Source organism: Microcaecilia unicolor, chromosome 8 (assembly GCF_901765095.1).
Source record: "Microcaecilia unicolor chromosome 8, aMicUni1.1, whole genome shotgun sequence".
NCBI lineage: Eukaryota > Metazoa > Chordata > Amphibia > Gymnophiona > Siphonopidae > Microcaecilia > Microcaecilia unicolor.
Window position 1 is genome coordinate 165,521,132 of NC_044038.1, and position 129,240 is coordinate 165,650,371.

The 129,240-nt window shown below is 45.0% G+C and overlaps 1 protein-coding gene across 1 annotated transcript; it reads left to right on the forward strand.

Moving 5' to 3' along the window:
• Positions 1–5,148: 5,148 nt before the first annotated feature.
• Positions 5,149–108,892, forward strand: RASGEF1C (RasGEF domain family member 1C). Its single transcript, XM_030212091.1, has 14 exons — positions 5,149–5,208; positions 62,925–63,104; positions 64,992–65,114; positions 69,644–69,781; positions 74,327–74,539; positions 79,942–80,016; positions 88,021–88,116; positions 88,902–89,004; positions 89,104–89,183; positions 89,276–89,371; positions 90,913–91,008; positions 93,475–93,598; positions 105,594–105,666; positions 107,321–108,892. The coding sequence occupies exons 2-14, from the start codon at positions 62,931–62,933 to the stop codon at positions 107,343–107,345; spliced, it is 1,416 nt and encodes a 471-aa protein (XP_030067951.1). The 5' UTR covers positions 5,149–5,208; positions 62,925–62,930; the 3' UTR covers positions 107,346–108,892.
• The last annotated feature ends 20,348 nt before the right edge of the window (positions 108,893–129,240 follow it).

Genomic DNA, 129,240 nt, shown 5'->3' on the forward strand with positions numbered 1-129,240 from the left:
GACATTTTTTTCAGTTTGTTTCACACATTAAAGTTAATAAAGATTTTTAACGTGTGCTTGAACTATTTGACACTTAAGTTTCCTTTATATGTGCATAAAATCAATTTTGTGGTAAAGAGTTAAAGGGGTCCTTTAACTAAGGTACACCAAAAAAATGGCCTGCGCTGCTGTAGGCGTGTGTATTGGATGCACACAAGTCCATTTTTCAGCGCGCCTGCAAAAAAGGCCTTTTTGGGGGCTGAAATTTTTATTTATTTATTTGTTACACTTGTACCCCACATTTTCCCACCTATTTGCAGGCTCAATGTGGCTTACATAATACCATAAAGGCGTTCGCCAGTCGGTTGATAACAAATACAAGGTTGTATTGTGGTCAAATGAGGTAGGTGTGTGTCGGGCACCGTGAAGATAGAAGGGAATGAGGATTGTATATTGGCCAGTACGATCCTTGGTTGTGCTGTGTTGCTGGGTGTGGGGATTTACATTGGATCAGTGGGGTAAGCCTTTTTGAAGAAGTTGGTTTTTAGTGATTTTCTGAAGTTTAGATGGTCAGCTTTTGGGAGTCCATTCCATATTTTTGCACTTACGTAGAAGAAGCTGGATGTGTAAGTTGTTTTGTATTTAAGTCCTTTGCAATTTGGGTAATGTAAGTTTTGGTATGATCGTGATGATCTGATTCTGTTTCTGGTTGGTAGATCTATGAGGTCTGTCATATATCCTTGGACTACGCCATAGATAATTTTGTGGACCAAGGTACAGATTTTGAAAATGATCCGTTCTTTGATTGGGAGCCAGTGTAACTTTTCTCGGAGGGGTTTAGCACTTTCGAAGCGTGATTTACCAAATATCAGCCTGGCAGCTGTGTTTTGGGCAGTCTGGAGTTTTTTTGCAAGTTGTTCTTTACATCCCACATAGATTGTGTTGCAGTAATCTTCTTGGCTTAGGACCATTGATTGTATTAGGTTTCGAAAGATTTCCCTCGGGAAGAAAGGTTTTATTTGTTTTAGTCTCCACATTGAATAGAATATTTTCTTTATTACGGAGGTTACTTGGCTTTCAAGGGTAAGGTTGCGGTCAATTGTGACACTGAGTATTTTTAGGCTGTCTGAGGTAGGGAGGGAGTGTTCTGGGGTGTTTATGGTTGTGGGTTCGTACTTGTTATGTGGAGATGAGAGGATAAGGCAATGTGTTTTTTCATTGTTCAGTTTTAGTTGGAAAAAATTTGCCCAGGAGACCATGATGTTCAGGCCGTCATTGATTTCATTGGTTATTTCTGTCAGGTCCTGACTGAAGGGAATGTAGATTGTGATGTCATCTGCATAGATAAACGGATTGAGGCCTCGGTTGGATAAGGCCTTTGCCAGTGGGATCATCATCATGTTGAAGAGTATTGGTGATAATGGAGATCCTTGAGGTACTCCACAGGTAGCTTTCCACGGTGATGATATGTTTGAATTTGATTTTACTCGGTAAGTTCTGGTGGTTAGAAAACCCTTTATCCAGTTAAGTACATTTCCATCAATCCCGAAGTGGCCAAGGAGTCTTAGTAGTATAAGCGCACCTATAGCACGGCTTAGTAAACAGGGCCCTTTATTTGCTATTTACATATCTTTCGCTTCCCACATGTGTTTCCTGGAAATCATTTTCTTACATGTTATTGCTAAGAGGGTCTGCTGCACACAGTTTTAGCTCATTGCTATGCCCTTAATCAAAGTACAATATTTAAATAAATTAGGGAGAAGGAAAAAAGAGCAAACTTTGGAGAAAAGAGGCCCATGAAGCTCATTCCGACTGTTGGCTAAGCATTCTGCTGTGTAATCTCTATGGAAGCTGACCAGTAAAAACCTGTTCCTTTAACAGCACTGTGGTTTACTACCACACAAATCTTAACAATTCTGCTCAATAGCCGCACTTTGATTTCAATCAGCACATTGCTGAAGCCAATAACCAAAAAGAGAAAATGTAATTATGTTATGGAACATCAATAAATCGTGAAACACAGTTTCTTGTCATCATCCAAAGCTCATTGAGGCACCTCACTAATCCTCTTTCATTTAGTGGTATCCTTGACATGTGGGAACATCATGTGGTTTTGGCTTTCAGCTACAATCTGCTACCCCCTCCCTTTCTTGCAGCTTTCTCTCCACCTCAGCAGAAGGAAGAGCAGCTGCTGGTAGAAAACAAGGAAGGAGTAGGAATTTGGGAGGGTGGTAGACCTGCCCTACTTTTGCATCTACCAAGGTGTGACAATCTTTTGAGAGTCAAAGTTTGCCTTTCAGGCATGAACAAATTTAAAGGGCCTGCGATCCTGCAGCATGTACCAAATCAGCATTACCGCCCGGCTAGTGCGTGCGCCTGGTAGTAATTCTGAGTTTCGAGTGTGCCAAAAACCTGCGGTAGAAAATAAATTTTCAATTTTCTACCGCGGGGGCGTTCCCGGTGGTAATCGGCAACTGGCGTGCGCTGGATGGTTACTGCGTGGGTAATGTATAAGCCCTTACCGCTAAGTCAATGGATGGTGTTAAGGGCTCAGGCTGTAAATAGATACACGCTGGTTTTAATTTTGCTGCAGTTCTGTTTCCTGGCCAAAACAAAGCCTCATTTTTCCAGATGTGGTGGAGAAATGGTCCAGTGTGCGTCCAGTACATGCACCCACACTACTGCATGCAAATGGAGAAAAAACAGACTGCCCCCCCCCTCCCCGAGACAATATCAAAAACACATTCCTAAGCCAAAATGTGGGTTTTTTAGCAGGTTCTAGAAGACGATAAGTCAGTGGCGTAGCCACAGGTGGGCCTGGGTGGGCCAGGGCCCAACAACTTTGGGCTCAGGCCCACCCAACAGTGGGTGGTAGCTGGTGGGGATCCCAAGCTCATCCAGCTGAAGACTTCTCCTTGATGGTAATGAAAACAGTACTCTCCATGATATCGGCACCTGCTCATGCTCTGTTTTCTGCACATGCCTGCTGCAGACTGAAAAGGTGGAAAGAAGCGTTTTCCCACCTGCTGAGATATATTTTTTTTGGAGGGGGGGGGAGAACTTGGTGCCCATCCACTTCTTGCCTAGGCCCACCCCAAATCTGTAGTCTGGCTATGCCCCTGCAACGAGTGACCTGTGTCTCCACTGATCAGGGAGGACCAGTAATAAATGTTACACACAGGGCCGCTGAGGGGGGGGGGGGGGGGGGGGGGCAGGGGGCGCAAAATTCCACCAGGGTCTCTTTCTCTCTGCTGCTCCTGACGGAACCGGGTGATGGGGTCCCAACAGGAAAAGAGAGAAAACTAAGGGCAATTGTATAAAGGGTGGGGTGATATTCAGCCGCACTAACCAGTAAAGTGTGAGGCTAGTCTTGCACAAGTGATTTAACTGGCCAGGAGCCAAATCGCTTTGAATATCCTCCCCCATACTTTTAAATACAGTATTAAACAGTTAAAAACGCAGGTTGATTGTTCTCTTCAGTTTGTGTGGATGTCAGTGTGTCTTCTATTTGGACTGCAGCCACTTTTGTTTGCCCCCTTCTCCACATTACCTCCTAGTTTGCCCAAGAGTTACTCCGGCCCTGCTACTTTTTCAGAAGTTTATCATTAAGAGGGACCCGAGGTCTATCTAAACTTAATTTCTGAGAGTCAGGTGTAAAAGTACAAGTCTGGAAGTGTGGAACTAATAATTTTCACGTTTAGGAGTCACAATAGGTACCAACACTTCAACGGTACAGGATTTTTCAAAATAACAACTTCCGTCTTGGGAAACGAATTCCTCCTCGCACGTCTGTATTTTGTGAAGTTTAACCTGAATGGTGAACAGAGTTTGCAGGTGCTGCTCACAGTCTCCACTGCTTCACTCTGTCCGGGTTTCCCAAGCCAGGGCCCGCTCCCTCTGCCTGTTTGTTGCCTGCTCTGGTGCTCTGGGTACTGTTCACAGCTCACAGTCTCCACTGCTTCACATTCTCTGGGTTTCCTAAGCCAGGGGCCGCTCCCTCTGCCTGTTTGCTGCCTGCTCTAGTGCTCAGGGTGCTGCTCACAGCTCACAGTCTCCGCTGCTTCACTCCCTCTGCCCGTTTGCTGCCTTCTCTAGTGCTCTGGGTGCTGTTCACAGCTCACAGTCTCCACTGCTTCACATTCTCTGGGTTTCCCAAGCCAGGGGCCGCTCCCTCTGCCTGTTTGCTGCCTGCTCTAGTGCTCTGGGTACTGTTCACAGCTCACAGTCTCCACTGCTTCACTTTCTCTGGGTTTCCTAAGCCAGGGGCCGCTCCCTCTGCCTGTTTGCTGCCTGCTGTAGAGCTCAGAATGCTGTTCACAGCTTACAGTCGCCGCTGCTTCACTCCCTCTGCCTGTTTGCTGCCTGCTCTAGTGCTCAGGGTGCTGTTCACAGCTCACACGTCTCCACTGTTTCACTCCATCCGGGTTTCCCAAGCCAGGGGCCGCTCCCTCTGCCTGTTTGCTGCCTGCTCTGGTGCTCTGGGTACTGTTCACAGCTCACAGTCTTCACTGCTTCACTTTCTCTGGGCTTCCTAAGCCAGGGGCCGCTCCCTCTGCCCATTTGCTGCCTGCTCTAGTGCTCAGGGTGCTGCTCACAGCTCACACGTCTCCATTGTTTCACTCCGTCCGGGTTTCCTCAAGCCAGGGGCCGCTCCCTCTGCCTGTTTGCTGCCTGCTCTAGTGCTCTGGGTGCTGCTCACAGCTCACACGTCTCCACTGTTTCACTCCCTCTGCCCGTTTGCTGCCTGCTCTAGTGCTCAGGGTGCTATTCACAGCTCACACGTCTCCACTGTTTCACTCCGACCGGGTTTCCCCAAGCCAGGGGCCGCTCCCTCTGCCTATTTGCTGCCTGCTCTGGTGCTCTGGGTACTGTTCACAGCTCACAGTCTCCACTGCTTCACTCTCTCTGGGTTTCCTAAGCCAGGGGCCGCTCCCTCTGCCTGTTTGCTGCCTGCTCCAGTGCTCAGGGTGCTGCTCACACGCCCCCCACCCCCGGGAAGGAGGAGCCCCGGCGCAGGCTGTGAAAGCAAGGAGAGCTGCAAAGCTCAGCTCTAGCTCCCGCATCTTCTCATAGGGGAGGCGGACCAGCAATTTGTCTGCAGAGGATCTAAGGAAGGGGACTTGGGCAGAGCCGGAAATTTGGGATATTTATGAAGCCGATGCTTTCAAAAGGGGCTGAGGCTGAGGCGCTATGTTTGGATAGCGGTGGTAAACAGATCTGAATTGCAAAGTGAGTGTTTTTCTTTTAATTCTAGTAATTAAAAAGCAGTGATTTCTGATTCCGGATTCCAGCCATGCTCGTACGTCCCAGACTGCTGTGAAGGCAGGTAAACGTTTTTGGGTTTACGAATAAGGGCAGATCAGTTCTTGAATGACTCTGATCAAGTGTACTATTCATATCTTTCGGTTATCCCCTTCCTTATCTTTACAGTTTAAGGATGAAGGGGGCAGTTAGTTTCTTTTCCACCAGTAATGCGGGTGAACTCCAGAAAGCTTACAGTGAGGGGTGAGGCGGGGGGGGGGGGGGGGGTCCAGTTAAAAGTCATTCTGCTGCAGGAAACGGTGTTTACAGAAGTCGACGATGTTGCCCTCCAGGCTTCCTTACACCTGTTTTAAAAATCATGTCAAGAACGTCGCTCATGCACAGATGCGCATCTAACAAAATATTGAATTTGCAACTGTACCACTTGGTCCGAATAGGCATCAGTTAAAAAAAAAAAAGGTAGACGAATCAATGCAGTGATCATTTATTTTTGCTTAATAGGCATACTTAACCCAGGAGATTTGAAAATACAAACCCAGAAAAAGATGTACTTGAGTAAATCTATGCAGTGAAATAAAAATGTTGAGAGGCTTACGGAGTCTTGCAACTTGACGAAAGGTGCTGAGAGCACTGAGCCATTTCAATATCATTCCGCTGCATGCAATTATTTCATTGCTTATGGTACTGTTTGCATTGCTATTTATCTTTTGAGCTCCTTTGCCATAATGTTTCATCGTAGTTATAGGCTTGAAGATAAGTATCTGTCCGAGATCATGGTTGTATTCTGATCTGTTGGCTCAGATTCGGAGCTTTCGCTATTTAAAGAGCTCTAATGCTTTCCTTAGGTAGAATTTTCGGGTTGAGATAGGACCATGATCCCTGGAAGCAGGATGTTGCACTATCATTAAATCCTGAGAATATATTAGATAGACAGTCAGACGTTGGGAGAGCTAGCTTCTGACCATGCTTTCTACCCCCCCCCCCCCCCCCCAAAAAAAAAAAAATATATATATATATATATATATATATATGTAATATGCTATGGTACAATGCACATCTCACAACCCATAACTCTTCAGAAATGTTTCGTTGCAAGTTTAATAATTATCAGTTTCAATGCAGAAACCTGTTGCAGTGGAGAAGGAGTGAATCATAGTGAGCTCACTGCAGGGTATCATAAGCAATTAAAATGTTAAGCATAGATGAGCAAATATCAGAATGTTACCAGATGGATTTGTTTATCCTGCATTTGTAAACTGCCTTGAATGTTTCTATTGATACAAAAAGATGGTACTTGCTATAAGCTCTGACTGGTGAAACAGCTGAAACTATGAATGGGGGGGGGGGGGGGGGGGGAGGGCAGATCAAAGTATGTATGGTGATACACGCCTGGGTGTTTAGCACTATAGATTAATAAAACATGATACATAAACTTCAAATTCTTCAGAATATAGAAGCCAGGCTGCTGCTGGGGATTAAAACAGAGAGCTAGTGTGCACTGCCAGAACTGAGTACGATTGGCAAAGACTTTCAAGGTGCTTCACCTGCAGAGACCAAAATATCTTGTGGATTGTCTGTGGTATGCCTCTAGATGAGTTTTAAGGTGATCTCAAGGTAGGCTGTTAGTGGAACCAGCTGGTGTGTGTGGTAGAGCTTTTTCTGTTGTGGCCCCTAGTCTATGGAACAGCCTCCCGCTTGATGTACAAGTGGAACAGGATTTGTTAAAGTTTAGGAAAAGCTGAAGGCTCACCTGGTCATGCCAGAGGGAGAGGCAACAGATGGTGATTATCTGTGGGCTAGGAAGAGATTGGTTCTTCTCGATGGATACAAGTTACGGAAATGTCTTATATTGTTTACTGAAATTGTTTGGATTTTATATTATGTGGTATTTTGTAACAGTTTTCATTGATTTTACTTAATATAACATTTGGTATGTGTACCAAAGAGATGGTGTATAATGTTTGTTTGTTTTAATTAGAAAAGCTTACTTTTAAAGAAAAATCTGAGTTTGTTTTCAGCTAAGTCTTAGAGAAATAGCAGAAGGGGAGAAATATTTGCTCTGATCCAAAATGGGAAAGAAGTTGCAAGCTTGCCTCTCAGAAAATTGTCTGACTGATTTAGTGTTTTAATGCGGGACTGCTTCTCTTTTTCTGGGTGATTAAGGATAAGGCCGATTTTTCAGCTAAAAGCAGGGCTTCCCAAAAATGTTCTGTTGATCCCACAAACCAATAACGTTTTCAGGCAGTCCACAATGAACATGAGGTTTAGTTAAATTTGATGTTTTTGCCATTCAATAAGCAGCCAAGGGCTTTACAGCAGTAAAATAGACAGTAGGGATGTGCATTCATCAGCAAACATTTGCTTCATTAGAACGCCTTTGACATGCAAAATTGATTTAATGTGCTTTAAAGTAATGTGTATATGTTACATTTTTAAGACATATTAGAACATTTGTGTGAAATAAAAACATTCATAAATTGGGAAAAACACCAAACTAAACATTTTTGCCCTGTGTACATCCCTAATAGGTGGATTTACATATATTGGAGACTGTGCATGCAAATTTGCATGTTATGCATGTTTGTTGTAAATAAGCTGAAAACTTGGCTGGCTGAGGGGTCACCAGGGCAGGTTTGAGTTAGGGGTTGAGCATTGCCTATAGTTTTTTTTTCACACCTCTGAATTTCAGTGGCACAAATGTGTGTGCAGTACATAGCTGACAGTATCTGGCGAGTACCCAACCGGACAGTTCCTACCCACCAGTTCCCCCCGGGACAGTTCCCAACTAGGGCGATTCCCCCCTGGACAATTCCCACTGAAGGGGGACAATTCCCAACCAGGACAGTTCCCACCCGCTGGTGGGGTTTTTTTTACCAGTGTTGTGGTGCTCTGGCGGTGCGTCTTGAAGCCGCTGTGGACCAGCGTGCTATGCGAGGACCGGTGTGTTGTGGCACAGCTGCTGTGAAGTGGTGTGGCGTGGATATCTCTGTAAGCAGGAAGGTTATTATCAAATATCAGCTTAACTGTAGCCTCAACTGTAGCTGTTCACATCACAAACTGTATGACATCTTAGCTGGAACTGTGCTTTCCTTGCTGTCATGTTTGAATATACATTCAGGTATAGTAGATAGTTCGTTGTGCAAGTGGTTTTGGAATGATGATTATGCTTAAGATCCACCATTGTGTATTATGCAATCAGTAATAGCTTTATTTATAGGAGCATTTAAAATCTTTTTTTTAAGTTTAGTTGTAGGCAGGGTGCAGTTAGAAGGGTGTGTTTGGGGGGGGGGGCATTGCCACCCCAAATGAACTGCATGTCTGACTAGAAGAGGAAAGGGATGCTCTGGAAGGGTAAGGAGATTAATTGTCCTGATGTGTTTTGTATTGTCCATGTGGGAATTGGAGCTTGGGAACTGTTCTTTGGGAACAGTTCCAGGTGGGAACTGACCTAGAACCATACCTGACAATATTAGAGTCTGGTTCTTAATTTATTGCATCTGAACTATCTTGTCTAATATTAAGATGTGAATTTGCATAGAGAACTTGTGATGTTAACATGATGATATTCAATTTCTCTGAACCATCTGAGGCCAAGTGCAGTAAATCTGACATGGTGATGAATTGCTGAAGCTTTTAATTAGTCCAGAGCCATTCAGTGTGTGTGTGTGTATGTGTGTGTGTGAGTGTGTATAATCACGAGCTATTACTATTACTTAAAAAAGGGATCACGAAAATAGGAAACACTAAATAAAACAACAAGATGGCCTAAAAGGATTACAGAGACAACTTTAAGCAATCAAGTAAGAACAGACGAACAGCCATACTGGGTCAGATCAAAGGTCCAATCAGCTCCAGTATCCTGTTTCCAACAGTGGCCAATTCAGATCACAAGTACCTGTCATGATGCTAAATGCAGATAGATGCCATGCTGCCTATCCCCTGAGAAAAGCAGTGGCTTTCCTCAAGTCAAGCTTGTTAATAATGGCTTATGCAGTTCTCCAGTGGGTTGGTCTTAAGAAGCACATTAAATTGGAAATGTTGCAAAGATGAATCCAGGGTAAGAAGCTTCTGTATAAAGTATTTTCTGCGAGGGGTTAACTTCAGAGTATTGCTTAATATTGGTTGCAGTCCAATAACCATGCTTAACAGTGATGAAAAAAACCCCTTGTTTTCAGCTGAGTTTGGCCTGGATTTTATCTTGAACTTTGAAGATGTTGTTACTGGAATTGTCTTCTCTGTTGGTCACGATTGTTCATGTCCATGACAGAAAATTTGTTCTCTCTCTCTCTTTTTTTTTTTTTTTTTTGTTTTGCTTCCAGGATTTAGATCTCTTGGAAGGATTTAGATAGATTTGAACTATTCAATTTTGTCCTCTTTGAGTTGCACAGGGAGACGACAAAGGTCAGTAGAAAAAAAAAAATCACTTCCCAGAATCTGAGTAATCCAAAATCTGCTGTATTTAGGGCTCAGATCACACAATGAGATATTCATTTGGACAGAATGTAATTGTTTTGTGAAATACAAATGATCAGGCTTTAATGTTAGATGATTCGGGAATGGTCTCCCCCTCCCCCTTCCCTGAAGCATAAAAGTCTACAATATGGGAATGGCTGGAGATTCAATGCATACTGTAGATGTCCAATTAATCGCAGTCTTATTCAGCTGATTAAAAACCTTATTCTTGTGGGGTCCTGCTGATCTGAAACCTGAAATACTTGATTACTGAAGTTCACAGTTTGCCTGTGTTTCCTCTGGGAGCCCTGCAAATTGCAGCTGCTACAAAACGCAAATGGATGTAGAGTGTTCCTCAGGTGAAACTGGGACACGGCAGGTACGTACGGAGTTGTAAAATACTCACATATCCTTATAAAGGGCTCCTTCTACTAAGCTGCAGTAAGCAGTAGTGCATGCTTACCGCAACTTTAAAAGGGTTACCCTGGGATGTGCTGAAGTGCCCCGCAGCAAGTTCTAAATGTGCATGTGCAAACCACGTGCAAAGGGAGGGGGTGTGTCTAGGGCAGAAAGTGAGTGTTATTGAGCTAATCAGTTAGCACATCTACATTGCCATGCGCTAACTGATTAGCATGGAATTAGTACATGAGCCCTTACCACCTATAAAATAGGTGGCGGTAAGAACTCATGCAGTAATTTTGGGTAATGGCTGTGCGCTAATGATGATATGAGCACATGGTAAAAAATGGCCTTAGTGTGCAGAAAAGACTGGTTTAAGGTGTACTAAGGCCTCTTTCTACTGAAGCTTTATTTATTTGGATTTTGCTCATACCTTTTTCAGTGGTAGCTCAAGGTGAGTTACATTCAGGTACACTGAGTATTTCCCTGTCCCTGGAGGGCTCACAATTTAATTTTGTACCTGAGGCAATGAGGGTTAAGGTCCCAAGATCACAAGGAGCAGCAGTGGGATTTGAACTGGCCACCTCTGGATTGCAAGACTGGTGATCGAACTACTAGGCTACTCCTCCGCTCCTTTGTTAAAGGACCCCAAAATATACAAATACATGTGTACTATTTACACTATTGAGGGCCATAATGTGAGCCTGCTTTATGAAGAAATGCCACTTCTAGCAGTCGTGGCCCTACCGACGTGTGTCAGAATAATATGCTTGTATAGCGCATGACCCTACAGTTTGAGAACCACTGTTATAAAAGCACAATGGTACCTCGATTGCCTATATAAAATAGGCTTAAAATAGGGGTCTTTTTGGACTTTTCACATAGACCAGTCCTTTATAAAAGTAGCCTCCGCGTGTGCAGCCATCATGAATCCCAATGTGTCCTCATACAATTCTCTGGTTTCACGTTGGAATTTTTTTAATCTGTTTTTCCTATTCTAAGCCAGTGGTGGGGGGGGGGGGGGGGAATGTTAGGAAATGAGACCTTAATGCTGCCTTTAATCGAGAGTAATAGCAAAAGAAAACTGCCCATCAAACAATCAAAATGTACAAAATAATAGGAGAGAATCCAAGTCTTTCTTAAAGAGATAAGCAAAATCAATTTTTATTTTATTACTTGATTTCATGTAAAAAAAAAAAAGATAATTTTTAGCATATACAGTCTGTGAATAAATGGATATTAATTCAAGCTAGCAGGAGAGAGTTCTGAAATTAGATCACCAGGGAATGCCTCAATTGAGAAAAAAACCATCTTCAATTGATCTGAATCAAAGAATGAAGGATGTGGACTTTGGAAAGATAAGTGACATCTAGAAGGAATGTCTTTGGGTGAGATGGCATATGCTTTTTTATTTGAAACACCTGACACATTTTGAATCTGACAAGGAAGGCTGCCTTGGAAATTTTGGATTTTCACTGATAGAGATTAGTGGAAGATCCAAAAACGCCAGGAAACTGCATGTTTGAGTTTTGGTTTTCAGGGAAAGACTGATGTTTGGTGGAAAACTGATGTTTTGGTGATTATGTACAGCAAGAATAGCAACCAGTTGGAACAAGAATATGGTTCAAAGTTGCTTCAGTGCAGGCCTTCCTCCATCTAATCCTAAGATTCCAAGTCCAGGGGAAAAAAGATAATGATACCCTGTCATCTTTCTAAAATTTCCTTCTCTGACTGTAGTGGAGCTTGCATTCTGCATTTCTTTATTGTGGGTTGGTCTAATGCACAAACCCTCCTTACTTTTAAAGTCTGGAAAATGGCAAATCACATATTGATGGTAACATACATTCATGTGGACCCAGCCCAGGGGCTTATAGCTGTGTGTTATTATGTCGAAGGTCCCCAGTTTGAACTGTCACTTGGATGGTCTTATGGACAAGTGGGTGAACCCTCAATTTTGCTGATTTGTGGCATTTTGGATCTTGTGCTTCAAGAGATCAATATTTATCTATAGGCAAGTGAACTAATCTAAAAGCCAGTGAATTTCACAGATTTTTGCATGTGATTGAATGGGCTATCCCCACTATCCACATGGACAACTGGACCAACCAACTCAGGTATGAAAAATGGGTTTAGCCTAGTGGTCCATAAGACTATCCATTGGGTCCTTCCACTCCCTTATTAGGCTGGAAATTGCAGAGACCCTGGGGAAAGGAATCATGGTTATTCAGTGTGAACTCACTAGGGCCAGAAAAAGTACCTGTACATAATATGTAAACCATTTTGTACCACAGCAAGGTGGCATATCAGATCCCTTCTGCCTTTCCTGAATCCTGAATCATAAACCTAGTGGCCAGATTTAAGTCTAAAGAGTCCAGGGCTCCAGAAGAATCCTGATGCATTGGTCTAAGCCAAGGACTTCCGCTGTGGGCACTAAGCATGTTGTGATGGTGGGAGATATAACAAAGGGATAAAAGTCACAAATATTTCTAACTGAAGGCTTTGGCTCCATATCCCAATCCTGGTTCCAGCTGAGCTGAAAATAAAAAGAAGCAGGAGGAAACTTTTTGGTAAAAATTTGTGACATATGCTGTTGTGTATTAGTTACTAAAAAGTGGCAGATGTAACCAATCTGCCGCTTTTTAGTGAATGCCTGATTGATACAGGGATGTACCTGTACAGACAGCATGAATTATGCTTGGTATGACCTAGTAAAAAGTTTTTGTAAATTCTATTACTGATGTCATCAGTCATATATAATCAATTACCATTGACAAAGTGATTAGAAAAGAGGTCTTTTGCTGTAAGTCAGGCTAATGGTGGCAAAGGTCAGATGTATTGGTATATCGCTGCCCAGTTACTCCTGGGTTAGCATGGGAGCCCGGTAAGTACCCCCCCCCCCCCCCGAAATGGCCATGCAGCAAGTGCGAACTTACCACACGACCATTTCATTTTTGGCTATTTTCACCTGCTGTGGTAAAAGTGGCCCTTGCACGCGGCAAAAACGACCACTGCCGCTAGCGCAGGGTCCCTAAGCTGAAATTAATTTTATGTTCGTAGATACATTGGACTGTTGATAGTATTGGACATCTGTTCAATATGCTTGTTCAATAAAGACCTCTATTAAATTAAAAAAACAAAACCAACTGGCACATCCACTATGCCTAGTTATTCTTTTCCACCCTGTTAAGGCTATTTCCCTCCTGTTTAACCATCGAAGCTGGACCAGGTGATATCACACTTGATCAGCTTGTTTTCTTCAATGGCGTGGTACCACCCAGAGTAGAAGAGCATGCCAGTCCCCATATAGAATATGATCCAACACGTCTCACCACCAGGCTTTGCAATCATCTAAACAGTTACCAAAACCAGTGAGTCCTCTGCTGCCCAAACATCTCCCTAGCAGGATTCTCATGGCCTTACTGAAGAGTTCCCGGCCACCACCATCCTGCTGGCATCAATCGGGATTGTTTTCTGCAACACTGTAACAAATCGGTTCTGTCTGGTGACCCCATGGTTTGTGCTATCATCAGGCGATGTTTCCTTTATCTGCCCCTTGCTTTCTCTTGATCTCTTTCTTTACCTCCATTCAAAAGGGAGCAAAGGATGGATTCTTTACAATACTTCAGCCTTTGAAACCCTCTTCCTGTTTACTCTTCCTTAGTTTCTCTTTCGGAGTATGCATTCCTTTTCTTCTCTCTCATGATGTGCTATACGAGAGAAAGCTAACCGTTGTGTATTGCTGGGAAAATTGAATAGCTTGAATAATTATTAGTTATGACGCCTGTTTGTTTCATCGAGTTTCTTGTTTTTCTTCTCCCAGTTGACCTCTGACCCTTCTGGATCGTAACACCTAATATAGTAGCAGACTGGGTCAGAGGTCAACGTCAGAAACTTGATGCAAAACCCAGGCGTGCTAGCTAATAACTATTCCAACTATTTGGTTTCCCCAGCAGCAAACAGCAGCTAAGGCACTGAGCATAGTTAAGCTTTAGTGAACTGTGTACAAATACAGCAGAAGGAAGAGACTTGATGGGCCTTGAAGTAGAAATCCTCAAAAGGAAAGTTGTTTTGTTCAGACAAGCTAAGGGATCCTTTTACTAAGCTACAGTAAAAAGTGGCCTTAGCACACCCTTACGTTTTTCCGAAATGCTAAAGTCATTTTTACCACAGGCAGCAAATGGCCAGTTTTCCATTTTCCAAATTAATGGCCATGTGTTAATGTTCCCAAAAAACAACAAGGGAGATGATCCGCAAAATCCAATGTGGAAACAAACGAAGCAGATCAGACAGTAGTGCAAATCGGTCTTTATTATAGGGTTGAAACCCAATAAAAATGCCCGACGCAGGCTGTGTTTCACCCAGAAGGGCTGCGTCACGGGCTAAAATAAGGTCTTTCATCAAAAAAAATGGTTAAATGGTGTATATCCTAGTTGCCACCATATGTAATTGATGGTCAAAGAACTAGGATCATCTCCTGGAGAACAATTCTACCTCTGACAAAGCCTTTGTGCTGTTTTTTTTTTTGCCTGCTATAGTGCACTAGTTCTTTGGCCATTAATTATATATGTTGGCAACTAGGATATACACCATCTAACCATTTTTTGATGATGAAGATCTTATGTTAGCACCTGACCCAGCCCCTTCTGGGTGAAACACAGCCTGCGTCGGGCATTTTTATTGGGTTTCAACCCTATAATAAAGACTGATTTGCACTACTGACCGATCTGCTTCATTTGTTTCCACATGTGTTAATGTTGCCATTCCCAAAAATGAGCACTATTTTGTAAGCAGCAGTAAGGTCTCATGCGCTAATCCCACGCTAATCAGTTAGTGTGTGGCAATGTGGCAGTACTGATTCACACTGCCATGCCCTATCCTGCCCCCTCACACACACATAGCACCTCATAACATTACCCCATGGGTAGTGACATGAGAGCAGTATGTTTATGCATCCCGTGTGTAGGCATGTTTGGGAGGGACATGATTTGGGAGCAGTGTGGGCAGAATCCAAAGTATGCAAGTTACAAGCAGCCCCCTGAGATCCAGTACCCTAACTGGATTAAGGAAATTGTTTTTTTGCTCCTGCACAGCTGAACACATTTCAGCTTCTGTAGTGAGCTGCTGCTGATCTTAATAAGAGATACTTGAGCTATTTACCTAATGAGACAGAAGTAACCTATCTATGAGTTCCAGAAGCAGCTGAAATTGCTATAGATGACTTTGGGCCCTGTTTACTAAGGCGTGTTAATGGTTTTAATGCACCTACAATTAGCACGTGCGCTAACAGTGTAGGCGCCTATAGGGATATTGTAGGCACATACACAGTTAACACATGTACATGGTTAATACACATTAAAAATGCTAACGTGCCTATAACGTGGCTTGGTAAACGGGGCCCTTTGTCATTTGAACTGTATGCAGAGAGCATTTTTACTTCCAATGGTTTTCGCTTGCTTTTAAAGAAAATTACTTGGAAATGATTTTCATACAAAACAAGACACCACAGAAGTTGTGTACAGTCAGCCTATCTTCCCATCTGGAATCGATAGCAGTAAGAGTTACTCTAATTGGCGATCGTTACTCATGGTTCTAGACAGTGTATTAGAAGTTGTTAATACACAAAGAGTTCAGCAATTGTAAGATCAATGGGACTAACAGTTTGCTACTTAGTATTTAGTGAGCACCACACTGCCTACTGTATAAAGGATTGTGCAACACTGTTTCATTCACATGGGTATTTAAGTGCCATTTAGCTCAACCATCAAATATGATTGTTGCAACTAATGATAAATTATGCCTCCCTCACTCCCAAGACAGGTGTTACTTAAATGTTGCCAGAACATTGCTTTGTAAATTGAGGTTCTTTTTAAAGTGATGGTTAATAGAAATTTCCTTTCCAAGCACTAGCATTACTCTGTTTATATACAGAGAATTTAAACGCCTTCCATATGTTTGTTTATTAAAATTCTTATATACCACTGCACAATACAAATAAATGATTGATCAAAGTGGTTTACATAAAATAACACTCAGAAAATCAAAAAGACTAACAACATAAAACTGACCTACTCCAAAACAAACTCCTCACAACTTGAACCAATGTCCAATCACTTGCTGGTTCTGCTATTAAATCAGGAAGTAAAGAGTCGGGTTTGTAATGCTTTCTTAAATTTCTGTATATCGTTTTCCAAAGTTCCCTTGGTAAGCTATTCCACCCAACAGGGCCATTACAGAGAACGTCCTTGATCTTACTCTTTCCCTTTTCACTTCTTTAACTGTTGGAATCTCCAGATATATGCCAGAGAGAGGAGATTTCAATTATTCAATGAATGTATACACCAGTAAAGAAAAGTAATATCAATCAATATGTACGTACTACACGTAGTAAAGAGAGGTGCAGGATTCTTTGAACCACTTATATGCCATTTTATGGGGGTGATTTTGTAAACAATAAAATAGCTTTTTACATGCCAGAAACTGGTGTTTACTGCTATAATTACCTAGAAGAAGAGTGGTAAAATAATTACCAGATTTATTGTGGAATCCCTCAGCGGTTCTCACCTATTATATAATTCAACAGGGTAATAAAAGGACCAAAGTAATCCTCGGTTTCACTGTGATCCCTCACAACATGGTTAAAAAAAAAAAAAAAAACTCCACTCAAATACAAATAATGCAAAAATACTGGTTTTTGATGAAAGTTTCCCAATTTATTCTACTGCTGTTCTAGGTAATTATTGCAATATGTATTCTTCTTTTTTTTTTTTCTTTTTTTGTATTTTTCCTGCTATATTTAGAGCTAATAAAACAGCCTAGGGATGTAGGCTTGTAAAAATATATAAAAGTATGTCTGACCAATGTGTAACATGTACTTTTCTACAGAAGAAGTAGAGGCATTCCAAGGGGTCAGAGGTTAAGCAGAGCTGGGCGGAGTTACAAGATGTGTGCCTATGTTCTAACATACACATGTTAGACCATTTGTGCCTGCCCCAGGGCAGGTGCAAGTATCTGTGTCCACTTTTCAGGAAGACACACAGGCACATATGTTAGACAAATATGTTTTGCCTGGTTTATGAAAGGCTATTGTGCCCTCAACCTCTAAGCAGTAGGGATGTGCATTTGTTTGAAACAATACCAGAAATGTCAACCATACTTATGTCATTTAAAAAATAAAATGACAGAAAAAAAACCCCTAAAATCTTTTTTTCTATTGTAACATCAATACTGTGCTCTGTCCTTCAAATAATCAATAGCATGTGCTATCGACAACCCATCAACCCAAAACTAAAAAAACATTTCCAACAAAATAAACAAGAAGCAATGAAAAACAACATAACAAAGAGAACATTTCTAGTGCACACCCTGGTTAGACACCTGTTATAAAATTATCCTCTGTACAGAGTCACCCACAGGTGCGGACAAACCCATTATTGTATAGATCAGTTTGTCTACACATGTGGTGCCTGCAGGGAGCTTGAAATTCATACAAGAAATTATAATCATCACAATTTCAAAATCAGGTCTGATTACAATGAGAATTATTCATAAGGAAACAGGGCAAGCAGTCAACAATAACAGCCCCAGAACAGAAGCATCCTATGGATCCTGCAATTCATCTAAAGACACTTGCTTTTCCTAACATGCTCTGGGTGGTATGGTAGGGTTTGATGGTACTAGGTGTGTTGCAGAGAAATGTTGCTCTTGGTGTGTTCATGGGTGTCATGCGTTGTGTTAATTACTGGAAGCAGACAGAAGAGCACCTGAATAAGTAATCAGTGGAGTGGAGAGGAGTGGCCTAGTGGTGAGAGCACTGGTCTTGCTATGCCGAGATGCCTGGTGAAAATCTTGCTGCTGTTCCTTATGATCTTGGGCAAATCACTTAACCCTCCATTGTCTCCACATACCTAAACGTAACTCACCTTGAACTACTACTAAAACAGGTACGATCAAAATCCAACTTAATAATAGTGATTTGATGGAAAGCTTGTTTTTGAATTTGTTTCATGAAAACCACAATAAGATAAAGACTCTGTATGTCTGGTGATTTGTTTCAGTAGGTGCGGAAATGAGTGCAACTGTTTTCTGGAGGCCTGGGTTAGGAAAGTGCGTGACAAGTGTTCTTTGTAGAGCGATCTGTGTTGAAAGAAACACATGGTACTCTCAGATGACAAATGACTTCATTTAAGTGCTGCTGAATCTTTACTAAGACACTGGTGAACACGGCATAAGGGTACTTTAGGATTTATCTCAAACAGTGCCCGTAATAATTTGTGTAAAGGGAAATTTTGTATATTATTACATTGATACTAAGGAGCTTTAAAAATATCATTCAAAAAGCTGGTTAAACCGCGTTGACTCTGCCCTTAGACCACCCATAAAATTGCAAGCAATGTGTTTGTCAGTCAGTGCTGATACCAGTGGAAATAGCTGGATATATGGAGTGGAGGAGTGGCCTAGTGGTTAGAGCACCAGTCTTGACACCCAGAGGTGGGTGGTTGAATTCCCACTGCTGCTCCTCCTGATCTTGGGCAAGTCACTTAACTCTCCCTTGTCTCAGCTACAAAATTAGATTCTGAGCCCTCCAGGGACAGAGAAACACCCACCATACCTGAATGTAACTCACCTTAAGCTACAACTGAATAAGGTGTGAGCAAAATCTAAATAAATATCAGTAGATAGCCCCACACCAGTGATTTAACTACTGGACAGGAGCTTCTCCTGCCCATTTAAATCACTTTGAATATCAACCCCGAGATGTTCCTGTTGAAAATTAGTGTAAAGACAATACAGTAGCAACACATGTTCATTTCACATATGGTAACTCACCCTCTGGTACTTCAATACTCGCCAGTGGCGTTCCTAGGGGGGGGGGTGGTTGCGGTCCGCTCCGGGTGCACGCTGCTGGGGGGGTGCCGCACGCGCCTGTCCTCCGTTTGTTCCATGCTTCTTCTCTGCCCCGGAACAGGTTACTTCCTGTTACTTCCTGTTCCGGGGCAGAGAAGAAGCATGGAACGAACGGAGGACAGGCGCGTGCGGCACCCCCCCAGCGGCATGCACCCAGGGGTTCTTTCGCGGGGGGTGTCATGCTGCACCCAGGGGGCGGGGCGCATCAGCGATCCGCCCCGGGTGTCAGCCCCCCTAGGAACGCCACTGATACTCGCTAGTAAAAATAAGCCAGTATTACTCATATTATCTGACAGTCTACAAATAATCCAAGGCAGGCACTCCCCTTGTTACATTTCAGCACATCATGGGTGGGGTTAAGGTCGGCTACAAGGCTTTCTAGTGTGACTGTTGTTGCTGGTGAAGAAAAGCAGCCTCCTATGGAAATCCGAAAACTGCCGTGCTTCAAACTTTGAATACTAATTTTCAGAAGTAGGACAGCTCATGGGTGGTGTTTCCAGCTACAAAACCACGAAAGAGCTTTCTTTATGCTGCTTATACAGAGCTGATCTGAGGAATCTGCACTGCTGATGAATGATCTGAGCATTGGATTTGATGAATTTCAAGGGTATGTCTTATGCCTCAGCAGAGCCAATGCGATGATGGTGGGTGCTCTAGGTCAGGGGTTCTCAACCCAGTTCTCGGGACACACCTAGCCAGTCAGGTTTTCAGGATGCCCACAATGAATATACATGAGGTAGATTTGCATACAGTGGAAATAGTGCAGTCAAATTTATCTCATGCGTATTCCTTGTGGGTATCCAGAAAACCTGAGTAGTTGCGTGTGTCCTGAGGACTGAGTTGAAAACTCCTGCTGTAGGTCAGTGCTTCGCAACCCAGTCCTTGAGGCACACCTAGTCCCATCAGGTTTCCAGAATATCCATAATGAATATGCATGAGATAGATTTGCATGTACTGTCTCTTTGATATATAGATCTATCTCATGCGTATTCATTATGGATATCCTGAAAACCTGGTGGGACTAGGTGTGCTTCGCAGACTGGGTTGACAAGCACTGCTCTAGGTGAACTTGCTGCCTTATACTCCCCCACCCCTCAATTAAAGTTCAGGCCTCTAACTCTGCAGCCCACCCAAGATTTTGATAATTAAACGGAACAATCATGATCATTACACAAACATTCTATTAAAAAAAAAAAGTTAAAGCAGGTATTTCTCTGTTCCTGGAGTTAAAGTGAATCTCTTGGTTCACAATCTACTGCACTAACCACCAGACCTGCCCCTCTGCTCTCCATGGATGTCTATGGCTGTTTTCAAAGAATGCTGCCATACTGACGGCCGTGTCCCTTGTTCCTCGCTGTTCATAATTTGGACCTTCCATGTTGTGAAATGGCTGTTCATGCTGGCTTCTCCAGCACACAGACACCCATCTCATGCATTTTCAAACAGGAAATCTTGACATGTTTTCTACTCGAACATACCTGTGAGATGAACGTCTGTTTTGGATATTATGACCTGGACGTCTCTTTCAGAAAACAAGGCAGTCGGTCTGCCAAATCCAATACAGAAAACAAAAACAATGAGGCAGATCTTGTAAAAAAAAAAAAAAAAGTCTTTATTAGTAGATTAAAAGCTCCCAGGCTTTCACTGCAACCACAGCGTTTTTTTGAGAGACTGTTCCCAGTATCTAGTTTTCTATGTTCTTACAGCCACACCAGCCTGGTTTATTTTGAAGTTTTATATCAGCTGATGACCTATTGCCCCTGACGCAGCCATTTTTATACTGGCGAAACATGGTCATGTCGGGAATTTACTGGATGTCCTTTGGAAAATTCCCCTCCACACTTTTTGAAAAGTTAGTGTTAGAGTTAGGGGTGTCACTGCACCCCTGGAGCTGGTACCTATGATTAAAATCCAAATATTTAGCTTCATTCCTTTCTCCGTGGCAAGTTTCATGCCAGTGGTGTAATGTAAAGTTTGTTTATTGTTTCTAATAAAATAGAAAAAGAAAAGCTTGTAAAGTGCTCCCACAAGGACTGTCCCAGTTCTATTTATCACTTTGATCAAATGCAACAATTATATTATTTGAGTTTGTAGAAACCCCCCCCCCCCCTCAACATTTTATTACGATACTTGAAGCGTGGTTTTGTGAGAATTATGGCAGCACCAAGACTGAACATGAATTGCTTGCAAAGAAGTTTATTCAAAGCATTGCGTTAAAAAGAAATAACCATTTGAAGCATGTTGGTGCCATGAGAGGCAGATTAATAAAAAACATTTCATGTGTGATATGACCCTTCAGTATTCTAATCCTGGTTAATTCATAGGTTCTGTATGACCTTGAGAAAATCAGTTCACCTCGGGGCAGGATTAAAGCATAAGCAAACTAGGCACATGCCTAGATCCCAAAAGGACAATTCTATAAATTGGCACCTTCAAATAGACACCAATTGTGTGCATAAGTTATAAAATAATAGCACTTAAGTGCATGACTGCCACCACTAATTGGAATTATAAGAGTTAATTACTGGGTGCTATTCTGTAACATATGTGCCTACATCGCTTACAGTATAAGTGTGAGGGGGGTATAAACAGGCCAGAGTATGGATGGGTCATGGGTGTGTTTCTGGAATACCTGCATAACTTATACTATAAACTATGTCAACATCAGGGTACAATTAGGTACCATTTGGTATGCCAAAGTGGTTTGTAGATGATGTGGTAATAGTTCTATATGTGTAATGGAGGAAAAAAGCCTCTGTAACCCCAGTCAAAATTTATAATCTTGTGACTCACGGGGTGAATTCTTCCATCAGCTAAAAAAAAACTCCAAAGTTTTCATTTACAATTTAAGTTTGTAAAAGCACTTATCTTAGTCATCCAATGGGGTCCTGTTTCGCGTTCTAAACAGCGGAGAGAATTTAAGCTGCATTCAAACATCAGCATAAGCACGAGGTCTGTTTCCTTGACAAAGCTCATACGGCGAAACGGGATCCCGTCGGACGACTAAGATAAGTGCTTTATGTTTTAGCTTCAATACAATAATGGCATATGTATAACTTACAAACTTAAATTGTAAATGAAAACTTTGGAGGTTTTTTTAGCTGATGGAAGAATTCACCCCGTGAGTCATAAGATTATAAATTTTGACCGGGGTTACAGAGGCTTTTTCCTCCATTACACATAAAGAACTATTACCACATCCAGGGCCGCTGAGAGGGGGGGGGGGGCAGGGGGGACAATATTCCCCGGTCCCGGGCCTCCAAGGGGAGCCCGGCGCCGCAGTCCCACCCACCCTCCATCGTCGACTGTCTGCCACCGGGCCGGGCCCCCTGCATTGAAATCACAGCGCCTCTCACTTCCGTGTGAAAGTGCTGCAGGCAGCAGCAGATCGCTTCTTTTCCTGTGTCCCGCCCTCGTCTGACATGACTTCCGCGAGGGTGGGACACAGGGAGGGAAGGAGGCCCGAAGGGAGGCGATCTGCTGCTGCCTGCAGCGCTTTCACACAGAGGTGAAAGGTGCTGTGATTTCAATGCAGGGGGCCTGGCCCGGTGGTGGATGGGTGGGGGCGAGGCCCCGGGGGTGGCCTTGCCCCGGGCCCGGCCCAGTCTCTCGGCGGCCCTGACCACATCATCTATAAACCACTTTGGCATACCAAATAGTATTTCTATAGAGTATTGTGGTTTAGTCCTCAGTTGAGTGAAAGGTACAATTAGGTACCAACAGTTACAACTGCCACTGACCTATCATAACTGTTGGCGCCTGACTTTAGGCGTGCTAACGCCAACTTATGGCAGTATTCTATAATGGCATATTGGCACCAAGTCGTCATTATAGAATTGGAGCCCAGTCCATGGCATTGAGGCTCTTAAATCTTGGTGCCAGTTTATGAAATTGCCACCCAAATGTTTAGGGAAGGCTCATCCAAATGTATAATTCAGTGGTTCCCAGGGAGATTTTTGCCCTGGTAAGCCAGAAGCTGCCAGGATGAAAGGTGTGTGTGTGCTGGTGGAGGAGGGCACCAGATCCACCGTTCCCCAAAGAGATTTGTCTGTTTTGTTCATCCCTGTACATTACTCTCTAGTAGTCGGGGGAGTTGGCCTGCAGCACTTCTCACCAGCTCCTCCTTCTCTGTATTTGCTCTGCAGTCAAAATCACAAAAAACCCCATTTGTGGGAGTTTTAAAATGTATTTATATTATGATTAGGGGCCCAATGTGTTTGCCTAGGGCCCTCCTTGGCCCTATTGTCTCACAAAACCCAACATCTGAATGACGAGAAAACCATTGGTTTAATTTCTCATTGATGTGAAAGGCACAATCTAAAATCTAAAATGTATATTTTAAAGGATGTCAGTTTTCAAATAAGTAAACATTTTTAGGGAATAATTCATAGTGTTGCCACAAAACCATGCCTGTTGCATCCCTCCAAACATATTTCAGATTGCTGAATTGGGCAATATGATTTACAGACTCAGCGATTTCCAATTAGTATTGCTGATTGGCCAGGGAAGGCCTGAGTCTTGAAGAAGTGGAATACCACAGCATTTACGATGTGGCATAGTAACACAGTAAATGATGGCGGATATATACCTGCATGATCCTTCCAGTTTGCTCAGCAAGACAGCCAGAGTTGGACCCGCCACTCTTTGTAGGCTATAGTCATCACTGGTTGGCAATTTGCCATCATGCCAACCATATATATAGAGGTGTATTTTCAAAGCACTTAGACTTACAAAGTTACATGGAGGGGCATTTTCGAAAGAAACGTCCAAGTTGCGATTTGAACGTCCTTGCAAAATGGCGAAATCTAGGGGCGGGGAAACCTGTATTTTTGAAAAAAGATGGATGTCCATCTTTTGTTTTGAAAATACTGTCAGAGATGTCCAAATCCTATTTTGTTTTTATTTATTTAGATTTTGCTCACACCTTTTTCAATAGTAGCTCAAGGCTGGATATTTCTCTGTCCCAGGAGGGCTCACAATCTAAGTTTGTACCTGAGGTAATGGAGGGTTAAGTGACTTGCCCAAGATCACAAGGAGCAGCAGTGGGATTTCAACTTGCCACCTCTGGATTGCAAGACTGGTACTCTAACCACTAGGCCACTCCTCCACTCCACTCCTTAAATGTGGATGTCCCTAGATTTGGACATCCCTAGACATGGACGTCTTTGACTTTCGGCAATTTTCAAAACCAAAGACGTCCATGTCAAAAATGTCCAAATGGACGTTTTTGACATGGACATCTTTGGTTTCAAAAATCGCCAGCATTTCTAGTGCACTGGTCCCCCTGACATGCCAGGACACCAACTGGGCACCCTAGGGGGCACTGCAGTGCACTTCATAAAATGCTCCCAGAAACATAGCTCCCTTACCTTGTGTGCTGAGCCCCCCAAAAACCCACTACCCACAACTGTACACCACTACCATAGCCCTTAACAGTGAAGGGGGGCACCTATATATGGGTACAGTGGGTTTGTGGTGGGTTTTGGAGAGCTCGCTGTTTCCTCCACAAATGTAACAGGTAGGAAGGAGGGTATGGGCCTGGGTCCGCTTGTCTGAAGTGCACTGCAGTACCCACTAAAACTGCTCCAGGGACCTGCATGCGCTGTCATTGACCTGAGTATGACATCTGAGGCTGGCATGACATATTTTTAAAGATGTTTTTTGAGGGTGGGAGGGGGTTAGTGACCACTGAGAGAATAATGGAAGATCATCCCTGATTCTCTCTGGTGGTCATCTGGTCATTTAGGGCACCTTTTTGTGTCTTAGCCGTAAGAAAAACAGGTCTGGGTCAAAACATCCAAGTGCTTGTCAAGGACGTCCTTGTTTTATTCGATTATGGGTCAAGGACGTCCGAATGTTAGGCACGCCCAAGTCCCACCTTCGCTACGCCTCCGACATGCCTCCTTGAACTTTGGACTTCCTTGCGACGGAGTGCAGTTGTGGACATCCTAAATCGGGTTTTGATTATACTGATTTGGACGTCCCTGGGAGAAGGACATCCATCTTCCGATTTATGTCGAAAGATGGACGTCCTTCTCTTTCGAAAATGAGCCCCATAGTAACCCAGGGAACTTTGTAAGTCTAAGTGCTTTGAAAACATGTCAAAATCTAAAGTATTGCTAATAGTATTTAACTTGCTAATTTCAACTTTAAGATATCTTCCCCTCCCCCTTGAGATGCACAGCACTGTCACTCGTAGCATATGAGATTAAACTTAAAGTGATATACAATATGCAACTACAGCCTTCTGGTAGACATCATATACAGTACTTTCTCTGTCCCTAATGGGCTCATAATCTAAGGAGCTCCATGGTGCGAATGCATCTCGAATATTGTGTTCAATTCTGGTCACCGCATCTCAAAAAAGATATAGTCGAATTAAAAAATGTACAGAGAAGGTCCACAAAAATGATAAAGGGGATGGGATGACTTCCCTATGAGGAAAGGCTAAAGCAGCTAGGGCTCTTCAGCTTGGAGAAAAACAACTGAGGGGAGATATGATAGAGGTCTATAAAATAATGAGTGGAGTGGAACAGGTAGACGTGAATCATTTGTTTACTCTTTCCAAAATTACTAGGACTAGGGGGCATGCAATGAAGCTAGAAAGTAGTACACGTAAAACGAATCAGAGAAAATATTTCTTCTCTTAACGTGTAATCAAACTCTGGAATTTTTTGCCAGAGAATGTAATAAAAGTGGTTAGCTTAGCGGGGTTTAAAAAAGGTTTGGCTGCCTTCCTAAAGGAAAAGTCTATAAGTACATAAGTATTGCCATACTGGGAAAGACCAAAGGTCCATCAAGCCCAGCATCCTGTTTTCAACAGTGGCCAATCCAGGTCACAAATACCTGGTAAGATCCCAAAAAGTACAAAACATTTTATACTGCTTATCCCAGAAATAGTGGATTTTCCCCAAGACCATTTAAAAATGGCCTATGGACTTTGCACATTAAACGTCATCTGCCATTTAGACGCCCAGTCTCCGTCTCGTAAGGTCCTCTTGTAATTTTTCACAATCCTCCCGCGATTTAATGACTTTGAATAACTTTGTGTCATCAGCAAATTTAATTACTTCACTAGTTACTCCCATCTCTAGGTCATTTATAAATATGTTAAAAAGCAGCAGTCCCAGCACAGACCCCTGTGGAACCCCACTAACTACCCTTCTCCATTGAGAATACTGACCATTTAACCCTACTCTCTGTTTTCTATCTTTTAACCAGTTTTTTAATCCACAATAGAACACTACCTCCTATTCCATGACTCTTCAATTTCCTCTGGAGTCTTTCATGAGGTACTTTGTCAAACGCCTTCTGAAAATTCAGATACACAATATCAACCGGCTCACCTTTATACACATGTTTGTTCACCCCTTCAAAGAAATGTAGTAGATTGGTGAGGCAGGATTTCCCTTCATTAAATCCATGTTGACTTTGTCTCATTAATCCATGCTTTTGAATATGCTCTGTAATATTGTTCTTAATAATAGTCTCTACCATTTTGCCCGGCACCGACGTCAGACTCACCAGTCTATAATTTCCCGGATCTCCTCTGGAACCTTTTTTAAAAAGCAGTGTTACATTGGCCACCATCCAATCTTCCGGTATCACACTCGATTTTAAGGATAAATTACATATTACTAACAATAGACCATTATTAAAATGGACTTGGGGAAAATCCACTGCTTTATTTCTTGAATAAGCAGCATAAAATGTATTGTACTATTCTGGGATCTTGGTAGGTACTTGTGACCTGGATTGGCCACTGTTGGAAACAGAATGCTGGTCTTGATGGACTTTCGGTCTGCCCCAGTATCGCAATACTTATGCAGTAGAAATTGAACCCAGCTCTACCAGGATTTCAGCTCACTGTAGTAACCATTAGGCTACTCCTCCACTCTTATATGACCTTGCATCTTCATCTGTCTTTTGCTATTTGTGAGACATGGGCCATAGAAGTCTCTCTGGCACTGGCTTTAGATCCCAACTACTGGAGTTGCCAAATCTACATCTGTCTCTTGCCATTTGCAGGACACTGACCGTAGAAGTCTGTCCGGCACTTGTCTTGGTTCCCAACTACTGGCGTTGCCAAATTTATATCTGTCTTTTGCTATTTGCAGGACACTAATTGTAGAAGTCTGTTTCTGTGCTGGATCTATGATGTGCTTCCTGCTGGAATGCTTACACACAATTCTCAATTCTTTGGCTTTCTTTAGATAATGCACGACAGAAAAGTAGTCACTCGTTGTCATGCATTGATGTCACCCTTGTACGAGAACCTATCAATCTTTATGGTTGTGCCACAGTGCCTAGCAGAGCAGAAAACCCAGTTTTCTATGCAAACATTATCAATTATGAGGGGCATGGGAAAGCTAAGTTGTGCAACCAGTTTGCCCCTAACGTGGCTCTCTGTCATTTCCAGGTCACTTCCCTTCTCTTTTGTTAGTGTGCTTAGTGTTGGCTCATCGTGTTGGCGTTAGTCTAATAGTTGCTTCCAGGAACACTGTCATGCATGCTTAATTCAGTTCTAGAGTAGCACTGCAAAGGCTGGTGGGAACGAATGCATGAGCCTGACGCAAGAAACATTGAATTATTTGTAGAATGCTAAGGGGTCCTTTTACAAAGGACCGCTGAAAAATGACTTGCGGTAGTGTAAGCGCGGGTTTGGGGCGCACACCGATCCATATTTTAGCGTGCCTGTAAAAAAGGCCTCTTTTTTTGCCAAAAAATGGATGTACGGCAAAATCAAAATTGCCATGCGTCTATTTTGGGTCTGACACCTTACCGCCAGCCATAGGCCTAGTGGTAAAGAATCTTGGGCGGTAATGATGTACGCACATCAGATGCCACTTGATGCGCGTCCATTACGTGCGCCAAAAAATATATATTTTTCAGACGTGCATAGCCGACGCAAGCCAAAATTGAAATTACCACAAGGGCCACACAGTAACCAGGCCCACGTAACTCCAAGTTGGCACACGTTTGGCATGCATACGCATCTACACAGCTTAGTAAAAGGGACCCTAAGTTTGATATTTCAGTGCTAAATATATTACAGATTTAATTCTAGTTCAAGCCTTGGTTAAGCTCTTGTATGTGTTTCTTTATAATTTATCTATAGCATTTTCTCTCCAAGGTTCTTGCCTTAATTTTAGTTTCTGTGATACCTTCTCCCTCCCTCACTTCAGTTTTGTTTTGCAGAACGATTGTATATTGGCCAGCCCGAAAGCTCTGTGGTGAGTGCTGTGGCTGCCATGCAGACGGTCCCCAATTTTTCCCTTTGTCTGGTTTTCTACTGCCTTGCTCATCTGCAGATGCTGAAGGCCCAGCTTTCACAGCCCCAGGGAGGAGGGAGTCATACCTGGTGGCTGGGTTGAGGTTTCAGGACTGCACATTTCTGAAGAGAACCCTAATGCATGACTTCCAGTGGCGGTCAGTCAGTGCAACGACCAAATTAGATATATTTGGGAGGAGGAAGGAGGTGTTAAAAATCCATGGTTTATTGCCAGTGAAGTGGGGCAATTATATATTTGTGGATTTACATGGGTATATACCATCATAACGCTGAGGAAAATTGATTCTGACAAATAAAATAGTCTACCTGTGGTCGATGAAGCATAAGGTATCTTATTATCAAGATAGGAGACTAGCAGAAACATCTCTCTGCTTCTAGGTCTCCCCAAATCTGGCAGTACAAATAGCTACTTTTATGTCTAATTAACCAATTCTATTCAAGGAAATCAGTAGATCAGCAAAAATACAAAGGAGATCTCTGAGTGACTGGTAGGATACAGATGTGGAACATATCTAATGCATGGTATTTCTCAACTATTGGAAAAGAAATATCTAACAGTTACAATTTGCCTATTCCAGATGAATATAATATTTGCAATTTGGGAACAGCAGAAAAGAAATCAGTTAGCAAAAGCATTTCTTTGTTTAGAGATAAGCACCTGCATTCTGGGGCCCCTCATTAATATGGATTTACAAGCATTTGTGGTTAGCAGAAACTATTATTTTTACACAACAGTCCAGTACTGGTCATTTTTCACAGCGTCTGGTGAAATCTGCTGATGCTTACAACTGTCAATAACTTACTGAAGTCAGTTTCAACTTTCTTACTATTTTGAGACATAGATGTTCACCTTAAGTTTCCAGATCCACATTGCCTAAGCGCTGTTCTGCAAGAGGGGTGTACATGGGGCAGATTCAGTAAATGCCACCCAAAGTTAGGTACCAGCTTGATGCATACTGACCCCCAAATTCTATATAGAGTTACGCATATAAAATTGGGTGCATTCCTAATTTACACACATAACTTAATTGAATAACGAGTCAACCAGCACTGATAATATGGGTGATAACAACCAATTATCAGCACTAATTGGGCCTAAATAGGAGTTAGGCACACGTGAGATCTGTGCCTATGATGTTACACGCACTTCGGATCTGTGCCTAACTTCTATCATGTGTAACTATATGGGGGTGTAGTTAGGGGGCGTTCCCAAAATTTACGTACATAAATGCAGTATAGAATCATGCCTAAATGTAGCTGTCTGCATTTAGGTCTGCTCAAAACAGCAGGTTATAGCATAAGGCCGCAGAGCAGATATTCTCGTAATCAGTAATTAGTGCCAATTAGTACTCGTTAAGGTCAACTATTGATTGTTATCGCCAAATTAGCTAATTACTTTATACACAAATCTACAATCTGCACCCAAAATTGTACATCTAACTTTGGATGACCTATACGGAACTTGGGAGATACCTTAAATAATACTGTAAGTTATGTTGGTATCTGCCACACTTGAGTACTCACACTTATACCAATTCTATGGCTGGCGTAAGTGCTTACGCCTCAATAGTAAGTACGTATAAAACCAATTATGCTACTTTCCTCTATAGAATAGGCTTCCATTCTGCAAATCTCTGGACACCTATTTCTAGGTGTCCTGTTATCTAATTTCTTCCACGGTACCAGGAACCCACTACTGGTTCCAGCTGAGCAGGAGGGTCATACATTAAAAGATCCATTTTATAGGAAGCACAACATTAGTTATTGTGGAATACAATGCTCTTTTCTCTTATCTTTGCCTGTTGGGGCCTTGTCATGGACCTCCTCTTTCCCTTTTGATTATACCATTTAGGCTGCTTATTCTATCTCATGCCTATTCACACTCAGTGTTGTGTGTTTCTCTGGGATTTCTTCTGAGTCCTGTCCTGTTGTCTTTCCAGTCAATGCTTGTAGTAAACCATAAGAAAAAGCTTAAGAATAGTCATACTGGAAAATACGTTGCTGGAGGATGTAGTAACAGTGGTTACCGTATCTGGTTTTAAAAAAGGTTTGCACAAGTTCCTGGAGGAAAGGTCCATAGTCTGCTATTGAGACAGACATGGGGTAGCTACTGCTTGCCCTGGGATTGGTAGCATGGAATGCTGTTGCTCTTTGCGATTCCAGAATCTTGTTACTCTTTGGGATTTCAGAATCTGGGATTCTGGAATCTTGCTATTCTTTGGGGTTCTACATGGAATGTTGCCACTATTTGAGTTTCTTCCAGGTACTAGTGACCTGGCTTGGCCACTGTTGGAAACAGGATACTGGGCTAGATGGGCCATTGGTCTGACCCAGTATGGCTTTTCTTATATTCTTATGTTATGTACATGTACAAATTTTCAGCCCATCCAAAGCATGCCCCCTTGAAATTTCTGGATCCCAGCCATTTCCACGTGTAAACAGTATCTTTCTGACATTTTCATTTACACATGCAGATGCTTTTTTAAATGATCTTCTTAAGTAGCTAGGTCCCTTAATGTTGCAATATAATTAAATTCCTGTAACTGTTTTCCATTCCTACTGCTTAGATGGCTGCTCCTGTCCTAAAATCAAGTAATGCAGTTGTCATACTGGTTTTCAGATGACCTTTTGTCCAATCTACAGACTCATTTCATTAGCCATGTTGCCAAATATATAGGATCCAGGCCTATGCTGGGCCTCTCCCATTAGCAAATGCTGCAGCTGATCTTTAATGGAGCCCGAGGGATTCTATAGATTTTAACAGACATGAAAATCAGATTTATGATCTGCGCAACGGTTCTGTTTTGAGGGGAAGAGGTGGAAGGGGGGGGGGGGATCAAAACCATGTTTTCCTTCATCCTTGCCATTTGTGCTGTAGGCATTCCTGTGTGAGGCAGAGCATGTCATTAAAGATTTATGATAAATAGTGGCTGCTCTCAGAGGCAGAAAGTCTGAGATGATCCCCAGCATGCTAATAGCGACTGCAGCTGAAGCTCTGTCTTCACCATGCGTAACAGAAGGCTCCTTGGCAAGGCTGAATGAGAGTGCTGCCACCTTCTTTGCAAGCATTTCAGGACTATTCCTGCTTTAATTCTACAAGTCCTGTGAAAGCGTTGATGGCAGATTGCTGTCCCACACTCCCACAAATTCTGCAATAGCTCTGATGCCAAGAGATAGGTGCAGAACAAAAGAGCACCCCACCCCAGGGCAAAAAGGAAAATCGTTAACCTCTGTGCAAGACATGGCAAAGGGCACAGTTTGCTTATGGAAAAATGGTCTGCGCTAGTGTAGGTGCGTGTTTTGGGCGCGCGCAGATCCATTTTTCAGCGTGGCTGTAGAAAAAGGCCTTTTAAAAATATTTGCTGAAAATGGACGTGCAGCAAAATAAAAATTGGCATGCATCCATTTTGGGTCTGAGACCTTACCGCCAGCCATTCACTTAGCAGTAAGGTCTCATGCATTAACCATGCGGTAATCATCTATGCACATAGAATGACGATTAGCCGCGCACCAGGAAATAAAAATTATTTTCCGGCGCAAGTAACAGGACTCGCGTCAAAAATGAAATTACCGCAAGGGCCACACGGTAGCCTGGCGGTAACTCCAAATTGATGCGCATTGGGTGTTCGTAGGTGCCTACACGGCTTAGTAAAAGGGCCCCTGTCAAAGCATATGGGTAGCCTTGCTGTGAGCTCAATCCAAATTCCAAAATCCCTTTCCCTTAGAAATATTTGTTTACCTACTTGTTTATAAGTGTATTTGGTTGGCATTAGGTCAGTTGAAAATGTAGAATTAAAAGTCAGTAAACACTGTAGCTAATAGTTTTTTATTTGACTAACTCAATATATCTATGAACAAGTCAGTGAAGAAATAGTGCGATCACAGTGCACTTCAGTATTTCTTCACTAACTCGGTTAGGGGAGCACAGGTCAGGAGCAGATGCCTTTTTTGGCTTGCAATGATTTTCTAACAGGAGCAGATGTTGCTGCAGTCTAGAAGTTAGGATTTTAGGTAAAAGGCCCTATTTGAGATTTTATAGACTTTATTTACTCATTGTTCTGTTTTTAATTTGTGTTGGGGTTTTCTAGGTCTCGCTATAAATAGTTTTATAAAACCACCCCCTGAATCATCTGAAAGAAATGCTGTCTAGTTCAGAGTTTTTATTTTAGAAGATTTGCAGCATTCTGTTATTAATCTGGCTACTGTTGTATAGTCAAAAACACAAATGTTTTAAGTATTTCAAGGCTTGAAAGCATGTGGAGGGTAAATTTAGAACAGGCTGCTTAGGTTGAAAATCCATATAGGCATCTGGTTTTGAAGCTATTTTATTAACATAGATGCTTAAGGGGGGAATTCATCAAGGGGTGGTAAAACTTTGCCTTTTACTGCACTTTGATTCTCTATGGGGTTCAGTAGCCTGCAGGATCCTGGTACCTCAGGTTGCTGAATTCTGGGACAAGAAAATAGTGCTGCCTATGAGCCATCTCATGACCCGGGAGCTTTGGGCTCCAAAGCCTTGGCCCGAGGCTCCCAGGCCACAAGGATCAGGGTCCCTCCAGGCTTCCAGCCCCTCTGATTTAACACCCCCTGCACAAAGCCCACCCCCAATCCCCCTTATCTTGGTATCTTCGGTGGTCGTGGGGGTCCGAGGAGTCTTCTGGCAGTCTTGAGGCAGGACAGGGCAGAAGCAACTGGGCATCACTCCTGCCTGAAGGTCCCCCAGACCCCAGGAAGACTCCTGGACCACCATAATGCATAGCCAGTTAATTCTGATATTTAGCACGTAATCAGCTATGGGCTACCACTTAAAGATAGGACTGACTCTTATGTGATCCTATGTATGTGATTAACCTAGCTGGGCTGGTTAAGTTTTGAATATCTGCACTTAACTGGTCAAGTGCCAACTCTGCCCCTGGAATGCCCTCAAAATAGTCAGTTTTCAGTTTGGTGTTAACCCGTAATTTTCAGCATCACTAACTGCCAATGTTGAGCAGACTTCTAAGCTCTGTGTCCTGAAAATGGCAAAGACATATCAAGATGGGCTGGGGTGGGCTTCGATGGCACTCCACTAGTTAGATAGTTGGGAAGTAAGACCAGTGCTGGGTGGACAACTATAGTCTGTTCCAGAAAATGGCAAAAAAAAAAAACAGGTCAGCAAAAAGTATGCATGTTTTATATCATGTTTATATCATATGCTAGGAGCATGGGTATTAGGTATTTATGGGGGAGGGGAAGATATCTTAAGGTTGAAATTAGAAAGTAAAATGTTGTTAATTAGCAATACGGTTGGATTGTTGGTTTAATTATTATCAGAAATGAACGTAACTATGTTGAGGCCATAATAATAAAACCACTCTGACTATTGGCATGGGGTTGTGATATTGCAGCATCAAATAGAGCTGCCTATATGTGATAGGCATGGGATTATATAGACCTGCCGACAGACATGTTAACAAATTGCCAATGCACTGCTTGTGGTGCCAGTGTTCAATCATGAAGGAATGTAACCTGTTGAGCAGACTGGATGGACCATGAAGGTCATTATTTGCCGTGATTACTATGCTAATCATGTCACTAAGAGAAACTCACACAGCAAATGATGGTTGAAAAAGACCAGTATAGCCTATCTAGCCTGCCCGGAAAGGTAGTTAGTATTATAACTGCTGCTCCATGCAGATTTGCCCCTCCTACCCCCCAGTCATGCCTTTTTTTAAATTGCACTATTTGCAAAAATCAATAGGGAACAAATGAAGTGAGTTGAGAAGATAGGATATGTGGGTGGGCACATTTTTATTGCCAGTGGGTGGGCCTAGCACTGGCTGCTACTCCTCCTCCAATCTGAAAATTAAGGGGTCCTTTTACTAAGGGGCGCTGAAAAATGGCCTGTGGTAGTGTAGACATGTGTTTTGGGCACACGCAGAATTATTTTTCAGGGCATGTACAAAAAATGCCTTTTTAAAGTTTTTGCTGTAAATGGACGTGCGGCAAAATGAAAATTGCCAAGCGTCCATTTTGGGTCTGAGACCTTACCGCCAGCCATTGACTTAGTGGTAAGGTTTCACGAGGTAACCAGGTGATAATGACCTACGTGGGTCAAATGCCACTTGACGCACGTAGCTGACATGCATCAGAAATTAAAAAATATTTTTCAGACGTGCATAGCAAACACGTGCCAAAATTGAAATTACCGCGAGGTCCATGTGGTAACCGAGCAGTAACTCCAATTTGGCACACGTTGGGCACACGTAGGCACCTACACAGCTTAGTTAAAGGCAGGGGCGTATCTGAGGTTCGACGGTAGGGGGGGCAGGGGCTAGAGAGGGGGGCACATTATAGCCCTCCCCTACCGCCGTCAGCCCCCCCTACCGCCGTCAACCCCCCCTCCCTCCCCCGCCTACCACCGTCACCTACCCCGAGGTCCGCTTCCTCCAGCTTTTTAAAATATTGCTTCAGCTGGCGGGGGACCCCAACCCCCCGCCAGCCCAGCCGCGATCTTTAACTTTTTCATCCTCGTCGTGCAGCGCGCTGTGAAAGCTGCATGCATCTTTAAATCCAGTTGGATGGAGTCTGACGTCGCAGCACGTTGTAACGTCAATGTGCGGCGGTAGGGGGGTCCGGGGCAAAATCTGCGGGGGCCCAGGCCCCTATGGTCCCACGCAGATACGCCCCTGGTTAAAGGGCCCCTAAATGAAAATGAACAAAATTGTGTTTTCTTTCCTTTCACTTTAAAAATGAAATGAAAAACACAAAAAAAGCATATATCTAGTGAATATGTTAGAAGCAATGAAAGCAAGAGAAAGTGATTCTAAGGGTTGTTAATTTAACATGTTTCACTATGTGGAACGCCTCTGTTTTCGTATCCGAGGTATATGTACTACACAATTATCTCCCACAGCAAATGCACTTGGAAGTCTGGAGGAATTCCTATCTTACCTTATTACGACACATTTCAATTTCTTGCTCAGCCCCATTGGAATATTTACACATGTTTACATAATCCATGGCCTTCTGGGATTTGTAGTTTAAAAACCTTTTTAAAGGAACCTCTGCTTTTGGGTGCCTGGATTTACTGTAGGAATATTTCCTTGCTTTATTGCTTTCCTACTGCATAATAGGTGGCCCCTGGCTGCCTATCATAATATTCATTTATGATAGCTTGAAAACCCAACTGGCTGTTGGGTCCCCAGGATGGGTTTGGAAGCCCCGATGTCAAGGACAGAGCTTCCTTAACAGAACAGTTGAAAATGATTGTATTTTTTTCGATGTTTCTTTCTCTTGCTCCTAGCTTTGTATTTACATATTCCTGCAAGAAAACCAGGTACATTCTGGCTGTACCGAACTCCTGTGGTAAATGGTTCTTTGTCAGGTGACGGACATTGCAGGTCTCAGAGTGAAGGACAGTGCGTGAGCTAATAATTCAGGTCATGATGGGAATTCAATACAGATCCATCCAGTGGGAATGAAATCAATGATTAATGAGCCTTGCTATCCTGTGCTTATCACAGATCCCACAGCCTAACATAATTCTAGGGGTTCCCTTTGGTTTGCAGCAAGAAATGCAAACCCCTATCCAATTCCTGGTTTTAGAGATTCCAGCTGAATGAGTATCTCTGTATGTTTTAGAATATCTTCTGTTAATTAATCTCCTCCAGATCATCCCCACGTGTCTCCTATACTAAAATAACCTGACTTGTGGTAAAATAAACCATCTTAACAGTAGCCCATGTTGATAACTTCCCCTCTCAAGGGGATTTCAATGCTATCAACCATATCCATTAATTTTTTTTAGTACTATTATCATTGCTATGCTAGCATAGAAACACAAGGAAAGTATAGGTAGGCTGGCCTGGCACTACGCTTCCATGAGAACCCCGCAGGACCAGCACCCATTCCCACAGACCTGGAGGGAATCACCGTGGGATTCCCACTAACCACGTTCCTATGCAGCTCTTTATTCTCAACCCAGTCCTTGGGACACACCTAGCCAGTCAGGTTTTCAGGATACCCACAATGAATATTCATGAGATAGATTTGCTTGCCCTACTGCCATGGTATGCAAATTCATCTCATGCATATTCATTGTGGGTATTCTGAAAACCTGACTGGCAAGGTGTGTCCCGAGGACTGGGCTGACAACCCATGATCCACACAGAAGGTGGGAAGTTCTCAAATAGCCTGAGTAAACAACTTTTGGAGATTGCCCTCGTTATTTAAAACTATTATGTGTTTTAGCAGGTTAGTTCAAGGAGAAGTGGTATGGGGATGATCATGATTGTTAAGTTTAATTATAGGAATCTGGGGTGGGGGGGCTTAGATAAATGAAAATAAATTGGGGAGGAGGGACAAGCCTGAAGGAATCCCTAAGGTGGCTAATTTTCTTGCACCAATCTTGAGCATACACATCCCAGATTTTAGAGGGACCTGTGGTCTGTGAACCCTGTCTGAAGACTCTTACCATGATGGCCACCGAAAAGTTAAAAATGGGGAGGGGAAACCCAAGGTAGTGCTTGCAATACTTTAGCTCCAGTAGAGGTCTTTTCGGAGAAGCTGCAAGCCTAAAGGGAAAAAGAAATTGCCAAGCCAAACAATCTAACTGTGTTCAATAGATCAAAATGAAAGATCTGGGCCTTTAAGAAATACAGTAGAAAAATATTGTTCTAAATAGATATGACCCAGGTGTCACTAAAACCTAGTTCTAGTTCATTGTGCTTGTTGGTGCTGCAGGGAGGTCTGTGCTTTGGAATCAGCATGAGACCATATCTAGTACTTACCAAAAGAGCAGCTATTAAGCCCAGCTCCATAGGAGGGACTGCAAGAGAAGTTGGTAAGACTATATATACTCATGTTTTTGGAAAAAAAAATTCATTTTTCTGCACCCTGAAAGCCAGAAGGGAGCAACTTGCCCTGGAACTCAAGCTAAACCATTTTGTCTACTTCACTCCAATCAGAGAGGGAAGAGAAAGATTGCTACATCTGTAAACTGACCTGAAAGCTCTGACCCAGCTGTCATACCTGGCACAGTATTTTCCCAGTTACAGTGTGGAAGCAGCCATGTGGAAGGATTCCTCTTCTACCAAGCTGGCCCGAATGCTGGACAAGCCCAAGCCACTGGGAGTTCTGAACTCAGAAGAAGGGGAGATAAAAGAAAAAAAAAAAGAATGAAGGGGGTGTCTGGAGGTCAATACAAGACCAAAATCACAGAGTAAGGAAGGGAAATCACATATGTCACACAAAAGCCCTTTCCGAGAGCTGTTGTTATCCCCCTCTAGGTGGAGAAAAAGGACCTCAGTGAAAAAAAAAAAAAAGACCCCTTCCAGAAATTCCAAGGGAAAACACCTATACTGGTCCTGAAAAAAACTCCACTACAATAATTCAGTCTAAATATTCAAACATATAAATTACTTAAGAACATAAGCATTTCCATACTGGGATTACAAAGGTCCATCAAGCCCAGTATCCTGTTTCCAAATACTCCCAGGTGTTTTGTTTGTTTTTTTGGTGCCGATTTTTTAGGCGTGATATATAGAATCTAGCCCAATATTCATTAAGATTTATCATACAGCCAGGGTCGCCGAGAGGGGGGGACAAGGGGGACAAAATTCCCTGGGCCCGGGCCTCCGGGGGGGGGGGGGCAGCGCTACCGTCGCAGTCCGGCCCGCCCACCCTCCGTTGCTCCCTGGCATTGAACTTAAGCACCTCACCTTCAAAAGCGCAGCAAGCAGCGGCAGACCACTCCTTCCTTCCGTGTCCTGCCCTCGCCTGACATAACTTCCACGAGGGCGGGACACAGAAGGAAGGAGTTGTCTACCGCTGCTTGTTTTTTTTTTTTTGTTACATTTGTACCCCACGCTTTCCCACTCATGGCAGGCTCAATGTTGCTGCGCTTTCGAAGGTGAGGCGCTTAAGGTCAGTGCAGAGGGCCCAGGGGTGGAGAGAGGGTCCGGTGGAGGGGGGCCCCGGGGGCGGCCTTGTCCTGGGCCTGGCCTAGTCTCTCGGTGGCCCTGCAAACAGCCACCTGAAGGTAAGGCAAAAGGCCATGTGTGCCTACTAGATAATGCAAGAGTAACTGTCATTCTCTTTATGGTACTACTTAGGTTCTTCCATTTGTCGCCTTTATTTCACAGACCTGCCAGGAACCCCTGGATCTGAGGAGAGTGCATAGAATAGAACAGTTGTCATAGTGATTTCACTGATGAAGTTGCCGAAAATAAATATGTGGATGTTATTTTGCATTTTGTTGTCAAGGTGAATGTTGAAAAGCTTTTCTCTAATGCTTTGCAGACAGCTGTAGTTTCTGCCACAGTTCTAACTCCAGAATATTGTACTTTTTATTTTATTTATTAGGATTTATTTACCATCTTTTTGAACTAATTCACTCAGGGGTCCTTTTACTAAGGTGCTCCGAAAAATGGCCTGCAATGTTGTAGACACATGTATTGTATGGTACAACCAAGATTGTGAAGAATGCAAAATGTTATGTTGTTCTAGATATTCAGGGGGTCTTTTACAAAGCATTGGTAAGCCCAACGCAGGCTTACCGAACGCTAAATTGGGCCTACCACTGACCCAACACAGCCACCGTGGTAGTTACTCCCTGAGCAGACGCCGTTTCAGGGGGAAAAAGAAAACCTCAGGAAATGGGAGCCCTTATCACCATCTCAATGGATGGTTATAAGGGCTCCCTGCCACATGGCTATGTGGTAAGAGTTCTCTTACTGCATGGCTATGTTTGTCTAGAGCCTTTTACCCGCTGTGGTAAAAAGGGCCCTGGCTCACAGGAAAAATTTTTCCTGCAGCTTGGTAAAAGGACCCTTCAATTAATTGTTTTACTACTATTCCCTCCATCTCTTTTACAAGGAAAGGTATGGGTGCATCTGGCCTATAATTTGTGATATCAATCAGTTTTAAATTGGAATTTATTTTAGAATAGGTAAAGTTTCACCTGCTTAGCTATGTGGGCCCCGGCACTGAGTATTGGCTGGGACCTGCAAAAGCTCCAACAGTCACCACCTAACCAATTAAGCCAAGATATGGCCCAGCATTGAATATCTGAGTCTAATTCTGCCCGCAGCTGTTGGTGTTTAAAAAGGCGCTGACCGCCGCGGGCTCAATATATACCCCTGTGTTAATTGGCAGTGTGTTTAAAGCTTAGACAACCAATTCAAATAATGTTGGCAAGATGTGAAACATCAATGAGAAATAAGGAATTTTACCCAGATGCTCAATTCTATTAACCTATTAATCTATTATGGAGCTGATATTCAAAACTATTTAAGAACATTCCGGATGACATAGCACCATTAGTCCAAAGCAAACGTGTGTGCAAGCACAAATCCGCCTAGTTTACAGAAGACCTTTTTGAAACAGAAGAGGAATTACAAAATACTTGAAAAAGCTTGGAATGGGAAAGAAACAGAAGTCAATAAGAGAGGGTGTAGAAATGCATTATGGGTTCCTTTTAGAAAGATATGCTAGCATTTTTAGCACACGTTAATGATTAGCACACGCTAGAGATGCCCACAGGAATGTATGGGTGTCTTTAGCGTTTAGCATGTGCCTATTTTTAAGCGTGCAGTAAAAACGCTAGTGCGTCTTTGTGAAAGGACACCTAAATCTTTACCAATCTAAGAACAAACAAGCGAAGCTATCTTGTTATTCATCCTACATAAAATGAGATAGTTTAGACACCAAAAAATTCTATAAACTTGTGGATGTATAATCCAACCATCATAAATTAGTCTCAGCAAACGAGTCTACCCCTACAGTGAAGATCTAGCTCAATTTTTTAGGGAAAAATTGACAAAATTAGAGCATCCCTGATTGTTCATAATTTTAAATGGATCAATTTTTTTTAAATCACCAACCTAGGTATTGTAGCAAATAGATTATGGAACTATTTCTTACCTCTTACATTTTCTGATGTTCAGACATTTATTAATACATTTTCTTCCTCTCACTGCCAATTACACAGTCCAACTTATTTAATGAAAACTGCTCTGCAGGCATTTATACAGTTTTTAATGCTTTGTTTAAAGGATAGTTTTCTCACGGGTACATTTCTATGCTTACAGGGTGTTATAATTATTACACATATTCCAAAAAAATTCCAATTTAAAACTGAATGATATCACATATTATAGGCCAGAAGCATCCATACCTTTCTTTGTGAAAGGAAATAGTAGCAACACAACTGGCTGAATATCTAGATTTTGGATTCTTCACAATCTGGATTCAGGTGTGGTTATAGCACCATATAACCTTTGCATTCGTACTACCTTGCTTTTCCTGTGAACATAAGTAAATAAAACTCTCAGACAATATGTATGTGGCAATAACCGGCTGAAGCTTTATCAATTATCTTTGCAACTCCAACAACATAACAATTCCCCTTAATCAACTATTTCCAAAACACCCATCTTACATTTCTTATTTATTTATTTATTACATTTGTATTTCACATTTTCCCACCTATTTGCAGGCTCAATGTGGCTTACATAATACCGTAGGCGTATGCTAAGCCGGTAAAGAACAAATACAAAGTGGTATAATGGTAGAATAAGATACATGTGTTACAGACACATTTGGGAATCGTGGGGAGAAGATTGCGTTAGGTCCATTAATTACTTAATATAGTTGTTTAGCAGGGTACAGGCTTTTAGGTTATGTCAGTAGCATATACTTTTTTGAATAGGTAGATTTTTAGTGATTTCCTGAAGTTTAGATGGTCGTATATTGTTTTCACTGCTTTTGGTAGTGCATTCCATAGCTGTGTGCTTATGTAGGAAAAGCTGGTTGCGTAAGTTGATTTGTATTTGAGTCCTTTTCAGCTTGGGTAGTGAAGATTTAGGTATGTTCTTGTTGATCTAATTGTATTTCTGGTTGGCAGGTCTATGAGCCCTGTCATATATCTTGGGGCTTTGCCGTAGATAATTTTGTGAAACATGGTGCAGATTTTGAAGGTGATACGTTCTTTGATTGGCAGCCAATGTAGTTTTTCTCAGAGGGGTTTGGCACTTTCAAAACGTGTTTTTCTAAATATTAGTCTGGCTGCTGTGTTTTGGTCGGTCTGTAGTTTCCTTATAAGTTGTTCTTTGCATCCTGCATAGATGTCGTTGCAGTAGTCTGCGTGGCTTAGTACCATTGATTGTATCAGGTTGCAGAATGTTTCTCGCGGGAAGAATGGTTTCAGGCGTTTGAGTTCCCACATTGAATGGAACATTTTCTTTGTTGTAGATTTCACTTGGCTCTCTAGGGTGAGGTTTCGGTTGATTGTCACGCCGAGGATTTTCAGGCTGTCTGAGATAAGGAGGGTGTGGTCTGGGGTGATTATATTTATGGGTTTGTTCACGTTGTATTGGGATGAGAGGATGAGACAGTGTGTTTTTTCCGTATTGAGTTTTAATTGGAATGCACTTGCCCATGAGTCCATGATATTTAAACTTAGGTTGATTTTGTTGGTTATTTCTGTCAGATCATGTATGTAAGGAATGTATATTGTGATATTGTCAGCATAGATGAAAGGGTTGAAGCCTTGGTTGGCTAAGGATTTGGTTAGTGACATCATTATTAAGTTGAAGAGGATCGATGACAGTGATGATACAAAGCACAACCATTGGTTAGACAGTATCTAACTAACCACATCTCAAAACAGCACTTAATGTAGTTTTCCAGTCCTTCCCATGGCAAGGTTCATAGTAACACCAAACCGGCCTCTTCCCTAGGATTTATGATGTATCGAGCATACATCCCACCCCTTACTCTCATTCCCATGCTATTGTTCCAAATAATAACCCCCAATTTGACCTTTCTATGGGGAATGGCCGTCAAAATTACCGCTGTGACACTCCCACCCCAAGAATTCCAACATCCTACTTCTCGTCTTTCCCAATGACCCACAGGGAGGTAGGGAGGGTAAAAAATCGCCTCCCACCTGGGCTTCTGACAAAAGCACACTGAGCCCACCAAGAGTCTGCTGCCAAACCTCAATGTCATAGCTCTGATTGGTGAACTGGAACATCTGTAGCGCCAATCAGAACTCACTAACTTCCGTTCCTATGCTCTTCTTGTATCCACCCCTTCACCCTCTCTAACCACTTAACCCTCCAAGTTCCCCAGCATAATGGTTGCCTCAATCAAATTAGGGCACTTTCCTTATTAGCCAGGTCTTGGGAACATTATCAAACATTAGAGGGGAGATAACTGCCGACAAACAGCTCCTTCTATTGCAGTAGTAGTAAGAACAAGGCTCAGAGATTGGGCGAAAACCTGGGGCAGGAGGAAGCTCTGGTTGATTTAAATTAATTTTGATTTTAATATTTTATATACTGCTTAGCATAGAAGTATTAAAGCAATTTGCAGAACAAAGAAAATTACAAAATGCAAAATACACAACATAAATGCAATGTAAACTAAGCTAGAAGAAAATTGCTACGTTATCGCATTACTTTTTGTTTGACTTATATACTCATACACCCAAAATGGTAGAGGATCAAAGAAGAAGAGCAGGACTTAGGGGTGATTATGTCTGATGACCTTAAGGTGGCCAACCAGGTAGAAAAGGCGGCGGTCAAAGCCAGGATACTTGGGTGCATAAGGAGAGGGATGACCAGCAGGAACAAAGAGGTGATGGTGCCCTTGTATAAGTCTCTGATAAGGCCTCATTTAGAGTACTGTGTGCAATTCTGGAGATCACACCTACGGATGCAGTCAGTCAAGAGGGTGACTACCAAATTGGTAAGTGGTCTTGGTTATATAGTGATAGGCTCATGAACCTTAACATGTATAAGCTGGAAGAGAGGCTGGAGAGAGGGGATATGATAGAGACATTTAAATATCTCTGTAGCATTAATGTACAGGATGTGAACCTTTTTCAAATGAAGGAAAACTCTGGAATGAGAGGGCACAGGATGAAGTTAAGAGGAAATAGGCTTAGGAGTAATCTAAGAAAATACGCTTTCATGAAAAGGGTGGTGGATGCATGGAATGGCCTCCCGGTGGAGGTCATGGAGACAAGAACTATGTCAGAATTTAAGACAGCATGGGACAGAATTATGGGATCTCTTAGGAAAGGAGGAGTTAGTGGGTACTGAGGAAGGGCAGCCTGGATGGACCATTTGGCCCTTATCTGACATCATGTTTCTGTTTCTAAGTGTAATAACAAAGTCAACTTGGTGAAGGAACAATCCCCTGTATGTTTTTTTTTTTAAATTTTATTTCCATTTTGCTCACACCTTTTTCAGTAGTAGCTCAAGGTAAGTTACATTCAAGTACACTGGATATTTATCTGTCCCAGGAGGGCTCACAATCTAAGTTTGTACCTGAGGCAATGGAGGGTTAAGTGACTTGCCCAAGATCACAAGGAGCAGCAGTGGGATCTGAACCTGCCACCTCTGGATTGCAAGACTGGTGCTTTAGCCACTAGGCCACTCCTCCACTCCGCTTGTCAAGCTTGTACAGCTAACAGCTGGGGATATCCTTATTAATGACAGGACAACTGGGCATAATGGACAGACCAGTTGGGTTGCATCTGCCACTCTTGCTTTCTATGTGACTACAAATTAAACATAAGAGCAAAGACAGTGGAGACTGAGGCTTTTATTTTTTAATCATGGCTGTTTTTTAATGCTCCCTATAGTTGGCCTTAATGTGCCTAGAAATGGTCACACACATCTGCAATGCTGCTTAATTCCGATCCAGTTTCTCCGGAGCAGTCAATTTAAGGATCATAGTTTCAGCTAAAGTCTGTAGCCACATCTGCTTGTTAGTAAAGAGCTTTCTTCCTGCTGATGTTACTGAAGACTACAGCACAAACAAATGGGCAGGCCCTGGGGGAACGGTTGCCTGAATGCGATTTTGATTGGAGTCTAATTAAAGTGGCCATAAATTTTGCAGCTCTTGATGTAGTTTCTCTTACACAGAAACCATTCCATGATCTGGCAAAGTTTTTTGCAGGAACTTTTCATTTTTATCAGAAAGACTGGACAAATGCGTGATTTATATACACAAGGAGGAATTCAAAAAGGTAAAGCCTGGTTTATTTGCAGAAAAAGTCTTTGATGAGATTGTGCAGGTCTGTGTGGGTATATAAGTATACATACAGGGCAACTCTATAACGTTGGCGCTCACATTATTGTGCATGTTATGCATGTAACTGTTTAGAATGCTAGCACAACTGGGCCTTCAAGACTAAGACAACAGGAACCCTTTATTAAGATCAGACCCGACACGGGCCGTGTTTCGGCGTAAACAACGCCTGCCTCAGGAGTCTATTAATAAAACACATACAGTACAATAAAAAACCTTTTTAATTCATTATTTATTTATAACTAAGTTTTTTATTGTACTGTATGTGTTTTATTAATAGACCCCTGAGGCAGGCATTTACGCCGAAACACGGCCCGTGTCGGGTCTGATCTTAATAAAGGACTCCTGTTCTCTCAGTCTTTGTATGCTCTTTGTGTATACTGTATTATCCTCTCTAGTTGCTTACTGTTTAGAATGCTAGCATATACATGTAAATGTGTGCATTTACACGTCTATGCCAGCATGGGCACCGCTGCTACTTATGCACGGATTTAACAGAAAACTAATTCACTCACCCCCTTGCTGCATGTAAGTGCCAGTAGTTATGCCAGGCCTATGGCTGGTGTAACTAGCGGTGCCTAAATTTTAGGCGCACCAATTTTAGGTTACGCTAGTATTGTATGATGGAATCTGGGCAACCAGAAACCATTTTAGAATAGGTTCTCACCAGGGGCGTAGCTAGGTGGGGCCACGGGGGCATGGGCCCCCACAGATTTAGCCCTGGCCCCCTCTACTTTTGACTCCCCCCGCTACTTTCGACCCCCCCCACTACTTTCGACCCTTCACCACTACTTTCGACTCCCCCTCCCGCCGCCGTCCACCCTCCCCCCAACCCCCGCCAGCTGAAGTCTTCTGCAGGACGTCATGAGTCAGGACTCACAGAAACAGATCAGCGCTCCAGAGACCAGCACTGAAGAAGACTTCGGCTGGCGGGGGTTGGGGACCCCCGCCAGTAAAGGTACCTGGCGGCGATGGGCAAAGGGCGGCGGCGGCAGAAGGAGGGGGTCAAAAGTGGCGGGGGAGGATCGGCGGTGGCAGGAGGGGTCGGCAGCTGGGGAGGTGGGCTAAAATGTGCCCCCCCACTTCGGGCTGTGGACCCTCTTCCCGCTAAGGTCTGGCTACGCCCCTGGTTCTCACATGGTGTCATTGGGGTGCCTAAAAGGAGGCACCCCACTTATAGAACTGACCTCATAGTGACAAAATGGTGTATAGTTTTACATGTGACATGTGTAGGTGTTCCCAGGTGTATAATTTTGGGAAGATTACAGCAAGGGCAAAAGCACTTAGGTGCCACCTTATAGAATGGTACCTAAGGGCTGTTACACATGTAACTGCTGTTTATCCACATTTTGGCACATAACTTCCATTTTAGGGGCCCTTTTACTAAGGTGCATAGGTGCCTACGCATGTCCATTGTGTGTCAAAATGGAACTATCGCCCAGCTACTGAATGCCCCAGGTGGTAATTCCATTTTTGATGTGCATCCAAAACACGCGGTAGAAATTTTCTACCACGTGGCACTTACCCGGAGGTAATCAGCAGTGTATGTGCACTGACGCTTACTGCCTGGTTAACACGTGAGACCTTACCGCTAAGCCAACGGGTGGCGGTAAGTTCTCAGGCCGAAAATGGGTGCGCGCTGGTTTTAATTTTGCCACATGTCAATTTTCAGTCCCCCCCCCCCCAAAAAGGCCTTTTTTGCAGTCGTGCTGAAAAATGGATTTAGCTGGATGACTTGCAATGCTATAAAAATATTTGAATTATAGAAGAACACATTTCACCCAAACAGAACCCCAATTTCATCCCAAAGGAGAAGTTAACAAAAAAAAACATTGAAAATAGCTCTCCAGAAACAAAGGAGAGGGCATGACTTCCTGTGAAATGAGGTTTGCCAGATGGTTGAATCCCTAGAATTCGTTGCCGGAGAACGTGGTGAAGGCGGTTAGCTTGGCAGAGTTTTAAAAGGGTTTGGACGGTTTCCTAAAGGACAAGTCCATAGACCACTACTAAATAGACTTGGGGAAAAATCCACAATTTCGGGAATAACATGTATAGAATGTTTGTACGTTTGGGAAGCTGCCAGGTGCCCTTGACCTGGATTAGCCGCTGTCGGGGACAGGATGCTTGGCTTGATGAGCATTTGGTCTTTTCCCAGTATGGCATTACTTATGTACTTATGTACTTCCCTAGCTATGCTGAAAGGCTATCTTTGCTCCTAGTGGGAATCTCATTTAAGGGGGTCTTTTACAAAGCATCGGTAAGCCCAATGCGGGCTTACCGAACGCTAAATCGGGACTACCGCCAGTCCAACACGGCCACCAATGGTAATTCCGCCCTGTGCATGCGCCACATCCGGGGGAAAAAGAAAACCCATGGAAATGGCTTGTGCGGCAGTAACCCGGAGGTAATTGGGCATCACCGTGCACTGCCCAGTTGCCACCAGGTTACTGCGGGAGCTGTTATTGCCACCTCAATGGGTGGTGGTAAGGGCTCCCTGCCGCATGGCCACACGGTAAGAGTTCTCACCGCGTGGCCATGTTTGTCTGGGGGATTTTTACCCACTGCGGTAAAATGGGTCCCGGTGCATGAGACAGGAGCATAGCCACGGGTGGGCCTGGACAGGCCCAGGCCCAACCACTTTTGCTCCAGGCCTGCCCAGCCTCTTCTGCCCGCTCTCCCCGTCCGCGTGGTCTGCTCACTTTTACTGCCCTGAAGCGCTGTTCTCCCTCCAGCACCGGCGATTCCCATAGCCAGCCTTCTGCCAGCGCGCATCGTCGGGGCCTCTTCTCAGGCACATCCCACCTTTGCAGAAAACAGGAAGTTGCAGAGTAGGCGGGATGCGCCTGAGAAGAGGCTCTGACGACGCACGCTGGCAGAAGGCTGGCTATGGGAATCGCCGGTGCTGGAGAGAGAACGGTGCTTCAGGTCAGTAAAAATGACCAGAACTGACCATGCGCAGGGGGCTGTCGCGGGGGGGGGGGGGGGTAGCGGGTGGAGAGGAAATGCGGCAGCGGCGGGCGGGAGGGGGGTGGTAGTGGATGGAGAGGAAATGCGAGGCTTGTGCCCACCCAGTCCACCTCCAGGCCCATCTAAAAATTAAACTCTGGCTACGCTACTGGCATGAGAAACACGGGCCCCACCGCTAGCGCAGGGCCCTTTTCCCACAGCTAGAATGTTAGAGATCCAGTCAGCCTGCAGCAGGCTATGGCACCTCAGGGGAGGGGAACAGCTGCTTTCAGCCGAATGCTGGCAGGGACGCTGATTCCAAGGCAGGAAACCAGCTGGTGTATGTATTTAGCAGTACCTTGTTTATTATGTAATGAGAATCTAATTATAGGCAGAGTTTAGCATTGCAGTCCTAGAACATATTTTTTCAGCCTTTTTAATTCAGCCTATTTTGCTTCTAGAGAAGAAAAGGAACAATATAATTGTAATTATTTTTGCACAGTCGTGCTCAAATTTGAGCTCCATAGTGAAAAATGGTTTATTTGCTCAAAATGGCATACGGCCAGAAAGTAGAACGAGGCATGGACCGTATACCCCAGAGCTTCTCTGGCTGTCAAACTTTGACCTGCTTGCAGCCTTTGAGGAGAAGGTAATTATTTTTGCATTGCCGAGTGAGAAATTTCTGTCTCTGATTATCAACTTGTGCATCTGGTAGCAGCAGAGGCTACAGATGCTGCAGAAGTAGTACTCACAACCCAAAAAGGAAGAAGAGCAAAAAACATTAATTAAGCGCATCGAAATAGCTCTCCTTCCACTGCTGCAACCTGCCCACGGATTCAAGAATCTCTGATTACTGTTGCTACAGAAAGTGCATTTTTATGTAAGCTTAAGTCTGAGTTGTTTATTATGAAGTAGAGAACGACACAGGGACAAAGTTTGTCCATGTCACCGTCCCATCCCTGTGGGTTCTGTCTCCGTCCCCGCAGGTTCTGTCTCCATCCCTGCCCCAACCCACAGATCCTGTCTCCATCCTCGTTCTGTCCCCGTCCCTGCCCCATCCCCATGAGCTCTGTCCTCATCTACAGAAGCCTTGAACACTTATGATTTTATATTTAAATCTTTTTATTACAGTATAAAAAGGAACAATATGTTGTGCAACTGTTGTGTATAAATTACAAATCGAAAACAATACTAACAATGAGCAGCTATAATAATCTTCCTTCCCACCACCACCCTCTACCCTTTCAACTAGAAAATGACAAGGGGACAAAGTTTGTCCCCGTCCCTGTGGGCACTGTCCCCATCCCCGCGGTTACTGTGGTTCCCCGTCCCCGTGTCATTCTCTATCATGAAGGACGAGTTTAACTTTGGACTGGACCCTGGCATGACCTGACATAGGGGTCCGGGGGCAATCAGGGGAAAGGGAAGGGGAGGGAGCAAGCAGAAGGCTTAGTTGGAAGGAGGGCATTAGGGGGCTGAAATGGGGGCAGACTATTGGTGGGCATGATTTAATTTTGACTTCTTGCCGGGCCAGGATTAGGTGATTGGAGGGTCAGGTCAGAGGGGAGGTCCGGGGTACATAAAGGATTCACCTCCAGGGAGCAGGACTTTCTTCCTGCTACTAGGAGGTGGCTTACCCATCCATCCTCCCAGATCACAGGGAAACAGGAAGTGGATAGACTGGGAGGGAGATTGTGGAGTTCTGGGCTTGGCTTGATGGTGTTACAGCGGGCAGTCACCCGAGCTACCAGACTATAGCTTATCAGGGGATGAGTGTTGGATTCAAGGCTCCATGAGGCAGATGGCAGGAGGGTCAAGTGACCCGGATGAAAAAGCATGGAGATACATGCTGTATCCTTTTGCCTTAGCTGTCATGGTGAGGCGGTAAAGGGTTGGAACTTTATTTTGACTGCACTATGGTAGCTCGGTTTGGGGGGATTTTTTTCTTTGTTTGTTAATAGTTATTGTTGTTATCTTGGATAATGCAAAAGCTGCAGTCTAATTATTTCCAAATTAGTGTATTGACTGGTTTATTGTAAGCAAATGCATGGGAAGGTTAAGAATTTGTTGTGAGGGTAAAAAGGGGTGAAGTATAAGGATTACTGGGATGGGGGAGAAGGGGAATTTGGGGGGGGGGGGCACCAGGGGAGTCGGTTCTAGTTCCAAATGTTAAACTATAACATTTCAGCTTAGACTTTTTTAAATTCTTTATTATTTATCCATGGAGATTTTTCCATGTACTTATGAATTTAAAGATGGCGTCATTCCATTCTCCCTTGACAGCAATTTCTTTTTAGACTGGCTCTGACTTGTTGAGCTGTATGTAGTTTTTACAGCTTTACAGTTTGCAAATTGAATGTTTTATGACCTGATGAAAAGAAACCAACATCTGCCTCCAGCTTTATAATTGCATCTGCAGTGGATTCATAATGTGTTTCTCAGCAGCTTCTTTACTTATGCCACAGCTATAATAAAAAATTATATTTTTCAGCATCTTGTTTTAAAGTCTTGGACCAATTCCCTGTCTTCCATCTCCCCCTCAAAGGCAGAGAAAGAAACTATAGGGCCCTTTTACTAAACCACGTAATGCTTTACGCGTTCCCAACGCATGCCAAAATGGAGTTACCGCTCAGCTACCTTGTGGCTTTTGTAGTAATTTTATTTTTGGCATGCGTCTGATATGCGCAGCAAAAAAACAATTTTTATTTTTGGGTGCGTTTATCGGACGCGCGCCAAGTGGCATTTGGTGCACGTAGGTCATTACCGCCCGGTTACCGCATGAGACTTTACCGCTAGGTCAATGGCTGGCGGTAAGGTTGCAGACCCAAAATGGTCGTGCGGCAATTTTGCCGCACATCCATATTTGGCAAAAAATTTTTAAAAAGGCCTTTTTTACAGGTGTGTTGAAAAATGGATCAGTGCATGCCCAAAACCCGTGCCTACACTACCACAAGCCAGTTTTCAGTATGCCTTTGTAAAAGGAACCCTAGGGAATTTAAATTTTAGTGGTCTCCATCAGCAACATTTGCCATTGTTGTGAATCCCCCTCTCTTCCAGTAACGCTGCATCTTACCTTGAAAACACACTAATATAATGGCTAAAACCAAATACTTTCCAGGTAGCTGCTTAAATTCTCGGTTGCCTGTCATCATAATTTAGCACCTTTCAGACAAAATACTTTCCCCTAGTGCTTTTTTCAGTGTTTAACAGGTGATTTTGATGGTGATCCTAAAAGTCCATAGCATTTTAGGGCAGAGCATTCTTCACTTCCAAGGTATTCAAAAATATGAGTGAATGTGACATACCCTCAAATTGGGACACATGATTTAGATAGGGTATTGGAATGCAAACCCTTACTGAGCCCCCCTTCCAAAACATTCAAAAATACAAGTGAATGCATCGTACCCTCAAATTGGTTTTAGATATGTTATCAGAATGCAGAATCTTACCAAGCTCCCTTTCCAAAGCATTCCAAAATATGAGTGACTGCATTTTACTTTCAAACTGGTTTTAGATAGGGTATCGGGATACAAATCCTTATCAAGCCCCAGTCATCAAGTCCTGGCAGCTTTGTGGTTAGGGGGGAGGGGAATTCTCTGTTCTAATACATTAAAATATTTTTCTGACACTTACAAAACTTGTCATTTATATTAAAATGCATAAACATAGATAATATATCCTACTCAATTGTATTCTGTTTGACGATAAAATAGTTCTTACAATGAGCTGTGCTGCATAAATTGTCGCATTTATGTGCATAGTGAAATTTGCAGATTTTGTGTGTTTTCCAACTATTTCACTGCCTTACTGAATAAATTCTGTTTCCCTGAGCCTTACTTTTCCTCCATACAGTATGATTCAGGCGTTTCTTAGGATTACGAACAACGGTGTGGCATTAGAAGTAGCTACTGGGATTTGACAATTTTTCTCTGTTTAATACCGTGTCTGATCTGTTTATTCACAGCAGCAGATCTGCAAGAATGTCATCGACAAGTACATCTGCACATTTTAAATTATAGCTGGCACCATTCTTTATCTAGCTTCATGAATAAATTTAGTTGTTTTATCAAAGGTAGCAATGTGAAAACACAAAGCCCTAGGTTTTCTGTATGTTTATCTGAAGTATTTTTCTATATTGTACCATAGGTAACTCACGAGGCAGCTGATAAAATATTGTTTCTAGCTGATTAAGCTGCTATGAAATATGAAGCTGGAACATTTTGGTTTGGAACTTTGATTGAAGAACACTGCGGGGCCCCTTTTACTTAACTGAGCAAGTGATTCCTGCGTGACAAATGCAACGAAGACCATTCGAATTGAATGGGCTGCATTGCATTTGCTGCAACAAGAATCACTAGCGTGGTTTAGTAAAAGGGGCCCTGTATCTTTTTTTTATGCTTAGCATTCTTTACCTAATGGTTAATGCAGAAGCCTGAGAATCAAGGGAACTAGGTCTGATTGCGCTGCAGCTCCTTGTGACTCTGGGCAAGTCACTTGGGATCCTTTTACTAAGGTGTGCTGAAAAATGGCTTGCGGTAGTATAGGCATGGGTTTTGGACGCACGCTAATCCTTTTTTCAGCGCGCCTGTAAAAAAGGCCTTTTTATTTTGCCGAAAATGGACATGCGGCAAAATTGAAATTGCCGCGCATCCATTTTGGGTCTGAGACCTTACCACCAGTCATTGACCGAGCGGTAAAGAATCGCACAGTAACCAGGCGGTAATGACCTATGTGCACCAAATGCCACTTGGCGCGTGTCCATTACGCGTGCCCAAAAATAAAAAATATTTTCCAGATGCGTGTATCGGATGCGTGCCAAAAATGAAATTACCACAAGAGCCACACGGTAGTCGGGAGGTAACTCCATTTTGGCGCACGTTGGGCACACGTAGACACTTATGCGGCTTAGTAAAAAGACCCCTTAGGGTCCTTTAACTAAGGTATGTTAACAGATGTGGAGGGGCATAATCAAACGTGAACGCCCATCTCCATGGGCGTCTATGTCCGAAAATGGGTATGTGAAGAGGCAGGACAGACCGTATTATCGAAAAAGATGGGCGTCCATCTGTCGTTTCAAAAATATGGTTTGGATGGACCAAATGCCATGGATTTGGTCCCTTCTGAGATGGGCGTTTTGTTTTTTTTTCGATAATGGAAACTAAAAACGCCCAGCTCAGAAACGTCCCAATCCAAGCCATTTGGTCGTGGGAGGGACAAATGTACAACACTACCATAGCTCTTAGGGATGAAGGGGGCAACTACATGTGGGTACAGTAGGTTTTAGAGGCCTCCCATTTACCACCACAAGTGTTATAGGTAGGGGGGGATGGGCCTGGGTCTGCCTGCCTGAAGTGCACTGCAGTACCCACTAAAAGTGCTCCAGGGACAGGACTTGTTGCTGGTGTATAGCCTTGGCAAAGCAGTTGACAGCTGATGACTAATCTCGCTGAAAACGTCCTTTATTTGAATAAGCACCTTTACTCACAGTTAACTGCAGATCAGAGGTTGTGCCCCACTGGCAACGAGTCTTGCTGGTACTGAGATTAGCAGTAGGTCCGAGCTGGCAGAACTAAGTGCTGTAACGTGGCTAACACATGAAAGGGATCTAAAAGTGTCTTACAAAAATGGCCACTACCTCATGAACTACCGGAAACAAAACAGGGCCCTCTGACCCAGTAAGCAGAGGGAAGAGCACCATGGAAGTAGAGCCTACCAACTACCAACATCGTGAGCATTTAACACAAGCTAGTGTTAAATGCTCACGATGGTGTGCATTGGGTGTAGCCCAATACCCTACACCCACCACAATGCATTGCTGATGTGACTCTGCAGTGCCCTTAACGAAAAGGTGTCACACTCACCCGAGACCAACATCAGAACCAGGGAAAGGCTGTCAGAGGATAGAACACATTCTGCTGTCATGGAGGTGGGTATGGCATTTGAGGCTGGCATACAGGCTGGGAAAAAAAAGTTTGTAAAGTGGGTTTTCTTTGTTGGGAGGGGGTTAGTGACCACTGGGGGAGTCAGGGGAGGTCATCCCTGATTCCCTCCAGTGGTCATCTGGTCAGTTGGGGCACTTTTGTGGGACTTGGACCTGAAAAAAAGGGTCCAAATAAAGTGGACCAAATTCTCGTCAAAAACGCCCTTCTTGTTTCAATTATCAGCTAAAGACGCCCATCTCTCATCTGCCGATAACCACACCCCAGTCCCGCCTTCGCCACGCCTCCGGCATGCCCCCGTGATCTTTGTTCGTCTCTGTGATGGACTGCAGTTGAAGATGCCAAAAATCGGGTTTTGATTATACCGATTTGGGCACCCGTGGGAAACAGACGCCCATCTCCCGATTTAGGTCAAAATATGGGCGTCTTTCTCTTTCGAAAATAAGCTGGATTGCGTGCGCACTAAATCATAAGACGTCCATAGGAATATAATAGCATGCGCTAAATCCATTAGTGCATCTTAGTAAAAGGACCCCTTAATCCTCCACTGCCCCAGGTACCAAATAAGTACCTGTATAAAATGTGTAAACTGTGTGAGTATTTTCTATAAACTACGCTTAATTTTTGGCACTGATTTTTAAGGCCCCATTTATAGAATTTGTCCCAAAGTGTATTGTTAGTGTCCATGTAGTAGGTGTTAACCTTCAAGCTCACCTGTTCATGAATCTATAGATTAGCATCTGCTGTTTCCAGTTATTCATAATTTGGAGGGCAATTTTAAAAGTAAGCTTGCTTTTCTAAAGTCAGCTGTGAAAACTGTATGGCTCTTTACAGCTATTCTTCATGTTGTTTTAGATTCTTTAATTTGTAGTTTTTTACTTTGTATTTTGTATTTCTTATCTTTTCATCACTTTTTATTCTTTAATTTGTTTTATGGCTGAATTTGTAATCGCATTCCTGTTAATGTTGTGACTAAGTCTAGATTTTCTGTTTATTATTTAGATTAACTATTCCTTTTCTTTTTCCATGTATTGGTTTCTTGAAATAGTGCCTTGGATATACTTATTGAAAAATTATTGAATTAAAAAAATGTAATAGCGAATAATCGCACAATTAAGGGTATGTTACTTTTTTCCCCCACTGCAGCTCCTTGTGACTCTGGGCAATGGAGGGTTAAGTGACTTGCCCAGAGCCACAAGGAGCTGCAGTGGGAAAATAAATAACTAAAAATACCTTTAATTGTGCAATTAAACTTTTAATGGAAATGCAACCCTATTTAAAATGCATTTCCATAGGTAACAATGTTTGACAGTGCAGAAGTAGGTTTTTATAAAATTAGCCTTCTAATATGCACATAAACTTATGCACGTGTAACCCTTATGCGTATAAATTTATGTGGACTGAGTGGAAGCATTCCTGTGGTAAGGAAAGTTTAATATTTATGCAACACTTAAAATTTTTTTTCATATAAATTAGCCCAGTAAAACTGTGTGTGACACAGAGAAGCTGTAAATTCTATGCACATAAATTTCCTGGGGTAATTTTCAAAAGCTGAAATACGTGTGTAATTTGCCTATTACAGTTAACAGTGAATTTGAGAGACTGAGATCATAGTCCACATGCTCTGGTTTAGGAGTGAGCTTCATTCTTGTCATTCCGGTGCAAAAAGCTAATCCTTTTGAAGGCATTGCTCCTGGGGAAGAAAACTCATTTTGCATTGGTACTGTTATAAAATTATCTCCTTAGAGCAGGAGTTCTCAGCCAGTCCTTGGGACACAAACCCAGCCCGTTAGAATATCCACAATGAATATGCATAAGATAGATTTGCATGCACTACCATCACAGTATGCAAATCTATCTCTTGTGCACATTCCTAAGTGCCCAGGAACTAGCTCAAAGGTATCTGAAGGAGTGAGGATTGCTGTGAATGTTCAGTGTAGTTAATTTCAGGCGTTCCTTCTGCTTCTCCATGCTTGAGTTCCGCCTCACTCAGAGCCATCCACAGAGCTCTGCATGTACATCCTATCTCCGCACCTTTTTGGATCTACTGCCAGCCCATGGCTCTTTGACGTCTGTCACTATTTTCCCCCATTGACGGATTGTTTCACTTATCCACCAGGTTAATACCTTTAGCCATTTAGAATTCAAATAGTCTAGAGTTTCATCCAACATATTTCCATGTCGAGGCTTTTATGGAGACCCTTTAGTCGGCCATTAATATATAGAAATCAACAAGTAAAATAATCCACTTGATAGTGTAAGAAATAGAAACTCAAATGGCCAATAGTTCACACAAAAATGTCACTATGGAGAGTCTGAGGACATGGCAAAAGCAAGGATCACACCCTTATACCCTCTCCCCCTCTTTTTAAAAACCTTCTGAATGTTGCTATTGGGTAAGATACCATTCATTGAGCACACGATGGCCTAAAATATTTAACTTGCAAAAACGTTTAAGTCCTTATTTTACAAAGCAATATGGATGTCTCAAACCCAATTGCATGCAATTGAAAAGGGGGTGTGGTCTGAGTGTGTTTTGGGCAGGACAAGGGCATGGAAGATTCATAGACATTTATTCCCAGTTTCAAAAGGAGACTAAACAACTATGTCCTAAAAGATGGATATTGGGAGTTACACCTGCTACCATTCCTGTTTAGGATTTGGTAAACAGCTGCTATTGAGCAGCACTCCACAGGAGGATTTAGGAAGGGTTGCCCCTTTATGCCCTCAGTAGTTTTTGTCATCCACCCACCCCATGCCAAACTAGCAAGGGAAACCAGTCACTGTGATAGCATTGGGATAATACCCAGTGTCACGTTCCTCACCTCCATAGCGGGTCCGATGCTTCTCTTGGCGGCGCGGTGCTCACGCGCACACCAATATCTCTCCTCTGGTGCTCCATCTTGCAGGCTGCTCTGGGCCGTGGCCCTGCCTCCTTGCTCCGCAGGGATTGGCCTCCGCAGGCGGTCTCCTCCCTTTCCCTCACTACCATTGGCCAATGACAGCTCTCCTCCCCAGCTGGTTCCTGCTGATGTCAGATGCCAGCACTATTTCTGGTAAGCTCTTCCCCTGCTTCATTGCTTCGGCTTCTACTTTGGTAAGTGTTACTAACTCTGTAGTCTGCTTCTTATCTTCTGGTCCCTCGCTACTGACTTGCCTGTACCTGGATTACTCTCTTGCCAGCCGCCTGCCTACTGACTTGCCTGTACCTGGATTGCTGTCTTGCCTGCCGCCTACCTACTGACTTTCGCCTGCATCTGGATTACTCTCTTGTCTGCCGCCTGCCTACTGACTTGCCTGTGCCTGGATTACTCTCATGCCTGCCTACTGACTTGCCTGTGCCTGGATTACTCTCTTGCCTGCCACCTGCCTACTGACTTGCCTGTACCTGGATTACTCTCGTACCTGCCGCCTGCCTACTGACTTGCCTGTACCTGGATTACTCTCTTGCCTGTCGCCTGCCTACTTACTTTTGCCTGTATCTAGATCACTCTTCGCCTGCCACCTGCTGCCTGCCTACTGATTTCTGCTTGTACCCGGATTACTCTCTTGACCTGTTGCCTGCCTGGCCGATACATTCCTCACCCCGCTTCCAGCTCCGTCCTGTAAGTCCTGCAGGCTGCCTGCACCTAGGGGCTCAACGCAGGTGAAACCCGGGGTTGTCCAGCAGCAAAGCAGAACCTGGTCCGAGTAAAATAGGGACTACTTGGTACAAGAACTCATAAGTCTGACACCCAGTTATGTTTCTAGGGTTATGTGGCAGCTTTGAACCCATCAATATACTATACATTTATTTTTCTAAAAAATGGTTGTTGTGTTGCATGCACCTGATCTATCAACATGCACTGACCTGCACGTCTCAATTCCTACTTCCATGACCTGTCTAAAATGAGTCTGAATATTAACCCCCTAATTCTGTAAAAGTTGCTAAAAATTACATGTGCAAATTTGGGCAAACACTTTTTTCAGGGCTGATATTTTTTTTGGTGCCATATCTGGAATTTACTAAGTGCACACCATACTCCTTTAGTTAATGCTTCCCATTATTCTATGACTGTGTGCTATGTGCACAAAAACTTAGGATTTCTTTTATAAAGCCGTGCTAGCGATTCCTGTGCAGTAAATGAGAGGAACCCCATAAGAAGTGAATGGGCTTCCTCTCACTTGCCACACAGGAATTGCTAGCATGGTTCTGTAAAAGAAGCGCTTAATTTCCTTCTTATATAACCAGGGGCATAGCCAGACTTCGGCAGGAGGGGGGTCCAGAGCCCGAGGTGAGGGGGAACATTTTAGCCCCCTCCCCGGCGCCACCAACACCCCCACCACTTTTGACTGCCCCCGTGCTGCCGACCCCCCCGCCACTTTCGACCCCCCCCCCACCTCCACTGCCGACCCTCCCCCACCGCCGCCAGGTACCTTTGCTGGCGGGGGTCCCCAACCCCCACCAGCCGAAGTCTTCTTCAGCGCCGGTCTCCGGCGCGTTCACTGATCTGTTTCTGTGAGTCCTGACTCCTGACATCCTTCACGCTACGCGAGTCAAGACTCACAGAAACAGATCAGCGAATGTACTGGAGACCAGCTCTCAACAGGACTTCGGCTGGCGGAGGTTGGGGACCCCCGCCAGTAAAGGTACCTGGCGGCGTGGGGGTGTCAAAAGTGGCAGGGAAGATTTCGGCGGGGGGGGGGTCGAAAGTAGAGGGGGCCAGGGCTAAATCTGTGGAGGCCCCTGCCCCCATTGCCCCGCCTAGCTACGCCCATGGTATAACCTCTTAAAAGACAGATACCTTCTGCTCTGCTGTAACAACCCATGCAAATTATTCCAAAAATCTACCTTTCTAAAACAGTTTCTAAATCCTAAAACTGGTTCTCCCTAAGCATGGCGTTAATTTTAACTAACATATACCTTAATCTAATTCCTGATCCTTACAAATATTCCCAGAACCTCCTATTTACCTTGTCTGTGTATCATGACTTCCATTTCCCTGCTCCCGTGGAGCTTACAAGTTCCTATGGGGTCCTTTAAGCCGAGTAAGGGCATATGCGCACCCAACGCATGCCAAATCCGAGTTACCGCCTGGCTACTGTGTGTGCTGGGTGGTAATTTCATTTTTGGTGCGTGTCCACTACGCGCACCAGAAAATAATTTTTGTTTTCTGGCGTGCAGTGCTACTGGGCGGTTAAAGGCATTTGATGTGCGTAGACCCTTACTACCCTTACCGCTAAGTCAATGGCTGGCAGTAAGGTAATCTAATACAGAAAATAAAGCTCTAATGTCAAAATACGTGCTTGTAAAAAATGAAGAAAAAGCCCTCAGAAACCGTGGGTAGAATACCCAGGGTTTAGTGCGCGGTTATGTTATTCTTTATTCTGTATTAGGTTACTTTTTTGCTCTAAAGTTACTGCTTTCGTTCTGTGGCTGGCAGTAAGGTCTCAGACTGAAAATGGACGTGCGTCAATTTTCAATTTGACGTACGTCCATTTTCGATCAAAAATTTAAAAAGACATTTTTACAGGTGTGCTGAAAAATGGATCTGCACACGTCCGTAACACGCGCCTATGCTGCCGCAGCCCATTTTTCAGCACACCTAAGTAAATGACCTCCCTATATGTGTTGGTACAGTGCTGTACTAGATGCTGGGCTAGATGGACCTTTGGTCTTTCCCAGTATGGCACTACTTATGTACTTATGTACTTATGTACTTATGTACTTATGTACTTGTAACACTATAAAAATGGATAATAATTTTCACTCATGCATACTCAAGTTTGCTGTATCATGTGAAGTAATAGGGCTAGGAAGGAGGTTCGGATTCTAGGCTGACCTCTACATTCCTGTGCCCGCTCTGCCAAACGCCTTTGGCTGAAATCCGTGCCCATGCTGACTTCATACATTTCAAATTCTTGCTGACCTCCTTCCAGTCTGCTCTTTTACTTGCCAAACAGGACTATTACATCCAGTTGACAAATTCTCTTGGCTCAAACCCTTGACGTCTCTTTGCCACACTGAACTCTCTCCTCCAACCCCCACTTCACTTTCCCCCCAGACTCTGGCTGAGTTCTTTCATGATAAGGTTCACAAGATTAAACTTGAATTCTCAACCAGGTCACCTCCACCTCTCCTTCCCTTAGTCCAGTCTCTCAGCCTTTCAACCCCTGCCTCTTTTCTTCCTTTTCTGAAATCACTGAAGAGGAAACTACACATCTTATTTCCTCCTCAAAACTAACTACCTGTTCCTCTCATCCTATTCCCACCCATCTACTTAACACTATCTCTCCTACTGTCATCCCTTTTATCTGTCATATCCTCAATCTTTCATTGTCCACTGCAACTGTTCCTGATGCCTTCAAACATGCCATAGTCACACCACTCCTTAAAAAACCTTCATTAGACCCTACCTGTCCTTCCAACTATCGCCCCATCTCCCTCCTCCCTTTCCTATCCAAGATACTTGAACATGCTGTTCACCGCCATTGCCTTGACTTTCTTTCATCTCAAGCTATTCTTGATTCACTTCAATCTGGCTTTCGCCCCTTCATTCAACTGAAACAGCACTTGCTAAAGTCTCCAATGATCTGTTCCTGGCCAGATCAAAAGGTCTCTATTCTATCCTCATCCTTCTCGATCTATCTGCTGTGTTTGACACTGTTGATTACAGCCTGCGCCTTGATACGCTGTCCTCACTTGGATTTCAGGGCTCTGTTCTTTCCTGGTTTTCTTCTTATCTCTCCCAGCGTACTTTTAGTGTATACTCTGGTGGATCCTCCTCTACTTCTATCCCACTGTCAGTTGGTGTACCTCAGGGATCTGTCCTGGGACCTCTTCTTTTCTCCATCTATACTTCTACCCTTGGTACTCTGATCTCATCCCATGGTTTTCAGTATCATCTTTACGCTGATGATTCCCAGATCTACCTCTCCACACCAGAAATCTCAGCCGAAATCCAGGCCAAAGTATCAGCCTGCCTGTCTGACATTGCTGCCTGGATGTCTCAGTGCCATCTGAAACTAAACATGACAAAGACTGAGCTTCTTATCTTTCCCCCTAAACCAACCTCTCCTCCTCCCCCATGCTCTATTTCTGTGGATAACACTCTCATCCTTCCTGTCTCATCAGCTCGTAACCTTGGGGTCATCTTCGACTCCTCCCTCTCCTTCTCTGTACATATTCAGCAGACTGCTAAAACCTGTCGTTTCTTTCTATATGATATCACCAAAATTTGCCCTTTCCTTTCTGAGCACACTACCAGAACCCTCATTTACACTCTTATCACCTCTCGCTTAGACTATTGCAACTTGCTTCTCACAGGTCTCCCACTTAGCCATCTCTCTCCTCTTCAATCTGTTCAAAATTCTGCTGCACGACTAATATTCCGCCAGTGTCATTATGCTCATATTATCCCTCTACTCAAGTCACTTCACTGGCTTCCTATCCGTTTCCGCATACAGTTCAAACTCCTCTTATTGACCTATAAGTGCATTCACTGCAGCTACTCAGTACCTCTCCACTCTCATCTCTCCCTACATTCCTCCCAGGGAACTCCGATCACTGGGTAAATATCTCTTATCTGCACCCTTCTCCTCCACTGCTAACTGCAGACTCCGTTCCTTTTATATTGCTGCACCATATGCCTGGAATAGACTTCCTGAGCCAGTAGGTCAAGATCCATCTCTGGCCATCTTCAAATCTAAGCTAAAAGCCCACCTTTTTGATGCTGCTTTTAACTCCTAACCCTTACTCACTTGTTCAATACCCTTATTTTATCATCCCCACCTTAGTAATTCCCTTATCCCTTATTTGTCCTGTTTGTCTGTCCTAATTAGATTATAAGCTCTGTCAAGCAGGGACTGTCTCTTACATGTTCAGTGTATAGCGCTGCATACGTCTAGTAGCGCTATAGAAATGATAAGTAGTAGTAGTAGTAGTAGTAGAAGGCCATAAGCAGCATTAAAATCAAGTTTTAGCTTCTGTCCTACATGTTCTTTAAAACAGGAAAAACCAAACAGCACCATGTTTCTGTTCACATAAAACTGCCCCAACAAGGACCATGTGCCCTTTCAGCAGATCAACATGGGGCTTGTGAAGAAATGTATTTATTGCTAATTTATGTATTTGGCACACTTGATATACTGCTAATTTGATCTTATATAGGCAACTAACCTGCCTAATTTCAAAGGAGAAGGGCGGCCATCTTCCGACACAAATCGGGAGATGGCTGGCCTTCTCCTAATGTCGGCCAAATCGGTATAATCAGAAGCCGATTTTGGCCGGCTTCAACTGCTTTCCGTCGTAGGGCTGGCGAAAGTTCAAGGGGGTGTATCGGTGGGACAGGGGCGTGGTTAAGAGATGGCCGGCCTTGGCCAATAATGGAAAAAAGAAGGCCGGCCCTGACGAGCATTTGGCCAACTTGGTCCATTTTTGTTCACGACCAAGCCTCGAAAAGGTGCCTGAACTGACCAGATGACCACCGGAGGGAATCAGGGATGTCCTCCCCTTACTCCCCCAGTGGTCACCAACCCCCTCCCACCCAAAATTAAAACACATTTTTTTGCCAGCCTCTATGCCAGCCTCAAATGTCATACCCAGCTCCATCACAGCACTATGCAGGTCCATGGAGCAGTTTTTAGTGGGTACTTCAGTGCACTTCAGGCAGGAGGACCCAGGCCCATCCCCCCCTACCTGTTACACTTGTGGTGGTAAATGGAAGCCCTCCAAAACCCACCCGAAACCCACTGTACCCATATGTAGGTGCCCCCCATTACCCTTTAAGGGCTATGGTAGTGTTGTACAGTTGTGGGTAGTGGGTTTTGGGGGGCTCAGCACCCAAGGTAAGGGAGCTATGCACCTGGGATCAATTTGTGAAGTCCACTGCAGTGCCCCCTAGGGTGCCCGGTTGGTGTCCTGGCATGTGAGGGGGATCAGTGCACTACAAATGCTGGCTCCTCCCACGACCAAATGGCTTGGATTTGGCCGGGTTTGACATGGCTGCCATTAGTTTCCATTATCGGCGAAAACCAATGACGGCCATCTCTAACGCCGGCAATCTCTAAGGGCGGCCCAAATGTTTAGATTTGGCTGGCCCCGACTGTATTATTGAAACGAAAGATGGCCGGCCATCTTGTTTCGATAATACAGTCGGGTACGCCGCATTAGAGATGGCCGCCCTTATAGATGGCCAGCCCCGTTCGAATATGCCCCTCCACGTGGTTTACACAATAAAAAGAATTCAAGTCAGACCTGGTGCCAGGAACATAGGGTGGGGTCCGGGGAGTGGGAAGAGGGACAAGGAAATAAAACTGAAAATTGGCTTTCAAGGCGAGTAAAGGATGGGGAGAAATTGATTATTTGAAGGTGAGAATACATAACCAACATTTATATTTGTATTGCTGACCCCCGAAGCAGATGTGTATTGAACCACAGCCATGATGGGTCTATTTCCGGTTCTTATTGATTTTTATTGATACTTAGATTGATACATATTTTCAAAGCCCTTAGACTTACAGAGTTGCATAATGAATCATTATTTTTTATATATATTTTGGTGCTGTTCGGGCTTTCTGTTTGTTTGTTTGTTTGTTTGTTTGTTTTTTTATAGCACCTGCCTCTTATTTCTTTGTCTCTATGCTCTATGTCTGGCTTTTTTTGATATCACTGATGCCCTTTATTGCAGGAAGGCATGCCACAGACATCGAGTTCCAGCAATATGTTTACCCCCTGTGGCTTCAGTCCTCACGTACATTCGTCACAAGACAACCAAGGTGGATTGACTTTCCAGGATGGAAACCTCATCTCAGCATCTCTCGACGCTTTAATCCAACACCTCATACCCACTGCTGACTACTATCCAGAAGTGAGCATTTCATTCTCTTCAACTCCGATGAAGGGTGGCAGAATTTTTTTAATAAATGGGGCAAATACTCAGCTGGGGGCAGTCACCATTCTTTGGCCACTGCTGGCATCATGCCCAGTGCTGGGCCATGTCCGGGCACTGGCATTGAATATCCAGGTTTATGCGGCCGGCTAGCTCTTATCTGGTTTAGGGGCTCTTTTTCTAAGCCGTTATATAAAGTGGCCTGCACTAGCTTTGGTGCATGAAATTGGCGCGTGCTGGGCCACTTTTTACCGTGGCGGGAAAAAGACCTTTTTTTAAAAATGGGGCCTTAAATGGCCGTGTGCTAATATTAAAATTAATGCATGGCAATTTACTGCTTGAGCCCTTACTGCCACCTGTTTAGTAGGTGATAACGGCCCACGCACTAACCCCGTGGTAATTGGGCAGCGTGCATCAATGTGGCCGTACCGTGCCTTTGTAAAGGGGCTCCTAAGTGTGATAGAGTGGAGGAGTGGCCTAGTGGTTAGGGTGGTGGACTCTGGTCCTGGGGAACTGAGGAACTGAGTTTGATTCCCACTTCAGGCACAGCTCCTTGTGACTCTGGGCAAGTCACTTAACCCTCCATTGCCCCAGGTACAAATAAGTACCTGTATATGTAAGCCGCATTGAGCCTGCCATGAGTGGGAAAGCACGGGGTACAAATGTAACTAAAATAAAAATAAAATATCCAGCACCTAATCACCTAAGCAAAACCAGATAAAGATAGGACTGAGTTTTATGCGGTCCGATTTGTCCGGTTAACTTAGGTGGTTAAGACTAAATATTGGCATTTAATCTCATAAGTGCCAACTCTGCCTCCAGACCCCCCCCCCCCCCCCCCCAACAAAATAGCCAGTTTTCAGTTTAGCGGTTAGGAATAGACTCAGTAAAGGTTAGGACTAGATTCAATAAATGGTGCCAAATTTGGGCGACAAAAAAATCCATGTGGAGCACTATTCTATGAACAGAGTTCCGAGTTACACGTTGTTTATAGAATAGCGCTTAGAGCTGATTTCTGCATCAAACCCAGATGCCCTTGGGTGAAGTATTTCACCAGTTGCTGATACTTTGACATGATCTTTCTACCCATATATGACCCGTACTGGGAAAACATAGCTAAAGTCACTAGGGCCCGATATTCAGCAGTATTTAACCATCCAAAAACGGCTCCTGGCCAGTTGAATAGCGCTTATCTCTGTTGAATATTAGTGCTTAGCGGCTAGCTGCTAACCGGCTATGTTGCGTGAATTAGCTGGCTAAGTTTGACTATTCAGCGCTAAACTGGCTAAGTTGAGCAGTTAAGATAGGCCTATCTTTAACCGCTATTAACTTAACCAGCTAGCACTGAATATTTGCTTAGCCGGCTAAGGGCTTACTGCTCGCTAAACAGGAAGTACTGCCAGCCTACAGTGTGCCATCATATTTGGCGCTACAAAAATTTATTTATTTTTGTAGTGCAGGAGTGTACCCGGCGGTAATCAGGCAGTGCCATGCGCTGCCTGGTTACCCCCAGGTTAGCGAGGGAGCCCCTACCGCCACCTCAATGGCATTCAAAATTGCATGCACAGGTTATAGAATACCAGCAGTTGTGTGTGTAATTGACAAATTAGCTGCTAATTAGCACAAACAACAAATTATTGGTGAGAATTGGAGTTAAATTGGCACTAATTTATACAAATTTGCAGTTACGTGTGTAAATGCACGATATTCTCAAACCTTAGTGCACAAATTCTATAGCACGTAAGTGAAAGGGGATGTGGATGTGGGAGAAGAACAGGAGTACCAAAGAAAAGAACATCAAATCAAATTTGAGATACTTTCTGATAAATGTTGTCCACTAATGGTGGGGCTTCTGTTATTTTCCAGAAAGCATACATCTTTACATTCCTGCTAAGTGCAAGACTCTTCATTCAACCTCACGAACTGGTGTCTCAGGTTTGTCACAGGTGCATTGAGCAGTTACGACTGGATGACCCAACGCTTGATGAGGTAGTTTGGTTTTCAGCACTGAATATAAAAACAGAAGTAGCAGCAAACATGAACTGCTGAAAAAAATGGGGGCAGGGTAGGATTGTGCCTTCTCTCTGGGTACTACATTGGGTCTTCCATGAAAGTCCTGTAAGTCCATTGCCATCCAGATAACCAGGTCTGCACTCTTTTCCCTGCTGTACTGAATTCAGCTTGGCCTCATTTTGAACCAGTTGTCCCAGAAGGGATGGCCTCAGTGGCTCCTCCCATATCTGTAGTGCCTAGGGTCTACATTCTCTTGCTTCTTGCAGAATTTCCTCCTCTGTCTTGTCACCCCCAACCCTCTGAAGCGAGCACTCAAGTGTCTCTGCTTTGTCTTCTTTTCTTAGAGTTGGGTATGCTTCTCATGGGTGTAGCTTGGACCCTGTCTCTCCTCAACCTCCAAACTACCAGAACCATGGACAATATCAATGTCGCGGAGATGACCAAAGTTCACATGGGCGTGTTGGAAGCATAGCGAAGGCAGAACTGGGGCATGCTTAACACATGGACGTCCTCGGCTGATAATGGAAAAAAGAAGGGCGTCCCAGACGAACACTTGGGCGACTTTACTTAGTCCTTTTTTTTTTACAACCAAGCCACAAAACTGTGCCCTAAATGACCAGATGACCACCGGAGGGAATCGGGGATGACCTCCCCTTACTCCCCCAGTGGTCATTAACCCCCTCCCCCCCTAAAAAAGAATTTTAAAACATTTTTTCCAGCCTCTATGCCAGTCTCAAATATCATACCCAGCTCCATGACAACAGTATGCAGGTCCCTGAAGCAATTTTAGTGGGTACTGCAGTGCACTTCAGGCAGGTGGACCCAGGCCCATCCCCCCCCTACCTGTTACACTTGTGGTGGTAAATATGAGCCCTCCAAAACCCACCAGAAACCCACAGTACCCACATCTAGGTGCCCTCCTTCACCTATAAGGGCTATGGTAGTTGTGTACAGTCGTGGGTAGTGGGTTTTGGGGGGCTCAGCACACATAGTAAGGGAGCTATGCACCTGAGAGCTTTTTCTGAAGTCCACTGCAGTGCCCCCTAAGGTGCCCGGTTGGTGTCCTGGCACGTGAGGGGGACCAGCGCACTATGAATGCTGGCTCCTCCCATGACCAAATGGCTTGGATTTGGTCATTTCTGAGATGGGTGTCCTCGGTTTCCATTATCGCCGAAAATCAGGGATGACCATCTCTAAGAGCGACCATCTCTAAGGTCGACCTAAATGTTGAGATTTGGGCGTCCCCGAAACAAAAGATGGCCGCCCATCGTTTCAATAATATGGGTTTCCCCACCCCCTTCGCTGGGACGTCCTGCAAGGACATCCTCAGGAAAACTTGGGTGTTTGATTATGCCCCTCTATGTAACTTTATAAGTCTAAGTGCTTTGAAAATACACCTCTAAGTGTATTAATTAATGAAGAAGAAACTCTAACACTGAGAAAAGGATGATATGGCCAATGATGATGTTGCCGTATGTTGAGTATTAGTTTTCTATGAGACATCATAGTGTACCACAGACTTTCGAGGTCTTTTTCTCCATTAGCTTCACAGTTGATGGTTGTACTTGCTGGTATTGTCCACAGTTCTGGTAGTTTGAAGTGTTTCATTCTTCTGTGGAAAGTTCCTGATTGTTTTGAAGTGATCTCCCCAACCTCCACCCATGGATACCTTCTCTTTTCTAAGCAACTTCTTTCTAGGGTTCCCCTACCCTCTTCCTTCTAGCCTAACTTGATTGTATCTTGACTGACTCTTGTAAAGCCTGTTCCTCCTGGTCCTTTGCTCCCTTCAGAGTTGCTCCTGTGATACTTCTCTGTGCTCTGGTTACAAGGACTAATGTATAAAACATGTGTTGTCATTTAATGGTATGTGACTATGTTCAGTTGAGGGGGGGGGGGGGGAATCTCAGCTGTCTGTGTAATGTCCTTATAATACACTCACGATTGTCCGGCAGCTGGCCTGTAGGCACAGTGGATGTCAGTCTAATTGCTCCTCTGACCTCTTCATCTTTTCTTTATCCCTTGACAATATATTTCTTTTTTTCCTTACACTGAGTTAAGCCTACACAAGGCTGGGATGCAGAGCTGTCAGTTTCAGTGTGTAGGACATTAGTGTTTTTAGTTTGCATAGAATGAAATGTATCTTAGATATAAATATGCAGCATTCAGCAGGAGAACAAGCCCCTTTCTCTAACTATCCATGAAGGACTAGTAGCTGGAAGCATGAAACTCTTTGCTAAAATCCAGGGACCTTCTACCTTTGATGCGACTGACTTAGGGTTGAGCTGGTAATAGTCATAATACATTTTCAGTAACAGTGGGCTGGAAGTTACTATCAGCATTTGCAAACACCAACCATCGTGGTCTATTGAGCCAGGACCAGATAATTAAGCAAATCAAGAAGTACAGCGCAAACACACCAGTCGTTTTAAATGTGGTAAATAAAGTGGCTAAATATCTTTGTTTCATGGGCAGATAATGCAAGCAGGCTTATTTTGGGTTTTGCGCAACTGCAGTCTTAAGACTTTCTCCTTGTATTAAAAAGTATATCTTAGGGGGAAGGGCTTGCCCCATAGATATTGAGCGTTGTGATGCAGGGAATCTGTGTTCAGATCCCTTTGTTTACTCAAGCTGGTCAGGTCTGTGGGCACTGCAGATCTGGGGTACTCTGGGAGAGGAAAAGGGAAGACAGCTGTCACTACTGTGGCCCCTTTACTGGCCTACGAGTGGCTCTGAGCGTGCAGGTTGGAAAAGACAATCTCCATAAGCCTGCAGGTTGCCTGATGTCCTCTGAGATATCCAGGATTGATTCTAATTTGAGTTCTCACATTACTACAATTAAAGTGGCCTGCAAGTCATAAAAATTATTTTCTTTATTTTAAATAATTGTATATACTGCAATGTGAATCTCTTGTAATATTGAATTAGTGGAGGAAAAGACTTCAGAAGCTCTGTATTCACCATCTTAAATATCGTGAATAACAGATTGCCGCATATCTCATTACATACACTTTTACTATGAGAGACTATGGTACAGGCTCATTATTAGTCAAAAAACCTCCATTTTAATTAATTTTGTGCTTCTACCCTATAGTGTCTATTTAATTCTCTATTCTATCAAACTTGTAAAGTTTGATTTCACTTATCTGGGCTGTAGCATCATCGAAAAGGTATGCTCGACAGAGTGCCTCTGTTTCCTGAGTACTTCGTCAGGAGCTATGCCCTCGATCGCTGGATATGCCCTAGGGAGAAATTGCACATTTGGTTGTTTGAGAGAGAATATATAGGATGGAAACAGCCATATAGCATTTTTTCTGAATTTTAGCCTACCTTGATATGTCTGGCTGGTTCTTTCAGCAAGACTACCGGCAGTCAAAATGGCACCCATTTTTAAATGAACACCAACTTTGTCTACCAATCAATGAAGACCTGATAATTAAAGGGACAATGCTGTTCTGAATTCTTAATTTTTAAAGAGGCCGAGATGTGATTATAGGAACGCCTTCCATTTTATGCAGTTATTTAACCCCATAGGTGTGAGGGTTTTAAGACGATAGATCCAGCGTTGTTCCCTCGGGATCAAGGCTCGGTCCTGATAGCCTCCTCTGATCGATTTCCCTATTTGGTCTATGGCTATGCATTTGTATTCTGAAAATGTATGAAATTTTTCTAAACTATGGGCTACCAGCGTGGCTTCCCTCCTCTGGTGAAGTATATTAAACTTGTGATCTCTAAGTCTGTATTTAAGCGCCCTTGTAGTCTTACCTACATATAGTTTAGTACAAGGACATTGTAATACATATACAACATCGCTGCTGTTGCAATCTGTAGTGTACTTTAGTTTATATGCTTTATTTATTTATTTGTTGCATTTGTATCCCACATTTTCCCACCTATTTGCAGGCTCAATGTGGCTTACAATTTTCCGTCATGACTTAAGCCATTTCAGAGTACAGATACAATTGGTAATATATATATAAACATGGATGATATAATGAACAATCAGGTAAAAAAAGGGGAGAACATGCAATTGGTATCACATATTGAACATGGATTGCATGATAAATTAGGCAGTACGATAATAGGGAGAAAATAATCCGATTGTTAAGTAGATGATGGAGAATTACGGTTCCAATTATGAGTCATTTATGATCCCTGGGGTTAGTAAATACATTTGTTGTTATCATATTTGTGCAGTATATACAGTTGCCACATTCACTATGGCCCCTATTGGTGGTCAGAGGTTAGGTGGAGCCTGTGTTGCTTGTGGCTAAATGAGAATGAACTGTATCCTGGGGGTCTTGTAGTGTAAATTGTATTTGAATCAGAACAGATATTCACTGTGAAACTGAGTACCAGTCACCTGGCCTATCATGAAATCTGCACATAGCAGAAACCTCAGGGTTGGCAGAGCTGTGAATTAATGATCATGGTAGAACAATGCCCAGTGGGAAGCTGGAATTTGTGTCAACACCTGCCAATGTAACACTCAATTCTGTCCACCTCAGGCACACATCAGAAAGTTTGGCCCAAAAATTCTGCAGCTGTTGACTGAATGGATTGAAACCTTTCCTTCTGATTTCCTCGATGAACGGATGGTTGGGCATTTAACCGACATGGTTCACAGGATGGCACCTTGTGACAAGGTGAGAAAAGAGTTCAGATTTCTCATAATAATTTCATTTCATTGTCATGTCCGAGTTCTGTTGACCTACATCAGTTTCATAGTTGAATTTCCCTTATGTTTTCATACCTCTAACTAAATTCTTATAGCACAGAATAACTCTGTTGCACTTCTTCACAGTCTAGTTGAGGAGAGCATAGAGGAATGTAATCCTGATGATAAAAAAGGAGCATATCAAATCCTACAACCGCATTTTTGAACTGCTGGATTACTACACCACAGCTCACAATGAAACATGTACAATGTGAATTTTCATATCTTATAAGACAGATTCACCGAAACTGTTGTGCACGTGTAAGCCAGGTCTTTTCATGGCTAGAAACCTTTGGTTTCCCTTGTTTATTTTGCAATATAAATTATGACTCCTTCTGGAATAACCCCACCCAGGTGTGCCGGTTCACTGCAGTTCAGAATCACAAAGTAAAATATGCTTATATCCTCCTTTGGGCTTGTGGTACTGAGCTGGGTTAAATAACAAATACTAGTTAAGCAACAGTGGTTGATCAAAAGGGGCCACTTCATGGATGCAATGGGTGCCTGAGTACTCCCAGTACTGAGCAGGTTCCTTCACTCCATCCAGGCAGCAGGGATAAATAGAGATGGGAAAGTCACTTAACATCCCATATCACCCCTCTCCTCAAGTCACTTCACTGGCTTCCGATCAGGTACCGCATACAGTTCAAGCTTCTCCTACTTAAATGCACTCGATCTGCAGCCCCTCACTACCTCTCTTCCCTCATCTCCCCTTACGTTCCTACCCGCAACCTCCGCTCACAGGTCAAATCCCTCCTCTCAGTACCCTTCTCCACCACCGCCAACTCCAGGCTCCGCCCTTTCTGCCTCGCCTCACCCTATGCTTGGAATAAACTCCCTGAGCCTATACGTCAAGCCCCCTCCCTGCCCATCTTCAAATCCTTACTCAAAGCTCACCTCTTCGATGTTGCCTTCGGCACATAACCATTACACCTCCATTGAGGAAATCTAGACTACCCCAACTTGACATTTTGTCCTTTAGATTGTAAGCTCCTTTGAGCAAGGACTGTCCTTCTTTGTTTAAACTGTACAGCACTGCGTAACCCTAGTAGCGCTATAGAAATGTTAAGTAGTAGTAGTAACATCCTATCTAATAAAACGCACCTCCAACGTTCTGAAGCTGACTGCGTGACTGAGGCATTCGTGCGCTGCTCTGCTGTAAGGCTACTGAACGTTACATAGTTCCGGGAATGTCAGCCGTAGCACTGACCAACCGCACGAGGCCCCGCCCTTGCTGCCCTCGCCGCAACACCACGCCCCCACCAGGTCACCCCCACCAGGCGTGCAGGCTCGGCCCTTCTCTTTCTGTTAGCTCTGGTCCTGCCCTCGTTTCCTCTTTCCGCAATGAGAGCGGGACCAGAGCTACCACAGAGAGAAGGACCGAGGCTGCACGCCTTTTAACGCTGCTTTCCTGTGAAGATGATTTTTAAAACTTGGAGCGAGTGTGGCTGGAACTGGGAGGGAGGGAGGAAGGGAGGGACGACGACCCTAGAACTGGGAGGGGGACCCTGAAACTCAGAGGGAGGGAGGGACATGGCCCTGGAACTCGGAGGGAGGAAGGGGGGGCGACCCTGCAACTCGAATGGAGGGGGGGGGCGACCCTGCAACTCGGAGGGAGGGAGGGCGACCCTTCAACTCGGAGGGAGGGGACGACGACCCTGGAACTCAGAAGGAGGGAGGGGACAACCCTGGAACTCGGAGGGAGGGGGGCCCATGGCACCCACTCTCATTCTCACACACACACTCTCTCTCTCACAGACACACTCACACCCAGTCTCACTCTCTCTGTCACACACACACACACACACACTCGCACATTCACTCTCTCTCTCTCTCTCTCTCTCTCTCACACAGTCAGTCTCACAACACTCTCTCAAACATACACACTCCGAGGACAACCTTGCTAGCGCCCGTTTCATTTGTGTCAGAAACAGGCCTGTTTTACTAGTAAGAACATAAGAATAGCCATACTGGGTCAGACCAATGGTCCATCTAGCCCAGTACCCTGTTTCCAACAGTGGCCAATCCAGGTCACAAATACCTGGCAAAAACCCAAATAGTAGCAAGATTCCAGAACCCCAAAGAGTAACAAGATTTCGGAATCCCAAATAGTTGCAAGATTCCACACTACTGATCCCAGGGCAAGCAGTGCCTTCCCCATGTCTATCTCAATAGCAGACTATAGACCTTTCCTCCAGGAACTTGTCCAAACCTGCTCCAGCTAGGAAGCTTAGGGAGTCTATATTCAATGTTGGGGCATGCGCGGCTCCTGGCATTGAATTTTTTCTATGCAATCAGTTTAGGGTGTTAGTGCAAGCAGTAGTGGTGCACGTAAATTCTAAAGCATGCTGATGAAAAGGGGGCATGGAATGGGTGGGTCATGGGCATTTCTAAAAACTGTGCACATTGTTATAAAATACACCCAGCCTACGCCTAATTTAGGCGTAGACATTTACACCACGTTTTACTCAGCGTAACTGTCCATGACTAAATTTAGTCACACGGATAGGCGCTAGGCATATTCTATAAACCGCACTAAAATTTAGGCGTAGTTTATAGGATACCCCTAGGCGATTTTTTGGTACTGTTTTTTAAAGCACCTTATATAGAATCTAGCCCTATCTGTATAACCGTCATTAATTGGTAAACTATAAATTGCACATGCAAAATCTATCATATGCAACTGCAAGGTCAGGGGGTGCCTAGCAATAGCATGCGCAATTCAGGGGTGGACTGACCATTTTGGCAACCGGGTGGTGCCCGAGGCCCAGAGGCTCTAGGGGGTGCAGAAGCTCTGCCCGAGTGCCTGGCACACACTACAGCCCTCCCCGGTTTTACCTTGAAAGGTGTGCCGCTGGTGATCTAGTGGCCAATGCGGGGGGGATGGGGTGACATATTCTTTCCTGCCCAGCCCGCTGTCCTGCCACTATTTCCACCCCCCCCCCCCCCCGCCTAGCACCACCATATTTTAAAAATGGCGGCCAAGACTCCCTGAATAAGTCACGCAAGACTGTTGAGACCTGCGAGACTACCGTGAGAAGTCTCAGCCGCCATTTTGAAAACTCAGTGGCACCAGAAGGTGGGGAAATAGTGGCAGCGTTGTGGGCAGAAAAGAACATGCCCCCCACAGAGGCCACCAGACCACCAGAAACCCTCAGGTAGGACTGGGGCAGCAGGGGTATTGGCCATGGCGGCTTGGGGGGTCGGCATCGGCTGGGCGGGGTACCAGACCACCCTCATTCCACCCCTGGCGCAGTTTATGGACTACTAGCATTTACACATCTAACTGCCTACAGTTAGTTGTCAGCATTTATACCAACCATTGAGGCAGCAGCGTAAGTGCCTGCGCGTGGTTAAGCGAGTAAGTGTGAACTTAAGTTTGTATTCTGTATCAGCAACTGTGCTAAGAACCACCGATAAAGAATGTGCATCTACAGGCAGATGATCAAAAGCCCTACGCTGTTCCAAACAGCGCTCTAAACAAGCGCTGGAACAGCGCGGGGCTTTACCGCACCGATGATCAGAGATAATGCATGCAGATTTAAGCAGCGCAATTATCTCTGATCATGGGGTAGAAGTGCGGGCGAATTGTGCATGCGCTCAGCACAATCCTCCCACACTTGTTTGACAGGTCTGGGCTGTCAAAATCTCAAACCTGTCAAACACAGAGGCTGGAGGTCCATGGGACCACCAGGCCCTTACTACCCCTGCCCCGAGCAACAGGGGCTGGAGGTCCGGCGAACCTCCGGTCCCCCCCCCAAGGTTCCGGTGGGTCTCCAGCTCCCCAAACCCCCAGAAAAAGACTCCCTGGTGGTCCGGTGGCCGCCGCCGCTGCCGGTCAACCCCCCTTCCCTCCCTCCCTCCCAGCGAGCTACAGGGGTGGGCGGATCTCCAGCCCACCCCAACTCCCCAACTCCCAGATTTGTCTGCCGCTGAATCTCTGGTAAAAATAACCCCGAACCCCCTCCCGGCCCCCCTACCTTAGTTGGAGGAGGGACGCAGCCTGCCTCCCTCCTCTTCCTTCGATGCCGTAAAATGGCGGCACCCAGCCCCGCCCAGTGCATCCTGGGATGCGCTGGGCGGGGCTACACACCATATAAGGAGGAAAGAAGGAAGGAAGGGAGAAAGAGCTGGCTTGATATCTCATACATATTCATTATGGTTATTCCCCAAAAAAGCCAGCTCTTTTTTCCTTCCTTCCTTCCTCCATATTAGCATATTCATTTGTATATATATATATATATATATATATATATATATATATATATATATGCAAATGAATATGCTAACATGCTCCGCCCCATCCTTTGCCCCCCCCCCCCCCAAATGAAACAGTCAAACTACGCCCATGCTTGTATGGACATACAGCCTGGGCAGTTTTGTAAACGCCTCTGTCAGGGTGTTAGTGGGAAAAGTGAACCATGTCCCAGTGAGGTTTTATTAACTGCAGCGATCTTTTCTTTCAATTCAGCAGGTGTGCTGGGAAAGATTGAACCAACTTCTGCAAACACTGAATCAAAAGCTGGCATCGCCTAATCAAGGGGAAGAGGGCACTGTGAAAGTGAACGGTGCCATCTCTGACCAAATGGTGGTCTTTAAAAGTAAGCCCCAGTCAATTCAAAGGGACATCCTGAGTGTCTGCAGCGACCCTTACACCCTTGCACAGCAGCTAACGCATGTAGAGTTGGTAAGTAAAACTTAGAGATGTGCATTCATTTGAAATGACTTGAGAAATGCCAATGACAGATCCCACGTTGTGTCATTTTTAACTGGAAAGGATAGAGGAAAACCCCCATAATCTGGCATTCTTTTCTGTGTCATCACTAATGTGCATTATTGATGACATGACATTGCCCCCCCCCCCCCCCCTGGGTTTCTGCCAGGTACTTGTGACCTGGATTGGCCACTGTTGGAAGCAGGATACTGGGCTAGATGGACCATTGGTCTGACCCAGTATGACTACTCTTATGTTCTTAAGACCACTGACCATTTTTAGTAGCCACTGCCTGGACTGACGCCATCCTGGTTATATCTTTTTGAAAATGCAGTCTCCAAAACTGCACACAGTACTCTAAATGGGGCCTCACCAGAGATCTCCATTTTGCTGCTGGCCGTTCCTCTTCCTATGCAGCCAAGCATCCTTCTGGCTTTGGCCATTGTTCTTTCTACCTGTGACCAAGATCCCTCACCTTGGTCACATATGCAAAACATGGGGATGGGCTAGAGTGTAAATTTTAAGGGGTTTCGACATTAGCTTCAGAACTTAGTGCAAGAACAATGCTGGCCAGACTTCTACAGTCTGTGCCCTGAGAAAGGCATGGACAAATCAAACTCGGGTATACACATAAAGTATCACATACCATGTAAAATGAGTTTATCTTGTTGGGCAGACTGGATGGACCGTACAGGTCTTTATCTGCTGTAATTTACTATGTTACTATGTTACTCTTTGTGGTTCTACATGGAATGTTGCTACTACTTGGGAATCCGGAATCTTGTAACTCTTTAGGATTCCAGAATCTTCAGAACTTTTAGTACAGGAATAGTGCCGGGCAGACTTCTACGGTCTGCGCCCTGATCGTGACTGAATACATAGGGATGGACTGGAGTGTAAATTTTAAGGGGCTTCGATGTTAGCTTCAGAACCTTTAGTACAAGAAGAGTGCTGGGCAGACTTCTACGGTCTGTGCCCTGAGAATGGCAAGGACACATCAAACTCGGGTATATTTCAATAATTTTTATTGGAGAAATCACATAATAACCTTTCCATCAGGTATTATGGCAGCTTGATTGTCTAACAAGTATTGCTACAGTAACTTCCACAGGTAAGCACGTTACATGTCAGTTAGCATCAAAAAGCTCGCTTCCCTACATCACAGTCCTGAATTTCAACGTCTTTGCTCTCCAGTAACTTTTTACAATTTTCTCCCCCTCCCTCTCTCCCATCCCCCCTCCCCTCCCCTATCCTAACCCCCCTCCCACTCTCCATCACAGTCTCAATCGCAGTCCTTATGCTCTGTCTTCCTTGTTTCGGCATCTGTGTCACAAGTTCATGATTTGTCCCCTGGCATGGGGCGTTAGTGTCAGCCAGAACGGGGTCCAACAGTTCCAAAAGGTTTTGATGATTAGTGGTTTTCGAGCTCTCAGGCTCGTTCTCTCAGTTCGTAGCAGGTGGATCAACTGCCCTCTCCATTGGGGCAACGTGGGGCCCTCCGCCGACAGCCATGCCAACAAGATTATTTTCTTTGCCACCATTATAGCTCGTGAGACAAATGCCCGGCATCCCCTTGGTAGGGGACCAACCAGTCGTGGAAGGCCAAATAAGAGCTTGGCTTCTGCTTGCCAGTTTATGTCCCAGATAGCGGCTATCTGCTAGGTCAATGCTTTCCAAAACGTCCCAACTCGTGGGCAGCTCCAAAACATGTGGTCCAGTGTTGCTCCTTCTGCTTTGCACTTGGGGCATGCTCCGTCCAGCGATAGTCCCATATGGAACGCTTGCCTGGGAGGAATATATGCTCTCATTGTAAACTTAAACTGTAGTTCCAATAGTTCGCTTGGTCCATGTTCCTGTGGTATCCAAATAGATGTTCCCGTATCATTGTTGCTGTAACTTCTGTCCCCAACTCCGCACTCCATCGGCTTGATAGTGTCTCAAAATCTGGTTCTTTTGCCATGTCCTTTAAGTGCCTGTGGTAGTACGTCAGTGGGGCTTTCTGTTATGCTCCCAATGAGTGCCGAGCCCAGCTCTTCCTGCACATCTTCTGCCAGTGCTTCTTGCGGGAGGCTAGTGATATAGTGCTTTAGCTGGTAGTACTGGAGCCAATCTGATGAGCTCAGAGAGAACTGGGCCTGGAGTGTTGTCCAAGGTTTGGTCTTTCCCTCTTCATCTATAGCCTGCAATAAGTACTCCAGCCCTTTATCCCTCCAGCGAGCAAAGGCTGCTTGAGTGCGGCCCGGCAGGAACTCCGGGTTGCCGCAAATTGGGAGGTATGGAGTTGCACTGGCCATAAATCTGTGGTGTCGGCAGAGCCAGCGCCACGCCGCCTGCACTGCCGGCAAAAGCTGTGCTGTAGCCAGCAAGCAATTCTCTTCTTTACTGGTCCTATGTAGCAGGTAGCTAATATGTCTCTGTTCAGTCTCTTTCAGTTCGAGGAGGGAGGGGGTAAAGTATTGTGTCCGCCTTAACCAATCATTCAAATGTCTCAGTCCACTTGCAATCGTCATATAACGCAAATTCAACAGTCCCAAGCCTCTGTATGCCACTGGCAGATGAAGGGTGGACAGCGCTATTCTAAGTTTTTTCTTTGCCCACAAAAAGGTCTGCAGGATCTTATTGAGCCGCTTTTCATCTGCCTTGGTCAGGTATAGAGGCAGGGTCTGAAACACGTACAGCCATCTGGGCACTATCACCATATTGTACAAGGCTATCCTTCCCAGGAGTGATATAGGGAAACCCTGCCACATTTGCAGGCTCAATTTCATATCATTTAACAGCTTTCGCACATTCTGGTCATACACTTGTGAAAGTTCTCGAGGTATTCTAACTCCAGTGGCGTACCAAGGGGGGGGCGGTGGGGGCAGTCCGCCCCGGGTGCACGCCGCTGGGGGGTGCCGTGCGCCTGTCAGCTCTTCGTTTTCATGCTCCCTTTGCCCCGGAACAGGTTACTTCCTGTTTCGGGGCAGAGGGAGCATGAAAACGAAGAGCCGGCAGGCGCGCGGCACCCCCCCCTATCGGCGTGCACCCGGGAGGGTGGAGGTTCTTTCACTGGGGGGGGGGGCATCGCGCTGTTCCGGGGGGAGGGGCGCTGCACCCGGGGGGCGGGGCGCATCGGCGATCCGCCCCGGGTGTCAGCCCCCCTAGGAACGCCACTGTCTAACTCCCAGATACTTTATTGCCTCTTCCTCCCACTCTATGGGCAGGCTTATCCTTTGCCTTATATTATCTCCCCGCAGTACCTCCAAGGCCTTGGATTTTTGGATGTTTAGTGTGTAGCCTGGGAGGGTCCCAAACTCCTCAATCACCCGTAAGATCCTAGGTATTGATTGTTCAGGCTCTTGAGTTATCACAAGTAGATCATCGGCAAATGCCAGAGCCTTAACCATGCCACCCGCCAGGGTCACCCCCCTCACCCCACCATCCGCCCGCAGAACGCGGAGCAAAGGCTTCATTGCTAGAACGAATAGGAGGGGCGAAAGTGGGCACCCCTGCCAAGTCCCCTGATGAATCTGAAAGGGGTCTCCCCTCACTCCATTTACCAGAACAGCTGCCTGGGGGTTGCTATACAATGCCCTTAATGTGTCTCCAAACCATCCCTGTACTGCCATATAGGTCAATAGCCCAAATAAATATCCCCAGTCTACGTTATCAAATGCCTTTTCGGCGTCCAAACTAAGTATCAGTGCTGATTTCTGTTCTTGTTGGCATTTTGCCATCGCCAACAGGAGGTGTCTGACATTACTTCCAGCTTGTCTGTTCCTCACAAACCCTACTTGCTCCTCTCCTATCAGTTCAGGGAGCAGTTGCCCCAGGCGTGTGGCGAGAATACGGGCCAAGATTTTTACGTCTACATTGATCAAGGAGATGGGCCTGTAGGAGCCCGGGTGCGCCCCATCTTTCTCCGGCTTATGTATCAGTGTGATCAGGGCTTCGTTTGCGTGTGGGGGGAACTCCTTAATCAAACTCGGGTATAAAGTATCACATACTATGTAAAATGATTTTGTCTTTTTGGGCAGACTGGATGGACCGTACTGGTCTTTATCTGCCATCATTTACTATGTTACTATGGATAGAGCCTTACAAAATACAGAATAAATGACCACATATTACAAATGTGCAGACAAAACCTGAACTGGAAACTTCAGGAAGAAATGTCCTCTTGTACTGTGCAAAATATAAAATTATTAGAAATGCACATTCAGATTCCCTAAACCAAAATTGCCATTGTCTGTACAGCTTAGCCTCTGTAGCCAGTGTCTCCCACATTTTGCAGGGGCTGAGCTATTATGTAGTGGCTGCAGCATTTTACCTCCACAGTCTTACATTGGCCTGCGGAGATTAGTTGAAGACACTGCTTGTCTCATGGGTGGGGAGAGGGTGCTCTCAATGTGTGCATTTGGGGTGTGCAGAGCCAGGGCTCTTTTATTAATACTTGAGGACCATGGGTCAATTTTAGCAGGCAATGGTAAACAGGCCAATACTCAATACCACCAAGTAACTCCTGAAGAAAATCCCTATGATAAATAGAGAGCAACCAAAACCAGTTTCTTTGGTTTTGGCCAAAGTCAAGACTAGGAACTAGGGGCCAGCCTGGCCTGCTCCCTGCACAGAACAAACCACCACTCCCTCCCCATCACCATACACAGAGCAAACCCCTTTCTCCCTCCATCCCCACGCACAGAACGAGCCCCCTCCCTCTCCCTTCCTGGACCCACTCATCCATCCATACCATCCATCCCTGGTGGTCCAGTGGGTAGTCAGGGGACACTCAAGGAAGTTACATGGAAATACTTTAAAAACAAATAGGAGGAACTATTTTTCACTGAATAAATAGTTAAGCTCTGGAACTCTTTGCTGGAGGATGTGGTAACAGAGGTTAGCGTATCTGGGTTTTAAAAAGGTTTGGACAAATTCCTGTAGGAAAAGTCCATAGTTTGCTATTGAGACAGACATGGGGAAGCCACTGCATACCCTGGGCTTGGTAGCATGGGATCTTGCTACGCTTTGGGATTCTAGAATCTTGCTACTCTTTGGGATTCTGGAATCTTGTTACTCTTTGGATTTGGGATTCTGGAATCTTGTTACTTTTTGAGATTCTAAATGGAATGTTGCTACTATTTGGGTTTCTGACAGGTACTTGTGACCTGGATTGGCCACTGTTGGAAACAGGGTACTGGGCTAGATGGACCATTGGTCTGACCCAGTATGGCTACTCTTTATGTTCTTATATGTTGTAGTCTGTGTCTTCCCTATTAGCCAGAGTTAATTAATTTTTTATAAAATGCTTAGACATTATTTTATGAAATAATGAATTAAACAAACCCATTTTAACACTGTCCTAAAAATCTGAAAGCTTATGTCTTATTTCACAGGAGAGGCTGAGTCACATAGGCCCTGAAGAATTTGTACAGGCTTTTGTGCATAAAGATCTTTTGGACAGCACTAAGGTAGGTGATTTGACTTTTAGAAGAAAATATTGGTTAGGTCGGTTGGATGATTGGTGTTTGGTGATGACTGTTAGAAAATGGAAAGAATTGTGCCCTAATAAATAGCTCTAGCGTTGTTTCAGTAGATGGGAATCCCGTGGGCAACCAAGACCCCTCTAAGATAACACTCTCGTATTTTGTAATAAAGAATGATTTGCTGTATAGGGGGGGTCAAGGGAACCCTGGAGGGAGAAGGGGTAGAGCAACTGTTAGTCCCTCAACCCAACGATATTGGTTGTTTCATTTCATGTTGTTTAACTCAAACTGACAGCAACAACAACAAAAAAATCCCTAAAATATTGTTTTTTTCCATGTATTGTGAATAATGCATCCTATTTATCAGTAGGCACAATAGTGCATACTACTGAGCAGCAGGGGTGTACTTTTGACAACATTGCCTCTGAAATAGAAATCAACAAACGAAAAAAACCTCTCACACTAACCGCAAATTAAAAGTACTCTAAATAACACAGAAAAGTAATCAAAATGGTGGGTCCAATATTCAGCTGCTAGCAGTAAACCCAGAAATTCAATGCTGGGCTGTGTCCGGGCACTGGCACTGAATTTCCGGGTTTCCGGAGCTGGCTAATGCATAGCCGGTTGTGTGCAATAATCAGCGCTTAACCGGCAATGAGTTACACATAAAGATAGGACTGACGGGGACCAGGCACGTTTTATCATGCCCTTTGGCAATGTCCTATGGTGCGGACATTTTGGCAACGTGTTCGTGGATTCTTGATACAACTAGGTGTTAAAGTCCAGGGTACTGAGAGGCAATTTTTGATAGATCAGCCCAGGGCTTTTGCCCCCACCAAGGCGCCGGCGACTCTTCTATGTAGGAAACTGAGTTTGGTGGCTCGCAAATGTATTATGCAGTATTGGACTTCTCCGGAGGCACCCGCCTACTGGCACTGGAGAAACCAGGTCCACCTCCTGGTCTCGTGGGAAGCCCGAGAGTCCAAAACATCAGTTAAACGCAGAAGGCAGTTCCTTCAGATTTGGTCTCCTTATTTACAATTGCTGAGCCCACGTGGGAGAAGTCTGCTTGTTAACTCCAGCTAACAACTACAGGGTCTGTTAGAGTCTAATGCGGTTACTCCCGTCTCAGCCGTGCCTTCCTAGGAATGGGTGGAGAGGGTGGGGGGTGGGATGGGGAGGGAGGGGGGAATTGGGATGTATTAAGTTCAAAATTTGTAACCTATGGAGTGCAGAATCACGGTGTAAGCTGGGTGATAGACAATGTTCCCACTGCTCTGAGAAAGTGCGGTAAACTTGACCTGCTCTAAATCTCGGTATTATAGCCCGGTGGGCTATAGCTGCTAACAGGCACCCAATTCTGTATGACAGTCCTTCTTAAGAGTCGCATCCAGCTTTTACACCGGTCGCTTGAGCGTAGCAGTAAAGATCAGCAGCATGGAGTGCTTATATAGTGGGCATTTATAGAAGGCGGGGATGTAGGTATGGGGCTATCAGAGATAAGGCCCTTTGCCCTTGCACTGTATTGTTCTGATTTGCATTGAAGAGTTTGCTGCAGATTCTTTATGTATGGCAAAATGTTCACTTCTATGTTCACTTTGTAAAATTAATAAACAGATTTAAATATAAAGATAGGACTGACTTTTATGTGCTGCTATTCATGCCGTTAATCTGGCCGGTTAAGTGCTGAATATTGGCATTTAACTGACCAAGTGCTGACTTCACCCTCGAAACGCCCCCAAAATAGCCGGTTATCAGTTTGGTGCTAACCGGTTATTTTCAGTGGTACAAACCGGTTAAGTGCCCTTGAAAATTAGCGGTTAGCCCCAAACAGGCAGTTTAACTGGCCAGGAGCCATTTCTGGCTTGGTAAATCATTTTCGGGTTCTTTTACAAAGGTGCACTGAAAAACAGCCTGTGCTGTTGTAGGCGTGTGCATTGGACGCGCACAAGTCTGTTTTTCAGCGCGCCTGCAAAAAAAGCCTTTTGTGGGGGGGGGGGGGGGGCCCAAAAATGGACGTGTGGCAAAATAAAACTTGGTGCACATCCATTTTGGGCCTGAGACCTTACCGCCACCCATTGACTTAGCAGTAAAGTCTCACACGTTAGCTGGGCGATAATCATCAGCGCACGCACACTCCCAATTAACGCCACGTGGTAGAAAATAAATAATATTTTCTGCTGCACATATCAGGCATGCGTAAAAAATGGAATTACCGCCCGGGGCTTGTAGTAGCCGGGCAGTAGTTCCAAATTGGCGTGCATTGGGTGTGCGTAGGCACCTCTGCGCCTTAGTAAAAGAGCCCCTTTGAATATCAACTTCGACCAAGTTTGGCCAGTGCACTCCTAGTCCTAGTTGGGTTAGCATGGAAGACCCAGCTTTTTCCCATCATGAGAAGCCAAAAATTAACATCAGCAGAATATGGTTTGCTTTGGAAAAACAGTAGAATCTTGTCATAAGAAGCACAATGGTTTGTGTGTGGGCAATGAGTAGCCGTGTTGGTCCACTTTTAAAGATAATAAATAGAATTAAATCAAAACGTAGAAAAGAAAATGATACCTTTTTTATTGGACTAACAATACATTTTCTTTTCTATGTGTGGACAATGGAACTGTCATAACTGAAACACTGTGCATTAGGTGTGATAAGAAGCCAAGCTATGGATTGCAAATGTTATCGCTGAACATTGTAATCCTCAGAGAGGGTTTACAGCAAGATAGTAAAGCAACAAAAATGGAGCAGGAATGTAACCAGCTTAACTAAAACTATCCTTTCAATCATCTTTCTGCAAATAATACATTTTGAAAAGAAAACGGGGATTTCTACAGACTTGTTAATGATTTTGTGGTTGGGGAATTTGCCAAACAAAAAAAAAAAGGAGCTTGATCTTTGAAAAGAATTGCATGCATTTTTATCCAAGGGCATTATTGAATTTGCTAAATGTTCTTGTAAGCCCTTTTGATGAATAAACCTCTTACGTTTTGAGAAATAAAATTGGATTTATGCAATGCCTGTCCTAATGCCTGTATCTCATGGTGTTTAGGATGCAGAAAAAAAACAGGCCAGATCATCTTCACTGAACAAAGCAGCAGAAAACATCTATATCGGGGGAGAATTTTCAATCGTCCATTTAGTTGTAAACTTTAACACACCTTAGGAAAATGGTCGAAGCCAGGCCTGGATCTAGGCATAAACAACTAAGAGGGGCATAATCAAACGGCACCAGCCAAATAGATGGCCAGCCATCTATTTTGGCGGCGCCGCAAAGAGCTGTCCAAAACCATATTATTGAAAAAGATGGCCGGCCATCTTTTGTTTCGATAATACGGTTGAGGCCGGCCAAATGCTATAGATCACCGGGTTTCAGATGGCCGACTTTGTTTTTCAGCGATAATGAAAACTGGAACCGGCTGTCTCAAACCTGGCCAAATCCAAGGCATTTGGCCGTGGGAGGGGCCAGCATTCGTAGTGCACTGGTACTTCTGGATATTTAGATCTTGCTGATCAGTTATGTTATGACTTACTTGTTCTGGAGTGCTGTATTTTGTGAAACTGTTTTGAGAAATGTTCAATAAAGAGTTCATACAAATTAAAAAAAAGTCCCTGGCGTGCACTTCCCTTAATGGCCGTCTTTCTCCTCGAACGGGAAAATCAAAACTGTTTTTGCTCACAGCTTTTTTGGTAGTAGTAGTGGGATTTGAGCCGGCCACCTCTGCATTACAAGACCAGTGATATAACCACTTGCTTGGATGTCCCTCCCTTTTGATTATGCCCCTCCAGGTCTCTCAGCCACTGACAGACAGCTAAACGTGCTGTGATTGGCTGAGAGAGACCTGAAGGGGTATAATCAAAAGGGAGGGACATCCAACTAAGTGGAGCTGTGGGCAAGTGGTTACATCACTGGTCTTGTAATGCAGAGGTGGTGGGTTCAAATCCCACTGTTACTACTAAAAAAAAAAAAAGCTATGAGCAAAAACAGTTTTGATGCCCTTCCCTTACCGATTCACTGGCTTTAAATCTGCTGCAGGGACCTGCATACTGCTGTCATGGAGCTGGCTGGCAAAAAAATGTTTTAAAGTTTTTTTTTTTGGTGGGAGGGGGTTGGTGACCACTGGGGAAGTCATCCCCGATTCCTTCTGGTGGTCATCTGGTCAGTTTGGGCACCTTTTTGAGACTTGGTCATGAAAATAAATAGACCAAGTAAAACCGGCCAAATGCTTTTTTCCATTATCAGCTGAAGCTGGCCATCTCGTAAGCATGCCCACGTCCCGCCTTCGCTACCCTGCCGACACGCCCCCTTAAAGTTTGGCCGCCTCCGCGATGGAATGCCGGCGAGTGTGTCCAAAAATCGGCTTTCCATTATACCGATTTGGCCGGTTTTAGGAGATGGCCAGCCATCTCCCGATTTGTGTCGGAAGATCGCCGGTGATCTCTTTCGAAAATAAGCCTGTAAGGCAACTGCTTCCATGGCAGAATTCGATAGGTGTTGGAGCGTTACCATTGCAGCCTGATTCAGGCCTGCCACTGCTACTGGGTCAGGAGCAGCAGAAGCTGGCCATAGTAGCTTATAGCAGGAGCTCTGAACGCAGTCCCCGATACACCGAACCAGTCAGGTTTTTAGGATGCTCACAATGAATATGCATGAGATGAATATGCATCACTACATCCGTTGTATGCAAATCTATCTCATGCATATTCATTGTGGGTATCCAGAAAACCTGACTGGCTAGGGGTGTCCTGAGGACTGGGTTGAAAACCCTTGCCTTACAGAAAGCTTAACGCACGGTATCAGAGCAGCCATGCAATTTCGGGCCCAGTAGAAATCCCTCTCCTTCCTCATCATGGCTTTTTGTTAGTACACAAACCAGTGCAGGGATGGAACTTCTCCTGGGCCTGAGACTGCGCACAAGTTCTGAGGGCCTGTACTCTGAGCTATTTCAGTGGCTGCTGCTGTTCCTAGCCTGGCAGTCGAAGATGACAATCCCAGGTACAGGGGGAGGCCCACAGGTGAGGGGAAGACTCACTAAGGGGCCCCTTCTACAAAGACGCATAGGCACCCACATGCAGACAGCATGTGTCAAATTAGAACTACCACCCTGCTACCGCGTGCCCTGGGCAGTAATTCTAATTTTGACGCACGTGCAAAACGTGCAGCAGAAAATAATTTCTATTTTCTACCTCGTGGTGCTAACCGGGCGGTAATCAGCAGTGTATGTGTGCTGACGATTACTGCCTGGTTAACATGTGAGACCTTACCGCGAAGTCAATGGGTGGCGGAAAGGTCTCAGGCCCAAAATGGACGTGCACTGATTTTTATTTTGCCTCATGTTTATTTTCAGCAAAAAAAGTCTTTATGCAGGTGCGCTGAAAAATGGACCTGTGCGCATCCAATACACACGCTTACACCAGCGCAGGCCATTTTTCAGCACGCCTTAGTAAAAGGACCCCTAAGCAAATTGCATTCTAAAGTTATAGATCACTTGGCATCCAACTTGCACTTAGATATGTAACTATAACCGCCTCATGCATGAGTATTACTATTTTATCGTTTGAGTGTCCAAATGACTTTTACAATTAGGAACTAACCCCTCAATATTCAGCACTATTTAACTGCCCAGAATGACTGCTGACTGTTAAATAGCACTTAACCGGCTATCCACCGATATTCAGTAGGGGATAACCGGCTATCCCCTGCTGAATATCCCTGGTTAGAGGCCAGGAGATAGCCGGTTATATCGCCCAATATAACTGACTATCTGCCTATTTTAAAGCCAGTTTAGCACCACATTTGGCCACGTGAAAATCTGGGATATCTTTGGCCAATTTAAAAATACCCAGCTAAGTCCATAGAGAATAACTCCCGTGGTCTGAATATCAGCCCCTAAGGTTATAGAATGAGGGGGATAACTTACAGCATCTTTGCTGACTTTTTACTTCTAGGGATAAATTCCTCTCAGAATGGAGACTGAAAAATGGTTTCCACTAAGGATATTAACATTGATTTTCAGGTGAAGAACTGAGATCAACCTGAGATTCACTGCTACAAAATCAGAACAATGATAAGTGCAGCTTTAAAATGGGCAGATAATTGTATGTGCACGTACTGGACATGGTTTTTATTTTTCTGCTTTAAATATATTTAGTATATTTTGCTGCCCTCTGGTGGTCATTAGCCAATATAAACTGGAAAAAATCCCACTGATGGAAACCTGTTGCATCACTATAAAAGTGATGCAGTGCCTGATTAATTTCAACATTGCAGTGAAGTTCTTATGAGACTAGTACAGGTATTGGTTTGGTTTGGTGGGGGGGAGCTTTGTTTTGTTTTTTCTTTGCATGGGGGGATATGATAATGGGTTTTGATTTTGGATCTGGTTAATATTTAGATGGATGACTGCCTAGGAATGCTAGGTTTTGGTTTATATATATGTATTTAAATTGTAATCCCACTTTGAGTCCCATAAAGGCATATGTTTGTTTGTTTATTTATGGCGTTTGTACCTTGCACTATTGGTGCTGAGTAAAATGAACTGTCACGGCTCCAAATGAAGCCAAAGTTGGAGCCTGCAACAGCTCATTTTACTCAGAACCAACGGAATTTCCACAAAGGTCTTTCTCAAGACCATATTTCAAAATCTTCTTGCATCAATGTTAATTGACCATTCGATGATTTCATATATTTTATATAAAGACTCCTGAGGCAGGCAAGTGGCCAAAACATGGTACTGTGTCGAGTCTTCACCAATAAACTTTCTACCATTGATTGAAGTCTCCTCGTTTGTTTCTGGGTCACCTGGTCTATTTCCCACTCCTTCTAAAATATGGGAATAACACAAAGATAACATTAGCAGTAATAAAAAGACATGAAAAAAAGTGGAAATGGTTGGCTATATACTGCCTTATTAGTTAAGACTGGAATGAGGCCTAAGCAATATTGAAAAACTTGTAGTTAATGGTCTTGGAAGTCATTGTAAAGTGTGCATGCATCGTAATTTTGCAAATGTTGAGTGTACAGTGAAGTGAACATTGAATTAGTTCATGAATTGCCCCTTTGTTCTGCCCTTTCTGTACAACCGGGAAGCAGGTTTTTTTTTTTTTAACAGAATGCATGCATTGAGGAACTGGGCTATTCTGTGGGAAAGGGTTATTCCTGTTGTAAATTTTTGCATTTGTTGAGGGATTCATGGATGTTAAAGAAAGAATAGAGCTAGTGATCAATCAGCTCCTCAAGGAGAGAAGATTGACCAGAAAAGTGGGTGGGTAGGATGTTTGGCAATCAGAACTGTTTTATTGCATTTTGTAAGTATTGAATTTATGCTTTGTGAAATGTGTGTTTGATGTCAGTCACTTTTGAGTCATTATGAGAAAAGTGAGTTATAACTTGAAAAATGGAATAGATTTACATTACCCTGGGTGTTATGCGTGTTGTGATATTATTCATTGGACCAAAAAAAACAGGTAAAGAATTTGTAGAACATGAGCTATTGAGACCATATAAATTCTGTCTTCGGATATAGAAGAAGGAACATTTTGATGCTATAATATTTTAATGCCCTATACTAGGCCATGAATGAGCATCATAGCCTAAGCAAGTCTAGTTTTCTCCAGGATCAATGCCAGTTCCTATAGAGAGAACTGATGAAGCCAGGTCCTTGCCATTTTCAGGGCACAGACCATAGAAATCTGCCTGGCACAGACCATAGAAATCTGCCTGGTACTGGCTTTGTCCTCCAACTTCTGACGTTGTCTTCAAAGTCCCACTCCAGCCCTTACAAATCTGTCCAGGCACGATCAGGGCTCTGCCCTATACTGGCTTTGCTTCCTGATTACTGGAGTTGCCATCTAAGCACAGTCCTAAGCTTATTTGGTTCCATTCTTTCTGTACAGGAGGTGCAAAAGCACAACATTGTTCTGCGTATCAAAATTCTTTACGATCTACACATATCCAACTGGAAAATGGTAATCTTTGGTTAATTTTGCTTATTATAGCCTTGTTTCACTGACCAGAAGAAAACCAGTAACTTGGAAGCTTATGTGAAATGGTTCAATAGACTCTGCTACCTCGTGGCTACTGAGATTTGCATGGTAAGCACAAGTACCGAGCCTCATTATTTGGGATATTCCAGAAGGCGAGAGGGCCTTCAGAATGAAAAACAGACATGTATTTTTCTTTATCTAACTACCTTTCCCACCATATGTTGATGAGTTAAATGTGAATTGAATGGTTCATGGGTCCAGTTGAAGAAAAAATCTAAAGTTCAATGTTCATTGATTTTTGATGATTTTTGTATGAAACCAGACATATTCCTACAAACTACATTATAAAAACTATTAAATTTGCAGCTTTAGCAAGGTTTCATAGGGATAGCCTGCTGGCTAGAGGACTAGCATACAGTTGGTCTTCCGTTCAATTCCTGGATCAGGCTTTCTGCATTCTGTGGAGGCAGTGTTCACAGATCCCAACAAGGCAGAGGGCAGAAGAAGGACTCTTTGTTAAGAATGACACCTGGTGGTCAGTAGAGGGCAGAAACAAGTATTCATTATTAAGGGTAACACCTAGTGGCCAGAAGGTGTATGGCTTCCTGCCTCAGGGCCATTCCTGCAATGGCTAGCTAGAGATAGTGAGAGAATTAAAATAGAGGAAAAGTCCCTGGGTATTTGCAAATGAATGCTCATGGTGAGAATGTCAATAGAGTTTCTGTCTAAGCTGGAAGAGAAAGTAGGAAGTACTGGACCAAATTAACAAATATTTCACTAAAAAAATGATGTTTATCATTTTGGAAAATTGTTTCAATGCACATAATCTTTCGTTAGACTTTGCAAGTAATTTTACCTGTGTGTTTTTTAACTGCAAAAATCTGTTTTTGTAGCCAGCCAAAAAGAAACTGAGGGCACAGGTGATAGAGTTCTTCATTGATGTTGCCAGAGAGTGCTTTAACATTGGGAATTTTAACTCCCTTATGGCCATCATATGTAAGTAAACACTGAACAGTACATTCCAATTTTACAATAGGGACATGAAACCAGTGACTGAGTTGATTTTCTCTCCCCGTCTCTCTCCCTCCCACCTAGCTGGTATGAACATGAGTCCTGTCTCCAGATTAAAGAAAACCTGGTCAAAAGTTAAAACAGCTAAATTTTTCATACTTGAGGTAACAAAAACAACTTGTTTGTAATTTTTTAATGTTTTTTTTACAATTACTAAGAATAAATATTGAAAGTTTAGTCTTTGTTTTCCAACCAGCATCAAATGGACCCAACTGGAAATTTCTATAACTATAGGACGGCGTTGAGAGGAGCTGTTCATCGATCCCTCACTGCTCACAGCAACAGAGAGAAGGTAAGTCTAACAATTTCTCCATCACCGACCTAGGTCAGTGAAACAAATAAGAGATACCTATAGTCCCAAATACTCGCTTTGGGTCCTTTTATGAAGCCACGCAAGAAAGTGGCCTTCGCTACGATTAGTACGTGGGTTTCCCGCATGCTGCATCTTTCTAGTGCGGCTGAAAAATAGCAGCGGTCAGGTACAGCTACTGTCACTTTATAACAGGGCCCCTTAGTATTTATTAAAATTGAATCTGGAATTCAGAAGGTTTTTTTGAGCCTGTGATGTGAATATTTGCTATGTCATTGTTTAAAAATGATTGACAAGGAATCTGATTTTTCCCCCTTCCTTGATGAAACATGGTTTGAGATTTTGTTTCATGCTGTGTATACTTCTATTGCTGGAGTTTGGCAGGTTAGTTTGTGGGAAAAGTCCATAAATCATTAAGGTAGATCCAGGGAAAGCCACTGCTCATCCTTGGGGGTTGGTAGAATTGAATCCTGTTACTCCTGGGGTTTCTGCCAGGTACTTGTGATCTGTATTAGCCACTGTTGGAAACAGGATACTGGGTGAGATGGACCTTTGGTCCCACCCAGTAGGGCAACTCTTATTTATTTATTTATTTATTTATTTATTTGTTTGTTAGGATTTATTTACCGCCTTTTTGAAGGAATTCACTCAAGGCAGTATATAGCAAGAATAAGTTAAACATAAGCAATAGAAATTTACAGCAGTAAAAATATTTAAAAGGCACCACTGAAGCCTCCAGCCGGAAGTGTGAAGCGGAAGTGTGAAGCGCCAGAGATATCCGGTTTCCCATGAGTGAAGGAAAACAGCACAGCATGAAATCCCTCTCTCTGTAACAGTGAAGGACTCAGAGTGGGGAGGGGAGAGAGACGCCCTCACTCTCTCTGTAACACAAACACAGTACAGCAGGAAACTTAACACTGAAGGACTGGACTCGGAGGGGGGAGGGGGAGGGAGAGAGAGAGAGGGCAGAGGGCAGGGACACACACACTCCCACATGCACACTCTGAAGAAAACCTTGCTAGCCCCCGTTTCATTTGCATCAGAAACGGGTTTTTTTTACTAGTGTTCTTATATAATTTTAGAAAATTGTTTTAGGGTAATCATGATTGTAGTCAAAATCTTGGAGGGGGATTCCTAGGCCTAGGAACCTGAAAATTAATTCAGGGGGTGGGGGTTAAGGCTGAAGGTTTGCCTATGGCACCCACCAGCCCTGTCCTTCAGTAGCATTGCTGTGAGATTCAGAGTTCATGTGGGGTAAAGTACTGAAGCTCATCGCATTATATGGTTCACAGCTAGCTTGAGTTGCAGTAAATGCTCACAGATATTATTCATATGCATGTGATCCATTTGGGTTTAATATGAACTGTCTGAGAAGAATTCCAAGTTTTGGTTCAGCTGCTGACTTTGTGGCTTTTAGAAAAATCACATTTCCTGTTGATGCCTCCAAAATGTCTGTGAGTCATAGCGGAGTCCCCCTGCACCCCAAGACAATATAAACAAATGTTGCTGCTTTTTTTAAACAGATTGTGATTCCCTTCTTCAGCCTCTTGATCAAAGACATCTACTTTTTGAACGAAGGATGCGCTAATCGTCTTCCAAATGGATTTGTCAACTTTGAAGTAAGATTTGATAATGTCCTTATGGAAAGTAATAGGTAGCCATTTTACTATAATGCTTGCAAGCTCTTCAGGTTTACGAAAAGGAATGTTGAGATTCACGTGTCTGAGCTTTTTACAGCGAAGCAAACACAAGTAATTTATGCAACCTGTTATGTCAGCTGTTCCCTTGGCATATTAGGAAATTCTATCAGATAGATGGATGGAGCTTGTACTCATGGGTCACACAGTCAATGGTGCACACAGAGTTTTGCAAAGTACAACACAAAATTTTTAGGAAACTAAAAACAATGGGGTAGATTCTATATATGGCACCTGAAAATATGTAGGGAAAAAAATACACCTAGGTGTATCTCTACAGTACGCCTAAATTTTATATAATAGGCTTAAATTTCCGTGCAGTATCTAGAATATGCCAATTGCCTCTCCACTTGACCAAATTTGGTGATGTCCATTTAGGCCACATTTTACTTGGCGTAAATCCCAATGCCTATATTAGGTGCTGAGTAGGTGTATTCTATAATAATGCACGTGGATTTTAGAAACTCCCATTCCATGTCCATAACCATGCCCCATTTACAACTACGCGACTTGGAATTTATGTGCACCATGCTACAGAATACACTTAGAGGGCCTTTTACAAAGCTACGCTAGAGTTTTTAGCTCACGGTAAAAAATCAGCATATGGGTGTCTCAGCTCTTACCACCATCTGATCTTTACCGTGAGCTAAAAACGCTAGCGTGGCTTTGTAAAAGACTCCCTTAGTGAGTTGTGCACGTAAATCATAATTAATACCAATTAGTCCTGATAATTGCTTGTTAACATCCAATTAACAGTGCTGATTAGCTAGTTATCCAATTAAGTTACATGTATTGTTATAGAATGCACTTCAATTCCGCTTGGAAATTAAGGCGCAATATATAGAATTTGGGGGACTGTCTCTGGGCAGGATTATCTGCTGATATTCAGTGGCACTTAACACTGCACGGTCTGGTTAGTGCCCGTGGCATAGCCAGACTTCGTCGTGGTGGGGGGGGGGGGGTCCAGAGCCCAAACTGGGGGGGGGGACCCATTTTGGCCCACTTCCCTGCTGCTCCCTCCCCCACCGCCACCGCCGCCACCTCACATACTTTGGCTGGCGGGCTCCCCAACCCCTGATAGCTGAAGCATATTTCCAGCACTGGTCTCCGCCACATTTCCTGCCCTGTTCTTCCCCTCATGTCGCATACACACTCGTTCTAATGAAATTGAGTATGCTATCTGAAAGATGGTCTGTGCTAGAAATATGCCCACTCTTCCCTTTGGCATTCTAAAAGTCTCAGATGAGGACCTGTCACTGAACTGAGTTGGGCTTTATCATAGAAGGAAGTACTTAAAGAAATAGAAGTTAATAAAAAGTAAAGACCACTCTACCCCCCCCCCCCCCCACACACCTACCTCCCCACCTCACTCTTCCCATCTGCCTTATGTATTGCAGTATCAGAGATCCTACTGGCCTTTCAGCTCTTCTCTCAGTCCCCTGCCACTAATAATCATCTGTTATTAAGGTAGACCCAGGGACAGTCAGGATATTGGGCTATGCTGTCATGCTGAATGAGGAGTAGCCTAATGGTTAGTGCAGTGGACTTTGATCCTGGCAACCTGGGTTTGATTCCTACCGCAGCTCCTTGTGTCCTTGGACAAGTCACTTAACCCTCCATTGCCCCAGCTATAAAAAAACTTAGATTGTGAGCATCCTAGGGACAGAGAAAATACCTGTATATAATGTGTACAGCACTGCATATTAGTAGCGCTATAGAAATGATTAGTAGTAGTAGTAAAAACCCAATTGCCTTATCAGCCACAGTGGGAAGCTCTTCCATTTATCTGCCATCCTTTCAGTGAAGGAGTGCCTATGCTACTTCTTTGTTCTGATCATAACTCTTTCATTCTATAACATACTTTTAAGTGGATGGATGATTTGATGATATCAGGGCCAGATGTAAGTTAGACAAGCTACAGCATTACAAAGGGCTTCATGCTTCATTAGCATGGAAAACTATTAAACCTAAAATGTACTTCTAAATGTTACACAACTTAAGGGTCACAATACTCTTAAATATGGCTCTAGATGACCTATCCCTAATACATTTTCAGTATCTTGTTAATCTCTATAGCTATAATAAGATCATGCTTTCTAAATAGTAAACAGTAGAGGGCGCTACACAGATTGCATACATTTGTGACATTACTGCAAAGACTCTCCAGTGGAAGGATTGAGGGAGGAATGTCATCTTTCACCAGGAACCTCAGACTGTTCTTCTCCTCATTGGCTCAGACTGAAGAAAGTTAGGGGTGGTTGAATAATGTGATTGTGTTATTTCTTTTCAAGCCGCTCTTGAAAACTGACCTTCAATGTGCTTACTAATGAAGCCTATTTTTAAATCATTGTTTTAATACATTTTCCCTGGAATTTATCATATCTCTAGAAATTTCTGGAACTGGCCAAACAAGTGGGAGAGTTCATGACCTGGAAGCAGGTGGAATGTCCATTTGAACAGGACCAGGACATTATCCACTACCTGCACACAGCTCCCATTTTTACCGAAGACGGTAGGTTTATTTGTTGGTGGTGGGGGAGGGGGAGGAAGGGGGGTCAGAACTGCACCAGGGTTGCCAGGTGGTGTAAACATTTCCTGCTAAAAACAGCAACAAAAATAGCGAGGACTCAAGGTTAGGTGAGGAGCGGAGAGTGGGGGGGGGGGGGGAGGAACAACTGTAGTAAAGCAGCAGAGGAGCCTATCCCAGGTGTTTGTTTTTGACTTTCTTTTCCTTCTGCAGGGCTGTCGAGAGGGGGGCGGGGGGGGGGGGGAGACAAAATTCCCCAGGCCCAGGCCTCCAAGGGGGGCCCAGCACCGGGGTCTCTCTCTCTCTCTTCTGCTCCTGACGGGACCCAAGTGATTGCGTCCCGACAGTAGCAGGAGAAAGAAAACTCCGGCACCGCAACCGGGCCTCCCCATTGGAGGTCGGGGAGGACCCAGAGGAGCACCTCCAGTGATGCTCTTCTGCTCAGCTGAGTGGCTGCTTTTCCTCTCAGCGCCCATGCTCGGTTTTAAAACCGAGCATGCCCCGAGAGGAAAAGCAACCACAGGGACAGGCAGTCGGCAGAAGAGCAGTGCTGGAGGAAGACATCTTCTGCTGGCGAGGCCTCGAGATCTCCACCAGCCAATAAGGTATTTCAATTCTGGCAGCAATCGGGGGGGGGGGGGGGGGGGGGGGCAGTGGCAACGATTGGGGGGCGGCAGCAATAAGGGGGGGGCAGTGGCCCTGCCCCAGGCCTGGTTCAGTCTCTCGGCAGCCCTGTCCTTCCGTCATTGGGACATTTGTATTCCGTAAACATCCAGATGTCTCTACTCTGTTGCTGTCCCATTTGAACCAAATGTTGGGCAGAGCTCTATACTCACAGAAACCAAGATAGAAACACGCACGCAAAACATATTTAAATTGCACATTGAGAATGCATCTTGGCAAAAGCAAGTTGGATGCCCTGATCTTTGTTCTGAGACTTTAAACGGAGTTAATTTGATCCACTACAATTGGCACTGAGTCTGAGCACCCTGCAGTGACCAGAACAAAGCCTGTTCCAATTCAACTTCTTTGGTAAGAAATACTATCTCAACAAGTACCATATGGTCACAATTTAATGTGTACTACTTATAGCTGGATAACAAAAGAGAAAGAACTTAAATTTTGTACAATGCGTTGGAAAATTAAAAAATAAGGGGGGAGGGGTGTAATTTTATAAGGAGCCATCTAGTTCTAGGCCAGGGCTACTCAATTCTGGTCCTCGAGGTCCACAGGCAAGCCGGGTTTTCAGGATGTCCACAATAAACATGCATGAGAGAGATTTGCTTACCAAGGAGGCAGTGCACGCAGATCTCTCTCATGCACATTCATTGTGGATACAAAAAAAACAACAAAGCAGTTGATCCGCAAAATCCACAAAATCCATTGTGGAAACAAGCGAAGCAGATCAGTCGGTGGTGCAACTAAATCTTTATTATAGGGTTACAACCTGCCCAAAAGGGCTGCCTCAGGGGCTATAATGTGATCTTCATCACCAAATGGTTTAAATGGTGTATACCCTAGTTTCCACCATATATTTTTTTTAATTAATGTATTTATTTATTAGGATTTATTTCCTGCCTTTTTGAAGAAATTCATTTAAGGTGATGTACAGTAAGAATAGATCAAACATGAGCAATAGGCAATTACAGCAGTCAAAATATTCAAGTAACAATACAAAGTACGGCATAGTATACTACTTACAATGTCAACACAATACGTAATAGAACATTTTAACTGACAGTGTAGGGTATAAGCAAAGATGGAATATATAGATAGGTAAGAGAGTAAGAGGCGTTAGAAAGTAAGGTGACTGATTTGAAGAAAGGTGCACATGAGGTCAGAGAGATGGTTAAATGTTATTTCAGCTAGGGTAGGAGTGGATAAACATGTCCTGCTGCAGTATGTGCAATTTATGGCTAAATGACTAACAGCACAGTTGATTTATCGGAGGTTAAATCGCTCTCCAGAAGATGGCAGCGTGTTACCACACTCTTCAGTATTGTTCAGTATCTGGCTGCACGCTGTTCTATAAAGCGTAACTCAAAGGGGGCGTGGCTATGGGCACTTCAGGGGCGATTCAAAATCTTGCGTGTAGTTATAGAAAAAAAGAACATTGCCTCAAGGTTTCAGCAGACGTACGTCTGGTGCCTAAAGTTCGGCTTAGGAATCGGCGCTATGCAGTATTCTATAAAGGGCACATACTTGGAGCTTAGTAATAGGCACCGAGTTATAGAATGAGGAGGTATAATAGAAACTTTGTACGTGGAGGGGCATAATCGAATGAAAACGTCTATCTCCATGGGCGTTTAACTCCAAGAACGGGTCCGTGAAGGGGCGGACCGAACCGTATTTTCGAAAAAAATAGACGTCCATGTTTTATTCGACAATTTGTGAGCTGGGCGTTTTTGTTTTTCAGCGATAACGGAAATGAAAGCGCCCAGCTCAAAAACGAATAAATCCAAGGCATTTGTTCGTGGGAGGGGCCAGGATTCGTAGTGCACTGGTCCCCCTCACATGCCAGGACACCAACCGGGCACCCTAGGGGGCACTTTTACAAAAACAAAAAAAAAGGTAAAAGAGCTCCCAGGTGCATAGCACCCTTCCCTTGTGTGTTGAGCCCCCCAAATCCCCCTCAAAACCCACTGCCCACAAGTCTACACCATTACTATAGCCCTAAGGGGTGAAGGGGGGCACCTACATGTGGGTACAGTGGGTTTGGGGGGTTGGACGACTAATAAGCATTAAGCAGCACAATTGTAACAGGTGGGGGGGATGGGCCTGGGTCCACCTGCCTGAAGTCCACTGCACCCCCTAACAACTGCTCCAGGGACCTGCATACTGCTGCCAGGGAGGTGGGTATGACATTTGATGGTGAAAATAAAAAGTTGTGAAACATCATTTTTTTGTGGTGGGAGGGGGTTAGTGACCACTGGGGGAGTCAGGGGAGGTCATCCCTGATTCCCTCTGGGGGTAATTTGGTCATTTAGGGCACTTTTTGGGGCCTTATTCGTGAAACAACAGGGTCCAGGAAAAGTGCCCTAAATTCTCGCTAAAAACGCATACTTTTTTTCCATTATCGGCGAAAGGCGCCCATCTCTGATCGCCCGATAACCACGCCCCAGTTCTGCCTTCGACATGCCCCCGTCAACTTTGTATGCTTCCGCGATGAAGTGCAGTTGAAAACGTCCAAGTTCGGCTTTCGATTATACCGCTTTATTCGTTTTTGTGAGATAAACGTCTATCTCCCGATTTGGGTCACAATATAGGCGTTTTTCTATTTCGATTATAAGCAGGATAGTAACATAGTAGATGACGGCAGAGAAAGACCTGTACAGTCCATCCAGTCTGCCCAGCAAGATAAACTCATATATGCTACTTTATGTGTATACCCGACCTTGATTTGTATCTGCTATTTTCAGGGCACTGACCATAGAAATCTGCCCAGCACTAGCCCCGCCTCCCAAACACTAGCCCTGCCTCCCACCACCGGTGCTGCCACCCAATCTCCGCTAAGCTTCTGAGGATCCATTCCTTTTGAGCAGGATTCCTTTATGCTTATCCCACGCATGTTTGAATTCCGTTACCGTTTTCATCTCCACCACCTCCCGCGGGAGGGCATTCCAAGTTAGTTGCTGTTGAGACTTGGAAGGAGGAGGAAGTGCTGCCAGAGGCTCTGCAGGCTTCCAGGGGGAAGGGAGTGAGGCCTAGCTCCTTCCCCAGAAATGAGGAAGGTCCCTGGGGAGCGGTCCTCAGGAAAGCCCCAGGCCAGGGGGTCTCCTGGGGCCAGGGACCAGAAGGCCAGGAGAAGTAGTTCCCTCTCTGGCAGGGCTCCAGAGAGGAGGGAAAGGAGCCCTGTGGATCGAAGAGTGCAGGCTTCCACGGGAGGAACCCAGACCGGTACCCCCCTCACAGTGGCACGCCATCTAGCAGGTGAGGTGGGGAGAGAGCTGGGGGAGGCCCCAGAGAACAGCAGATCGGAGGAGAGAGAGGAGAGAGCAGAGGTAATGGAGATCTGCCGGTAGGCCCTACCGGTGTCAGAGGAGGAGGAAGATTTCACAGACTATAGTCAGGATCCAGAGGACCCGACCAGTGGCCTGATTCAAATGGTGAGAAAAATAAAAGCACAGAAAAAGAGGTGGTAGAGTTGGGGAAACGGGTTAAAATGGCAAAAGCCCTGTGCAAACTAGCCCCAGTGGAGCACCGCAAGACTTATACAAAGGAGGTAACCCGTTTACTCAAGCTTCTTCAAAAGAAAGAACATTTGCTGGGGGCATTGAAAAAGGGCCCTGGGAACCCTCTGAGAGAAGTTTACATCAACAGAGAAAGAATGGCCTTGGGGGGAAAGGCCCTGACAACCTTCAAACAGTCACAACAGCAAACAGAGAAGGAGAGTAGGAGCTCAGACCTTGGACCCCAGAACACCCAGGGGCCAGAGGAGCTTCCTGGGCCCAGTACCCAAAAGACATTACAGTATATGCAGTACCTTGCTAGTCAGTCTCTGGCAGCTTCTGGAGCAAGCAGGACTGGAGAGGCATGCTCGTTAAGGGAACCTGAGGTTGGAAAAACTGAACAGGAAAAAAGTTTTAAAACCCAGACTTTTCATCTTGTAGAAACAGGGGCTGGAAGTTCAGGAGAGAGACTCTTTTCTACACCAGTGATGGTGGAAGCAGAAATGGAAAATTTACCTGAGCAAGAAGCAAGAGGTCAGCAGAGGCAGTTGCAGCCACAGGTTTTGTGCCCATTGCCTGCAGCAGGAGTTGAGAGCAGCAAACAAACACTGACTCCATTGCAGCTGGGGAGGCCCCACCCACACAGCACTGAGGGGCTGGAGGTCACGGCCAGGCAGGCTGCAGCACTGCCAAAGACTGAGAATGGTGAGGTTTTAGCAGATGAAAACCTGGTGACAGAGAGTGCTGCAGCTGGACAAACAGCAGGTGAAAAGGAGGGGTTCTCGATGAAGAAGGCACAGGAGGATCAGGAGTGTTTGCAACAAACCGGCCTGGCAGCAGAGGCTCCAGCCAATCGGGCTGTGGGAGCAGGAAAGACTGCAGAACAGCTACAAAGGCTGACAGAGGAAATAGCTGCAGTGCCAGAAGATTCCCCATGTGTGAGAGGGCAGGCACTTCTGGAGTGTGGGAAGCCTCATCCGCTTGGCGAAACAGCGGGGCTGGAGGATCCGACGGAGCAGAACGTTGGAGGAAAAAGGGACCCGGTCCAGAGAGCAGGTTTTGGGCGGGAGGGAGGGGTGCTTGCCTTGCCATGCGCACCAGAAGTAAACTTAACTGGTGGTACTAGGGATTCTGATTCCGGCCAGGCAGCGGGGTGGTTGGCTCTGGGGGGAGGGGTTGATTCGACGGGAGGGGGAGGGGGAGGGGGGCAGGGGCACTGGGAGGGGACCAGTTATATAGGGGAACCTGCTCTCAAAGTTCCTACGGACCAAATCGATGGGGAGACAGGCAGGGTTTCTGTTGCAGGAGGCATTGAACTGATGGACACTGTGACTGCAGGGGATACGAGTGCTCGGGGGGTGAGGGGTGCAGGGGACCAAGGTTTGCTGGTTGAAGGGGTACAAGGCATGTTGGGGGGAGGGATAGGGAGGGAAGGGAGGGAGGCTGAGAAACGGGGAAGGCAAAAGAAGGAGGATATGGTGCATCAGGAGCGGGGGGGTCCCCGCGCTGGAGAAGGGGGGGGACGGTGGGGGGGGGGGTCCGTCCTTTGCGGCGGTGGTGGGTGGAGGAGGTGGGCGCAGGGGAACTAGGGGGGTAGGGGGCAGCGGGGAAGGATGGGGAGGGGGGGGGGGGGGGGGGGCCAGGTTCCCAAAAGGAGGAATGTGGTACAATTGAGATGGGTGGGGGAGGGGGGGATGCCAAGCAGGGATGCGGTCCTGAGATTGGTCCTTGGTCTAGGATTCCTCCCAGAGGACCTCTATGCCTGTATTCATCCGGTGAATATACCAGAATACGATATCAGCTTTCTAACCCAGCGAGGCATGGAGGTCTTCTGGGAGAGATACGAAGGGGTACGGGGGAGAGGGGACTGGAAGAACTACCGGGCCGTACCGATCAGCAGACCCGACCTGGTGCAGGTAACCCTTCTGGTTCGAAATGAGTCTCTATCAGGGGCGGACCTGGCTTTCTGGCTACAACGGTACGCAGAATTGCGTACCCCCTTGTCCAAACTCCCGGACCCCAGTAGGGTGTGGGCTGGAGGTTGGGGTGCGCAGGTTAGGCTGAGGCAGGCAGGGCATGTCACCCAGCACATTCCCTCCTCGGCGTTCATCGGCAGGGATCGGATTCTCTGCTTTTATAAGGGGCAGCCACGGCAGTGTCACAAGTGCGGGTCGTTTAGACATTTTAGTATGTCATGCCCGGTTGTGCAGTGTGGAAAGTGCGGGTCTAAGGAGCATCCCACGGAGTCCTGTATGTCTATTCGGTGCAACTTGTGTGGGGGTCTGGGGCATGCATTTCGAGCCTGCCCTTGGGCCTCCCATAATGGGGGTGAGGAGGAGATAGATAGGGATGGTTCAGGTCAGGGGGAGGGGGGAGGGGAAGCAGACCATGATCAGGTTCCCGGGGCGGGGGGGGAAAGGGTCCAGGGAAGGACAGGGACAGGTAGAGGGGGGGGGGGCTTGGGGGAGGGTCGGAAGCGGCAGGAAGGGGAGGATGGGGGCTGGACGCGGGTGTCCAAGAAACAGCGGAGAGGAAAGGGGGGAAGGGGGGTGGGAATGGGGATAGAAGTAGGGAATAGATTCAGGGGTTTGGAAGAGGAGGGAGGGGTTGAGGAACTGGCTGGTGAGGAGGTAGAGGATGGGGGTAGCCGGCAGGACGGGTTGGGAGGTAGGGGAGAAGGAGTGAGGGGAACAGCGGGTAAGAGGAAAGAGAAACGGGGGGGGGGGGAGGGTTTTGAGGGACAAAGAGGGGGGAAGGGTAGGGGGGGAGGTGGGTGGATCGGGGGAGGTGACGGCTGATGCAGGGAGGGCGGGAGAGGAAAGGAAGGTAAGAAAGGATGTAGTAATGCAGGCCCGTGAGGGGAGGGAGGAAGGGTCGGAGGCGGGATTGATGGGAAGGGTGGAAGAAGAGGAGGTAGTAGGGGTGGAAGAGGGAGGAGAGGAGGGGGGCAGGTCGGGTGATGATCCCCAGGGAGGGAGGGAGGTGGGTGAAGACAAAAAGAAGATAGGGAGGAAGAAAGCAAGGGTGGGGGAAGGGATGTTTAAGCTAGGGGTCCGGGATTGGGCGGAGGAGGAAGAAGAGGGTGGAGGGGAAGGGACCACGGATGATGGTGTGGAGAGAAGGGAAGGCAGCCAGGAAGGCGGGGGGTGTGGTAGCGAGGACTGATGGCGGGACTGCTATTGGTGTTCGCCACACTTAATGTGGCTAGTGTCGCCTCCCAGAGGGCAAGAAGCTTGGCATTTGATGGCCTCTCTGCTGTGGAGGCGGACTGTTTCCTCCTCCAGGAGACCCGGTTGCAGACGCTGGAGGACATCCGGCGGGCAAAGAGGGCCTGGAGATGGGGACCCTCTATCTGGGGTCTGGCCGGGGAGAGGTATGGGGGGATAGGCATCCTCTTTAAAACCAATAAAGTAGAGATTCAGAGGGTGGTGGAGCTGGGTATTGGTAGGTGTTTGGTGTTGGACGTAATATTGCGGGGGGTGGCCTTGCGGGTGATTAATGTGTATGGACCGCAAAGCAAACAGGGAAGGTCTGCATTGTTCAACAAAATTAAGCCTTACCTATACACTTCAAGGCAGTTGGTGTGGGGAGGAGACTTCAACACTATCTTACGAAAAGAGGATAGTGGGGGGCGGGCACCACAAGTACGTTATGATGGGGTTCGACTAGCGGGGATTATGAAAGGAGCAGGGCTGGTGGATGTACATATTGCACTTGGTGGTGGGAATCAGGGTTTCACCTTTTCACGGGGCACCTGTAGGAGCAGAATTGACCGGTTTATAGTTCGGGAAGGGGCATGTAGGCAGGCACCTAGGGTGGTGGAAGTAGATTTCTCTGACCACAGGATGGTGATGATAGAGTTGGGGGGAGGGGGGGTGTGCAAGCTAGGGAAAGGGTTGTGGAGATTGAATCTCAAATGGTTGAAGGAGGGGGTGTTGCACCAGGAGTACCTGGAATTCCTAGCAGACCAGGTGTCCATTCAGGGTGTCTTCCCTTCCCTCAGGGACTGGTGGGAAGTACTGAAACACCGCACCAGAGGGTTTTTTCTCCGTCAGGCAAGGCGGGAGGGAAGGGAGGCCACCCGGTTGGGGATCGCCCTGAGAAAGCGGCGGGATAATCTAATTTCCCGGGGGGGGGGGGGGAGGAGGGAGGATATTGAGGTACTGCAGCAGGAGGTTGAAAGAGTACAGTACAACCGCTACTCTTCCCTCGTCTACGAGCGGGACTTCGGGAAGCTGCTTGGTCCGGACCCGTATGACTGCTGCAAGGAACGAAGGGAGAGGAGGGTGGTGGTGGGGTTTAGGGATGAGGGGGGGGGGGTGCTCCAAGAATCCAGGGAAGGTATTTTGCGGGTGGTGGGGACGCATTTTGGGCGGGTTTTCTCGGACCTACAGTTGGGGACAGAGGCCATGGGAAGATATATTGAGGGGACCCCGGGGGTGGGTAACTGGGGGCCCCATCTTCAGGTCTTAACGCAGCCGTGGACGCTGGGTGAGGTGGAGGAGGCCATTGGGGCCTTGCGGCGCAGAACAGCGCCGGGGCCGGATGGACTTCCGGCGGAGTTTTACCAACGGTTCAGGGACCAGCTGGCGCCGCTCTTGCTGGAACTCTGGGAGGAGGCGCGAACAGGAGGATCCTTGCCGGAGTCTATGGGAGGATCAGCATTGGTCCTCCTTAGCAAAGGCAAAGATCCTCAAGACGTGGCGAACTGGCGACCAATAGCACTATTGAACAGCGACCGGAAGATCTTCGCCCACATGCTTCATGCTCGCATGAGGAAGGTCTCCGGTGAAGTGCTAGCAGTCCCGCAGAGGTGTGGGGTCCCAGGAAGGGGGGTGCTGGAGGCAGTAGCCTGGGTGAGGGAGGGCTTGGAACATAGCCGGGTGGGAGATGGTAGGTTGGTCGTGGCCTTGGACCAGGACAAGGCTTTCGACCGAGTGCAGTGGGAGTTCTTGTGGAAGGTCCTGGATCACTATGGCTTCCCGGGGGAGTGGATCGCACAACTGCAACTGTTGTATGCTGGGGCGCGATTTTTTCCCCGGTGAATGGATGGAGGGGGGCGGAGGTGGGGGTCACCGCAGGGGTACGGCAGGGGTACGGCAGGGGTGCCCATTGAGCCCCCTGCTGTACGCTTTTGCTATAGATCCCCTGGTGCGGAAGCTGGGAGGGGGGGGGGGAGGGAGGGCTCAGAGGGGTAGAGGTTGGCAAAGGGAACGTATTGAGAGTCATCGCTTATGCAGACGATGTCACCGTTTGGGTGGCAGACCAGAGGGAGGGGAGGATGCTGCGGGAGACCCTTGAAGAATATTCCAAGGCATCGGGGTCACGGGTAAACCTGGGTAAGTGTACTAGCTTGTGGGTGGGTCCAGAGGAACGGCGATTTAACCTAGGGGGCGGGTTTCCTGCAGGGATTGAAAGAATGCGGGTGTTGGGAGTGTATTTTGGGGGGGGGGGGATTACGGGCGGGAGAGTTGGGAGCAAAAGATATCGGAGGCAAGGGAAAAGGTGGATCGTTGGAAGGGGTGGCGGATGTCCATGGCAGACAGGGTCCGGTTGTTGAAGACCCAGATAGTCCCCATGTTTCTCTTCTTGAGTTACATCTGCCTTTTGCCGGACTGCTGTTTCACTTCATTGTACAGCGTGTTTTTTCAACTTTTGTGGGGCAACAGGATGAACCCGGTAAAACGCAATATTACTTACCGGTCACGGGAGGAAGGGGGGGTGGGGATGGTAAACCCTGTCTTGCTATTCTCCTCCCTGTTCATCCAGTTTAACCTTGGGCGGGGGGGAGGGCCGGAGGCCCCAGGGTGGGCACAAAGTGTTGTGCAGTGGTGGGAGGGATTTTGGGGCCCTTGGTGGGGAGGGGAGAAGGTGGGGAGGTTGCGGAAGGGTTTCCCGGAGGGGGTAGGCTACTACAAATCCTTAGTAAAGCTGGTCCGGTTGTGGGACATTACATGGGAGGAAATAAGGGCGGGGCAGAGGGAGAGCTGGGTGGAGCGGGTTCGCTCCCAGCATTTCTCATCTCCCCTGACTCTTAGGGATGCTCCAGGGCCCGTGCTGAGGCAGGGCCTGGGCTTTATTTCATCTAGACGACTCCCGAACAAGTACAGGGACATTGCCTGGCTGTCCCTTCACGGTAAATTATATGTTAGGGCAAATATGCACCGAAGCATGCAGGACCGAAACTGCCCGAGGGGGGAGTGTGCTGGTCAGCTGGAGACGATGGACCACTTCCTTATGGAGTGTCCATTCTCCAGAGCAGTTTGTGGAAGAGTGGCTGCCTTGTTGGCCATCCCCAGCTTCACGTCCTACACCTATGCAGACTGGGTGTACGGGAGGCAGCAGGGGACGGGGCGGCTGGAGCCAGGTACCGCCTTCCTCATATCAGTTATTATCAGGTACTGCCTGTGGGTGGCCCGATGCGGGGTGTCTATGCGCCAGGAGTGCAGGTCGGCTGAGCAGGTTTCCTGGGACGTTGTCCGAGCCGTCCAGGAATTGGCACGCTGGGAAAAGGTGGAGGGGGGGGTACATAATTTTGGGGTTTGGTGGAAGCATGTCCGCTTGAAGTTGATTTGAATGTATGGTGTGGGGGGGATTTGGGGGGGGACGGGTTTTATCGGGTTTGTATTTTTTGTATAAAAGTGTAGTGGGGCTGGTTTTACAACGGCATGATGTAATGTCTTGAATATTGGTTTTTTCCGTTTTATTTAATAAAGGAATTCTCCAAGTATCCACCACTCTCTCTGTGAAAAAATACTTCCTGACATTTTTCTTGAGTCTGCCCCCCTTCAACCTCATTTCATGTCTTCTAGTTCTACTGCCTTCCCATCTCCGGAAAAGGTTCGATCAGACTCTAATATCATATTATTCACACTTCACATAAAGACAAAGTAGAAAGATAGGTCTCACAGTAACACAGTAAATGACGGCAGATAAAGACTTGTATGGCCCATCCAGTCTGCCCAAAAAGATAAACTCATTGTATGTATACATATAAAGTAGCACATACAACGAGTTTATCTTGTTGGGCAGACTGGATGGACTGTATAGGTCTTTACCATTGGTTTAGCATGAAGACTAAAACCTAAATATACCTTGTGCTATTTTAGTTAGGTTTTGGTCCTTACGGTAAACCAGTGGTTCCCAAACCTGTACTGAAGGATCCCATCCCTTAGGCAGCAGAACAGGATGGGCCACTGGGGCCATGGTCTGAACAACGTTTTGTTCCATACAGAGGGTTGAGAGACTGTGGGAGATACTGGATCATTGTGAGGGTGGGTGGATGAGAGAGACCAAGAGAGATACCAGATTGCCAGCAGAGAAGAGGAGGGAGAGATGACTGCTGGGGGGAGGGGGAGGAGAGAAAATTTCATGCACAACCACTTTGGGCTCAGGCCCACTCAAAATGGTCTGTCAGGCTATGCCATTGCTGTGAAGACAAAGTTGCATCTCTGGTCTATATAATCTTCATAGGTGCCAGCTCTATGGGTGTCAGTGGGTGATATGCTCAATATTGGGGGTGCCATCTCCCTCATTGTGTCAAATGGCACCCAAAATCATTTTGAAATGTTGGTAGCTATGAACCAATATGACCAGAGAACAGAGATTTTGAAAGCTTGAAATGAAGACACAGTCTCCGTACCTCCTATTCTTTCTGCCATCTTCATGGTGGATGACATACCATTGAGCCTTCTTGGCAGAGTTCAGATTCATCCAGGTCTGTGTTGTGTTATTAGGTGCTGCACTGACCAAATTCCAAGGCTGAAACATAAAAGAAATGCCATGCATTAATACAAACATCTGACTTTCAGGTCTTTATCTGGCTTCATATGAAAGTGAAAGCCCCGAGAACCAAACTGAAAAGGACCGATGGAAATCCTTAAGGTAACTATATGTTTTCTCAACCCATAAGTCAGACCTGGTTCTGGAAGCATCCCTGCCAGTCAGGTTTTCAGGATATCCACAATGAATATTCATGAGAGAGATCTGCATTCACTGCCTCCATAAACTTTGGTCTGTTCGTTTTGTTCATGCCTCTTCCCATCAATCTTTTAGAAACAAAATCTAAAAACCTGGCTTTTTAAGAAATATGTTGTATGAAATACATCTCTTTTTTTTTTTTTTAAACTTTTATTTCATGATCCCTGGATGTCTGTTCCGGTTTTTTCCCTCTAGTTGTGAACTGCTCAGAACTCTTTGGTTATGATGTTATTATGTTATGCCTGCAAGTCTCTCATGAATATTCATTGTAGATAGCTTGAAAATCTGACTGGCAGGGGTGCCTCCAGGACCAGGTTTGGGAACCACTGCCATAAATATTTATTATTATATGTGCACGAGAATATTATGCAAACTTGCTGACCAGTGGAAATAGACTGATGATTCACCCTAAGGTCTTTTCCTTCAGAAGCTATTGGACTACAAAGAATTGACATCCTTATAATGCAACAGTTACCTGAGGCTCTTTTGCTAAATCTTTTTTGTTCCTGCAAATGTTCATCAGACTTCTCTGACTCATAACACAATCATTAAGACACGCTATTGACAGCTTGTATTTGCACTGGGCAATTTTGCTTTAGACATCTTTAATTTTTAGAGCTTTTTCTTCTCCTTAACAATATATATATTTATAGCCCTGCTGTGTGTGCTGAAGGAACAGTTATATCTAGATTGAACTTGGCAGTTGTGACACGTTGAAAATATTTAGAGAAGCAGGATTCTCACCAACAGACTTTGCTACAAAAACTTTGAGCATTTGTGTATATTGTTCCCCAATATTCAGCCACATTTGACTAGTCAGGATCGGCACCTGGCCGGTTAAGGGCCTCTTTTAACAAGCTGTGGCAATAGGTCACCTGTGCTGGCGTTGGCGTGTGTTTGTGATGCACGCCGAGGCCCCCTTTTACTGCAGCGGGTAAAAGGTAGGTCTTTCTTTTCTTCAAGAAATGGCCGTGCGGCAAGTGAAGCACTAGCCGTGTGGCCATTTTAGGAGGGAGCCCTTACGGAGCCCATCGAGATGGAAGTAAGGGCTCCTGCACTAATCCAGCGGTAACTGGGCAGCACGCAGCACTGCCCAATTACCACCAGGTACACACTGGCACTACTTCACAGAGAGCGCCACTGGTAGTCCATGAAGATTTTGCTTTTGCTCGCATTCAGAGTTACGTTTGATACCCCCCGTTTATGTAGAAATTTCTTATCTACAATTCTTAACTACTTTGACAATATAACTGACATCATAAGACTCCTGAAGCAGGCGCTCAGGCGCCGAAACACGGCTGTTGTGTCAAGTCGAATTTGATGTTAATGAAATAAAGCTTTCAATCCATCTACACGTCTCCTTCGTTGTTTGAGAAGAGCCAGCTTCCTCTACTCCTCCTTTTTTGGCTTTGATTGCGATACGTAGAGAATCAGTGCACCTCCACCTCTTTTGTGGTTTCCTTCTTTCCTTCAATTCTTTGGAGGCAACAAGAAAGCCAATGAAGTAAGAGAAACCCGAGTTTTTACGTTTTAACAAATGTAATGATCTTTATTTCAGATCTACTATCTTAGGAAAGACTTGACTGGAACACATGAATGCAGTAGGAAACAAGGAAAACGCCAAGAAGCCTTTGCACTACTGAATCCAAAGTTGCTTTCCTGGGACTTCGTTGATGATTTTGGTTTTCTCATTTTGTTTTGGACTGTGAAATGTGATGATCTGAATTCAATGAAATCCACCCACAAGCCTATGTAACGTGCATACAAGTATCCTTTTATAAACATTTTACACCGAAGTGTTCTATAGACTGCTGTTCCTGGCGGGATGAAATCCAACTGTACCATGATCACCTTGACAATGAATTGGGAAAGGAAGGAGAGGCATAGGTCATGTATAGTTAGCTTTTAACACGTGAGCCAAGGCTGGTTTCCCCTGCTATTGGTGGTCTTCTTAAGGTACTTCATAAACTTTGTTCATTCTGATACCAAGAGGTCAGAAGGTACCATGACAGTCCAGTCACACGGCATATACTGTACTATGTCGATGAGTCTACTGAATATGCCCTCAAATTTGATCACCACCAGTGAAATATGTGTTGTACTTAACTTTTTTTTTTAACCTTCTTGGGTTTTTTTTTTTTAACAAGCTAATGACTTTGAAAAGAAATGTGAATTTGGGAATGACTTTTCATTGACTGGAAAGAGCATATAAGTAGCTAAGCAGATATGGGTTACCCCCCCCCCCTCCTCCCCTGGAGCTGATCACTGGTGGACTCTGCTGTATTTATGCGTTTTTAAATGGACACAGACACTTATACAATAGACATATGGAGCATAGAGTACATGGACGTGACTGGCCAAACACTTTCTCCATGTACAAGGCAATGCTTATCTCATACTGTTATTTTCAGTAGAGGTGAAATTATCTGGAGCACTTCCTTTCATAAAACTACTTTCAAGAAATCAAGAACACGGAGAGGGAGAGGACAAAACCAGAGTACAGACTTTAACTGTGAATGTGAAGACAAGTCATTCATACCTGGAACTTTATTCCTCAATTAATATTACAAAGCACTTACATGGAAAGGTTTCTCATGGAACAAGCTTGGTGGCAGATGAAATAGTCATTGTTTCCCCATATGACACTGTCACCATGCTGAAATCAAAAATGGACATGTCAAAGTGAAACGCTAATAATATACTAAAAATTGGAAAGTTTAATTAATATGGTGTTTGACAGTGCAGTCATGTAGAGTTTAACCCCACCCCCTATCAGAGCTACTATGTCTTAAATGTAGTTGATTGTAAATGTGTACATATTTGTAAGCAATGGGCACTGGTTTGCCTGTGGTCATAAGCCTGCCTTGAAATGGGCCTGGGGCTGCTGAAGTTTTGTGTTCAGCTGGTACTGGCAGGTAGTTTGTGCTACCAGTGGTTATATCAGCGTAATAGGATCTTCGTATGTTAACAGTGTTACAGACCAGATTCGGGCTGACTTTGTACTGTAACTACCTACATCAGCACTACAGGAAAACATGATGGGTTTGAAATTTGCTTATATAGTGCTGGAAGTTGAAGAGTTTGTTTTCTAAACTCTCACTTTCATCTAAGAAACGTAGGACCCTGTTTACTAAGGTGCATTAATGTTTTTAGCGCATGCTAAAAATTAGCATGTGCTAACCGTGTTGACGCCCAAAGAAATATTATGGACATCTACATGGTTAGCACGCTAAGAATGCTAATGAGCCACTAGCACGACTTAGTAAATAGGGTTCAGAATCTCTATATTCTCTCAGGAAAATCTGGCTTTTTGCTAGTACTTTTGCACGTATTTTGTTATTATTATTATTTGCTTCATGTCTGTGTGATACCTGAATTTCTCTCCTTCAAAGTACGTTTATTATGGATGCAGTGCCATACTGTGTTTGAGGTGAGGATGCATTGATGTATTTAAGTTCACGTTTTCTACCTTTATGAGAGTATTTAAGAGCAGCGTGTTAAAGTGCATTCAACTTTTTTTTTATACAAGGCATCCAATATCAGTCAACAGAGAGTATATGAGAACTTTTTTCATAAGAACATAACTGTTGCCATACTGGGATAGACCAAAGGTTCATCAAGCCCAGTATCCTGTTTCCAACAGTGGCCAATCCAGGTCACAAGTACCTGGTAAGATCCCAAAAGAATAAAACAGATTTTATGCTGCTTATCCAAGAAATAAGCTGTGAATTTTCCCAAGTCCACGTGGACTTTTCTTTTAGGAAATTAGCCAAACCTTTTGTTAAACCCTGCTAAGCTAACTGCTTTTACCACATTCATTCATTTAGAATAAGCAGCATTATTCCCATGGCTATCTTAATTTCGGGCCATTGGAACCCACGCCCAGAGACATGTACGTGAGGAGACACCAGGATCTCCTTCCTTGCTGCTCTATGATATTATCAGTATTAGTGTGGGGCCTTTATCGCATCAGAGGGGGCCTCTCCCCCATGCCTCAGTCTTATTGGCTTTGGGGTCCTATGGCAGGTTAAGATAGCACTGTAACAGGAATAATCAGGGCTGGGATTACCATAGCATCATGTCTGGCAGGCAAGGCTGAGCCAGTCCTGGGTTTCTAACAATTGCATACTGGGATCTGTAGTTCTTGTTTCTTAACAGATGAGAAGAAAGGCAGGTTCCTTACCAAACAGGAGAATCACAGCAAGAGAACAGCACCAGAATGAGCAAAGTTTTCTGTAAAATTTAATTCAAGCAAACTTAAAAACACATAAAACCTGACATGACCTACATCAATGGTAGAAACATTCTGGGCTTCTTTTACAAAGCCGTGCTACTGATTCCCAGTGTGGCAAACAAGCCCATTCAATTCCTATGGGCTTCCTCTCATTTGCTACGTGGGAATCTCTAGTGTGGCTTTGTAAAAGAAACCCACTATAAACAAAAATAAAACAACATAAATATAAATATAGCATTTAAAACATACAATATAAAATATTAATAAATGATACATATATGGAAAGGTATCACAAACTGAAAATACTTATCTAAAAAAAATTCACTTTATAGATTTGTAAACATTCATGAGAGAGATATGAACAAAAAAACTAAATAATTAAGAATAAATTATTGTTGTATAAGAAAGTGATCTAAAACACTATAGACTTGCCATTCATACTGAATTAATAATTAAATAAAACATAATAGAATATAAATATTGGTAACAAAAGAAAATACTGAAGACATTTCATACACTTTATATGTATCATGGCTTCTACCACTGATGCAGCCCATGAGCAAAACATGACCATGTTGAGCTTTACATTTTTTTTTAGATTTGTTTGAATTAAATTTTACAGAGAATGTTGATCCTTCCAGTGCTGTTCTTTTGCTGTGATGTTCCTATTTCTTAATAAAACAGATCACCCATTAGGTGTGAGATAACAGTGAAATCAGAAGAGCCTCAGCCTTCTCCACAAGACAGGAAGCAATATGGCAAGGTTGCAGTGGCATAGCAAGGGCGGCCGCTACCCTGGGCAGTTCGCCGCTGCGCACCCCCCCCCCCCAGGTGCAGCATGACACCCCCCTCGGTGCATCAATCCCCCCCCTTGGCGCATCACCCAAGCCCCCCCCCCCCGAGTGCATTCTTGCCTGCCGTGTGCATGCCGCTGGGGGGTGTCGGTTCCGCTGGTTCCCTGCTCCCTCTGCCCCGGAACAGGAAGTAACCTGTTCCGGGGCAGAGGGAGTAGGGAACCAGCGGAGCCGACACCCCCCCAGCGGCGTGCACCCGGGGCGGACTGCCCCCACCGCCCCGCCCTTGCTATGCCACTGCAAGGTTGTGCAAATGCAGGGGTCCTTTTACAAAGGCACACTGAAAAATAGCTGTGGTAGTGTAGACATGCGTTTTGGGCGTACGCAGAATCATTTTTTCAGCGCAACTGTAACAAATGCTTTTTAAAAAATGTTTTGCTGAAAATGGACGTTCAGCAAAATGAAAATTGTCATATGTCCATTATGGTCTTACCGCCAGCCATAGACCTAGTGGTAAAGTCTCACGCTGTATCCAAGCGGAATTGATCCACGTGCATGAAATGCCACTTAGCGCGTGTCCAATACGCGTGTCCGAAAATAAAAATTATTTTTCGGATACGTGCCAAAAATGAAGTTACCGCAAGAGCCATGCGGTAGCTGGGTGGTAATGCCATTTTGGTGCATGTTGGGCGTGCGTAGACGCTTACGCGGCTTAGTAAAAGGGCCCCGCAATGCCTATAAGAATATAAGATGTGTCATGCTGGATCATAGTCAAGGTCCATTGAGCCCAGCATCCTTTCTGTAACTGTGCTCAATCTGGATCACTGGGAAACACCCAGCATATCCTGAAGAATAAATTCATTCCTTGCTGCTCATTTGCAAGAATAGGCGGTGATCTTGTACAACTCCATTTGGCTAGTAATTGTTTAGAGACTTTCAGGCTTATTTTCGAAAGAGAAGGGGCCTATCTTCCGACACAAATCGGGAGATGGGCGTCCTTCTCTCAGGGTCACCCAAATCGGCATAATTGAAAGTCGATTTTGGGCGTCCTCAACTGCTTCCCATCACGGGGACGACCAAAGTTCACGGGGGCATGTCGGCACTGTAGCGAAGGCGGGACTGGGGCATGATTAAGAAATGGGCGTCCTCAGCCGATAATGGAAAAAAGAAGGGCATCCCTGACGAGCACTTGGCTGACTTTACTTGGTCCATTTTTTCTTGCGACCAAGCTGTGAAAAGGTGCCCGAACTGACCAGATGACCACCAGAGGGTATTGGGGATGGCCTCCCCTTACTCCCCCAGTGGTCACCAACCCCCTCCCACCCTAAAAAAAAAAAACTTACAATTTTTTTTTTTGCCAGCCTCAAATGTCATACTCAGCTCCATGACAGCAGTATGTAGGTGCCTGGAGCAGTTTTAGTGAGTGCAGTGCACTTCAGGCAAGTGGACCCAGGCCCATCCCCCCTAACTGTTACACTTGTGGTGGTAAATGTGAGCCTTCCAAAACCCACCCGAAACCCATTGTACCCACATCTAGGTGCCCCCCTTCACCCCTTAGGGCTATGGTAGTGGTGTACAATTGTGGGGAGTGGGTTTTGAGGGGGGGGGTTGGGGGGGCTCAGCACCCAAGGTAAGGGAGCTATGCACCTGGGAGCAATTTGTGATGTCCACTACAGTGCCCCCTAGGGTGCCCAGTTTGTGTCCTGGCATGTCAGGGGGACCAGTGCACTATGAATTCTGACTCCTCCCATGACCAAAGGGCTTAGATTTGGTCGTTTTTGAGATGGGCGTCTTTGGTTTCCATTACGGCTGAAAACCGGGGACGACCATCTCTAAGGTTGACCATCTCAACATTTAGGTCGACCATCTCTAAGGTCGACCTAAATGTTGAGATTTGGGCGTCCCCGATCGTATTATCGAAACGAAAGATTGACACCCATCTTGTTTCAATAATACGGGTTTCCCCACCCCTTCACGGGGCCGTCCTGCAAGGACGCCCTCATGAAAACCTGGGCGCCCCATTCGATTATGCCCCTCCATGTCTAAACCACTTTTTACCCCACCTATGCTAGACCACATCCTCCAAAAACAAATTCCACACCTTATGCATTGAGGGGCCCTTTAACAAAGGTGTATCTGGGCCTATGCGCATGCAGTGCACACCAAATTGGCATTACCGCCTGGCTAGCGCGTACGCCTGGTGGTAATTCTGAGTTTGGCGCACACCAAAAACATGCGGTAGAAAATCATTTTCTATTTTCCACTGCAGTGGTGTTCCCATAGGTAATCGGCAGTTGGTACTTGCTGGACGGTTACTGCGTGGGTAACCCGTGAGCCCTTATCACTAAGCCAATGGGTGACGTTAAGGACTCAGGCCGTAAATAGACACGCGCTGGTTTTCATTTTGCCGGTCCCTAAAAAAACCTTTTTTCCAGATGCGCTGGAGAAATGGTCCCATGCGCGTTCAATACATGTGCCCACACTACCGCAGGCCACTTTTTGGCGTGCCTTTGTAAAAGGACCCCTGAGTGAAAAAATATACTTTCACCTTATTCCCATGATATTTTTCTTTTAAGAATAATATGGGACTATAGATAACTAAAAGAGAGCCATAAAGGTGACAACAGTTGGGCAGAGTGATGAAGAATGCATCTAGAGAGGCACCAATACAAGAAGAGAAGACTGCGAGTCCCAATGGACTCTGTTCCCCTCCACCTCCCAGCTGTCAGTCTCCAGGAAGTTGGGTACGTTGCTCTGTTAATCTCCTGTTGGTGACAGTGGGAAAGGAGTGTGGAGTGCATGACGGGGAAAAATTCATGAGTTAGGCAAATGCCTCAGGAAGAGAATCTGAAGGATGGGCAAGTGAATGGTGGAATCTGGAGTAAGTTAGTATAACAGAAGAGCCTTGGGGGGGGAGGGAGGGAGAGGTGAGTGGACTGAGAGCAGGTTGAGGGGTGGCAAGTTTGAAAAAAGAAGCATGTTGGGGGCAGTGGCGTAGCTAGGTGGGGCCATGGGGGCTTGGGCCCCCCCAAATTTCCTCTGGGCCCCTGGTTTTGCTGGTGGGAGTCCCCAACCTCCGCCAGCTGAAGCGTTCTCCAGCACCAATCTCCGGCACCGGACAACACTTCAGCTACTGGGGTTGGGGACTCCCTGCCAGCCAAGGTAGTTGCTGTGGTAGTGGGTGGGGAGCGGCAGGGGTTGTGGCAGGGCGGGGGGGGGGATGCGGCAGACCAAAATGTGCCTCCCCATCTCGGGCTCTGGCCCCCTCCTACCGTGAGGTCTGGCTACACCCCTAGTTGGGGGGAAACTGTCAAAGCTGCCACCAGCAAAAGTTAATGACCCACTGAAAATAGTTTCAGAACTTCTGCTGTATTGTAATCCTATTTCTTACCAGCATATTCCCCGGAGGCAGTTAAGGCTTTTGCGCCCAGGTACGAAGTGGTATAAAAAATCAGTGATTTATATCCAAGTGTCCCTCTCCTCCCTCCATCAAAGGACAACAATCACATTGTTTCTCAAAGAAAACATGAACTATTTACCACCTCCTGACATAGTTTTAAAATCATATTTTAAGTTTAAAACTATAAATAACCTTTCATTGTTTGAACCCAGTCTCCCAAAGGAGGAGCAACTGTCCAGTGTAACTTTGCATATACGACGACAGCAGATGGAGAAAGGAAACTGATGTCATAGATTGTGCAACAACTGATTGCATTATAACGTCATAAAAAGAGAAACTGAATAACCAATAATAAGACCCTCTACTTTTGCATATTTCCAAAAATGAACCACCACCCCTTCATGTGGATTTACAACTTAGGTTGTGAATCTGAACAATAATAGGTTTTAAACAAGGGTATGAAAAATAAACTGACCGTTGTTTTTTTGCGATATGTGTAAAAATCTCTCCCAGATCTGTTTTTACTAAAAGTGAATGAAGACAGATCTAGAAATTTATCTGGCCGCTTGTTTTGCATTGATAAAGCCTCACTAATGTACAGACTTCTAACAGGGTTAAAATGAGAGTCTGTTCTGCTCCATTCTTGAGCTTTGTAAATGGCTGAATATCTGGAGTAATAGTTTTAAGAACATAATATTTCTATTCTGGGTCAGATCAAAGGTCCATCTAGTCTAGTATCCTGTTTCCAGCAGAGGTCAATCCAGGTCACGCATATCTGGCAGGATCCCCACAATTAGCACGATTCCATGCTATTTACCCCCCCCCCCCCCCAGGGATAAACAGTGGATTTTGCTACATCTGCCTAAGTAACAGTTTATGGACTTTTCCTCCAGGAATTTGTCCAATCTTTTTTTAACCTGCTGCACTGACTGCTTTTACCAAGTCCTCTGGCAATGAGTTCCAGAGCTTAACTATGCGAGTGAAAAATATTTTCTCTGATTTGTATTAAATGTACTATTTAGCAACTTCATGGCATGTTCCCAAGTCTTTTCACTTTTTGAAAAAGTAAACAATTAATTCACCCTACCCATTCCACTCTACTTGGGATTTTATAGACCTCTATTATATCTCTACTTCAGTCATCTGTTCTCCAAACCTAAGAGCCCCAACCTCCCTAGCCTTTCCTCGTATGAGAGTCATTCCATTCCCTTAATCATTGTGGTTGCCCTTCCCGTTTCTAATTCCGCTATATCTACTTTGAGATGTGGTGCCCAGAATTGCACACAGTACTCAAGGTGCAGTCTCATCATGGAGCGATACAGAGGCATTATATTTTGTGTTTTATTCTCTATTCTTTTCTTAATAATTCCTTACATTCTGTTTGCTATTTTGGACACTGCTACACACTGAGCAGAAGATTTCAGTGTGTTCTTCATGATGACACTGACATCATTTTCCCGAATGGTGACTCTTTATATGGAACCTAGCATTGTGTAGCTATAATTTGGGTTATTTCTTCCCAATGTGCACCATTTTGGCAAAACCTGTCTGCATTAAATTTCATCAGCCATTGGGATGCCCAATCTTCTAGTCTCCCAAGATTCTCCTGCAATTTCTCACAAACCGTATGCAATATAATAAGTGAATAATTGTAATCTGAAAATTTGATCACCACACTCATCATTTCAACCTCCAGATCATTTACAAACTTGTTAAAATGCCCTGGTCTTAGTATAAATCTCTATGATATTCAGCTTCCTCCATTAACAGAATTGATCATTTAAACTTACTCTCTGTTTCCTAGCTTTGAACCAGTTCCCATCCACAACAGGACATTGATTCCTATCCCATGACATTTTAATTTCCTCGGGAAATTAAAGAATTACTTCAGCCAGCTCAGGAATAATAAGTGAATATACATAATATGCATTGTGTATATTCATGTAAATGGATCTCTTTCCTGTCCCAGATGATGGTTGATAAAGACCAGTTGACTGTTCTCATTTGCTCTAGTTCTCTATCAATTTGGATAGGTAAGAAAATAATTCCTCATGGTAAAACTAGCTCTCTCTTCCAACTTCTACCAGACTTTCAACAATGTTACTGCCCTCTGTAATTGTCCCAAATACATGTAAGTTCCAGTCTAGTTCTGGCCAACAGAACACCAAGCAGACCAATCCCTGGCTCCATCCCCAAGCTCTCAAGTTGCTGATGCTGTGTTGGGCAAAATATTGGTAAGGCTAAGGCCCCAGTAGCCCACCCCATTCCACTGCAGATGCACAGAGCTGGGACATATTTCAGGATGGGGATAATAGTACTGTGGAAAAAGAAGGGGTGGCTTTGTCAAAGTAGTAGGAAGGCAATGTATTTGTACCCCTAACTCTGATCCCTGCTTTTCTCCCCCACTACCTCTTCTACTCTTATTCCCTGCCCCCAAGATGGCCACGTTTCGCCCACAGGCTGTGTCAGGGGTAAAGCTATGGTGCAAACATATAAATCAGTTAGAATCATACAAACAAATGATATAAATTATAAAAATCATTAATAAAATTAAAGGAACCTTATAAATTGCAATGACAATGTTAACAAAACTCTGTAAGCCACATTTAGCCTGCAAATAGGTGGGATAATGTGGGATACAAATGAAATAAAATAAATAAATAAATATGACCAAATTATAAAATCATGCAGTCAAAAGGATCACATAAAAGACAGCCATGTAGTAAACATGCAGTCAGAATCATTACTTGCATTCAAAATCATTACATGAATAAAACAGCTATAAAGCAATCATAAAAAATTAAAACATAAATAAACGTATATGTAATGATTAGTGACCAAAATCAATCTTCACTGCATCTCCACTCCAATTAATACCAGATGCAAGCACAAGTTTATTGTTTTGGGCAAGATGACTCATCTCTCCCACCACCTCTACTCTTATTCCCCGCCCTCTTTTTCTTTCCTTCCACAAGACTATGGTATGAAAAGAACAGTAGTCCTTCTGGTTTTTCATCTGCTGACTGTCTATGCTTATCTTTCAGTCATCTTTACATCCCATCATCCTAGGGCAGTGGTTCCTAAAGCTGGTCCAGTCAGGTTTTCAGGATATACACAATGAATATTCATGAGAGAGATTTGCATACCAAGAAGGCAGTACTTGCAATTCTCTCTCATGAATATATATTGTGGATATACTGAAAACCTGACTGGCTGGGGTGCCTCCAGGACCAGCTTTGGAAACCACTGCCCTAGGGGCATTGCTCTGGGTACCTGCCCCTCTTGTGCATCCTAGGTTACAGCTCTGGGGCTCATTGTTAGAATAATGGACTGTGAAATTTGGAGATCTGGATTCAAATCCTGATCCAACACTCATCATGACCTTTGTCAAAGTTACTTTTTCTCAGGTAGTGATTTAGACTGGGGAAGGGAGTCACTGTATCTATATGCAGTTTGCTGAAAAGTGCCCTGGTTTAGGATCTTCAATAAATGGTAGCATAAAATGGTGATACTACAACAGAGGACATGGGTTTCTCTCATAAGATAGGCAGAAATCACAGCTGAGAATAAAGAGAACTAGGGGGAAGGGGAGGGGTTGCATTTCCTCACTTCACACAGCAACAGCTAAAAAGACATACTATAATTTAAAATCTGTACGTCAAGCATAGTAAATATTTCAGTAAGAATCTTTACATGCTCCGCTAGTTCTTGCCTCCTGTACACATCCTGACAGTGTGAATTTGAAGCTAAATATGATAAACTGAGACTATGTTAGTATATTTTATGTGACATTACCATGTGCCAAATGAATAAAACCCTTTGCAATTCATAATCAGAAAAGCTGTAATTGGAGAATGGAGGTGGGGGTGGGGAGGCATATCAAAACCTGTAAGTAGCTGCTTAATGTGTGTATTTTCAAACTGACCAAAATCCTATTTGTTAACAATAGTGGGCTGAAAACCAGGGAAGCCTGGTTCAAATCCCATTGCAGTTTCAATTTTTTTTAGCATGGGAGGCGTGTCTGTGGGTGGAGAATAGGTGCACGCTGCGCTAGTCGGGTATAGTGGGTACATTGCCGCATGCTGCCTGATTAGTGCAGAAGCACTTGCCGCCTAGTATTTGGGACATTAGTGCATGGCCATTACAGGAAAACATACAAATACGGCCATTTTACCGCCAGGTTACAAGTGGCCACAGTGCAGAGTAAAGCCACGCGCTACAAACAGCACCAGCCACTTTTTAGCGCAGCTTAGTAAAAGGGCCCCTTTGGTTGTAAGTATTTGGGCACAGAAAAATGCCTGTGTGGAACTGCTATTGAATACTGGCGCAAGGCCACACGTCAAACTTTAGGTGCGAACATTTACGCCAGCTCAGAGACTGGTGTAAGTGCTCGCACAGGTCCTGTCCATGCCCCCCCCCCCCCCAGTTCATGCCCCTCCCCTTGCAGTTGCTCGCTATGGATTTTGCAAACACGTTTTATAGAATATAGTATGACACTGATTTTCCAGAATATGCTTGGCAGGGGGGTGGTCTGGATAATCATGAATTCGGATGATTGGACAAACCTATGAAATATTAAAATTGCTCATCAGAAGGATATGGCACTGTCTGGAGCTGGATAGAAAGAAAGCCCTGCGAAGCTCCGCTAAGTAGCGTGTGTCTCATATTGACACACATGCACGTAAATGTGACCCATGCATGGTACGCAGGCACTCGTGATACAGTGGAGCTTCGCGGGGGCTTCTTTCTTTCCACCTCCAGACAGTTCCACATCCTTCTAGTAAGCAATTTTAATTTAACTATCTGGGGGAAATGGATGCGGGGGGGGGGGGGGGGGGCAATCCCGATCTAGATAATTGGCATTTGGATAATCGGCATTGTTTGTGCTTTTCGTGCCACGCCTCCAGAGTCTCTAATCACGGCTGGGCACTACTCACACAAATACAATCCCCTCGACCGGTACCTTAAAAGAACCAGACAACTGGTAGCACTATTTAGACTGCAACAAAGACAAAAAGAGACCAAGGAAGCGCTTCCTGGGGTTAACACTGGTTTATTTAATTATCCAGAGATTAGGATAAAAAATAAGAAAATAGTCAAGTATAGTCTAGTATAGAAAAGAGGAGAAAAACATGTATTGACAATGGAAAGTGGTCAGGTCAGGCTCTCTATCCCCTGGCATGGGGCAGAGTGCACTATACACTGACCAACTTCTTATCTGGCAAGGACATAATATATAGAACTTTCTATCTCTTACAGTACAAAAGAGCAAGAGAGAGGGAGGGGCTTTTCCCTCCTTAATTAGCATCTTGTAAATACAGTCAGGATACAGTCAGGATCTTTATGACAAAGGATGTGCATGGCCTATGTTTACATTTCTTTTAGAAGTTACATTTTGGTCTATTGTCATGAAGTGACAGGGTGTTTTTAGATTAATATCTCTCTTCTGGTCATACCTTCAAAAGAATATATTTCAGGTCTTTTGATCTTTTTGTTTTAGTATATAGCGAATGCTACATACCTGTAGAAGGTATTCTCCGAGGACAGCAGGCTGATTGTTCTCACTGATGGGTGATGTCCACGGCAGCCCCTCCAATCGGAAACTTCACTAGCAAAGGCCTTTGCTAGTCCTCGCGCGCACCGCGCATGTGCGGCCGTCTTCCCGCCCGAACCGGCTCGTGTTCGTCAGTCCCATATGTAGCAAGACAAAGACAAGGGAAGACACAACTCCAAAGGGGAGGCGGGCAGGTTTGTGAGAACAATCAGCCTGCTGTCCTCGGAGAATACCTTCTACAGGTATGTAGCATTCGCTTTCTCCGAGGACAAGCAGGCTGCTTATTCTCACGACTGGGGTATCCCTAGCTCTCAGGCTCACTCAAAACAAGAACCCAGGTCAATTGAACCTCGCAACGGCGACGGCATAACAGAAATTGACCTACAAAGAACAACTAACTGAGAGTGCAGCCTGAACAGAATAAAACCGGGTCCTGGAGGGTGGAGTTGGATTCAAACCCCAAACAGATTCTGCAGCACCGACTGCCCGAACCGACTGTCGCGTCGGGTATCCTGCTGCAGGCAGTAATGAGATGTGAATGTGTGGACAGATGACCACGTCGCAGCTTTGCAAATCTCTTCAATAGTGGCTGACTTCAAGTGGGCTACCGACGCTGCCATGGCTCTAATATTATGAGCCGTGACATGACCCTCAAGAGCCAGCCCAGCCTGGGCGTAAGTGAAGGAAATGCAATCTGCTAGCCAATTGGATATGGTGTGTTTCCCCACAGCCACTCCCCTCCTGTTGGGATCAAAAGAAACAAACAATTGGGCAGACTGCCTGTTGGGCTGTGTCCGCTCCAGATAGAAGGCCAATGCTCTCTTGCAGTCCAATGTGTGCAGCTGACGTTCAGCAGGGCAGGAATGAGGATGGGGAAAGAATGTTGGCAAGACAATTGACTGGTTCAGATGGAACTCCGACACAACCTTTGGCAAGAACTTAGGGTGAGTGCGGAGGACTACTCTGTTATGATGAAATTTGGTGTAAGGGGCCTGGGCTACCAGGGCCTGAAGCTCACTGACTCTACGAGCCGAAGTAACTGCCACCAAGAAAATGACCTTCCAAGTCAAGTACTTCAGATGGCAGGAGTTCAGTGGCTCAAAAGGAGGTTTCATCAGCTGGGTGAGAACGACATTGAGATCCCATGACACTGTAGGAGGTTTGACAGGGGGCTTTGACAAAAGCAAACCTCTCATGAAGCGAACAACTAAAGGCTGTCCTGAGATCAGCTTACCTTCCACACGGTAATGGTATGCACTAATTGCACTAAGGTGAACCCTTACAGAGTTGGTCTTGAGACCAGACTCAGACAAGTGCAGAAGGTATTCAAGCAGGGTCTGTGTAGGACAAGAGCGAGGATCTAGGGCCTTGCTGTCACACCAGACGGCAAACCTCCTCCATAGAAAGAAGTAACTCCTCTTAGTGGAATCTTTCCTGGAAACAAGCAAGATGCGGGAGACACCCTCTGACAGACCCAAAGAGGCAAAGTCTACGCTCTCAACATCCAGGCCGTGAGAGCCAGAGACTGGAGGTTGGGATGCAGAAGCGCCCCTTCGTCCTGTGTGATGAGGGTCGGAAAACACTCCAATCTCCATGGTTCTTCGGAGGACAACTCCAGAAGAAGAGGGAACCAGATCTGACATGGCCAAAAAGGAGCAATCAGAATCATGGTGCCTCGGTCTTGCTTGAGTTTCAACAAAGTCTTCCCCACCAGAGGTATGGGAGGATAAGCATACAGCAGACCCTGCCCCCAGTCCAGGAGGAAGGCATCCGATGCCAGTCTGCCGTGGGCCTGAAGCCTGGAACAGAACTGAGGGACTTTGTGGTTGGCTCGAGATGCAAAGAGATCTACCAAGGGGGTGCCCCACACCTGGAAGGCACCAAAAAGATGGGGAGAAAAAAACTCGACCCGAGGCCTCAAAGGGGCCTACCCCGAAAACGAAAGAAAACTTATTGGGGCCAAAAACTAGAAGTACGGGGAAGGGAAAAAGACCGTAAGGCCCTTCTCTGAAATCCCTTTTTTTATTTTTTTAAGAGTGAAAAAGTCAAAAGACGCGCGAGGGTCAACTTAAGGGGCGCGAACGGCGCAAACATGACCGTACCGAGCACGGACAAAAGAAGACTGACGAACACGAGCCGGTTCGGGCAGGAAGACGGCCGCGCATGCGCGGTGCGCATGGGCACGCGAGGACTAGCAAAGGCCTTTGCTAGTGAAGTTTCCGATTGGAGGGGCTGCCGTGGACGTCACCCATCAGTGAGAACAAGCAGCCTGCTTGTCCTCGGAGAATTTCCTTTATTCTTATTTATTATTCTAATTCTAAGAAGAGGAGACAAGAGTTAATTACCGTATTTTTCGGACTATAAGACGCACTTTTTTCCCCCAAAATTTGGGAGGAAAATGGGGGGTGCGTCTTATAGTCCGAAGGTAGCATTTTTTGACCTCCGTTCCATACTTACAGGATTCCATGTTCCCTGGTGGTCTAGTGACGTCGGGGCAGGAAAGAGCCCCCTCTTTCCTGCCCATCGCGCTGCTCTCCGTGCTTCTCAATGCTTTCCGACGGTCTCGGCGAGATTCAAAATGGCATTTTGAATCTCGCCAAGACCGTCGGAAAGCATTGAGAAGCACGGAGAGCAGCGCGATGGGCAGGAAAGAGGGGGCTCTTTCCTGCCCCGACGTCACTAGACCACCAGGGAACACGGAATCCTGTAAGTACGGGACGGAGGTCCAAAACCCGGACAAGACGCACCGGAGCACCTAGGTTTTAGAGGAGGGAAAGAGGAAATTTTTTTTTTCCTATTTCCCTCCTCTAAAACCTAGGTGCGTCTTATGGTCCGGTGCGTCTTATAGTCCGAAAAATACGGTACTTTCTTTTTGGAGGTCATGTTCTCCCAGGCTTCTGATAGCCAAGTCATAACATAGGCAGCCGAGAGACCTCGGTTTACAATTTTATAGCAGTAACAGCATTAATCATCACAATACACAATGTCTTTAATCTGGTATAACTCGGCCGCAGCTTTATTTATATACAAACATCTTACATATGGGTATACCCAAGCCTCCCACAGCCTCTGGCTCAATGTCCATCCTCAGTCCGCCGTCCTAGCAGGCCTGACCAATCGTAACCTGAGCTACCCGCCGTCTAGCAAGGGAGCTCCACCGTACTCGCAGCTGCCCCAGCTGCCTAGCTTACACCATCAGGCTTGGGTACCCTGCCAAAGCTGCAACAGTATAGAACAATGTACAGTAAACATAGCATAAATTGGGGAGGGAGGGCTGGGTGCACCTTGGAGCCCGGACGCGAAAGAGGGCGTCCAGGCTCCTCCCCGGGGCTTCCAGAGGTAGCTGGGCACCGGCTCTCCCTCCACAGCAGCTTGTGGTGCCAGTTTCTGGAAGTCTTCCCACTTTGAACGAGAAAGAGCGTCAGCAATTGGGTTACTTACACCAGGCACATGTCTCGCGCGCAACAATATGTTATTAAATATGCACAGCATGACTAGTTCACGCGCCAGGTCCACCACTCGCGGACAACGCGCGTTTTGCCTATTCAATATGTCTACTACTGCCCTGTTATCCGACCAAAAAACTACTCTCTTGTTGCGTAGCTTGACTCTCCAGATAGCTACCGCAACTACTATCGGGAGTAGCTCCAAGAACGTGATGTTTCTAATAATGGGCTGTTCTTTCCAATTTGGCAGCCTACACGTCCACGCACCATTCCTCCTGGAAGTATATCCCAAAGCCGATGCTGCCTGCCGCATCTGTATACAGCTGTAAGTCGTTATTGGATATAGGGGCGTCTAGCCAAACTACTCTGCCATTGAAATCTCTCAGGAACACGAGCCACACTCTGAGGTCTTCTTTCATGGCCTTCGTCATCCTGATATGGTGTGAGGGTTTACGCACTTTGACATTGAGCTGGATAACCTGCGCAGGAACGTCCGACCCATAATTATAACTCTGCAAGCAAAATTGAGGCTGCCAACTAATGATTGCATTTCACGCAGGGTGACCTTTTCCTTACTCAAGGCTCCCGCTACAAGTGATTTTAGCTTTTCAATCTTGTCCGACGGGATTCGAGATACCATGCTACTGGAATCCAGCTCAATGCCCAGGAACTGTAGATGTGTAGTTGGATCACATGTTTTTTCTTTCGCTAAAGGGATACCGAATGATTTTGATATCTCACGGAAATGAGTAAGTGTGCATTGGCAAGCCAGGCTGGCTGCCGGTCCAACGAACATGAAGTCGTCTAGGTAATGTATGATGTTCTTTCTCCATGAGGCTCTCTCAACTACCCAATGCAAGAACGTGCTGAAAGTTTCGAATATGGCGCAGGACACTGAACAAGCATGCACTTATCGTAATAGTATTGCCCTTCGAATTTAAAACCTAGTATGGGGAAGTTGTCTGGGTGTATCGCTAATAGCCGGAATGCCGACTCGATGTCCGCTTTGGCCATGAGTGCTCCCTGTCCTGATTGCCTCAGTAGTTGTACAGCCATGTCAAAAGTGGCATATTGCACTGAGCTAGCCTCGGGGGGAAGGAAATCGTTCACTGATCTGCCCGCCGGATAAGATAAGTTGTGTATAAGCCTATATTTTCCTGGCTCTTTCTTGGGAATGATTGCTAGCGGGGAGACTATGAATTTTTCGAAAGGCTGATGACGGAAAGGACCTGCCACTCTCCCCAAGCATAATTCCTTAGTAATGCACGCCCTGGCTTCCTGCCGCAAGCGTATTACTGAGGGGGAGTTCCTAGCAATTCTCCCTTGTTGTGTGCCGTAGTATGGAATTCTAAATCCATGTGCAAAACCCTCTTCAATAGAAAATGCTTCCTTCCTGCGGGGGTATAGTGCTAACCAAGGCCGCATGGCAGCTAGGTTAACCGGGGAAGGAGCTTTTACCCTGTTCTGTGTGTCATATTTGGGCGGAGGTTCTGTCAGGGTCTTTCTTAATGCATTTGCTGGCTGGGTGCCGTGCTCCGCACGAGGCACACACATGCTTGAATTTGCAGCTCGGTAAGGTACATGTAGCTCTGTTGAATCTCCAGCAAATTCCATCTTGTGGGCCAGCTGCTCTCCCTGCTCCGTGTAGCCCCCCGGGCCGAAAGGATCTACCTTGTGTGCCTGCTACCACCCCTCTGTTAGTCATCGTGTACATCCAAAGGTCCGCATCCTTCCAACCCCACCCTAATGCAGGGTTACCATCCATCCTGTCCCTATATTCCTCGTCATATTTTAACCATCTGTATCCCTCGTAGTCCCTATATGCTAACAGTATGTTGTGGGCATATGCCAGCATCGGGCTAAATTGGTTTGGGTCGGCATGTCCCGCAGCATCTATTACCCTGAGGAATGCCAATAACCAGTTAAATAACGATCTTGGTGTACTGCTGGCTCGTGTAACTGTCTTTTCTTTTGAGTCCTTGCTCCTTATCTTACTCCTCTTCCTCCCCTCTAGCACCTGAAACATGTCAAAGTATTTTCTGTTCTTTATCTTTTTTTGTATGGACTTGGGCACCAGCTGCCATAAGTGCAGTAACGCTGCTAAGGGGGGTGGTCGTTCATCCCTGGCACCCGCTGTCGCTAATTCCGTGCTCTGTTCTTCGTCGTCCCCATCCGATGAACAGGAAGATGAGGACGACGAACTCGAACTGCTCTCTGTGTCGGAGTCTCCTCGCCTACCCTTTTTCTTTCCTTTCCCTTTCTTTTTCTTCTTAGCTTTTTTGTCACTTGTAGTCTTGGTCTCCCTGGAAAGCGCACCTTGACCTGTGCTTGCGCCCTCCCTCTCAGTGTGTGCGCCCTGCTCCCCTGCCTTCGCTGCATTGCTCCCTTCTGACAAACCCTCTCTCTCCCTCTCCTTCACATCAACATTTACATTCTCATGTGTGCCACTGGACATACCTGCGGTGTCCGTCATCTGCGTATCGTCTCTCTTAGGAGGGTCCCGTATCAGGTTAACCGGGTTCGTGCCCCCGTAACTAGGGTCTGGTTTGCCCGAGGCCCCCGTGTGTGCCGGGTGTTGGGCAGCACCCGTCGCTTGCCATGGCTGGTAAGGGGGGGGGGGGCAAATCCTGGCCACGCCCCATAGTATGGCGGTTGTGGGGGGTAGCCCCATCCCATCGCATATGGCCATGGAGACGCGATCGCGTGCTGCCCTTGCCCCGCTATAGGCCCCAAGCTCTCCTTCGCCTGAGCAACTAAGGTCTGAGGCATCGTCCATCCCGGGAACGCTGGTGGGTACGGCCAGCTTCCCGAAGTGGCTGGGTCTTGCCTTCCTTTGGCTTTCTTTTTCTTGTCTTTCTTGGCCAATATATCGTCTGCGGAGACGGCAGCCTTCTTGTTTGCTTGCTTTCTTTGTCCTTTCTTTTTGTCTGCGATGCTAGGTGGTGGTGTCTCCATTGTGTCGCTCTGGTCTGCATCGTACACTGTTTTCTCTTCTGCATGCATGGGTAATGCACTGCGTCCGTCATCCGCTCTGATTTCCTCTGTGGGACAGGTTTCGCTCGCATCTGCGCCTGCTTCCATTCTGATGGGGGAGGGTAATGCAAGGTAGCCGACAGACAAGGATCTAAATAGACTTAAGAGATAACAAGTTAATATCTGCCTCTCGGTGTAGGTACATAATTGCCAAGATCCCCCTTTTTTTTTTTTATATATAGTGGCCTTAAGCTTAATAATTATATACGCTTCACATAATCCTCTAGAGGGGCGCCGACTTCCCCCGGTTGTCTCACTGGTTTGCAGCTTAAGAACTGGCTATCTGTGGGTTAATTGCTAGATTCCTGCCATCCCCAATATGGCCGCCTCCTATCCACATCCCATGCTCTAATTCTGAAATGTAGCTGCCCTCCCCAATATGGCTGCCCACCAATAGCAGCTATGGCCTAAGGAATCTGCTCTACCAAGATGGCCGCCCCCAGCAGCAGCATGCTCACACAATATGGCTGCCTACATCTAACCTATGGCCCCTTTTCTTCCTCTGGGGGCGCACTAAAACTGCAGCAGTTATCTCCTTTTTTTTTTTTTTTTTTACTTACAGTTCAGGAGCTGGTAAGGGGCACCGCAACACTCGGGCCCTCTTTCTGCTGCGTCTTCGGGGGGGGGGGGGGGGTTACTTTTTCGCGCTCTCTCGCTTCTTCACCCCTACGCCTGTGAACTGGTGTGGGGCACCGGGATCGTCGCCGGCTCCGTGTAGGAGAGCCTGGATCGCTGGAGAGCCTGGTCGCTGGGTCACGATGCAGGATCGCTGGAGAGCCGGGTGAGTTGGAGCCCTGGAAGCACCTGGTGCACCTTGGAGCCCGGACACGAAAGAGGGCGTCCAGGCTCCTCCCCGGGGCTTTTATGCCCCGTTTTCCCTCCTCCCTCTCCCAGCGGGGTGCCCCTTTCACGCGACCACCTTGTACCTGTCCTGGGCACCCCCTGGCCCGACCACGCATGCCCCCTCGGTGCACGGCGCCATGTTATCTTCGGCTCCATGCACCCAAGGGGGCACTGCGCCTCTCTGTTCGTATTCTAAAGAACAAAGCTGTTTCCCTACAGATAGGTGTTAGATTTCTCTCTTGCCTGCTCAGATCCTGTGTTGATATCATAACATGGGTTTTCTTTGTGTTCAGAGAGAACTATTGTTGCCTGTCATAAAACTATTGCCATTTGGCTCCAGAGATCCTTTTCTTAAAGGAGTTAGGTCTGCCTCTCCTTTGTGAGATACAGTATGGATCTTTTGTGTTAGACAGAAAGATGTCTTCTGCAAGTGTTATGTGTTATGTCCTCTTTCAGTTACAACAAAAAGAGTTTTTGAAGTGGTCTTTCCTCAAAGGACATGGGAAAGAAACTCTGTCTCAGGAATTCCCTTAGGCCATTCACACTTAGTGGGAGAGGAGTGTGGTAGCCCTGTTGTTAGTCCACTCTTAAGGTTATCAATAGAAATCAAACAAAATAAAACATGGAAAAGAAAATATGATACCTTTTTTATTGGACATAACTTAATACATTTCTTGATTAGCTTTCGAAGGTTGCCCTTCTTCCCACTTAGTGGGAGAAACTGTGGGTAAATCAGGTTTACAATTCACCTGACTTATGCAAGAGGAGAGAGAGAGGGTGGGGAGAATTGCTATTCCAGCAAGCTTTCCCCTGTCTTTGGAAGGAGAGAAACCTCCATTTCTCCCTGTCCAAATATGAGGAATTTATTCTGTATATTAAATAATTGGAGGCCTTCCACCTCCTACAGCATCATACTGTACCAGTTAAGGTCAGTTGCACATGTAACTGCTAATTGGTGTGAATCAGCACCAATTAACATGACTTAGTGGAAATCATCGCTAGTTAACATTGATTATCAGTTCATTATCATATTTAAGTTATGCATGCAACTGACATTCCATAAGTTGCACACACAACTGTTAATTAGTGCCAATTAACACCAATTATCATTTATCATTTATTAAACTCGCTGTACCGCTTAGTTGCGTACAAATTAAAGTAGTTTACAATAAAAAATTAAAATAGTAAAAGCTGAAAGTAACACCATTAATAGACAGGACAGAAAAAACTAACTGTAACCTTCAAATACAATTCCAGTCATTCAAGACACTGCCAGCAACAACCAAACAAAATCATAATATTCGTACAATTAAACCCATCCCTGACAGTGCAAATTATCGCTAGCTAACATTGATTACCAGTTCATTATTATATTTAAGTTATTCATGCAACTGACATTATTCTATATGTTGTATGCACAACTTTACATGCTAAGGGGTCCTTTTACTAAAGTGTGCTGAAAAATGGCCTGCGGTAGTGTAGGTGCGGGTTTTGGATGCGCGCAGATCCATTTTTCAGCACGCCTGCAAAAAATGCCTTTTTAAAAATTTTTGTCAAAAATGGACGTGCGGCAAAATAAAAATTGTCACACGTCCATTTTAGGTCTGAGACCTTACCGCCAGCCATTGACTTAATGGTAAGGTCTTTCACATTAACCATGCGGTAATCACCTGCGCGCAACAAGTCAGAGTTACCGCCTGATTTTTGCTGCGCGCCAGAAAATAACATGTATTTTCTGGTGCATGTAAACACTGAAATTACCGCACAGGTCACGCGGTGGCCGGGTGGTAACTCCGAACTGGCATGCGTTGTGTGCACGTTTGTATATTGGGGGGGGGGGGGGGGGAGATACTGTTCTATATGCTCAAGTAATTTCTACAATTTCTTCCATTATGCTTATGCCCCTGGAGTCTCTAAATGGCGACTAAAGCTGGGCACACAAATCAGCGCATTTAGCCAATTTGCGCATGCAACTTAATGCTTAACAAGTCAATCAGCACCAATAACTGGTTCCTAACAACAAATTATTTATTTTTATTTTATTACATTTGTACCCCGCACTTTCCCACTCATGGCAGGCTCAAGGTGGCAATGGAGGGTTAAGTGACTTGCCCAGAGTCACAAGGAGCTGCCTGTGCCTGAAGTGGGAATTGAACTTAGTTCCTCAGTTCCCC

Excerpts from the sequence above, each read along its gene's own strand:
- RASGEF1C (XM_030212091.1), top strand. The coding sequence starts at position 62,931 with ATGCCACAGACATCGAGTTCCAGCAATATGTTTACCCCCTGTGGCTTC. Across the intron at positions 80,017-88,020 it reads ATCTTTTGGACAGCACTAAG|CCTTGTTTCACTGACCAGAA; the intron begins GTAGGTGATTTG and ends TGCTTATTATAG. Across the intron at positions 89,372-90,912 it reads CTCACAGCAACAGAGAGAAG|ATTGTGATTCCCTTCTTCAG; the intron begins GTAAGTCTAACA and ends TTTTTTAAACAG.